The sequence below is a fragment of the Tenrec ecaudatus genome, chromosome 3, assembly GCF_050624435.1.
Source record: "Tenrec ecaudatus isolate mTenEca1 chromosome 3, mTenEca1.hap1, whole genome shotgun sequence".
Classification (NCBI taxonomy): Eukaryota; Metazoa; Chordata; class Mammalia; order Afrosoricida; family Tenrecidae; genus Tenrec; species Tenrec ecaudatus.
In genome coordinates, this window is record NC_134532.1 from 52,752,015 (window position 1) to 52,896,193 (window position 144,179).

Genomic DNA, 144,179 nt, shown 5'->3' on the forward strand with positions numbered 1-144,179 from the left:
AGGGTCCCTATCGGGCACTTGGACTATGTAGGTTAAATAGCGGGTACTTGGACTGTCTAGGTTACCTAGCGGGCACTTGGATTATCTAGATTAACGAACGGGCACTTGGACTATGTAGGTTACCTAGCCGCCACTTGGACTATCTAGGTTAGCTAACAGGCACTTGGAATATCTAGGATCCCTAGAGGGCACTTGTACTATCTAGGTTACCTAGCTGGCACTTGGACTATGTAGGTCAACTAGCGGGCCCTTATACTACCTAGGTTAGCTAACGGGCACTTAGATTATGTAGTTTAACTAGGGGGCACTTGGAATATGTAGGTTAACTAGCGGACACTTGCACTATGTAGGTTAACTAGCGGGCCCATGGACTATGTAGGTTTACTAGCGGGCCTTTGGACTATCTAGGTGCCCTCAAGGGCACTTGGGCTCTCTTGGTTACCGAACGGGCACTTGAACTATCTAGGTTATCTAGCGGGCACTTGGACTATGTAGGCTAACTAGGGGGCCCTTGAAGGATCAAGGTTACCTAGCGGGTACTAGAACTATTTAAGTTACCTAGCGGGCACTTGGAATATGTACGTTCCCTAGTGGGCACTTGGACTATGTACGTTCCCTTGCGGGCACTTGGACTATCTAGGCAAACTAGCGGGCACTTGGACTATGTAGCTTCCCTAGCGGGCATTTGGACTATCTAGGTTACCTAGCGGGCACTTGGATTATCTAGGTTACCTAGCGAGCACTTGGACTGTCTAATTTACCTAGCAGGCACTTTGACAATCTAGGTTAACTAACGGGCACTTGGACTATGTAGGTTGCCTAGCGGGCACTTGGATTATGTAGGTTCCCTAGCGGGCACTTGGACTATCTAGGTTAACGAACGGGCACTTGGACTATGTATGTTGCCTAGCGGGCACTTGGACTATCTAGGTTACCTAGCGGGAACTTGGACAATGTAGGTTACCTAGCAGGCACTTGGACTATCTAGGTTACCTAACGGGCACTTTCACTATCTAGGTTACCTAGCTGGCACTTGGACTATGTAGGTTAACTAGCGGGCACTTGCACGATCTAGGTTAACTAGCGGGCCCTTGCACTATGTAGGTTAACTAGCGGGCCCATGGATTATGTAGGTTTACTAGAAGGCACTTGGACTATCTATGTTAAGTAGCGGACCCTTGGACTATGTAGTTTCCCTAGCAGGCATTTGGACTATTAAGGTTAACAAAGCGGGAACTTGGACTATGTAGGTTCCCTAGAGGGCACTTGGATTATGTAGGTTCCCTATCGGGCACTTAGACTATGTAGCTTACCTAGCAGGCACTTTGACTATCTAGGTTACATAACGGGCACTTGGACTATGTAGGTTGCCTAGCGGGCACTTGGACTATGTAGGTTCCCTAGAGGGCACTTGGATTATCTAGGTTAACGAACGGGCACATGGACTATATCGGTTACCTAGCCGCCACTTGGACTATCTAGGTTAGCTAACAGGCACTTGGAATATCTAGGATCCCTAGAGGGCACTTGTACTATCTAGGTTACCTAGCTGGCACTTGGACTATGTAGGTCAACTAGCGGGCCCTTATACTACCTAGGTTAGCTAACGGGCACTTAGATTATGTAGTTTAACTAGGGGGCACTTGGAATATGTAGGTTAACTAGCGGACACTTGCACTATGTAGGTTAACTAGCGGGCCCATGGACTATGTAGGTTTACTAGCGGACCTTTGGACTATCTAGGTGCCCTCAAGGGCACTTGGGCTATCTTGGTTACCGAACGGGCATTTGAACTATCTAGGTTATCTAGCGGGCACTTGGACTATGTTGGCTAACTAGGGGGCCCTTGAACGATCGAGGTTACCTAGCGGGCACTAGAACTATCTAAGTTACCTAGCGGGCACTTGGAATATGTACGTTCCCTAGCGGGCACTTGGACTATCTAGGCAAACGAGCGGGCACTTGGACTATGTAGCTTCCCTAGCGGGCATTTGGACTATCTAGCTTACCTAGCGGGCACATGGATTATCTAGGTTACCTAGCGAGCACTTGGACTGTCTAAGTTACCTAGCAGGCACTTTGACAATCTAGGTTAACTAACGGGCACTTGGACTATGTAGGTTGCCTAGCGGGCACTTGGATTATGTAGGTTCCCTAGCGGGCACTTGGACTATCTAGGTTAACGAACGGGCACTTGGACTATCTAGGTTACCTAGCGGGAACTTGGACAATGTAGGTTACCTAGCAGGCACTTGGACTATGTAGGTTAACTAGCGGGCACTTGGACGATCTAGGTTAACTAGCGGGCACTTGGACTATATAGGTTCCCTAGCGGGCACTTGGACTATCTAGGTTAACGAACAGGCACTTGGACTATGCAGGTAACCTAGCGGCACTTGGACTGTCTAGGTTACATAGCGGGAACTTGGACTATCTAGGTTAGGTTACGGGCACTTGGACTATCTAGGTTACCTAGCGGGAACGTGGACAATGTAGGTTACCTAGCAGGCACTTGGACTATGTAGGTTACCTAACGGGTACTTGGACTGTCTAGGTTAACTAGTGGGCAATTGGACTGTCTAGGTTACCTAGTGGGCACATGGACTATGTACGTTCCCTAGCGGGCACTTGGGTTATCTACGTTACCTAGCGGGAACTTGGCCTATGTAGGTTAACGAACGGGCACTTGGACTATGTAGTTACCTAGCAGGCACTTGGACTATGTAGGTTAACTAGCGGGCACTTGCACTCTCTAGGTTACCTAGCGGGCACTTGGACTATGTACCTTCCCTAGCGGGCACTTTGACTATCTATGTTAACTAGCAGGCACTTGGACTATGTAGGTTCCCTAACGGGCACTTGGACTATGTAGGTTCCCTAGCGGTCACGTGGACTATGTAGACTTCATAGAAGGCACTTGGACTATGTAGGTTAACAGGCGGGCACTTGGACTATCCAGGTTACCAAGCGGACACTAGGACTATTTAGGTTACCCAATGGCACTTGGACTATCTAGGTAAACGAAGGGACACTTGGACTATGTAGGTTAGCTATCAGGCACTTGGACTATCTAGGTTACCTAGCAGGCACTTGGACTATGTAGGTTACCTATCGGACACTTGGACGATTTAGGTTAACTATCGGGCACTTGGACTATCTAGGTTAACTAGCGGACCCTTGGACTATCTAGATTAACTAGCGGGCACTTGAACTATGTAGTTTCCCTAGCGGGCATTTGGATTATTTAGGTTACCTAGTGGGCACTTGGACTATGTATGTTACCTAGCGGGCACTTGGACTACTTAGGTTAACTACAAGGCACTTGGACTATCAAGGTTACCTAGCGGGCCCTTGGACTATATAGGTTACCATCGGGCACTTGGACTATCTAGGTTAACGAACGTGCACTTGGATTATGTAGGTAACCTAGCGGACAATTGGACTTTCTAGGTTACCTAGCGGGCACTTGGACTATCTAGGTTAACTAGCGGGCACTTGGACTATGTAGGTTCCCTAGCAGGCACTTGGACTATTTAGGTTACCTAGCAGGCACTTGGACTATCTAGGTTAACTAACGGACACTTGGACTATGAATGTTGCCTAGCGAGCACTTGGACTATGTAGGTTCCCTAGCGGGCACTTGGACTATGTAGGTTCCCTATTGGGTACTTGGACTGTCTAGGTTAACTAGTGGGCAATTGGACTGTCTAGGTTACCTAGTGGGCACTTGGACTATGTACGTTCCCTAGCGGGCACTTTGCCCATCTACGTTACCTAGCGGTCACTTGAACTATGTAGGTTAACGAACGGGCACTTGGACTATGTAGTTTACCTAGCAGGCACTTGGACTATGTAGGTTAACTAGCGGGCACTTGCACTGTCTAGGTTACCTAGCGGGCACTTGGACTATGTACCTTCCCTAGCGGGCACTTGGACTATCTATGTTAACTAGCGGGCACTAGGACTATGTAGGTTAACTAGAGGACATTTGGACGATCTAGGTAATCTAGTGGGCACTTGGACGATCTAGGTTAACTAATGGGCACTTGGACTATAAAAGTTAACAGCGAGCCCTTGGACTATCCAAGTTAACTAGCGGGCCCTTGGACTATATAGGTTACCTAGATAGCACTTGGAATATATAAGTTCCCTAGCGGACACTTGGACTATCTAGGTTATCAAACGGGCACTTGGACTATGCAAGTAACCTGGCGGGCACTTGGAATATCTAGGTTACCTATCGGGCACTTGGACTATGTACGTCCCCTAGTGGGCAATTGGACTATCTAGGTTAACTAAGGGGCACGAGGACTATCTAGGTTTACTAGCGGGCACTTGGACTATCTAGGTTACCTAGAAGGCACTTGGATTACGAAGGATCCCTAGCGGACACTTGGACTATCTAGGTTAACTAGCGGGCACTTGGACTATGTAGGTTAACTAGCGGACCCTTGCACGATCTAGGTTAACTAGCGGGCCCTTGCATTATGTAGGTTAACTAATGGGCCCATGGATTATGTAGGTTTACTAGCAGGCACTTGGACTATCTAGGTTAACTAGCGGGCACTTGGACACTCTAGGTTAACTAGCGGGCACTTGGACTATCTAGTTTCCCTAGCGGGCATTTGGACTATTAAGGTTACCAAGCGGGAACTTGGACTATGTAGGTTCCCTAGCGGGCACTTGGATTATGTAGGTTCCCTATCAGGCACTTAGACTATGTAGGTTACCTAGCAGGCACTTTGACTATCTAGGTTAAATAACGGGCACTTGGACTATGTAGGTTGCCTAGCGAGCACTTAACTATGTAGGTTCCCTAGCGGGCACTTGGATTATGTAGGTTCCCTATCGGGCACTTGGACTATGTAGGTTAACTAGCGGGTACTTGGACTGTCTAGGTTACCTAGCGGGCACTTGGATTATCTAGGTTAACGAACGGGCACTTGGACTATGTAGGTTACCTAGCCGCCACTTGGACTATCTAGGTTAGCTAACAGGCACTTGGAATATCTAGGATCCCTAGAGGGCACTTGTACTATCTAGGTTACCTAGCTGGCACTTGGACTATGTAGGTCAACTAGCGGGCCCTTATACTACCTAGGTTAGCTAACGGGCACTTAGATTATGTAGTTTAACTAGGGGGCACTTGGAATATGTAGGTTAACTAGCGGACAGTTGCACTATGTAGGTTAACTAGCGGGCCCATGGACTATGTAGGTTTACTAGCAGGCCTTTGGACTATCTAGATTCCCTCAAGGGCACTTGGGCTCTCTTGGTTACCGAACGGGCACTTGAACTATCTAGGTTATCTAGCGGGCACTTGGACTATGTAGGCTAACTAGGGGGCCCTTGAAGGATCGAGGTTACCTAGCGGGTACTAGAACTATCTAAGTTACCTAGCGGGCACTTGGAATATGTACGTTCCCTAGTGGGCACTTGGACTATGTACGTTCCCTTGCGGGCACTTGGACTATTTAGGCAAACTAGCGGACACTTGGAATATGTAGGTTAAGTAGCTGACACTTGCACTATGTCGGTTACCTAACAGGCACTTGGACTATCTAGATTAACTAGCGGGACACTTGGACTATCTAGGTTAACTAGCGGGCCCTTGGACTATGTAGGTTACCTAGATAGCACTTGGCCTATATAGGTTCCCTAGCGGGCACTTGGACTATCTAGGTTAGGTTACGGGCACTTGGACTATCTAGGTTACCTAGCGGGAACTTGGACAATGTAGGTTACCTAGCAGTCATTTGGACTATCTAGGTTACCTAACGGGCACTTTCACTATCTAGGTTACCTAGCTGGCACTTGGACTATGTAGGTTAACTAGCGGGCACTTGGACGATCTAGGTTAACTAGCGGGCCCTTGGACTATGTAGGTTACCTAGATAGCACTTGGACTATATAGGTTCCCTAGCGGTCACTTGGACTATCTAGGTTAATGAACGGGTACTTGGACTATGCAGGTAACCTAGCGGCACTTGGACTGTCTAGGTTACATAGCGGGCACTTGGACTTCTAGGTTAACGAACGGGCACTTGGACTATGTATGTTGCCTAGCGGGCACTTGGACTATCTAGGTTAGGTTACGGGCACTTGGGCTATCTAGGTTACCTAGTGGGAACTTGGACAATGTATGTTACCTAGCAGGCAGTTAGACTATCTAGGTGACCTAACGGGTACTTGGACTGTCTAGGTTAACTAGTGGGCAATTGGACTGTCTAGGTTACCGAGTGGGCACTTGGACTATGTACGTTCCCTAGCGGGCACTTGGGCTATCTACGTTACCTAGCTAGCACTTGGACTATGTAGGATAACGAACGGGCACTTGGACTATGTAGGTTCCCTAGCGGTCACATGGACTATGTAGACTTCATAGAAGGCACTTGGACTATGTTGGTTAACAGGAGGGCACTTGGACTATCCAGGTTACCAAGGGACACTTGGATTATGTAGGTTACCCAATGGGCACTTGGACTATCTAGGTTAACGAAGGGACACTTGGACTATGTAGGTTAGCTATCAGGCACTTGGACTATCTAGGTTACCTAGCAGACACTTGGACTATGTAGGTTACCTATCGGACACTTGGACAATTTAGGTTAACTATCGGGCACTTGGACTATCTAGGTTAACTAGCGGCCCCTTGGACTATCTAGGTTAACTAGCGGGCACTTGAACTATGTAGTTTCCCTAGCGGGCATTTGGATTATTTAGGTTACCTAGTGGGCACGTGGACTATGTAGGTTACCTAGCGGGCACTTGGACTACGTAGGTTAACTACAAGGCACTTGGACTATCAAGGTTACCTAGCGGGCCCTTGGAGTATGTAGGTTACCAGCGGGCACTTGGACTATCTAGGTTAACGAACGGGCAATTGGACTATGTAGGTTAACTAGCGGGCACTTCGAATATCTAGGTTAGCTAACGGGCAATTGGACTATCTAGGTTACCTAGAGGCACTTGGACTATGTAGGTTCCCTGGCGGGCACTTGGACTATTTAGGTTACCTAGCAGGCACTTTGACTATCTAGGTTAACTAACGGACACTTGGACTATGAAGGTTGCCCAGTGAGCACTTGGACTATGTAGGTTCCCTAGCAGGCACTTGGACTATGTAGGTTCCCTATAGGGTGCTTGGACTGTCTAGGTTAACTAGTGGGCAATTGGACTGTCTAGGTTACCTAGCGGGCACTTGGACTATGTACGTTCCCTAGCGGGCACTTGGCCTATCTACGTTACCTAGCGGGAACTTGGACTACGTAGGTTAACCAACGGGCACTTGGACTATGTAGTTTACCTAGCAGGCACTTGGACTATGTAGGTTAACTAGCGGGCACTTGCACTCTCTAGGTTACCTAGCGGGCACTTATCCTATGTACCTTCCCTAGCGGGCACTTGGAATATCTATGTTAACTAGCTGGTACTTGGACTATGTAGGTTACCTAGCAGACACTTGCACTATGTAGATTACCTAGCGGGCACTTGGACTATGTAGGATAACTAGAGGACATTTGGACGATCTAGGTTAACTAGCGGGCACTTGGACGATCTAGGTTAACTAACGGGCACTTGGACTATCAAAGTTAACAGCGAGCCCTTGGACTATCTAGGTTAACTAGCGGGCCCTTGGACTATCAAGGTTACCTAGATAGCACTTGGAATATATAGGTTCCCTAGCGGACACATGGACTATCTAGGTTATCGAACGGGCACTTGGACTATGCAAGTAACCTAACGGGCACTTGGACTGTCTAGGTTACATAGCAGGCACTTGGACTTCTAGGTTAACAAACGGGCACTTGGAATATGTATGTTGCCTAGCGGGCACTTGGACAATCTAGGTTAGGTAACGGGCACTTGGACTATCTAGGTTACCTAGCGGGAACTTGGACAATGTAGGTTACCTAGCAGGCACTTGGACTAACTAGGTTACCTAGCGGGCACTTGGACTATGTAGGTTCCCTAACGGGCACTTGGACTATGTAGGTTAACTAGCGGGCACTTGCACTCTCTAGGTTACCTAGCGGGCACTTGGACTATGTACCTTCCATAGCGGGCACTTGGACTATCTATGTTAACTAGCGGGCACTTGGACTATGTAGGTTCCCTAACGGGCACTTGGACTATGTAGGTTCGCTAGCGGTCACGTGGACTATGTAGACTTCATAGAAGGCACTTGGACTATGTAGGTTAACAGGCGGGCACTTGGACTATCCAGGTTACCAAGCGGACACTTGGATTTTGTAGGTTACCCAATGGGCACTTGGACTATCTAAGTAAACGAAGGGACACTTGGACTATGTAGGTTAGCTATCAGGCACTTGGACTATCTAGGTTACCTAGCAGGCACTTGGAATATGTAGGTTACCTATCGGACACTTGGACGATTTAGGTTAACTATCGGGCACTTGGACTATCTAGGTTAACTAGCGGGCCCTTGGACTATCTAGGTTAACTAGCGGGCACTTGAACTATGTAGTTTCCCTAGCGGGCATTTGGACTAACTAGGTTACCTAGCGGGCACTTGGATTATCTAGGTTACCTAGCGAGCACTTGGACTGTCTAAGTTACCTAGCAGGTACTTTGACAATCTAGGTTAACTAACGGGCACTTGGACTATGTAGGTTGCCTAGCGGGCACTTGGATTATGTAGGTTCCCTAGCGGGCACTTGGACTATCTAGGTTAACGAACGGGCACTTGGACTATGTATGTTGCCTAGCGGGCACTTGGACTATCTAGGTTAGCTAACGGGCACTTGGACTATCTAGGTTAACTAGCGGGAACTTGGACAATGTAGGTTACCTAGCAGGCACTCGGACTATGTAGGTTACCTAACGGGCACTTTCACAACCTAAGTTACCTAGCTGGCACTTGGACTATGTAGGTTAACTAGCGGGCACTTGGACGATCTAGGTTAACTAGCGGGCACTTGGACTATATACGTTACCTAGCGGGCACTTGGACTATGGAAGTTAACGAACGGGCACTTGGACTATGTAGGTTATCTAGCAGGCACTTGGACTATATAGGTTACCTAGATAGCACTTGGACTATATAGGTTCCCTAGGGGGCACTTGGACTATCTACGTTAACGAACGGGCACTTGGACTATGCAGGTAACCTAGCGGCACTTGGACTGTCTAGGTTACATAGCGGGCACTTGGACTTCTAGGTTAACGAACGGGCACTTGGACTATGTATGTTGCCTAGCGGGCACTTGGACTATCTAGGATAGGTTACGGGCACTTGGACTATCTAGGTTACCTAGCGGGAACTTGGACAATGTAGGTTACCTAGCAGGCACTTGGACTACCTAGGTTATCTAACGGGTACTTGGACTGTCTAGGTTAACTAGTGGGCAATTGGACTGTCTAGGTTACCTAGTGGGCACTTGGACTATGTACGTTACCTAGCGGGCACTTGGACTATGTAGGTTAACGAACGGGCACTTGAACTATGTAGTTTCCCTAGCGGGCATTTGGACTAACTAGGTTACCTAGCGGGCACTTGGATTATTTAGGTTACCTAGCGAGCACTTGGACTGTCTAAGTTACCTAGCAGGTACTTTGACAATCTAGGTTAACTAACGGGCACTTGGACTATGTAGGTTGCCTAGCCGGCACTTGGATTATGTAGGTTCCCTAGCGGGCACTTGGACTATCTAGGTTAACGAACGGGCACTTGGACTATGTATGTTGCCTAGCGGGCACTTGGACTATCCAGGTTAGCTAACGGGCACTTGGACTATCTAGGTTAACTAGCGGGAACTTGGACAATGTAGGTTACCTAGCAGGCACTCGGACTATGTAGGTTACCTAATGGGCACTTTCACAACCTAAGTTACCTAGCTGGCACTTGGACTATGTAGGTTAACTAGTGGGCACTTGGACGATCTAAGTTAACTAGCGGGCACTTGGACTATATAGGTTACCTAGCGGGCACTTGGACTATATAGGTTCCCTAGGGGGCACTTGGACTATCTACGTTAACGAACGGGCACTTGGATTATGCAGGTAACCTAGCGGCACTGGGACTGTCTAGGTTACATAGCGGGCACTTGGACTTCTAGGTTAACGAACGGGCACTTGGACTATGTATGTTGCCTAGCGGGCACTTGGACTATCTAGGATAGGTTACGGGCACTTGGACTATCTAGGTTACCTAGCGGGAACTTGGACAATGTAGGTTACCTAGCAGGCACTTGGACTACCTAGGTTACCTAACGGGTACTTGGACTGTCTAGGTTAACTAGTGGGCAATTGGACTGTCTAGGTTACCTAGTGGGCACTTGGACTATGTACGTTACCTAGCGGGCACTTGGACTATGTAAGTTAACGAACGGGCACTTGGACTATGTAGTTACCTAGCAGGCACTTGGACTATGTAGGTTAACTAGCGGGCACTTGCACTCTCTAGGTTACCTAGCGGGCACTTGGACTATGTACCTTCCCTAGCGGGCACTTGGACTATCTATGTCAACTAGCCGGCACTTGGACTATGTAGGTTCCCTAACGGGCACTTGGACTATGTATGTTGCCTAGCGGGCACTTGGACTATCTAGGTTAGCTAACGGGCACTTGGACTATCTAGGTTAACCAGCGGGAACTTGGACAATGTAGGTTACCTAGCAGGCACTCGGACTATGTAGGTTACCTAACGGGCACTTTCACAACCTAAGTTACCTAGCTGGCACTTGGACTATGTAGGTTAACTAGCGGGCACTTGGGCGATCGAGGTTAACTAGCGGGCACTTGGACTATATAGGTTATCTAGCGGGCACTTGGACTATGGAAGTTAACGAACGGGCACTTGGACTATGTAGGTTATCTAGCAGGCACTTGGACTATATAGGTTACCTAGATAGCACTTGGACTATATAGGTTCCCTAGGGGGCACTTGGACTATCTACGTTAACGAACGGGCACTTGGACTATGCAGGTAACCTAGCGGCACTTGGACTGTCTAGGTTACATAGCGGGCACTTGGACTTCTAGGTTAACGAACGGGCACTTGGACTATGTATGTTGCCTAGCGGGCACTTGGACTATCTAGGATAGGTTACGGGCACTTGGACTATCTAGGTTACCTAGCGGGAACTTGGACAATGTAGGTTACCTAGCAGGCACTTGGACTACCTAGGTTACCTAACGGGTACTTGGACTGTCTAGGTTAACTAGTGGGCAATTGGACTGTCTAGGTTACCTAGTGGGCACTTGGACTATGTACGTTACCTAGCGGGCACTTGGACTATGTAGGTTAATGAACGGGCACTTGGACTATGTAGTTACCAAGCAGGCACTTGGACTATGTAGGTTAACTAGCGGGCACTTGCACTCTCTAGGTTACCTAGCGGGCACTTGGACTATGTACCTTCCCTAGCGGGCACTTGGACTATCTATGTCAACTAGCCGGCACTTGGACTATGTAGGTTCCCTAACGGGCACTTGGACTATGTAGGTTCCCTAGCGGTCACGTGGACTATGTAGACTTCATAGAAGGCACTTGGACTATGTAGGTTAACAGGCGGGCACTTGGACTATCCAGGTTACCAAGCGGACACTTGGATTATGTAGGATACCCAATGGGCACTTGGACTATCTAGGTAAACGAAGGGACACTTGGACTATGTAGGTTAGCTATCAGGCACTTGGTCTATCTAGGTTAACTAGCAGGCCCTTGGACTATGTAGTTTCCCTAGCGGGCATTTGGACTATTAAGGTTACCAAGCGGGAACTTGGACTATGTAGGTTCCCTAGCGGGCACTTGGATTATGTGGGTACCCTATCAGGCACTTGGACTATGTAGGTTACTAGCAGGCACTTTGACTATCTAGGTTAAATAATGGGCACTGGGACTATCTAGGTTGCCTAGCGGGCACTTGTACTATGTAGGTTAACTAGAGTGCCCTTGGACTATCTAGGTTACGTAGCGGGCACTTGGTATATAGGTTAACTAGCGGGCCCATGGACTATGTAGTTTACCAGCGGGCCCTTGGACTATCTAGGTTCCCTAGCGGGCACTTGGACTATCTATGTTAACTAGCGGGCACTTGGAATATGTAGGTTATCTAGTGGACACTTGCACTATGTAGGTTACCTAGTAGACACTTGGACTATCTAGGTTAACTAGCGGGCACTTGGACTATCTAAGTTAACTAGCGTCCACTTGGACTATGTAGGTTCCTTAGCGGGCACTGGGACTATCTAGGTTGCCTAGCGGGCACTTGTACTATGTAGGTTAACTAGAGTGCCCTTGGACTATCTAGGTTACCTAGCGGGCACTTGGAATATAGGTTAACTAGCGGGCCCATGGACTATGTAGTTTACTAGCGGGCCCTTGGACTATCTAGGTTCCCTAGCGGGCACTTGGACTATCTATGTTAACTAGCGGGCACTTGGAATATGTAGGTTATCTAGTGGACACTTGCACTATGTAGGTTACCTAGTAGACACTTGGACTATCTAGGTTAACTAGCGGGCACTTGGACTATCTAAGTTAACTAGCGTCCACTTGGACTATGTAGGTTCCTTAGCGGGCACTGGGACTATCTAGGTTGCCTAGCGGGCACTTGTACTATGTAGGTTAACTAGAGTGCCCTTGGACTATCTAGGTTACATAGCGGGCACTTGGTATATAGGTTAACTAGAGGGCACTTGGACTATGTAGGTTAACTAGCGGATACTTGGACTATCTAGGTTAACTAGCGTGCACTTGGACTATCTAGGTTCCCTAGCGGGCACTTGGACTATGTAGGTTCCCTAGCGGGCACTTGGACTATTTAGGTTACCTAGCAGGCACTTTGACTATCTAGGTTAACTAACGGACACTTGGACTATGAAGGTTGCCTAGCGAGCCCTTGGACTATGTAGGTTCCCTAGCGGGCACTTGGTCTATGTTGGTTCCCTATCGGGTACTTGGACTGTCTAGGTTAACTAGTGGGCAATTGGACTGTCTAGGTTACCTAGTGGGCACTTGGACTATGTACGTTCTCTAGCGGGCACTTGGGCTATCTACGTTAGCTAGCGGGCACTTGGACTATGTAGGTTAACGAACGGGCACTTGGACTATGTAGTTTACCTAGCAGGCACTTGGACTATGTAGGTTAACTAGCGGGCACTTGCACTCTCTAGGTTACCTAGCGGGCACTTGGACTATGTACCTTCCCTAGCGGGCACTTGGACTATCTATGTTAACTAGCGGGCACTTGGACTATGTAGGTTCCCTAAAGGGCACTTGGACTATGTAGGTTCCCTAGCGGTCACATGGACAATGTAGACTCCATAGAAGGCACTTGGACTATGTAGGTTAACAGGCGGGCACTTGGACTATCCAGGTTACCAAGCGGACACTTGGATTATGTAGGTTACCCAATGGGCACTTGGACTATGTAGGTTAACGAAGGGACACTTGGACTATGTAGGTTAGCTATCAGGCACTTGGACTATCTAGGTTACCTAGCAGGCACTAGGACTATGTAGGTTACCTATCGGACATTTGGACGATTTAGGTTAACTATCGGGCACTTGGACTATCTAGGTTAACTAGCGGCCCTTGGACTATCTAGGTTAACTAGCAGGCACTTGAACTATGTAGTTTCCCTAGCGGGCATTTGGACTAACTAGGTTACCTAGCGGGCACTTGGATTATCTAGGTTACCTAGCGAGCACTTGGACTGTCTAAGTTACCTAGCAGGTACTTTGACAATCTAGGTTAACTAACGGGCACTTGGACTATGTAGGTTGCCTAGCGGGCACTTGGATTATGTAGGTTCCCTAGCGGGCACTTGGACTATCTAGGTTAACGAACGGGCACTTGGACTATGTATGTTGCCTAGCGGGCACTTGGACTATCTAGGTTAGCTAACGGGCACTTGGACTATCTAGGTTAACTAGCGGGAACTTGGACAATGTAGGTTACCTAGCAGGCACTCGGACTATGTAGGTTACCTAACGGGCACTTTCACAACCTAAGTTACCTAGCTGGCACTTGGACTATGTAGGTTAACTAGCGGGCACTTGGACGATCTAGGTTAACTAGCGGGCACTTGGACTATATAGGTTACCTAGCGGGCACTTGGACTATGGAAGTTAACGAACGGGCACTTGGACTATGTAGGTTATCTAGCAGGCACTTGGACTATATAGGTTACCTAGATAGCACTTGGACTATATAGGTTCCCTAGGGGGCACTTGGACTATCTACGTTAACGAACGGGCACTTGGACTATGCAGGTAACCTAGCGGCACTTGGACTGTCTAGGTTACATAGCGGGCACTTGGACTTCTAGGTTAACGAACGGGCACTTGGACTATGTATGTTGCCTAGCGGGCACTTGGACTATCTAGGATAGGTTACGGGCACTTGGACTATCTAGGTTACCTAGCGGGAACTTGGACAATGTAGGTTACCTAGCAGGCACTTGGACTACCTAGGTTACCTAACGGGTACTTGGACTGTCTAGGTTAATTAGTGGGCAATTGGACTGTCTAGGTTACCTAGTGGGCACTTGGACTATGTACGTTACCTAGCGGGCACTTGGACTATGTAGGTTAACGAACGGGCACTTGAACTATGTAGTTTCCCTAGCGGGCATTTGGACTAACTAGGTTACCTAGCGGGCACTTGGATTATCTAGGTTACCTAGCGAGCACTTGGACTGTCTAAGTTACCTAGCAGGTACTTTGACAATCTAGGTTAACTAACGGGCACTTGGACTATGTAGGTTGCCTAGCGGGCACTTGGATTATGTAGGTTCCCTAGCGGGCACTTGGACTATCTAGGTTAACGAACGGGCACTTGGACAATGTATGTTGCCTAGCGGGCACTTGGACTATCCAGGTTAGCTAACGGGCACTTGGACTATCTAGGTTAACTAGCGGGAACTTGGACAATGTAGGTTACCTAGCAGGCACTCGGACTATGTAGGTTACCTAACGGGCACTTTCACAACCTAAGTTACCTAGCTGGCACTTGGACTATGTAGGTTAACTAGCGGGCACTTGGACGATCTAGGTTAACTAGCGGGCACTTGGACTATATAGGTTACCTAGCGGACACTTGGACTATGGAAGTTAACGAACGGGCACTTGGACTATGTAGGTTATCTAGCAGGCACTTGGACTATATAGGTTACCTAGATAGCACTTGGACTATATAGGTTCCCTAGGGGGCACTTGGACTATCTACGTTAAGGAACGGGCACTTGGACTATGCAGGTAACCTAGCGGCACTTGGACTGTCTAGGTTACATAGCGGGCACTTGGACTTCTAGGTTAACGAACGGGCACTTGGACTATGTATGTTGCCTAGCGGGCACTTGGACTATCTAGGATAGGTTACGGGCACTTGGACTATCTAGGTTACCTAGTGGGAACTTGGACAATGTAGGTTACCTAGCAGGCATTTGGACTACCTAGGTTACCTAACGGGTACTTGGACTGTCTAGGTTAACTAGTGGGCAATTGGACTGTCTAGGTTACCTAGTGGGCACTTGGACTATGTACGTTACCTAGCGGGCACTTGGACTATGTAGGTTAACGAACGGGCACTTGGACTATGTAGTTACCTAGCAGGCACTTGGACTATGTAGGTTAACTAGCGGGCACTTGCACTCTCTAGGTTACCTAGCGGGCACTTGGACTATGTACCTTCCCTAGCGGGCACTTGGACTATCTATGTCAACTAGCGGGCACTTGGAGTATGTAGGTTCCCTAACGGGCACTTGGACTATGTAGGTTCCCTAGCGGTCACGTGGACTATGTAGACTTCATAGAAGGCACTTGGACTATGTAGGTTAACAGGCGGGCACTTGGACTATCCAGGTTACCAAGCGGACACTTGGATTATGTAGGATACCCAATGGGCACTTGGACTATCTAGGTAAACGAAGGGACACTTGGACTATGTAGGTTAGCTATCAGGCACTTGGACTATCTAGGTTACCTAGCAGGCACTTGGACTATGTAGGTTACCTATCGGACACTTGGACGATTTAGGTTAACTATCGGGCACTTGGACTATCTAGGTTAACTAGCGGGCCCTTGAGCTATCTAGGTTAACTAGCGGGCACTTGAACTATGTAGTTTCCCTAGCGGGCATTTGGATTATTTAGGTTACGTAGTGGGCACTTGGAGTATGTAGGTTACCTAGCGGGCACTTGGACTACGTAGGTTAACTACAAGGCACTTGGACTATCAAGGTTACCTAGCGGGCCCTTGGACTATGTAGGTTACCAGCGGGCACTTGGACTATCTAGGTTAATGAATGTGCACTTGGACTATGTAGGTAACCTAGCGGGCACTTGGACTGTCTAGGTTACCTAGCGGGCACTTGGACTATCTAGGTTAACGAACCGACACTTGGACTATGTAGGTTATCTAGCGGACACTTCGAATATCTAGGTTAGCTAACGGGCAATTGGACTATCTAGGTTACCTAGCGGGCACTTGGACTATGTAGGTTCTCTAGAAGGCACTTGGACTATTTAGGTTACCTAGCAGGCACTTTGACTATCTAGGTTAACTAACGGACACTTGGACTATGAAGGTTGCCTAGCGACCACTTGGACTATGAAGGTTGCCTAGCGAGCACTTGGAATATATAGGTTCCCTATCGGGTACTTGGACTGTCTAGGTTACCTAGTGGGCACTTGTACTATGTACGTTCCCTAGCGGGCACTTGGGCTATCTAAGTTACCTAGCGGGCACTTGGACTATGTAGGTTAACGAACGGGCACTTGGACTATGTAGTTTACCTAGCAGGCACTTGGACTATGTATGTTAACTAGCGGGCACTTGCACTCTCTAGGTTACCTAGCGGGCACTTGGACTATGTACCTTCTCTAGCGGGCACTTGGACTATCTATGTTAACTAGCGGGTACTTGGACTATGTAGGTTACCTAGCAGACACTTGCACTATGTAGGTTACCTAGCGGGCAGTTGGACTATGTAGGTTAACTAGAGGACATTTGGACGATCTAGGTTAACTAGCGGGCACTTGGACGATCTAGGTTAACTAACGGGCACTTGGACTATCAAAGTTAACAGCGAGCCCCTGGACTATCTAGGTTAATTAGCGGGCCCTTGGACTATCTAGATTACCTAGATAGCACTTGGAATATATAGGTTCCCTAGCGGACACTTGGACTATCTAGGTTATCGATCGGGCACTTGGACTATGCAAGTAACCTAGCGGGCACTTGGACTGTCTAGGTTACATAGCGGGCACATGGACTTCTAGGTTAACGAACGGGCACTTGGAATATGTATGTTGCCTAGCGGGCACTTGGACAATCTAGGTTAGGTAATGGGCACTTGGACTATCGAGGTTACCTAGCGGGAACTTGGACAATGTAGGTTACCTAGCAGGCACTTGGACTATCTAGGTTACCTAGCGGGCACTTGGACTCTCTAGGTTACCTAGCGGGCCCTTGGACTATGTAGGTTACCTACGGGGCACTTGGACTATCTAGGTTAACGAACGGGCACTTGGACTATGTAGGTAACCTAACGGGCACTTGGACTGTCTAGGTTACCTAGCGGGCACTTTGACTATCTAGGTTAACTAGCAGACCTTGGACTATGTAGCTTAACTAGAGGGCCCTTGGACTATGTAGGTTAACTAGCGGGCTCTTGGACTATTTAGGTTTCCTAGCAGGCACTTGGACTATGTACATACCCTAGCGCGCACTTGGACTATCTAGGTTACCTAGCGGGCACTTGGACTATGTACGTCCCCTAGTGGGCACTTGGACTATCTAGGTTAACTAACGGGCAGGAGGACTATCTAGGTTTACTAGCGGGCACTTGGACTATCTAGGTTACCTAGCAGGCACTTGGATTATGAAGTATCCCTAGCGGGCACTTGGACTATCTAGGTTAACTAGCGGGCACTTGGACTATGTAGGTTAAATAGCGGACACTTGCACGATCTAGGTTAACTAGCGGGCCCTTGCACTATGTAGGTTAACTAGCGGGCCCATGGATTATGTAGGTTTACTAGCAGGCACTTGGACTATCTAAGTTAAGTAGCGGACCCTTGGACTATGTAGTTTCCCTAGCGGGAATTTGGACTATTAAGGTTTCCAAGCGGGAACTTGGACTATGTAGGTTCCCTAGCGGGCACTTGGATTATGTAGGTTCCCTATCGGGCACTTAGACTATGTAGCTTACCTAGCAGGCACTTTGACTATCTAGGTTAAATAACGGGCACTTGGACTATGTAGGTTGCCTAGCGGGCACTTGGACTATGTAGGTTTCCTAGAGGGCACTTGGATTATGTAGGTTCCCTATTGGGCACTTGGACTATGTAGGTTAACTAGCTGATACTGGGACTGTCTAGGTTACCTAGAGGGCACTTGGATTATCTAGGTTAACGAACGGGCACATGGACTATATCGGTTACCTAGCCGCCACTTGGACTATCTAGGTTAGCTAACAGGCACTTGGAATATCTAGGATCCCTAGAGGGCACTTGTACTATCTAGGTTACCTAGTTGGCACTTGGACTATGTAGGTCAACTAGCGGGCCCTTATACTACCTAGGTTAGCTAACGGGCACTTAGATTATGTAGTTTAACTAGGGGGCACTTGGAATATGTAGGTTAACTAGCGGACACTTGCACTATGTAGGTTAACTAGCGGGCCCATGGACTATGTAGGTTTACTAGTGGGCCTTTGGACTATCTAGGTTCCCTCAAGTGCACTTGGGCTATCTTGGTTACCGAACGGGCACTTGAACTATGTAGGTTATCTAGCGGGCACTTGGACTATGTAGGCTAACTAGGGGGCCCTTGGATGATCGAGGTTACCTAGCGGGCACTAGAACTATCTAAGTTACCTAGCGGGCACTTGGAATATGTACGTTCCCTAGTGGGCACTTGGACTATGTACGTTCCCTAGCGGGCACTTGGACTATCTAGGCAAACTAGCGGGCACTTGGACTATATAGCTTCCCTAGCGGGCATTTGGACTATCTAGGTTACCTAGCGGGCACTTGGATTATCTAGATTACCTAGTGAGCACTTGGACTGTCTAAGTTACCTAGCAGGCACTTTGACAATCTAGGTTAACTAACGGGCACTTGGACTATGTAGGTTGCCCAGCGGGCACTTGGATTATGTAGGCTCCCTAGCGGGCACTTGGACTATCTAGGTTAACGAAAGGGCACTTGGACTATGTATGTTGCCCAGCGGGCACTTGGACTATCTAGGTTAGCTAACGGGCATTTGGACTATCTAGGTTACCTAGCGGGAACTTGGACAATGTAGGTTACCTAGCAGGCACTTGGACTATGTAGGTTAACTAGCGGGCACATGGACGATCTAGGTTAACTAGCGGGCACTTGGACTATATAGGTTCCCTAGCGGGCACTTGGACTATCTAGGTTAACGAACAGGCACTTGGACTATGCAGGTAACCTAGCGGCACTTGGACTATCTAGGTTACATAGCGGGCACTTGGACTATGTAGGTTAGGTTACGGGCACTTGGACTATCTATGTTACCTAGCGGGAACTTGGACAATGTAGGTTACCTAGCAGGCACTTGGACTATCTAGGTTACCTAACGGGTACTTGGACAGTCTAGGTTAACTAGTGGGCAATTGGACTGTCTAGGTTACCTAGCGGGCACTTGGACTATGTACGTTCCCTAGCGGGCACTTGGGTTATCTACGTTACCTAGCGGGCAGTTGGACTATGTAGGTTAACGAACGGGCACTTGGACTATGTAGTTACCTAGCAGGCACATGGACTATGTAGGTTAACTAGCGGGCACTTGCACTCTCTGGTTACCTAGCGGGCACTTGGACTATGTACCATCCCTAGCGGGCACTTGGACTATCTATGTTAACTAGCGGGTACTTGGACTATGTAGGTTCCCTAACGGGCAATAGGACTATGTAGGTTCCCTAGCGGTCACGTGGACTATTTATACTTCACAGAAGGCACTTGGACTATGTAGGTTAACAGGCGGGCACTTGGACTATCCAGGTTAACAAGCGGACACTTGGACCTTTTAGGTTACCCAATGGGCACTTGGACTATCTAGGTAAACGAAGGGACACTTGGACTATATAGGTTAGCTATCAGGCACTTGGACTATCTAGGTTACCTAGCAGGCACTTGGATTATGTAGGTTACCTATCGGACACTTGGACGATTTAGGTTAACTATCGGGCACTTGGACTATCTAGGTTAACTAGCGGGCCCTTGGACTATCTAGGTTAACTAGCGGGCACTTGAACTATGTAGTTTCCCTAGCGGGCATTTGGATTATTTAGGTTACCTAGTGGGCACTTGGACTATGTAGGTTACCTAGCGGGCACTTGGACTACTTAGGTTAACTACAAGGCACTTGGACTATCAAGGTTACCTAGCGGGCCCTTGGACTATATAGGTTACCAACGGGCACTTGGACTATCTAGGTTAACGAACGTGCACTTGGATTATGTAGGTAACCTAGCGGACACTTCGAATATCTAGGTTAGCTAACGGGCAATTGGACTATCTAGGTTACCTAGCGGGCACTTGGACTATGTAGGTTCCCTAGCAGGCACTTGGACTATTTAGGTTACCTAGCAGGCACTTTGACTATCTAGGTTAACTAACGGACACTTGGACTATGAAGGTTGCCTAGCGAGCACTTGGACTATGTAGGTTCCCTAGCGGGCACTTGGACTATGTAGGTTCCCTATTGGGTACTTGGACTGTCTAGGTTAACTAGTGGGCAATTGGACTGTCTAGGTTACCTAGTGGGCACTTGGACTATGTACGTTCCCTAGTGGGCACTTGGCCCATCTACATTACCTAGGGGGCACTTGAACTATGTAGGTTAACGAACGGGCACTTGGACTATGTAGTTTACCTAGCAGGCACTTGGACTATGTAGGTTAACTAGCGGGCACTTGCACTTTCTAGGTTACCTAGCGGGCACTTGGACTATGTACCTTCCCTAGCGGGCACTTGGACTATCTATGTTAACTAGCGGGCACTTGGACTATGTAGGTTACCTAGCAGACACTTGCACTATGTAGGTTACCTAGCGGTTACTAGGACTATGTAGGTTAACTAGAGGACATTTGGACGATCTAGGTTATCTAGTGGGCAATTGGACGATCTAGGTTAACTAAGGGGCACTTGGACTATGAAAGTTAACAGCGAGCCCTTGGACTATCTAGGTTAACTAGCGGGCCCTTGGACTATATAGGTTACCTAGATAGCACTTGGAATATATAGGTTCCCTAGCGGACACTTGGACTATCTAGGTTATCAAAGGGCACTTGGACTATGCAAGTAACCTGGCGGGCACTTGGACTTTCTAGGTTACATAGTGGGCACTTGGACTTCTAGGTTAACGAACGGGCACATGGAATATGTATGTTGCCTAGCGGGCACTTGGACAATCTAGGTTAGGTAACGGGCACTTGGACTATCTAGGTTACCTAGCGGGAACTTGGACAATGTAGGTTACCTAGCAGGCAATTGGACTATCTAGGTTACCTAGCGGGCACTTGGACGCTCTAGGTTACCTAGCGGGCCCTTGGACTATGTAGGTTACCTAGCGGGCACTTGGACTATCTAGGTTAACTAACGGGCACTTGGACTATGTAGGTAACCTAACGGGCACTTGGACTGTCTAGGTTACCTAGCGGGCACTTTGACTATCTAGGTTAACTAGCAGACCTTGGACTATGTAGGTTAACTAGCGGGCCCTTGGACTATGTAGTTTAACAAGCGGGCTCTTGGACAATTTAGGTTTCCTAGCAGGCACTTGGACTATGTACATACCCTAGCGCGCACTTGGACTATCTAGGTTACCTAGCGGGCACTTGGACTATGTACGTCCCCTAGTGGGCACTTGGACTATCTAAGTTAACTAGCGGGCACTTGGACTATGTAGGTTACCTAGCAGACACTTGCACTATGTAGGTTACCTAGTGGGCACTTGGTCTATGTAGGTCAACTAGAGGACATTTGGACGATCTAGGTTATCTAGTGGGCACCTGGACGATCTAGGTTAACTAACGGACACTTGGATTATCAAAGTTAACAGCGAGGCCTTGGACTATCTAGGTTAACTAGCGGGCCCTTGGACTATCTGGGGTACCTAGATAGCACTTGGAATATATAGGTTCCCTAGCGCACACTTGGACTATCTAGGTTATCAAACGGGCACTTGGACTGTGCAAGTAACCTGGCGGGCACTTGGACTGTCTAGGTTACATAGCGGGCACTTGGACTTCTAGGTTAACGAACGGGCACTTGGAATATGTATGTTGCCTAGCGGGCACTTGGACAATCTAGGTTAGGTAACGGGCACTTGGACTATCTAGGTTACCTAGAGGGAACTTGGACAATGTAGGTTACCTACCAGGCGCTTGGACTATCTAGGTTACCTAGCGGGCACTTGGACTCTCTAGGTTACCTAGCGGGCCCTTGGACTATGTAGGTTACCTAGTGGGCACTTGGACTATCTAGGTTAACTAACGGGCACGAGGACTATCTAGGTTTACTAGCGGGCACTTGGATTATCTAGGTTACCTAGCAGGCACTTGGATTATGAAGGATCCTTAGCGGGCACTTGGACTATCTAGGTTAACTAGCGGGCACTTGGACTATGTAGGTTAAATAGCGGACACTTGCACGATCTAGGTTAACTAGCGGGCCCTTGCACTATGTATGTTAACTAATGGGCCCATGGATTATGTAGGTTTACTAGCAGGCACTTGGACTATCTAGGTTAACTAGCGGGCCCTTGGACTATGTAGTTTCCCTAGCGGGCATTTGGACTATTAAGGTTACCAAGCGGGAACTTGGACTATGTAGGTTCCCTAGCGGGCACTTGGATTATGTAGGTTCCTATCAGGCACTTAGACTATGTAGGTTACCTAGCAGTCACTTTGATTATCTAGGTTAAATAACGGGCACTTGGACTATGTAGGTTCCCTAGCGGGCACTTGGATTATGTAGGTTCTGTATTGGGCACTTGGACTATGTAGGTTAACTAGCAGATACTTGGACTGTCTAGGTTACCTAGCGGGCACTTGGATTATCTAGGTTAACGAACGGGCACTTGGACTATGTAGGTTACCTAGCCGCCACTTGGACTATCTAGGTTAGTTAACAGGCACTTGGAATATCTAGGATCCCTAGAGGGCACTTGTACTATCTAGGTTACCTAGCTGGCACTTGGACTATGTAGGTCAACTAACGGGCCCTTATACTACCTAGGTTAGCTAACGGGCACTTAGATTATGTAGTTTAACTAGGGGGCACTTGGAATATGTAGGTTAACTAGCGGACACTTGAACTATGTAGGTTAACTAGCGGGCCCATGGACTATGTAGGTTTACTAGCGGGCCTTTGGACTATCTAGGTTCCCTCAAGGGCACTTGGGCTATCTTGGTTACTGAACGGGCACTTGAACTATCTAGGTAATCTAGCGGGCACTTGGACTATGTAGGCTAACTAGGGGGCCCTTGAAGGATCGAGGTTACCTAGCGGGTACTAGAACTATCTAAGTTACCTAGCGGGCACTTGGAATATGTACGTTCCCTAGTGGGCACTTGGAATATGTACGTTCCCTAGCGGGCACTTGGACTATCAATGTTAACTAGCGGGCACTTGGAATATGTAGGTTAAGTAGCGGACACTTGCACTATGTCGGTTACCTAACAGGCACTTGGACTATCTAGGCTAACTAGCGGGCACTGGACTATCAAGGTTAACTAGCGGGCCCTTGGACTATGGAGGTTACCTAGATAGCACTTGGACTATATAGGTTCCCTAGCGGGCACTTGGACTATCTAGGTTAACGAACGGGTACTTGGACTATGCAGGTAACCTAGCGGCACTTGGCCTGTCTAGGTTACATAGCGGGCACTTGGACTTCTAGCTTAACGAACGGGCACTTGGACTATGTATGTTGCCTAGCGGGCACTTGGTCTATCTAGGTAAGCTTACGGGCACAAGGACTATGAAGGTTACCTAGCGGGAACTTGGACAATGTAGGTTACTTAGCAGGCACGTGGACTATCTAGGTTACCTAACGGGTACTTGGACTGTCTAGGTTAACTAGTGGGCAATTGGAATGTCTAGGTTACCTAGCGGGCACTTGGCTATGTACGTTCCCTAGCGGGCACTTGGACTATCTATGTTAACTAGCGGGCACTTGAACTATGTAGTTTCCCTAGCGGGAATTTGGATTATTTAGGTTACCTAGTGGGCACGTGGTCTATGTAGGTTACCTAGCGGGCACTTGGACTACGTAGGTTAACTACAAGGCACTTGGACTATCAAGGTTACCTAGCGGGCCCTTGGAGTATGTAGGTTACCAGCGGGCACTTGGAATATCTAGGTTAACGAACGGGTACTTGGACTATGTAGGTTAACTAGCGGGCAATTCGAATATCTCGGTTAGCTAACGGGCAAATGGACTATCTAGGTTACCTAGCGGGCACTTGGACTATGTAGTTTCCCTAGCGGGCACTTGGACTATTTAGGTTACCTAGCAGGCACTTTGACTATCTAGGTTAACTAACGGACACTTGGTCTATGAAGGTTGCCTAGTGAGCACTTGGACTATGTAGGTTCCCTAGCAGGCACTTGGACTATGTAGGTTCCCTATCGGGTGCTTGGACTGTCTAGGTTAACTAGTGGGCAATTGGACTGTCTAGGTTACCTAGTGGGCACTTGGACTATGTACGTTCCCTAGCGGGCACTTGGCCTATCTACGTTACCTAGCGGGCACTTGGACTATGTAGGTTAACGAACGGGCACTTGGACTATGTAGTTTACCTAGCAGGCACTAGGACTATGTAGGTTAACTAGCGGGCACTTGCACTCTCTAGGTTACCTAGCGGGCACTTGGCCTATGTACCTTCCTTAGCGGGCACTTGGAATATCTATGTTAACTAGCTGGCACTTGGACTATGTAGGTTACCTAGCGGGCACTTGGACTATGTAGGTCAACTAGAGGACATTTGGACGATCTAGGTTAACTAGCGGGCACTTGGACGATCTAGGTTAACTAACGGGCACTTGGACTATCAAAGTTAACAGCGAGCCCTTGGACTATCTAGGTTAACTAGCGGGCCCTTGGACTATCTAGGTTACCTAGATAGAATTGGATTATATAGGTTCCCTAGCGGGCACTTGACTATCTAAGTTAACGAACAGGCACTTGGACTATGCAGGTAACCTAGCGGCACTTGGACTGTCTAGGTTACATAGCGGGCACTTGGACTTCTAGGTTAACGAACGGGCACTTGGACTATGTATGTTGCCAAGCGGGCACTTGGACTATCTAGGTTAGGTTACGGGCACTTGGACTATCTTGGTTACCTAGGGGGAACTTGGACAATGTAGGTTACCTAGAAGGCACTTGGACTATCTAGGTTACCTAACGGGCACTTGGACTGTCTAGGTTAACTAGTGGGTAATTGGACTGTCTAGGTTACCTAGTGGGCTCTTGGACTATGTACGTTCCCTAGCTGGCACTTGGGCTATCTACGTTACCTAGCGGGCACTTGGACTATGTAGGTTAACGAACGGGCACTTGGACTATGTAGTTACCTAGCAGGCACTTGGATTATGTAGGTTAACTAGCGGGCATTTGCACTCTCTAGGTTACCTAGCGGGCACTTGGACTATGTACCTTCCCTAACGGGCACTTGGACTATCTACGTTAACTAGCGGGCACTTGGAGTATGTAGGTTCCCTAACGGGCACTTGGACTATGTAGGTTCCCTAGCGGTCACGTGGACTATGTAGACTTCATAGAAGGAACTTGGACTATGTAGGTTAACAGGCGGGCACTTGTACTATCCAGGTTACCAAGCAGACACTTGGACTATGTAGGTTACCCAATGGGCACTTGGACTATCTAGGTAAACGAAGGGACACTTGGACTATGTAGGTTAGCTATCAGGCACTTGGACTATCTAGGTTACCTAGCAGGCACTTGGACTATGTAGGTTACCTATCGGACACTTGGACGATTTAGGTTAACTATCGGGCACTTGGACTATCTAGGTTAACTAGCGGGCCCTTGGACTATCTAGGTTAACTAGCGGGCACTTGAACTAGCGGGCATTTGGATTATTTAGGTTACCTAGTGGGCACTTGGACTATGTAGGTTACCTAGCGGGCACTTGGACTACGTAGGTTAACTACAAGGCACTTGGACTATCAAGGTTACCTAGCGGGCCCTTGGACAATGTAGGTTACCAGCGGGCATTTGGACTATCTAGGTTAACGAACGTGCACTTGGACTATGTAGGTAACCTAGCGGGCACTTGGACTGTCTAGGTTACCTAGCGGGCACTTGGACTATCTAGGTTAACGAACGGGCACTTGGACTATGTATGTTGCCTAGCGGGCACTTGGTCTATCTAGGTTAGGTTACGGGCACAAGGACTATGTAGGTTACCTAGCGGGAACTTGGACAATGTAGGTTACCTAGCAGGCACGTGGACTATCAAGGTTACCTAACGGGTACTTGGACTGTCTAGGTTAACTAGTGGGCAATTGGACTGTCTAGGTTACCTAGCGGGCACTTGGCTATGTACGTTCCCTAGCGGGCACTTGGACTATCAATGTTAACTAGCGGGCACTTGGTATATGTAGGTTAAGTAGCGGACACTTGCACTATGTCGGTTACCTAACAGGCACTTGGACTATCTAGGCTAACTAGCGGGCACTTGGACTATCTAGGTTAACTAGCGGGCCCTTGGACTATGTAGGTTACCTAGATAGCACTTGGACTATATAGGTTCCCTAGCGGGCACTTAGACTATCTAGGTTAGGTTACGGGCACTTGGACTATCTAGGTTACCTAGCGGGAACTTGGACAATGTAGGTTACCTAGCAGTCATTTGGACTATCTAGGTTACCTAATGGGCACTTTCACTATCTAGGTTACCTAGCTGGCACTTGGACAATGTAGGTTACCTAGCGGGCACTTGGACAATCTAGGTTAACTAGCGGGTACTTGGACTATATAGGTTACATAGCGGGCACTTGGACTATGGAGGTTAACGAGTGGGCACTTGGACTATCTAGGTTAACTAGCGGGCCCTTGGACTATGTAGGTTACCTAGATAGCACTTGGATTATATAGGTTCCCTAGCGGGCACTTGGACTATATAGGTTCCCTAGCGGGCACTTGGACTATCTAGGTTAACGAACGGGTACTTGGACTATGCAGGTAACCTAGCGGCACTTGGCCTGTCTAGGTTACATAGCGGGCACTTGGACTTCTAGCTTAACGAACGGGCACTTGGACTATGTATGTTGCCTAGCGGGCACTTGGTCTATCTAGGTTAGCTTACGGGCACAAGGACTATGTAGGTTGCCTAGCGGGAACTTGGACAATGTAGGTTACCTAGCAGGCACGTGGACTATCTAGGTTACCTAACGGGTACTTGGACTGTCTAGGTTAACTAGTGGGCAATTGGACTGTCTAGGTTACCTAGCGGGCACTTGGCTATGTACGTTCCCTAGCGGGCACTTGAACTATGTAGTTTCCCTAGCGGGAATTTGGATTATTTAGGTTACCTAGTGGGCACGTGGTCTATGTAGGTTACCTAGCTGGCACTTGGACTACGTAGGTTAACTACAAGGCACTTGGACTATCAAGGTTACCTAGCGGGTCCTTGGAGTATGTAGGTTACCAGCGGGCACTTGGACTATCTAGGTTAACGAACGGGCACTTGGACTATGTAGGTTAACTAGCGGGCAATTCGAATATCTCGGTTGGCTAACGGGCAATTGGACTATCTAGGTTACCTAGCGGGCACTTGGACTATGTATTTTCCCTAGCGGGCACTTGGACTATTTAGGTTACCTAGCAGGCACTTTGACTATCTAGGTTAACTAACGGACACTTGGTCTATGAAGGTTGCCTAGTGAGCACTTGGACTATGTAGGTTCCCTAGCAGGCACTTGGACTATGTAGGTTCCCTATCGGGTGCTTGGACTGTCTAGGTTAACTAGTGGGCAATTGGACTGTCTAGGTTACCTAGTGGGCACTTGGATTATGTACGTTCCCTAGCGGGCACTTGGCCTATCTACGTTACCTAGCGGGCACTTGGACTATGTAGGTTAACGAACGGGCACTTGGACTATGTAGTTTACCTAGCAGGAACTAGGACTATGTAGGTTAACTAGCGGGCACTTGCACTCTCTAGGTTACCTAGCGGGCACTTGGCCTATGTACCTTCCCTAGCGGGCACTTGGAATATCTATGTTAACTAGCTGGCACTTGGACTATGTAGGTTACCTAGCAGACACTTGCACTATGTAGGTTACCTAGCGGGCACTTGGACTATGTAGGTTAACTAGAGGACATTTGGACGATCTAGGTTAACTAGCGGTCACTTGGACGATCTAGGTTAACTAACGGGCACTTGGACTATCAAAGTTAACAGCGAGCCCTTGGACTATCTAGGTTAACTAGCGGGCCCTTGGACTATCTAGGTTAACTAGCGGGCCCTTGGACTATCTAGGTTACCTAGATAGCACTTGGAATATATAGGTTCCCTAGCGGGCACTTGGACTATCTAAGTTAACGAACAGGCATTTGGACTATGCAGGTAACCTAGCGGCACTTGGACTGTCTAGGTTACATAGCGGGCACTTGGACTTCTAGGTTAACGAACGGGCACTTGGACTATGTATGTTGCCTAGCGGGCACTTGGACTATCTAGGTTAGGTTACGGGCACTTGGACTATCTAGGTTACCTAGGGGGAACTTGGACAATGTAGGTTACCTAGCAGGCACTTGGACTATCTAGGTTACCTAACGGGCACTTGGACTGTCTAGGTTAACTAGTGGGTAATTGGACTGTCTAGGTTACCTAGTGGGCTCTTGGACTATGTACGTTCCCTAGCTGGCACTTGGGCTATCTACGTTACCTAGCGGGCACTTGGACTATGTAGGTTAACGAACGGGCACTTGGACTATGTAGTTACCTAGCAGGCACTTGGATTATGTAGGTTAACTAGCGGGCATTTGCACTCTCTAGGTTACCTAGCGGGCACTTGGACTATGTACCTTCCCTAACGGGCACTTGGACTATCTACGTTAACTAGCGGGCACTTGGAGTATGTAGGTTCCCTAACGGGCACTTGGACTATGTAGGTTCCCTAGCGGTCACGTGGACTATGTAGACTTCATAGAAGGAACTTGGACTATGTAGGTTAACAGGCGGGCACTTGTACTATCCAGGTTACCAAGCAGACACTTGGACTATGTAGGTTACCCAATGGGCACTTGGACTATCTAGGTAAACGAAGGGACACTTGGACTATGTAGGTTAGCTATCAGGCACTTGGACTATCTAGGTTACCTAGCAGGCACTTGGACTATGTAGGTTACCTATCGGACACTTGGACGATTTAGGTTAACTATCGGGCACTTGGACTATCTAGGTTAACTAGCGGGCACTTGAACTAGCGGGCATTTGGATTATTTAGGTTACCTAGTGGGCACTTGGACTATGTAGGTTACCTAGCGGGCACTTGGACTACGTAGGTTAACTACAAGGCACTTGGACTATCAAGGTTACCTAGCGGGCCCTTGGACAATGTAGGTTACCAGCGGGCATTTGGACTATCTAGGTTAACGAACGTGCACTTGGACTATGTAGGTAACCTAGCGGGCACTTGGACTGTCTAGGTTACCTAGCGGGCACTTGGACTATCTAGGTTAACGAACGGGCACTTGGACTATGTATGTTGCCTAGCGGGCACTTGGTCTATCTAGGTTAGGTTACGGGCACAAGGACTATGTAGGTTACCTAGCGGGAACTTGGACAATGTAGGTTACCTAGCAGGCACGTGGACTATCAAGGTTACCTAACGGGTACTTGGACTGTCTAGGTTAACTAGTGGGCAATTGGACTGTCTAGGTTACCTAGCGGGCACTTGGCTATGTACGTTCCCTAGCGGGCACTTGGACTATCAATGTTAACTAGCGGGCACTTGGTATATGTAGGTTAAGTAGCGGACACTTGCACTATGTCGGTTACCTAACAGGCACTTGGACTATCTAGGCTAACTAGCGGGCACTTGGACTATCTAGGTTAACTAGCGGGCCCTTGGACTATGTAGGTTACCTAGATAGCACTTGGACTATATAGGTTCCCTAGCGGGCACTTAGACTATCTAGGTTAGGTTACGGGCACTTGGACTATCTAGGTTACCTAGCGGGAACTTGGACAATGTAGGTTACCTAGCAGTCATTTGGACTATCTAGGTTACCTAATGGGCACTTTCACTATCTAGGTTACCTAGCTGGCACTTGGACAATGTAGGTTACCTAGCGGGCACTTGGACAATCTAGGTTAACTAGCGGGTACTTGGACTATATAGGTTACATAGCGGGCACTTGGACTATGTAGGTTACCTAGATAGCACTTGGATTATATAGGTTCCCTAGCGGGCACTTGGACTATATAGGTTCCCTAGCGGGCACTTGGACTATCTAGGTTAACGAACGGGTACTTGGACTATGCAGGTAACCTAGCGGCACTTGGCCTGTCTAGGTTACATAGCGGGCACTTGGACTTCTAGCTTAACGAACGGGCACTTGGACTATGTATGTTGCCTAGCGGGCACTTGGTCTATCTAGGTTAGCTTACGGGCACAAGGACTATGTAGGTTACCTAGCGGGAACTTGGACAATGTAGGTTACCTAGCAGGCACGTGGACTATCTAGGTTACCTAACGGGTACTTGGACCGTCTAGGTTAACTAGTGGGCAATTGGACTGTCTAGGTTACCTAGCGGGCACTTGGCTATGTACGTTCCCTAGCGGGCACTTGAACTATGTAGTTTCCCTAGCGGGAATTTGGATTATTTAGGTTACCTAGTGGGCACGTGGTCTATGTAGGTTACCTAGCTGGCACTTGGACTACGTAGGTTAACTACAAGGCACTTGGACTATCAAGGTTACCTAGCGGGCCCTTGGAGTATGTAGGTTACCAGCGGGCACTTGGACTATCTAGGTTAACGAACGGGCACTTGGACTATGTAGGTTAACTAGCGGGCAATTCGAATATCTCGGTTGGCTAACGGGCAATTGGACTATCTAGGTTACCTAGCGGGCACTTGGACTATGTATTTTCCCTAGCGGGCACTTGGACTATTTAGGTTACCTAGCAGGCACTTTGACTATCTAGGTTAACTAACGGACACTTGGTCTATGAAGGTTGCCTAGTGAGCACTTGGACTATGTAGGTTCCCTATCGGGTGCTTGGACTGTCTAGGTTAACTAGTGGGCAATTGGACTGTCTAGGTTACCTAGTGGGCACTTGGACTATGTACGTTCCCTAGCGGGCACTTGGCCTATCTACGTTACCTAGCGGGCACTTGGACTATGTAGGTTAACGAACGGGCACTTGGACTATGTAGTTTACCTAGCAGGAACTAGGACTATGTAGGTTAACTAGCGGGCACTTGCACTCTCTAGGTTACCTAGCGGGCACTTGGCCTATGTACCTTCCCTAGCGGGCACTTGGAATATCTATGTTAACTAGCTGGCACTTGGACTATGTAGGTTACCTAGCAGACACTTGCACTATGTAGGTTACCTAGCGGGCACTTGGACTATGTAGGTTAACTAGAGGACATTTGGACGATCTAGGTTAACTAGCGGTCACTTGGACGATCTAGGTTAACTAACGGGCACTTGGACTATCAAAGTTAACAGCGAGCCCTTGGACTATCTAGGTTAACTAGCGGGCCCTTGGACTATCTAGGTTACCTAGATAGCACTTGGAATATATAGGTTCCCTAGCGGGCACTTGGACTATCTAAGTTAACGAACAGGCATTTGGACTATGCAGGTAACCTAGCGGCACTTGGACTGTCTAGGTTACATAGCGGGCACTTGGACTTCTAGGTTAACGAACGGGCACTTGGACTATGTATGTTGCCTAGCGGGCACTTGGACTATCTAGGTTAGGTTACGGGCACTTGGACTATCTAGGTTACCTAGGGGGAACTTGGACAATGTAGGTTACCTAGCAGGCACTTGGACTATCTAGGTTACCTAACGGGCACTTGGACTGTCTAGGTTAACTAGTGGGTAATTGGACTGTCTAGGTTACCTAGTGGGCTCTTGGACTATGTACGTTCCCTAGCTGGCACTTGGGCTATCTACGTTACCTAGCGGGCACTTGGACTATGTAGGTTAACGAACGGGCACTTGGACTATGTAGTTACCTAGCAGGCACTTGGATTATGTAGGTTAACTAGTGGGCACTTGCACTCTCTAGGTTACCTAGCGGGCACTTGGACTATGTACCTTCCCTAGCTGGCACTTGGACTATCTATGTTAACTAGCGGGCACTTGGAGTATGTAGGTTCCCTAACGGGCACTTGGACTATGTAGGTTCCCTAGCGGTCACGTGGACTATGTAGACTTCATAGAAGGCACTTGGACTATGTAGGTTAACAGGCGGGCACTTGGAATATCCAGGTTACCAAGCGGACACTTGGACTATGTAGGTTACCCAATGGGCACTTGGACTATCTAGGTAAACGAAGGGACACTTGGACTATGTAGGTTAGCTATCAGGCACTTGGACTATCTAGGTTACCTAGCAGGCACTTGGACTATGTAGGTTACCTATTGGACACTTTGACGATTTAGGTTAACTATCGGGCACTTGGACTATCTAGGTTAACTAGCGGGCCCTTGGACTATCTAGGTTAACTAGCGGGCACTTGAACTAGCGGGCATTTGGATTATTTAGGTTACCTAGTGGGCACTTGGACTATGTAGGTTACCTAGCGGGCACTTGGACTACGTAGGTTAACTACAATGCACTTGGACTATCAAGGTTACCTAGCGGGCCCTTGGACAATGTAGGTTACCAGCGGGCATTTGGACTATCTAGGTTAACGAACGTGCACTTGGACTATGTAGGTAACCTAGCGGGCACTTGGACTGTCTAGGTTACCTAGCGGGCACTTGGACTATGTAGGTTAACGAACGGGCACTTGGACTATATAGGTTACCTAGCGGACACTTCGAATATCTAGGTTAGCTAATGGGCAATTGGACTATCTAGGTTACCTAGCGGGCACTTGGACTATGTAGGTTCCCTAGCGGGCACTCGGACTATTTAGGTTACCTAGCAGGCACTTTGACTATCTAGGTTAACTAACGGACACTTGGACTATGAAGGTTGCCTAGCGAGCAATTGGACTATGTAGGTTCCCTAGCGGGCACTTGGACTATGTAGGTTCCCTATCGGGTACTTGGACTGTCTAGGTTAACTAGTGGGCAATTGGACTGTCTAGGTTACCTAGTGGGCACTTGGACTATGAACGTTCCCTAGCGGGCACTTGGACTATCTATGTTAACTAGCGGGCACTTGGACTATGTAGGTTACCTAGCAGACACTTGCACTATGTAGGTTACCTAGCGGGCACTTGGACTATGTAAGTTAACTAGAGGACATTTGGAAGATCTAGGTTAACTAGTGGGCACTTGGACTATCTAGGTTAACTAGCGGGCCCTTGGACTATCTAGGTTACCTAGATAGCACTTGGAATATATAGGTTCCCTAGCGGACACTTGGACTATCTAGGTTATCGAACGGGCACTTGGACTATGCAAGTAACCTAGCGGGCACTTGGACTGTCTAGGTTACATAGCGGGCACTTGGACTTCTAGGTTAACGAACGGGCACTTGGAATATGTATGTTGCCTAGCGGGCACTTGGACAATCTAGGTTAGGTAACGGGCACTTGGACTATCTAGGTTACCTAGCGGGAACTTGGACAATGTAGGTTACCTAGCAGGCACTTGGACTATCTAGGTTACCTAGCGGGCCCTTGGACTATGTAGGTTACCTAGCGGGCACTTGTCTAGGTTACCTAGCGGGCACTTTGACTATCTAGGTTAACTAGCTGACCTTGGACTATGTAGGTTAACTAGCGGGCCCTTGGACTATGTAGGTAACCTAACAGGCACTTGTCTAGGTTACCTAGCGGGCACTTTGACTATCTAGGTTAACTAGCTGACCTTGGACTATGTAGGTTAACTAGCGGGCCCTTGGACTATGTAGGTTAACTAGCGGGCTCTTGGACTATCTAGGTTTCCTGGCAGGCACTTGGACTATGTACATACCCTAGCGCACACTTGAACTATCTAGGTTACCTAGTGGGCACTTGGACTATGTACGTCCCCTAGTGGGCATTTGGGTTATCTACGTTACCTAGCGGGCACTTGGACTATGTAGGTTAACGAACGGGCACTTGGACTATGTAGTTTACCTAGCAGGCACTTGGACTATGTAGGTTAACTAGCGGGCACTTGCACTCTCTAGGTTACCTAGCGGGCACTTGGACTATGTACCTTCCCTAGCGGGCACTTGGACTATCTATGTTAACTAGCGGGCACTTGGACTATGTAGGTTACCTAGCAGACACTTGCACTATGTAGGTTACGAAGCGGGCACTTGGACTATGTAGGTTAACTAGAGGACATTTGGACGATCTAGGTTAATTAGTGGGCACTTGGACGATCTAGGTTAACTAATGGGCACTTGGACTATCAAAGTTAACAGCGAGCCCTTGGACTATCTAGGTTAACTAGCGGGCCCTTGGACTATCTAGGTTACCTAGATAGCATTTGGAATATATAGGTTCCCTAGCGGACACTTGGACTATCTAGGTTATCGAACGGGCACTTGGACTATGCAAGTAACCTAGCGGGCACTTGGACTCTCTAGGTTACATAGCGGGCACTTGGACTTCTAGGTTAACGAACGGGCACTTGGAATATGTATGTTGCCTAGCGGGCACTTGGCAATCTAGGTTAATTAACGGGCACTTGGAATATCTAGGATACCTAGCGGGAACTTGGACAATGTAGGTTACCTAGAAGGCACTTGGACTATCTAGGTAACCTAGCGGGCACTTGGACTCTCTAGGTTACCTAGCGGGCCCTTGGACTATGTAGGTTACCTAGCGGGCACTTGGACTATCTAGATTAACGAACGGGCACTTGGACTATGTAGGTAACCTAACAGGCAATTGTCTAGGTTACCTAGAGGGCACTTTGACTACTTAGGTTAACTAGCAGACCTTGGACTATGTAGGTTAACTAGCGGGCCCTTGGACTATGTAGGTTAACTAGCGGACTCTTAGACTATCTAGGTTTCCTAGCAGGCATTTGGACTATGTACATACCCTAGCACGCACTTGGACTATCTAGGTTACCTAGCGGGCACTTGGACTATGTACGTCCCCTAGTGGGCACTTGGACTATCTAGGTTAACTAACGGGCACGAGAACTATCTAGGTTTACTAGCGGGCACTTGGACTATCTAGGTTACCTAGCAGGCACTTGGATTATGAAGGATCCCTAGCGGGCACTTGGACTATCTAGGTAAACTAGGGGGCACTTGGACTATGTAGGTTACCTATCGGACACTTGGATGATTTACGTTAACTATCGGGCACTTGGACTATCTAGGTTAACTAGCGGGCCCTTGGACTATCTAGGTTAACTAGCGGGCACTTGAACTAGCGGGCATTTGGATTATTTAGGTTACCTAGTGGGCACTTGGTCTATGTGGGTTACCTAGCGGGCACTTGGACTACATAGGTTAACTACAAGGCACTTTTACTATCAAGGTTACCTAGCGGGCCCTTGGACAATGTAGGTTACCAGCGGGCACTTGGACTATCTAGGTTAACGAACGTGCACTTGGATTATGTAGGTAACCTAGCGGGCACTTGGACTGTCTAGGTTACCTAGCGGGCACTTGGACTATCTAGGTTAACGAACGGGCACTTGGACTATGTAGGTTACCTAGCGGACACTTCGAATATCTAGGTTAGCTAAAGGGCAATTGGACTATCTAGGTTACCTAGCGGGCACTTGGACTATGTAGGTTCCCTAGCGGGCACTTGGACTATTTAGGTAACCTAGCAGGCACTTTGACTATCTAGGTTAACTAACGGACACTTGGACTATGAAGGTTGCCTAGAGAGCAATTGGACTATATAGGTTCCCTTTCGGGCACTTGGACTATGAGGTTCCCTATCGGGTTCTTGGACTGTCTAGGTTAACTAGTGGGCAATTGGACTGTCTAGGTTACCTAGTGGGCACTTGGACTATGTACGTTCCCTAGCGGGCACTTGGGCTATCTACGTTACCTAGGGGGCACTTGGACTATGTAGGTTAACGAACGGGCACTTGGAATATGTATTTTACCTAGCAGGCACTTGGACTATGTAGGTTAACTAGCGGGCACTTGCACTCTCTAGGTTACCTAGCGGGCACTTGGACTATGTACCTTCCCTAGCGGGCACTTGGACTATCTATGTTAACTAGCGGGCACTTGGACTATGTAGGTTACCTAGCAGACACTTGCACAATGTAGGTTACCTAGCGGGCACTTGGACTATGTAGGTTAACTAGAGGACATTTGGACGATATAGGTTAACTAGTGGGCACTTGGACTATCAAAGTTAACAGCGAGCCCTTGGACTATCTAGGTTAACTAGCGGGCCCTTGGACTATCTAGGTTACCTAGATAGCACTTGGAATATATAGGTTCCCTAGCGGACACTTGGACTATCTAGGTTATCGAACGGGCACTTGGACTATGCAAGTAACCTAGCGGGCACTTGGACTGTCTAGGTTACATAGCGGGCACTTGGACTTCTAGGTAAACGAACGGGCACTTGGAATATGTATGTTGCCTAGCGGGCACTTGGCAATCTAGGTTAGTTAACGGGCACTTGGAATATCTAGGTTACCTAGCGGGAACTTGGACAATGTAGGTTACCTAGCAGGCACTTGGACTATCTAGGTTACCTAGCGGGCGCTTGGACTATGTAGGTTACCTAGCGGGCACTTGGACTATCTAGGTTAACGAACGGGCACTTGGACTATGTAGGTAACCTAACAGGCACTTGTCTAGGTTACCTTTTGGGCACTTTGACTATCTAGGTTAACTAGCAGACCTTGGACTATGTAGGTTAACTAGCGGGCCCTTGGACTATCTAGGTTAACTAGCAGGCACTTGGACTATGTACAAACCCTAGCGCGCACTTGGACTATCTAGGTTACCTAGCGGGCACTTGGACTATGTACGTCCCCTAGTGGGCACTTGGACTATCTAGGTTAACTAACGGGCACGAGAACTATCTAGGTTTACTAGCGGGCACTTGGAGTATCTAGGTTACATAGCAGGCACTTGGATTATGAAGGATCCCTAGCGGGCACTTGGACTATCTAGGTTAACTAGCAGGCACTTGGACTATGTAGGTTAACTAGCGGACACTTGCACGATCTAGGTTAACTAGCGGGCCCTTGCACTATGTAGGTTAACTAGTGGGCCCATCGATTATGTAGGTTTACTAGCAGGCACTTGGTCTATCTAGGTTAACTAGCAGGCCCTTGGACTATGTAGTTTCCCTATCGGGCATTTGGACTATTAAGATTACCAAGCGGGAACTTGGACTATGTAGGATCCCTAGCGGGCACTTGGATTATGTGGGTACCCTATCAGGCACTTGGACTATGTAGGTTACCTAGCAGGCATTTTGACTATCTAGGTTAAATAATGGGCACTTGGACTATGTAGGTTGCCTAGCGGGCACTTGGACTATGTAGGTTCCCTATCGGGTACTTGGACTGTCTAGGTTAACTAGTGGGCAATTGGACTGTCTAGGTTACCTAGTGGGCACTTGTACTATGTACGTTCCCTAGCGGGCACTTGGCTTATCTACGTTCCCTAGCGGGCACTTGGACTATGTAGGTTAACGAACGGGCACTTGGACTATGTAGTTTACCTAGCAGGCACTTGGACTATGTAGGTTAACTAGCGGGCACTTGCACTCTCTAGGTTACCTAGCGGGCACTTAGACTATGTACCTTCCCTAGCGGGCACTTGGACTATCTATGTTAACTAGCGGGCACTTGGACTATGTAGGTTACCTAGCAGACACTTGCACTATGTAGGTTACCTAGCGGGCACTTGGACTATGTAGGTTAACTAGAGGACATTTGGACGATCTAGGTTAACTAGTGGGCACTTGGACGATCTAGGTTAACTAACGGGCACTTGGACTATCAAAGTTAACAGCGAGCCCTTGGACTATCTAGGTTAACTAGCGGGCCCTTGGACTATCTAGGTTACCTAGATAGCATTTGGAATATATAGGTTCCCTAGCGGACACTTGGACTATCTAGGTTATCGAACGGGCACTGGCACTATGCAAGTAACCTAGCGGGCACTTGGACTGTCTAGGTTACATAGCGGGCACTTGGACTTCTAGGTTAACGAACGGGCACTTGGAATATGTATGTTGCCTAGCTGGCACTTGGACAATCTAGGTTAGTTAACGGGCACTTGGAATATCTAGGTTACCTAGCGGGAACTTGGACAATGTAGGTTACCTAGCAGGCACTTGGACTATCTAGGTAACCTAGCGGGCACTTGGACTCTCTAGGTTACCTAGCGGGCCCTTGGACTATGTAGGTTACCTAGCGGGCACTTGGACTATCTATATTAACGAACGGGCACTTGGACTATGTAGGTTAACAAGCGGGCTCTTGGACTATTTAGGTTTCCTAGCAGGCACTTGGAATATGTACATACCCTAGCGCGCACTTGGACTATCTAGGTTACCTAGCGGGCACTTGGACTATTTACGTCCCCTAGTGGGCACTTGGACTATCTAGGTTAACTAACAGGCACGAGAACTATCTAGGTTTACTAGCGGGCACTTGGACTATCTAGGTTACCTAGCAGGCACTTGGATTATGAAGGATCCCTAGCGGGCACTTGGACTATCTAGGTTAACTAGCGGGCACTTGGACTATGTAGGTTAACTAGCGGACACTTGCACGATCTTGGTTAACTAGCAGGCGCTTGCACTATGTAGGTTAACTAGTGGGCCCATGGATTATGTAGGTTTACTAGCAGGCACTTGAACTATCTAGGTTAACTAGCGGGCCCTTGGACTATGTAGTTTCCCTAGCAGGCATTTGGACTATTAAGGTTACCAAGCGGGAACTTGGACTATGTAGGTTCCCTAGCGGGCACTTGGATTATGTAGGTTCCCTATCAGGCACTTGGACTATGTAGGTTACCTAGCATGCACTTTGACTATCTAGGTTACCTAGCGGGCACTTGGACTATGTAGGTTAACTAGCGGGCACATGGACGATCTAGGTTAACGAACGGGCACTTGGACTATGTAGGTTGCCTAGCGGGCACTTGGACTATGTAGGTTCCCTAGCGGGCACTTGGATTATGTAGATTCCCTATCGGGCACTTGGACTATGTAGGTTAACTAGCGGGTACTTGGACTGTCTAGGTTACCTAGCGGGCACTTGGATTATCTAGGTTAACGAACGGGCACTTGGACTATGTAGGTTACCTAGCCGCCACTTGGACTATCTAGGTTAGCTAACAGGCACTTGGAATATCTAGGATCCCTAGAGGGCACTTGTACTATCTAGGTTTCCTAGCTGGCACTTGGACTATGTAGGTCAACTAGCGGGCCCTTATACTACCTAGGTTAGCTAACGGGCACTTAGATTATGTAGTTTAACTAGGGGGCACTTGGAATATGTAGGTTAACTAGCGGACAGTTGCACTATGTAGGTTAACTAGCGGGCCCATGGACTATGTAGGTTTACTAGCAGGCCTTTGGACTATCTAGATTCCCTCAAGGGCACTTGGGCTATCTTGGTTACCGAACGGGCACTTGAACTATCTAGGTTATCTAGCGGGCACTTGGACTATGTAGGCTAACTAGGGGGCCCTTGAAGGATCGAGGTTACCTAGCGGGTACTAGAACTATCTAAGTTACCTAGCGGACACTTGGAATATGTACTTTCCCTAGTGTGCACTTGGACTATGTACGTTCCCTAGCGGGCACTTGGACTATCTATGTTAACTAGCGGGCAATTGGAATATGTAGGTTAACTAGCGAACACTTGCACTATGTCGGTTACCTAACAGGCACTTGTACTATCTGGGTTAACTAGCGTGCACTTGGACTATCTAGGTTCCTTAGCGGGCACTTGGACTATCTAGGTTGCCTAGCGGGCACTTGTACTATGTAGGTTAACTAGCGTGCCCTTGGACTATATAGGTTACGTAGCGGGCACTTGGTATATAGGTTAACAAGCGGGCATTTGGACTATGTATGTTAACTAGCGGACTTACACGATCTAGGTTAACTAGCAGGCCCTTTTACTATGTAGGTTAACTAGCGGGCCATGGATTATGTAGGTTAACTAGCAGGCACTTGGACTATCTAGGCAAACTAGCGGGCACTTGGACTATGTGGCTTCCCTAGTGGGCATTTGGACTATCTAGGTTACCTAGCGGGCACTTGGACTATCTAGGTTACCTAGCGAGCACTTGGACTGTCTAAGTTACCTAGCAGGCACTTTGACTATCTAGGTTAACTAACGGGCACTTGGATTATGTAGGTTGCCTAGCGGGCACTTGGATTATGTAGGTTCCCTAGGGGGCACTTGGACTATCTAGGTTAACGAACGGGCACTTGGACTATGTATGCTGCCTAGTGGGCATTGGACTATCTAGGTTCGCTAACGGGCACTTGGACTATCTAGGTTACCTAGCAGTAACTTGGAAAATGTAGGTTACCCAGCAGGCACTTGGACTATCTAGGCTACCTAAAGGGCACTTTCACTATCTAGGTTACCTAGCTGGCACTTGGACTATGTAGGTTAACTAGCGGGCACATGGACGATCTAGGTTAACGAACGGGCACTTGGACTATGTAGGTTACCTAGAAGGCACTTGGACTATATAGTTTAACTAGATAGCACTTGGACTATATAGGTTCCCTAGCGGGCACTTGGACTATCTAGGTTAACGAACCGGCACTTAGACTATGCAGGTAACCTAGCGGGCACTTGGACTGTCTAGGTTACATAGCGGGCACTTGGACTTCTAGGTTAACGAACGGGCACTTGGAATATGTATGTTGCCTAGCGGGCACTTGGACAAACTAGGTTAGGTAACGGGCACTTGGACTATCTAGGTTACCTAGCGGGAACATGGACAATGTAGGTTACCTAGCAGGTACTTGGACTATCTAGGTTACCTAGCGGGCCCTTGGACTATGTAGGTTACCTAGCGGGCACTTGGACTATCTACGTTAACGAACGGGCACTTGGAATATGTAGGTAACCTAACAGGCACTTGTCTAGGTTACCTAGTGGGCACTTTGACTATCTAGGTTAACTAGCTGACCTTGGACTATGTAGGTTAACTAGCGGGCCCTTGGACTATGTAGGTTAACTAGCGGGCTCTTGGACTATCTAGGTTTCCTAGCAGGCACTTGGACTATGTACATACCCTAGCGCGCACTTGGACTATCTAGGTTACCTAGCGGGCACTTGGACTATGTACGTCCCCTAGTGGGCACTTGGACTATCTAGGTTAACTAACGGGCACGAGAACTATCTAGGTTTACTAGCGGGCACTTGGACTATCTAGGTTACCTAGCAGGCACTTGGATTATGAAGGATCCCTAGCGGGCACTTGGACTATCTAGGTTAACTAGCGGGCACTTGGACTATGTAGGTTAACTAGCGGACACTTGCACGATCTAGGTTAACTAGCGGACCCTTGCACTATGTAGGTTAACTAGTGGGCCCATGGATTATGTAGATTTACTAGCAGGCACTTGGACTATCTAGGTTAACTAGCAGGCCCTTGGACTATGTAGTTTCCCTAGCGGGCATTTGGACTCTTAAGGTTACCAAGCGGGAACTTGGACTATGTAGGTTCCCTAGCGGGCACCTGGATTATGTAGGTTCCCTATCAGGCACTTGGACTATGTAGGTTACCTAGCAGGCACTTTGACTATCTAAGTTAAATAACGGGCACTTGGACTATGTAGTTTGCCTAGCGGGCACTTGGACTATGTAGGTTCCCTATCGGGTACTTGGACTGTCTAGGTTAACTAGCGGGCAATTGGACTGTCTAGGTTACCTAGTGGGCACTTGGACTATGTACGATCCCTAGTGGGCACTTGGGTTATCTACGTTACCTAGCGGGCACTTGGACTATGTAGGTTAACGAACGGGCACTTGGACTATGTAGTTTACCTAGCAGGCACTTGGACTATGTAGGTTAACTAGCGGGCAATTGCACTCTCTAGGTTACCTAGCGGGCACTTGGACTATGTACCTTCCCTAGCGGGCACTTGGACTATCTATGTTAACTAGCGGGCACGTGGACTATGTAGGTTACCTAGCAGACACTTGCACTATGTAGGTTACCTAGCGGGCACTTGGACTATGTAGGTTAACTAGAGGACATTTGGACGATCTAGGTTAACTAGTGGGCACTTGGACGATCTAGGTTAACTAACGGGCACTTGGACTATCAAAGTTAACAGCTAGCCCTTGGACTATCTAGGTTAACTAGCGGGCCCTTGGACTATCTAGGTTACCTAGATAGCATTTGGAATATATAGGTTCCCTAGCGGACACTTGGACTATCTAGGTTATCTAACGGGCACTTGGACTATGCAAGTAACCTAGCGGGCACTTGGACTGTCTAGGTTACATAGCGGGCACTTGGACTTCTAGGTTAACGAACGGGCACTTGGAATATGTATGTTGCCTAGCGGGCACTTGGCAATCTAGGTTAGTTAACGGGCACTTGGAATATCTAGGTTACCTAGCGGGAACTTGGACAATGTAGGTTACCTAGAAGGCACTTGGACTATCTAGATAACCTAGCGGACACTTGGACTCTCTAGGTTACCTAGCGGGCCCTTGGACTATGTAGGTTACCTAGCGGGCACTTGGACTATCTAGATTAACGAACGGGCACTTGGACTATGTAGGTATCCTAACAGGCACTTGTCTAGGTTACCTAGAGGGCACTTTGACTACCTAGGTTAACTAGCAGACCTTGGGCTATGTAGGTTAACTAGCGGGCCCTTGGACTATGTAGGTTAACTAGCGGACTCTTAGACTATCTAGGTTTCCTAGCAGGCATTTGGACTATGTACATACCCTAGCATGCACTTGGACTATCTAGGTTACCTAGCGGGCACTTGGACTATGTACGTCCCCTAGTGGGCACTTGGACAATCTAGGTTAACTAACGGGCACGAGAACTATCTAGGTTTACTAGCGGGCACTTGGACTATCTAGGTTACCTAGCAGGCACTTGGATTATGAAGGTTCCCTAGCGGGCACTTGGACTATCTAGGTAAACTAGGGGGCACTTGGACTATGTAGGTTACCTATCAGACACTTGGACGATTTAGGTTAACTATCGGGCACTTGGACTATCTAGGTTAACTAGCGGGCCCTTGGACTATCTAGGTTAACTAGCGGGCACTTGAACTAGCGGGCATTTGGATTATTTAGGTTACCTAGTGGGCACTTGGACTATGTGGGTTACCTAGCGGGCACTTGTACTACGTAGGTTAACTACAAGGCACTTGGACTATCAAGGTTACCTAGCGGGCCCTTGGACAATGTAGGTTCCCAGCGGGCACTTGGACTATCTAGGTTAACGAACGTGCACTTGGACTATGTAGGTAACCTAGCGGGCACTTGGATTGTCTAGGTTACCTAGCGGGCACTTGGACTATCTAGGTTAACGAACGGGCACTTGGACTATGTAGGTTACCTAGCAGACACTTCGAATATCTAGGTTAGCTAACGGGCAATTGGACTATCTAGGTTACCTAGCGGGCACTTGGACTATGTAGGTTCCCTAGCGGGCACTTGGACTATTTAGTTTACCTAGCAGGCACTTTGACTATCTAGGTTAACTAACGGACACTTGGAGTATGAAGGTTGCCTAGCGAGCAATTGGACTATGTAGGTTCCCTAGCGGGCACTTGGACTATGAGGTTCCCTATCGGGTTCTTGGACTGTCTAGGTTAACTAGTGGGCAATTGGACTGTCTAGGTTACCTAGTGGGCACTTGGACTATATACGTTCCGTTGCGGGCACTTGGGCTATCTACGTTACCTAGCGGGCACTTGGACTATGTAGGTTAACGAACGGGCACTTGGAATATGTAGTTTACCTAGCAGGAACTTGGACTATGTAGGTTAACTAGGGGGCACTTGCACTCTCTAGGTTACCTAGCGGGCACTTGGACTATGTACCTTCCCTAGCGGGCACTTGGACTATCTATGTTAACTAGCGGGCACTTGGACTATGTAGGTTACCTAGCAGACACTTGCACTATGTAGGTTACCTAGCGGGCACTTGGACTATGTAGGTTAACTAGAGGACATTTGGACGATCTACGTTAACTAGTGGGCACTTGGACTATCTAGGTTAACGAACGGGCACTTGGACTATGTAGGTTACCTAGAAGGCACTTGGACTATATAGTTTAACTAGATAGCACTTGGACTATATAGGTTCCCTAGCGGGCACTTGGACTATCTAGGTTAACGAACCGGCACTTAGACTATGCAGGTAACCTAGCGGGCACTTGGACTGTCTAGGTTACATAGCGGGCACTTGGACTTCTAGGTTAACGAACGGGCACTTGGAATATGTATGTTGCCTAGCGGGCACTTGGACAAACTAGGTTAGGTAACGGGCACTTGGACTATCTAGGTTACCTAGCGGGAACATGGACAATGTAGGTTACCTAGCAGGTACTTGGACTATCTAGGTTACCTAGCGGGCCCTTGGACTATGTAGGTTACCTAGCGGGCACTTGGACTATCTACGTTAACGAACGGGCACTTGGAATATGTAGGTAACCTAACAGGCACTTGTCTAGGTTACCTAGCGGGCACTTTGACTATCTAGGTTAACTAGCTGACCTTGGACTATGTAGGTTAACTAGCGGGCCCTTGGACTATGTAGGTTAACTAGCGGGCTCTTGGACTATCTAGGTTTCCTAGCAGGCACTTGGACTATGTACATACCCTAGCGCGCACTTGGACTATCTAGGTTACCTAGCGGGCACTTGGACTATGTACGTCCCCTAGTGGGCACTTGGACTATCTAGGTTAACTAACGGGCACGAGAACTATCTAGGTTTACTAGCGGGCACTTGGACTATCTAGGTTACCTAGCAGGCACTTGGATTATGAAGGATCCCTAGCGGGCACTTGGACTATCTAGGTTAAATAGCGGGCACTTGGACTATGTAGGTTAACTAGCGGACACTTGCACGATCTAGGTTAACTAGCGGACCCTTGCACTATGTAGGTTAACTAGTGGGCCCATGGATTATGTAGATTTACTAGCAGGCACTTGGACTATCTAGGTTAACTAGCAGGCCCTTGGACTATGTAGTTTCCCTAGCGGGCATTTGGACTCTTAAGGTTACCAAGCGGGAACTTGGACTATGTAGGTTCCCTAGCGGGCACCTGGATTATGTAGGTTCCCTATCAGGCACTTGGACTATGTAGGTTACCTAGCAGGCACTTTGACTATCTAAGTTAAATAACGGGCACTTGGACTATGTAGTTTGCCTAGCGGGCACTTGGACTATGTAGGTTCCCTATCGGGTACTTGGACTGTCTAGGTTAACTAGCGGGCAATTGGACTGTCTAGGTTACCTAGTGGGCACTTGGACTATGTACGATCCCTAGTGGGCACTTGGGTTATCTACGTTACCTAGCGGGCACTTGGACTATGTAGGTTAACGAACGGGCACTTGGACTATGTAGTTTACCTAGCAGGCACTTGGACTATGTAGGTTAACTAGCGGGCAATTGCACTCTCTAGGTTACCTAGCGGGCACTTGGACTATGTACCTTCCCTAGCGGGCACTTGGACTATCTATGTTAACTAGCGGGCACGTGGACTATGTAGGTTACCTAGCAGACACTTGCACTATGTAGGTTACCTAGCGGGCACTTGGACTATGTAGGTTAACTAGAGGACATTTGGACGATCTAGGTTAACTAGTGGGCACTTGGACGATCTAGGTTAACTAACGGGCACTTGGACTATCAAAGTTAACAGCTAGCCCTTGGACTATCTAGGTTAACTAGCGGGCCCTTGGACTATCTAGGTTACCTAGATAGCATTTGGAATATATAGGTTCCCTAGCGGACACTTGGACTATCTAGGTTATCTAACGGGCACTTGGACTATGCAAGTAACCTAGCGGGCACTTGGACTGTCTAGGTTACATAGCGGGCACTTGGACTTCTAGGTTAACGAACGGGCACTTGGAATATGTATGTTGCCTAGCGGGCACTTGGCAATCTAGGTTAGTTAACGGGCACTTGGAATATCTAGGTTACCTAGCGGGAACTTGGACAATGTAGGTTACCTAGAAGGCACTTGGACTATCTAGATAACCTAGCGGACACTTGGACTCTCTAGGTTACCTAGCGGGCCCTTGGACTATGTAGGTTACCTAGCGGGCACTTGGACTATCTAGATTAACGAACGGGCACTTGGACTATGTAGGTATCCTAACAGGCACTTGTCTAGGTTACCTAGAGGGCACTTTGACTACCTAGGTTAACTAGCAGTCCTTGGGCTTTGTAGGTTTACTAGCGGGCCCTTGGACTATGTATGTTAAATAGCGGACTCTTAGACTATCTAGGTTTCCTAGCATGCATTTGGACTATGTACATACCCTAGCATGCACTTGGACTATCTAGGTTACCTAGCGGGCACTTGGACTATGTACGTCCCCTAGTGGGCACTTGGACAATCTAGGTTAACTAACGGGCACGAGAACTATCTAGGTTTACTAGCGGGCACTTGGACTATCTAGGTTACCTAGCAGGCACTTGGATTATGAAGGTTCCCTAGCGGGCACTTGGACTATCTAGGTAAACTAGGGGGCACTTGGACTATGTAGGTTACCTATCAGACACTTGGACGATTTAGGTTAACTATCGGGCACTTGGACTATCTAGGTTAACTAGCGGGCCCTTGGACTATCTAGGTTAACTAGCGGGCACTTGAACTAGCGGGCATTTGGATTATTTAGGTTACCTAGTGGGCACTTGGACTATGTGGGTTACCTAGCGGGCACTTGTACTACGTAGGTTAACTACAAGGCACTTGGACTATCAAGGTTACCTAGCGGGCCCTTGGACAATGTAGGTTCCCAGCGGGCACTTGGACTATCTAGGTTAACGAACGTGCACTTGGACTATGTAGGTAACCTAGCGGGCACTTGGATTGTCTAGGTTACCTAGCGGGCACTTGGACTATCTAGGTTAACGAACGGGCACTTGGACTATGTAGGTTACCTAGCAGACACTTCGAATATCTAGGTTAGCTAACGGGCAATTGGACTATCTAGGTTACCTAGCGGGCACTTGGACTATGTAGGTTCCCTAGCGGGCACTTGGACTATTTAGTTTACCTAGCAGGCACTTTGACTATCTAGGTTAACTAACGGACACTTGGAGTATGAAGGTTGCCTAGCGAGCAATTGGACTATGTAGGTTCCCTAGCGGGCACTTGGACTATGAGGTTCCCTATCGGGTTCTTGGACTGTCTAGGTTAACTAGTGGGCAATTGGACTGTCTAGGTTACCTAGTGGGCACTTGGACTATATACGTTCCGTTGCGGGCACTTGGGCTATCTACGTTACCTAGCGGGCACTTGGACTATGTAGGTTAACGAACGGGCACTTGGAATATGTAGTTTACCTAGCAGGAACTTGGACTATGTAGGTTAACTAGGGGGCACTTGCACTCTCTAGGTTACCTAGCGGGCACTTGGACTATGTACCTTCCCTAGCGGGCACTTGGACTATCTATGTTAACTAGCGGGCACTTGGACTATGTAGGTTACCTAGCAGACACTTGCACTATGTAGGTTACCTAGCGGGCACTTGGACTATGTAGGTTAACTAGAGGACATTTGGACGATCTACGTTAACTAGTGGGCACTTGGACTATCTAGGTTAACGAACGGGCACTTGGACTATGTAGGTTACCTAGAAGGCACTTGGACTATATAGTTTAACTAGATAGCACTTGGACTATATAGGTTCCCTAGCGGGCACTTGGACTATCTAGGTTAACGAACCGGCACTTAGACTATGCAGGTAACCTAGCGGGCACTTGGACTGTCTAGGTTACATAGCGGGCACTTGGACTTCTAGGTTAACGAACGGGCACTTGGAATATGTATGTTGCCTAGCGGGCACTTGGACAAACTAGGTTAGGTAACGGGCACTTGGACTATCTAGGTTACCTAGCGGGAACATGGACAATGTAGGTTACCTAGCAGGTACTTGGACTATCTAGGTTACCTAGCGGGCCCTTGGACTATGTAGGTTACCTAGCGGGCACTTGGACTATCTAGGTTAACTAGCGGGCACTTGGACTATGTAGGTTAACTAGCGGACACTTGCACGATCTTGGTTAACTAGCGGGCCCTTGCACTATGTAGGTTAACTAGCGGGCCCATGGATTATGTAGGTTTACTAGCAGGCACTTGGACTATCTAGGTTAACTAGCAGGCACTTGGACTATGTAGTTTCCCTAGCGGGCATTTGGACTATTAAGGTTACCAAGCGGGAACTTGGACTATGTAGGTTACCTAGTGGGCACTTGGACTATCTAAGTTACCTAGAAGGCACTTTGATTATCTAGGATAACTAACGGGCACTTGGACTATGTAGGTTAACTAGAGGACATTTGGACGATCTAGGTTAACTAGCGGGCACTTGGACGATCTAGGTTACCTAGCGGGAACGTGGACAATGTAGGTTACCTAGCAGGCACTTGGACTACCTAGGTTACCTAGCGGGCACTTGGACTCTCTAGGTTACCTAGCGGGCCCTTGGACTATGTAGGTTACCTAGCGGGCACTTGAACTATCTAGGTTAATGAACGGGCACTTGGACTACGTAGGTAACCTAACGGGCACTTGTCTAGGTTACTTAGCGGGCACTTTGACTATCTAGGTTAACTAGCAGACCTTGGACTATGTAGGTTAACTAGCGGGCCCTTGGACTATGTAGGTTAACTAGCGGGCCATGGATTATGTAGGTTAACTAGCAGGCACTTGGACTATCTAGGCAAATTAGCGGGCACTTGGACTATGTAGTTTCCCTAGCGGGCATTTGGACTATTAAGGTTACAAAGCGGGAACTTGGACTATGTAGGTTACCTAGTGGGCACTTGGACTATCTAAGTTACCTAGCAGGCACTTTGATTATCTAGGTTAACTAACGGGCACTTGGACTATGTAGGTTGCCAAGCGGGCACTTGGACAATGTAGGTTACCTAGCGGGCACTTGGACTATGTAGGTTCTCTATCGGGCACTTGGACTATGTAGGTTAACTAGCGGGCACTTGGACTGTCTATGTTACCTAGCGAGCACTTCGATTATCTAGGTTAACGAACGGGCACTTGGACTATGTAGGTTACCTAGCCGCCACTTGGACTATCTAGGTTAGCAAACAGGCACTTGGAATATCTAGGTTCCCTAGCGGCCACTTGTACTATCTAGGTTACCTAGCTGGCACTTGGACTATGAAGGTCAACTAGCGGGCCCTTGCACTTCCTAGGTTAGCTAACGGGAACTTAGATTATGTAGGTTAACTAGGGGGCACTTGGAATATGTAGGTTAACTAGCGGACACTTGCACTATGAAGGTTAACTAGCGGGCCCATGGACTATGTAGGTTTACTAGCGGGCCCTTGGAATATCTAGGTTCCCTAAAGGGCACTTGGACTATCTATGTTACCGAACGGGCACTTGGACTATCTAGGTTACCTAGCGGGCACTTGGACTATGTAGGATAACGATGGGGGCCCTTGGACGATCTAGGTTACTTAGCGGGTACTAGAACTATCTAGGTTAACTAGCGGGTAGTTGCACTATCTAAGTTAACTAGCGGGCACTTGGCTATGTACGTTCCCTAGCGGGCACTTGGACTATCTATGTTAACGAGCGGGCACTTGGAATATGTAGGTTATCTAGTGGACACTTGCACTATGTAGGTTACCTAGCAGGCACTTGGACTATCTAGGTTAACTAGCGGGCACTTGGACTATCTAAGTTAACTAGCGTGCACTTGGACTATGTAGGATCCTTACCGGGCACTGGGACTCTCTAGGTTGCCTAGCGGGCACTTGTACTATGTAGGTTAACTAGAGTGCCCTTGGACTATCTAGGTTACGTAGCGGGCACTTGGTATATAGGTTAACTAGCGGGCCCGTGGACTATGTAGTTTACTAGCGGGCCCTTGGACTATCTAGGTTCCCTAGCGGGCAGTTGGACAATCTATTTTAACTAGCGGGCACTTGGAATATGTAGGTTATCTAGTGGACACTTGCACTATGTAGGTTACCTAGTAGACACTTGGACTATCTAGGTTAACTAGCGGGCACTTGGACTATCTAAGTTAACTAGCGTGCACTTGGACTATGTAGGTTCCTTAGCGGGAACTGGGACTATCTAGGTTGCCTAGCGGGCACTTGTACTATGTAGGTTAACTAGAGTGCCCTTGGACTATCTAGGTTACGTAGCGGGCACTTGGTATATAGGTTAACTAGCGGGCCCATGGACTATGTAGTTTACTAGCGGGCCCTTGGACTATCTAGGTTCCCTAGCGGGCACTTGGACTATCTATGTTAACTAGCGGGCACTTGGAATATGTAGGTTATCTAGTGGACACTTGCACTATGTAGGTTACCTAGCAGGCATTTGGACTATCTAGGTTAACTAGCGGGCACTTGGACTATCTAAGTTAACTAGCGTGCACTTGGACTATGTAGGATCCTTACCGGGCACTGGGACTCTCTAGGTTGCCTAGCGGGCACTTGTACTATGTAGGTTAACTAGAGTGCCCTTGGACTATCTAGGTTACGTAGCGGGCACTTGGTATATAGGTTAACTAGCGGGCCCGTGGACTATGTAGTTTACTAGCGGGCCCTTGGACTATCTAGGTTCCCTAGCGGGCAGTTGGACAATCTATTTTAACTAGCGGGCACTTGGAATATGTAGGTTATCTAGTGGACACTTGCACTATGTAGGTTACCTAGTAGACACTTGGACTATCTAGGTTAACTAGCGGGCACTTGGACTATCTAAGTTAACTAGCGTGCACTTGGACTATGTAGGTTCCTTAGCGGGAACTGGGACTATCTAGGTTGCCTAGCGGGCACTTGTACTATGTAGGTTAACTAGAGTGCCCTTGGACTATCTAGGTTACGTAGCGGGCACTTGGTATATAGGTTAACTAGCGGGCCCATGGACTATGTAGTTTACTAGCGGGCCCTTGGACTATCTAGGTTCCCTAGCGGGCACTTGGACTATCTATGTTAACTAGCGGGCACTTGGAATATGTAGGTTATCTAGTGGACACTTGCACTATGTAGGTTACCTAGTAGACACTTGGACTATCTAGGTTAACTAGCGGGCACTTGGACTATCTAAGTTAACTAGCGTGCACTTGGACTATGTAGGTTCCTTAGCGGGCACTGGGAATATCTAGGTTGCCTAGCGGGCACTTGTACTATGTAGGTTAACTAGAGTGCCCTTGAACTATCTAGGTTACATAGCGGGCACTTGGTATATAGGTTAACTAGAGGGCACTTGGACTATGTAGGTTAACTAGCGGATACTTGGACTATCTAGGTTAACTAGCGTGCACTTGGACTATCTAGGTTCCCTAGCGTGCACTTGGACTATGTAGGTTCCCTAGCGGGCACTTGGACTATTTAGGTTACCTAGCAGGCACTTTGACTATCTAGGTTAACTAAAGGACACTTGGACTATGAAGGTTGCCTAGCGAGCACTTGGACTATGTTGGTTCCCTATCGGGTACTTGGACTGTCTAGGTTAACTAGTGGGCAATTGGACTGTCTAGGTTACCTAGTGGGCACTTGGACTATGTACGTTCCCTAGCGGGCACTTGGGCTATCTACGTTAGCTAGCGGGCACTTGAACTATGTAGGTTAACGAACGGGCACTTGGACTATGTAGTTTACCTAGCAGGCACTTGGACTATGTAGGTTAACTAGCGGGCACTTGCACTCTCTAGGTTACCTAGCGGGCACTTGGACTATGTACCTTCCCTAGCGGGCACTTGGACTATCTGTGTTAACTAGCGGGCACTTGGACTATGTAGGTTCCCTAAAGGGCACTTGGACTATGTAGGTTCCCTAGCGGTCACGTGGACAATGTAGACTCCATAGAAGGCACTTGGACTATGTAGGTTAACAGGCGGGCATTGGACTATCCAGGTCACCAAGCGGACACTTGGATTATGTAGGTTACCCAATGGGCACTTGGACTATCTAGGTTAACGAAGGGACACTTGGACTATGTAGGTTAGCTATCAGGCACTTGGACTATCTAGGTTAACTAGCGGGCCCTTGGACTATCTAGGTTACCTAGATAGCACTTGGAATATATAGGTTCCCTAGCGGACACTTGGACTATCTAGGTTATCGAACGGGCACTTGGACTATGCAAGTAACCTAGCGGGCACTTGGACTGTCTAGGTTACATAGCGGGCACTTGGACTTCTAGGTTAACGAATGGGCACTTGGAATATGTATGTTGCCTAGCGGGCACTTGGACAATCTAGGTTAGGTAACGGGCACTTGGACTATCTAGGTTACCTAGCGGGAACTTGGAGAATGTAGGTTACCAGCAGGCACTTGAACTAAGTAGGTTACCTAACGGGCACTTTCACTATCTAAGTTACCTAGCTGGCACTTGGACTATGTAGGGTAACTAGCGGGCACTTGGACGATCTAGGTTAACTAGCGGGCACTTGGACTATATAGGTTACCTAGCGGGCACTTGGACTATGGAGGTTAACGAACGGGCACTTGGATTATGTAGGTTACCTAGCAGGCACTTGGACTATCTAGGTTACCTAGATAGCACTTGGACTATATAGGTTCCCTAGCGGGCACTTGGACTATCTAGGTTAACGAACAGGCACTTGGACTATGCAGGTAACCTAGCGGGCATTTGGACTGTCTAGGTTACATAGCGGGCACTTGGACTTCTAGGTTAACGAACGGGCACTTGGACTATGTATATTGCCTAGCGGGCCCTTGGACTCTATAAGTTAGGTAACGGGCACTTGGACTATCTAGGTTATCTAGCGGGAACTTGGACAATGTAGGTTACCTAAAGGGCACTTTGACTATCTGGGTTACCTAGCGAGCACTTGAACTATCTAGGTTAACTAGCGGGAACTTAGACTATCTAGGTTACCTAGCGGGCACTTGGATTATCTAGGTTACCTAGCGGTCCCCTGGACTATGTAGGTTACCTAGCAGGCACTTGGACTATCTAGGTTAACGAACGGGCACTTGGACTATGTAGGTAACCTAGCGGGCACATGGACTGTCTAGGTTACCTAGCGGGCACTTTTACTATCTAGGTTAACTAGCAGACCTTGGACTATGTAGGTTAACTAGAGGGCCCTTGGACTATGTAGGTTAACTAGCGGGCACTTGGACTATCTAGATTTCCTGGCAGGCCCTTGGACTATGTACATACCCTAGCGCGCACTTGGACTATCTAGCTTACCTAGCGCGCACTTGGACTATCTAGCTTACCTAGTGGGCACGTGGACTATCTAGGTTAACTAGCAGGCACTTGGACTATCTAGGTTACCTAGCAGGCACTTGGATTATGAAGGATCCCTAGTGGGCACTTGGACTATCTAGGTTAACTAGCGGGCACTTGGACTATGTAGGTTAACTAGCGGACACTTGCACGATCTTGGTTAACTAGCGGGCCCTTGCACTATGTAGGTTAACTAGCGGGCCCATGGATTATGTAGGTTTACTAGCAGGCACTTGGACTATCTAGGTTAACTAGCAGGCACTTGGACTATGTAGTTTCCCTAGCGGGCATTTGGACTATTAAGGTTACCAAGCGGGAACTTGGACTATGTAGGTTACCTAGTGGGCACTTGGACTATCTAAGTTACCTAGAAGGCACTTTGATTATCTAGGATAACTAACGGGCACTTGGACTATGTAGGTTAACTAGAGGACATTTGGACGATCTAGGTTAACTAGCGGGCACTTGGACGATCTAGGTTACCTAGCGGGAACGTGGACAATGTAGGTTACCTAGCAGGCACTTGGACTACCTAGGTTACCTAGCGGGCACTTGGACTCTCTAGGTTACCTAGCGGGCCCTTGGACTATGTAGGTTACCTAGCGGGCACTTGAACTATCTAGGTTAATGAACGGGCACTTGGACTACGTAGGTAACCTAACGGGCACTTGTCTAGGTTACTTAGCGGGCACTTTGACTATCTAGGTTAACTAGCAGACCTTGGACTATGTAGGTTAACTAGCGGGCCCTTGGACTATGTAGGTTAACTAGCGGGCCATGGATTATGTAGGTTAACTAGCAGGCACTTGGACTATCTAGGCAAATTAGCGGGCACTTGGACTATGTAGTTTCCCTAGCGGGCATTTGGACTATTAAGGTTACAAAGCGGGAACTTGGACTATGTAGGTTACCTAGTGGGCACTTGGACTATCTAAGTTACCTAGCAGGCATTTTGATTATCTAGGTTAACTAACGGGCACTTGGACTATGTAGGTTGCCAAGCGGGCACTTGGACAATGTAGGTTACCTAGCGGGCACTTGGACTATGTAGGTTCTCTATCGGGCACTTGGACTATGTAGGTTAACTAGCGGGCACTTGGACTGTCTATGTTACCTAGCGAGCACTTCGATTATCTAGGTTAACGAACGGGCACTTGGACTATGTAGGTTACCTAGCCGCCACTTGGACTATCTAGGTTAGCTAACAGGCACTTGGAATATCTAGGTTCCCTAGCGGCCACTTGTACTATCTAGGTTACCTAGCTGGCACTTGGACTATGAAGGTCAACTAGCGGGCCCTTGCACTTCCTAGGTTAGCTAACGGGAACTTAGATTATGTAGGTTAACTAGGGGGCACTTGGAATATGTAGGTTAACTAGCGGACACTTGCACTATGAAGGTTAACTAGCGGGCCCATGGACTATGTAGGTTTACTAGCGGGCCCTTGGAATATCTAGGTTCCCTAAAGGGCACTTGGACTATCTATGTTACCGAACGGGCACTTGGACTATCTAGGTTACCTAGCGGGCACTTGGACTATGTAGGATAACGATGGGGGCCCTTGGACGATCTAGGTTACTTAGCGGGTACTAGAACTATCTAGGTTAACTAGCGGGTAGTTGCACTATCTAAGTTAACTAGCGGGCACTTGGCTATGTACGTTCCCTAGCGGGCACTTGGACTATCTATGTTAACGAGCGGGCACTTGGAATATGTAGGTTATCTAGTGGACACTTGCACTATGTAGGTTACCTAGCAGGCACTTGGACTATCTAGGTTAACTAGCGGGCACTTGGACTATCTAAGTTAACTAGCGTGCACTTGGACTATGTAGGATCCTTACCGGGCACTGGGACTCTCTAGGTTGCCTAGCGGGCACTTGTACTATGTAGGTTAACTAGAGTGCCCTTGGACTATCTAGGTTACGTAGCGGGCACTTGGTATATAGGTTAACTAGCGGGCCCGTGGACTATGTAGTTTACTAGCGGGCCCTTGGACTATCTAGGTTCCCTAGCGGGCAGTTGGACAATCTATGTTAACTAGCGGGCACTTGGAATATGTAGGTTATCTAGTGGACACTTGCACTATGTAGGTTACCTAGTAGACACTTGGACTATCTAGGTTAACTAGCGGGCACTTGGACTATCTAAGTTAACTAGCGTGCACTTGGACTATGTAGGTTCCTTAGCGGGAACTGGGACTATCTAGGTTGCCTAGCGGGCACTTGTACTACGTAGGTTAACTAGAGTGCCCTTGGACTATCTAGGTTACGTAGCGGGCACTTGGTATATAGGTTAACTAGCGGGCCCATGGACTATGTAGTTTACTAGCGGCCCCTTGGACTATCTAGGTTCCCTAGCGGGCAGTTGGACAATCTATGTTAACTAGCGGGCACTTGGAATATGTAGGTTATCTAGTGGACACTTGCACTATGTAGGTTACCTAGTAGACACTTGGACTATCTAGGTTAACTAGCGGGCACTTGGACTATCTAAGTTAACTAGCCTGCACTTGGACTATGTAGGTTCCTTAGCGGGCACTGGGAATATCTAGGTTGCCTAGCGGGCACTTGTACTATGTAGGTTAACTAGAGTGCCCTTGAACTATCTAGGTTACATAGCGGGCACTTGGTATATAGGTTAACTAGAGGGCACTTGGACTATGTAGGTTAACTAGCGGATACTTGGACTATCTAGGTTAACTAGCGTGCACTTGGACTATCTAGGTTCCCTAGCGTGCACTTGGACTATGTAGGTTCCCTAGCGGGCACTTGGACTATTTAGGTTACCTAGCAGGCACTTTGACTATCTAGGTTAACTAAAGGACACTTGGACTATGAAGGTTGCCTAGCGAGCACTTGGACTATGTTGGTTCCCTATCGGGTACTTGGACTGTCTAGGTTAACTAGTGGGCAATTGGACTGTCTAGGTTACCTAGTGGGCACTTGGACTATGTACGTTCCCTAGCGGGCACTTGGGCTATCTACGTTAGCTAGCGGGCACTTGAACTATGTAGGTTAACGAACGGGCACTTGGACTATGTAGTTTACCTAGCAGGCACTTGGACTATGTAGGTTAACTAGCGGGCACTTGCACTCTCTAGGTTACCTAGCGGGCACTTGGACTATGTACCTTCCCTAGCGGGCACTTGGACTATCTGTGTTAACTAGCGGGCACTTGGACTATGTAGGTTCCCTAAAGGGCACTTGGACTATGTAGGTTCCCTAGCGGTCACGTGGACAATGTAGACTCCATAGAAGGCACTTGGACTATGTAGGTTAACAGGCGGGCACTTGGACTATCCAGGTTACCAAGCGGACACTTGGATTATGTAGGTTACCCAATGGGCACTTGGACTATCTAGGTTAACGAAGGGACACTTGGACTATGTATGTTAGCTATCAGGCACTTGGACTATCTAGGTTACCTAGCAGGCACTTGGACTATGTAGGTTACCTATCGGACACTTGGACGATTTAGGTTAACTATCGGGCACTTGGACTATGTAGTTTCCCTAGCGGTCATTTGGATTATTTAGGTTACCTAGTGGGCACTTGGACTATGTAGGTTACCTAGCGGGCACTTGGAGTACGTAGGTTAACTACAAGGCACTTGGACTATCAAGGTTACCTAGCGGGCCCTTGGACTATGTAGGTTACCAGCGGGCACTTGTACTATCTAGGTTAACTAGCGGGCCCTTGGACTATCTAGGTTACCTAGATAGCACTTGGAATATATAGGTTCCCTAGCGGACACTTGGACTATCTAGGTTATCGAACGGGCACTTGGACTATGCAAGTAACCTAGCGGGCACTTGGACTGTCTAGGTTACATAGCGGGCACTTGGACTTCTAGGTTAACGAATGGGCACTTGGAATATGTATGTTGCCTAGCGGGCACTTGGACAATCTAGGTTAGGTAACGGGCACTTGGACTATCTAGGTTACCTAGCGGGAACTTGGAGAATGTAGGTTACCAGCAGGCACTTGAACTAAGTAGGTTACCTAACGGGCACTTTCACTATCTAAGTTACCTAGCTGGCACTTGGACTATGTAGGGTAACTAGCGGGCACTTGGACGATCTAGGTTAACTAGCGGGCACTTGGACTATATAGGTTACCTAGCGGGCACTTGGACTATGGAGGTTAACGAACGGGCACTTGGACTATGTAGGTTACCTAGCAGGCACTTGGACTATCTAGGTTACCTAGATAGCACTTGGACTATATAGGTTCCCTAGCGGGCACTTGGACTATCTAGGTTAACGAACGGGCACTTGGACTATGCAGGTAACCTAGCGGGCATTTGGACTGTCTAGGTTACATAGCGGGCACTTGGACTTCTAGGTTAACGAACGGGCACTTGGACTATGTATATTGCCTAGCGGGCCCTTGGACTCTATAAGTTAGGTAACGGGCACTTGGACTATCTAGGTTATCTAGCGGGAACTTGGACAATGTAGGTTACCTAAAGGGCACTTTGACTATCTGGGTTACCTAGCGAGCACTTGAACTATCTAGGTTAACTAGCGGGAACTTAGACTATCTAGGTTACCTAGCGGGCACTTGGATTATCTAGGTTACCTAGCGGTCCCCTGGACTATGTAGGTTACCTAGCAGGCACTTGGACTATCTAGGTTAACGAACGGGCACTTGGACTATGTAGGTAACCTAGCGGGCACATGGACTGTCTAGGTTACCTAGTGGGCCCTTGGACTATGTAGGTTACCAGCGGGCACTTGGACTATCTAGGTTAACGAACGTGCACTTGGACTATGTAGGTAACCTAGCGGGCCCTTGGAATGTCTAGGTTACCTAGCGGGCACTTGGACTATCTAGGTTAACGAACGGGCACTTGGACTATGTAGGTTAACTAGTGGACACTTCGAAAATCTAGGTTAGCTAACGGGCAATTGGACTATCTAGGTTACCTAGCGGGCACTTGGACTATGTAGGTTCCCTAGCGGGCACTTGGACTATTTAGGTTACCTAGCGGTCACGTGGACTATGTAGACTTCATAGAAGGCACTTGGAATATGTTGGTTAACAGGCGGGCACTTGGACTATCCAGGTTACCAAGCGGACACTTGGACTATGTAGGTTACCCAATGGGCACTTGGACTATCGAGGTTAACGAAGGGACACTTGGACTATGTAGGTTAGCTATCAGTCACTTGGACTATCTAGGTTACCTAGCAGGCACTTGGACTATGTAGGTTACCTATCGGACACTTGGACGATTTAGGTTAACTATCGGGCACTTGGACAATCTAGGTTAACTAGCGGGCCCTTGGACTATCTAGGTTAACTAGCGGGCACTTGAACTATGTAGTTTCCCTAGCGGGCATTTGGATTATTTAGGTTACCTAATGGGCACTTGGACTATGTAGGTTACCTAGCGGGCACTTGGACTACGTAGGTTAACTACAAGGCACTTGGACTATCAAGGTTACATAGCGGGCCCTTGGAATATGTAGGTTACCAGCGGGCACTTGGACTATCTAGGTTAACGAACGTGCACTTGGACTATGTAGTTAACCTATCGGGCACTTGGACTGTCTAGGTTACCTAGCGGACACATGGACTATCTAGGTTAACGAACGGGCACTTGGACTATGTAGGTTAACTAGCGGACACTTCGAATATCTAGGTTAGCTAACGGGCAATTGGACTATCTAGGTTACCTAGCGGGCACTTGGACTATGTATGTTCCCTAGCGGGAACTTGGACTATTTAGGTTACCTAGCAGGCACTTTGACTATCTAGGTTAACTAATGGACATTTGGACTATGAAGGTTGCCTAGCGAGCACTTGGACAATGTAGGTTCCCTAGCGGGCACTTGGACTATGTAGGTTCCCTATCGGGTACTTGGACTGTCTAGGTTAACTAGTGGGCAATGGGACTGTCTAGGTTACCTACTGGGCACTTGGACTATGTACGTTCCCTAGCGGGCACTTGGCTTATCTACGTTACCTAGCGGGCACTTGGACTATGTAGGTTAACGAACGGGCACTTGGACTATGTAGTTTACCTAGCCGGCACTTGGACTATGTAGGTTAACTAGCGGGCACTTGCACTCTCTAGGTTACCTAGCGGGCACTTGGACTATGTAGGTTAACTAGAGGACATTTGGACGATCTAGGTTAAGTAGCGGGCACTTGGACGATCTAGGTTAACTAACGGGCACATGGGCTATCAAAGTTAACAGCAAGCCCTTGGACTATCTAGGTTAACTAGCAAGCCCTTGGACTATCTAGGTTACCTAGATAGCACTTGGAATATATTGGTTCCCTAGCGGACACTTGGACTATCTAGGTTATCGAACGGGCACTTGGACTATGCAAGTAACCTAGCGGGCATTTGGACTGTCTAGGTTACATAGCGGGCACTTGGACTTCTAGGTTAACGAACGGGCACTTGGAATATGTATGTTGCCTAGCGGGCACTTGGACAATCTAAGTTAGGTAACGGGCACTTGGACTATCTAGGTTACCTAGCGGGAACTTGGACAATGTAGGTTACCTAGCAGGCACTTGGACTACCTAGGTTACCTAGCGGGCCCTTGGACTATGTAGGTTACCTAGCGGGCACTTGGACTATCTAGGTTAACGAACGGGCACTTGGACTATGTAGGTAACCTAACGGGCACTTGTCTAGGTAACCTAGCGGGCACTTTGACTATCTAGGTTAACTAGCAGACCTTGGACTATGTAGGTTAACTAGCGGGCCCTTGGACTATGTAGGTTAACTAGCGGGCTCTTGGACTATCTAGGTTTCCTAGCAGGCACTTGGACTATGTACATACCCTAGCGCGCACTTGGACTATCTAGATTACCTTGCGGGCACTTGGACTATGTACGTCCCCTAGTGGGCACTTGGACTATCTAGGTTAACTAACGGGCACGAGGACTATCTAGTTTTACTAGCGGGCACTTGGACTATCTAGGTTACCTAGCAGGCACTTGGATTATGAAGGATCCCTAGCGGGCACTTGGACTATCTAGGTTAACTAGCGGGCACTTGGACTATGTAGGTTAACTAGCGGACACTTGCACGATCTAGGATAACTAGCGGGCCCTGCACTATGTAGGTTAACTAATGGGCCCATGGATTATGTTGGTTTACTAGCAGGCACTTGGACTATCTAGGTTAACTAGCAGGCACTTGGACTATGTAGTTTCCCTAGCGGGCATTTGGACTATTAAGGTTACCAAGCGGGAACTTGGACTATGGAGGTTCCCTAGCGGGCACTTGGATTATGTAGGTTCCCTATCGGGCACTTAGACTATGTAGCTTACCTAGCAGGCACTTTGACTATCTAGGTTAAATAACGGGCACTTGGACTATGTAGGTTGCCTAGCGGGCACTTGGACTATGTAGGTTCCCTAGCGGGCACTTGGATTATGTAGGTTCCCTATCGGGCACTTGGACTATGTAGGTTAACTAGCGGGTACTTGGACTGTCTAGGTTACCTAGCGGGCACTTGGATTATCTAGGTTAACGAACGGGCACTTGGACTATGTAGGTCACCTAGCCGCCACTTGGACTATCTAGGTTAGCTAACAGGCACTTGGAATATCTAGGATTCCTAGAGGGCACTTGTACTATCTAGGTTACCTAGCTGGCACTTGGACTATGTAGGTCAACTAGCGGGCCCTTATACTACCTAGGTTAGCTAACGGGCACTTAGATTATGTAGTTTAACTAGGGGGCACTTGGAATATGTAGGTTAACTAGCGGACACTTGCATTATGTAGGTTAACTAGCGGGCCCATGGACTATATATGTTACGTAGCGGGCACTTGGTATATAGGTTAACAAGCGGGCATTTGGACTATGTATGTTAACTAGCGGACTTACACGATCTAGGTTAACTAGCAGGCCCTTTTACTATGTAGGTTAAGTAGCGGGCCATGGATTATGTAGGTTAACTAGCAGGCACTTGGACTATCTAGGCAAACTAGCGGGCACTTGGACTATGTAGCTTCCCTAGCAGGCATTTGGACTATCTAGGTTACCTAGCGGGCACTTGGACTATCTAGGTTACCTAGCGAGCACTTGGACTGTCTAAGTTACCTAGCAGGCACTTTGACTATCTAGGTTAACTAACGGGCACTTGGATTATGTAGGTTGCCTAGCGGGCACTTGGATTATGTAGGTTCCCTAGCGGGCACTTGGACTATCTAGGTTAACGAACGGGCACTTGGACTATGTATGTTGCCTAGCGGGCACTTGGACTATCTAGGTTAGCTAACGGGCACTTGGACTATCTAGGTTACCTAGCAGTAACTTGGACAATGTAGGTTACCCAGCAGGCACTTGGACTATCTAGGCTACCTAAAGGGCACTTTCACTATCTAGGTTACCTAGCTGGCACTTGGACTATGTAGGTTAACTAGCGGGCACTTGGACGATCTAGGTTAACGAACGGGCACTTGGACTATGTAGGTTACCTAGAAGGCACTTGGACTATATAGTTTAACTAGATAGCACTTGGACTATATAGGTTCCCTAGCGGGCACTTGGACTATCTAGGTTAACGAACCGGCACTTGGACTATGCAGGTAACCTAGCGGCACTTGGACTGTCTAGGTTACATAGCGGGCACTTGGACTTCTAGGTTAACGAACGGGCATTTGGACTATGTATGTTGCCTAGCGGGCACTTGGACTATCTAGGTTAGGTTACGGGCACTTGGACTATCTAGGTTACCTAGCGGGAACTTGGACAATGTAGGTTACCTAGCAGGCATTTGGACTATCTCGGTTACCTAACGGGCACTTTCACTATCTAAGTTACCTAGCTGGCACTTGGACTATGTAGGGTAACTAGCGGGCACTTGGACGATCTAGGTTAACTAGCGGGCGCTTGGACTATATAGGTTACCTAGCGGGCACTTGGACTATGGAGGTTAACGAACGGGCACTTGGACTATGTAGGTTACCTAGCAGGCACTTGGACTATCTAGGTTACCTAGATAGCACTTGGACTATATAGGTTCCCTAGCGGGCACTTGGACTATCTAGGTTAACGAACGGGCACTTGGACTATGCAGGTAACCTAGCGGGCACTTGGACTGTCTAGGTTACATAGCGGGCACTTGGACATCTAGGTTAACGAACGGGCACTTGGACTATGTATATTGCCTAGCGGGCCCTTGGACTCTCTATGTTAGGTAACGGGCACTTGGACTATCTAGGTTACCTAGCGGGAACTTGGACAATGTAGGTTACCTCAAGGGCACTTTGACTATCTAGGTTACCTAGCGGGCACTTGGACTATCTAGGTTAACTAGCGGAAACTTAGACTATCTAGGTTACCAGCGGGCACTTGGATTATCTAGGTTACCTAGCGGTCCCCTGGAATATGTAGGTTACCTAGCGGGCACGTGGACTATCTAGGTTAACGAACGGGCACTTGGACTATGTAGGTTACCTAGCCGCCACTTGGACTATCTAGGTTAGCTAACAGGCACTTGGAATATCTAGGATTCCTAGAGGGCACTTGTACTATCTAGGTTACCTAGCTTGCACTTGGACTATGTAGGTCAACTAGCGGGCCCTTATACTACCTAGGTTAGCTAACGGGCACTTAGATTATGTAGTTTAACTAGGGGGCACTTGGAATATGTAGGTTAACTAGCGGACACTTGCACTATGTAGGTTAACTAGCGGGCCCATGGACTATATAGGTTATGTAGCGGGCACTTGGTATATAGGTTAACAAGCGGGCATTTGGACTATGTATGTTAACTAGCGGACTTACACGATCTAGGTTAACTAGCAGGCCCTTTTACTATGTAGGTTAACTAGCGGGCCATGGATTATGTAGGTTAACTAGCAGGCCCTTGGACTATCTAGGCAAACTAGCGGGCACTTGGACTATGTAGCTTCCCTAGCGGGCATTTGGACTATCTAGGTTACCTAGCGGGCACTTGGACTATCTAGGTTACCTAGCGAGCACTTGGACTGTCTAAGTTACCTAGCAGGCACTTTGACTATCTAGGTTAACTAACGGGCACTTGGATTATGTAGGTTGCCTAGCGGGCACTTGGATTATGTAGGTTCCCTAGCGGGCACTTGGACTATCTAGGTTAACAAACGGGCACTTGGACTATGTATGTTGCCTAGCGGGCACTTGGACTATCTAGGTTAGCTAACGGGCACTTGGACTATCTAGGTTACCTAGCAGTAACTTGGACAATGTAGGTTACCCAGCAGGCACTTGGACTATCTAGGCTACCTAAAGGGCACTTTCACTATCTAGGTTACCTAGCTGGCACTTGGACTATGTAGGTTAACTAGCGGGCACTTGGACGATCTAGGTTAACGAACGGGCACTTGGACTATGTAGGTTACCTAGAAGGCACTTGGACTATATAGTTTAACTAGATAGCACTTGGACTATATAGGTTCCCTAGCGGGCACTTGGACTATCTAGGTTAACGAACCGGCACTTGGACTATGCAGGTAACCTAGCGGCACTTGGACTGTCTAGGTTACATAGCGGGCACTTGGACTTCTAGGTTAACGAACGGGCATTTGGACTATGTATGTTGCCTAGCGGGCACTTGCACTATCTAGGTTAGGTTACGGGCACTTGGACTATCTAGGTTACCTAGCGGGAACTTGGACAATGTAGGTTACCTAGCAGGCATTTGGACTATCTCGGTTACCTAACGGGCACTTTCACTATCTAAGTTACCTAGCTGGCACTTGGACTATGTAGGGTAACTAGCGGGCACTTGGATGATCTAGGTTAACTAGCGGGCGCTTGGACTATATAGGTTACCTAGCGGGCACTTGGACTATGGAGGTTAACGAACGGGCACTTGGACTATGTAGGTTACCTAGCAGGCACTTGGACTATCTAGGTTACCTAGATAGCACTTGGACTATATAGGTTCCCTAGCGGGCACTTGGACTATCTAGGTTAACGAACGGGCACTTGGACTATGCAGGTAACCTAGCGGGCACTTGGACTGTCTAGGTTACATAGCGGGCACTTGGATATCTAGGTTAACGAACGGGCACTTGGACTATGTATATTGCCTAGCGGGCCCTTGGACTCTCTATGTTAGGTAACGGGCACTTGGACTATCTAGGTTACCTAGCGGGAACTTGGACAATGTAGGTTACCTAAAGGGCACTTTGACTATCTAGGTTACCTAGCGGGCACTTGGACTATCTAGGTTAACTAGCGGAAACTTAGACTATCTAGGTTACCAGCGGGCACTTGGATTATCTAGGTTACCTAGCGGTCCCCTGGAATATGTAAGTTACCTAGCGGGCACTTGGACTATCTAGGTTAACGAACGGGCACTTGGACTATGTAGGTAACCTAGCGGGCACATGGACAGTCTAGGTTACCTAGCGGGCACTTTTACTATCTAGGTTAACTAGCAGACCTTGGACTATGTAGGTTAACTAGAGGGCCCTTGGACTATGTAGGTTAACTAGCGGGCACTTGGACTATCTAGATTTCCTGGCAGGCCCTTGGACTATGTACATACCCTAGCGCGCACTTGGACTATCTAGCATACCTAGCGGGCACTTGGACTATGTACTTCACCTAGTGGGCACGTGGACTATCTAGGTTAACTAGCAGGCACTTGGACTATCTAGGTTACCTAGCAGGCACTTGGATTATGAAGGATCCCTAGTGGGCACTAGGACTATCTAGGTTAACTAGCGGGCACTTGGACTATGTAGGTTAACTAGCGGACACTTGCACGATCTAGGTTAACTAGCGGGCCCTTGCACTATGTAGGTTAACTAGCGGGCCCATGGATTATGTAGGTTTACTAGCAGGCACTTGGACTATCTAGGTTAACTAGCGGGCACTTGGACTATGTAGTTTCCCTAGCGGGCAATTGGACTATTAAGGTTACCAAGCGGGAACGTGGACTATGTAGGTTACCTAGTGGGCACTTGGACTATCTAAGTTACCTAGCAGGCACTTTAATTATCTAGGTTAACTAACGGGCACTTGGACTATGTAGGTTGCCAAGCGGGCACTTGGACAATGTAGGTTACCTAGCGGGCACTTGGACTATGTAGGTTCTCTATCGGGCACTTGGACTATGTAGGTTAACTAGCGGGCACTTGGACTGTCTAGGTTACCTAGCGAGCACTTGGATTATCTAGGTTAACGAACGGGCACTTGGACTATGTAGGTTACCTAGCCGCCACTTGGACTATCTAGGTTAGCTAACAGGCACTTGGAATATCCAGGTTCCCTAGCGGCCACTTGTACTATCTAGGTTACCTAGCTGGCACTTGGATTATGTAGGTCAACTAGCGGGCCCTTGCACTACCTAGGTTAGCTAACAGGAACTTAGATTATGTAGGTTAACTAGGGGGCACTTGGAATATGTAGGTTAACTAGTGGACACTTGCACTATGAAGGTTAACTAGCGGGCCCATGGACTATGTAGGTTTACAAGCGGGCCCTTGGACTATCTAGGTTCCCTAAAGGGCACTTGGACTATCAATGTTACCGAACGGGCACTTGGACTATCTAGGTTACCTAGCGGGCACTTGGACTATGTAGGATAACGATGGGGGCCCTTGGACGATCTAGGTTACTTAGCGGGTACTAGAACTATCTAGGTTAACTAGCGGGTAGTTGCACTATCTAAGTTAACTAGCGGGCATTGACTATGTACGTTCCCTAGCGGGCACTTGGACTATCTATGTTAATGAGCGGGCACTTGGAATATGTAGGTTATCTAGTGGACACTTGCACTATGTAGGTTACCTAGCAGGCACTTGGACTATCTAGGTTAACTAGCGGGCACTTGGACTATCTAAGTTAACTAGCGTGCACTTGGACTATGTAGGTTCCTTAGCGGGCACTGGGACTATCTAGGTTGCCTAGCGGGCACTTGTACTATGTAGGTTAACTAGAGTGCCCTTGGACTATCTCGGTTACGTAGCGGGCACTTGGTATATAGGTTAACTAGCGGGCCCATGGACTATGTAGTTTACCAGCGGGCCCTTGGACTATCTAGGTTCCCTAGCGGGCACTTGGACTATCTATGTTAACTAGCGGGCACTTGGAATATGTAGGTTATCTAGTGGACACTTGCACTATGTAGGTTACCTAGTAGACACTTGGACTATCTAGGTTAACTAGCGGGCACTTGGACTATCTAAGTTAACTAGCGTGCACTTGGACTATGTAGGTTCCTTAGCGGGAACTGGGACTATCTAGGTTGCCTAGCGGGCACTTGTACTATGTAGGTTAACTAGAGTGCCCTTGGACTATCTAGGTTACATAGCGGGCACTTGGTATATAGGTTAACTAGCGGGCCCATGGACTATGTAGTTTACTAGCGGGCCCTTGGACTATCTAGGTTCCCTAGCGGGCACGTGGACTATCTATGTTAACTAGCGGGCACTTGGAATATGTAGGTTATCTAGTGGACACTTGCACTATGTAGGTTACCTAGTAGACACTTGGACTATCTAGGTTAACTAGCGGGCACTTGGACTATCTAAGTTAACTAGCGTGCACTTGGACTATGTAGGTTCCTTAGCGGGCACTGGGACTATCTACGTTGCCTAGCGGGCACTTGTACTATGTAGGTTAACTAGAGTGCCCTTGGACTATCTAGGTTACATAGCGGGCACTTGGTATATAAGTTAACTAGAGGGCACTTGGACTATGTAGGTTAACTAGCGGATACTTGGACTATCTAGGTTAACTAGCGTGCACTTGGACTATCTAGGTTCCCTAGCGGGCACTTGGACTATGTAGGTTCCCTAGCGGGCACTTGGACTATTTAGGTTACCTAGCAGGCACTTTGACTATCTAGGTTAACTAACGGACACTTGGACTATGAAGGTTGCCTAGCGAGCACTTGGACTATGTAGGTTCCCTAGCGGGCACTTGGTCTATGTTGGTTCCCTATCGGGTACTTGGACTGTCTAGGTTAACTAGTGGGCAATTGGACTGTCTAGGTTACCTAGTGGGCACTTGGACTATGTACGTTCCCTAGCGGGCACTTCGGCTATCTACGTTAGCTAGCGGGCACTTGGACTATGTAGGTTAACGAACGGGCACTTGGACTATGTAGTTTACCTAGCAGGCACTTGGACTATGTAGGTTAACTAGCGGGCACTTGCACTCTCTAGGTTACCTAGCGGGCACTTAGACTATGTACCTTCCCTAGCGGGCACTTGGACTATCTATGTTAACTAGCGGGCACTTGGACTATGTAGGTTCCCTAAAGGGCACTTGGACTATGTAGGTTCCCTAGCGGTCACGTGGACAATGTAGACTCCATAGAAGGCACTTGGACTATGTAGGTTAACAGGCGGGCACTTGGACTATCCAGGTTACCAAGCGGACACTTGGATTATGTAGGTTACCCAATGGGCACTTGGACTATGTAGGTTAACGAAGGGACACTTGGACTATGTAGGTTAGCTATCAGGCACTTGGACTATCTAGGTTACCTAGCAGGCACTTGGACTATGTAGGTTACCTATCGGACACTTGGACGATTTAGGTTAACTATCGGGCACTTGGACTATCTAGGTTAACTAGCGGGCCCTTGGACTATCTAGGTTAACTAGCGGGCACTTGAACTATGTAGTTTCCCTAGCGGTCATTTGGATTATTTAGGTTACCTAGTGGGCACTTGGACTATGTAGGTTACCTAGCGGGCACTTGGACTACGTAGGTTAACTACAAGGCACTTGGACTATCAAGGTTACCTAGCGGGCCCTTGGACTATGTAGGTTACCAGCGGGCACTTGGACTATCTAGGTTAACGAACGTGCACTTGGACTATGTAGGTAACCTAGCGGGCACTTGGAATGTCTAGGTTACCTAGCGGGCACTTGGACTATGTAGGTTAACTAGTGGACACTTCGAAAATCTAGGTTAGCTAACGGGCAATTGGACTATCTAGGTTACCTAGCGGGCACTTGGACTATGTAGGTTCCCTAGCGGGCACTTGGACTATTTAGGTTACCTAGCGGTCACGTGGACTATGTAGACTTCATAGAAGGCACTTGGACTATGTAGGTTAACAGGCGGGCACTTGGACTATCCAGGTTACCAAGCGGACACTTGGACTATGTAGGTTACCCAATGGGCACTTGGACTATCTAGGTTAACGAAGGGACACTTGCACTATGTAGGTTAGCTATCAGGCACTTGGACTATCTAGGTTACCTAGCAGGCACTTGGACTATGTAGGTTACCTATCGGACACTTGGACGATTTAGGTTAACTATCGGGCACTTGGACTATCTAGGTTAACTAGCGGGCCCTTGGACTATCTAGGTTAACTAGCGGGCACTTGAACTATGTAGTTTCCCTAGCGGGCATTTGGATTATTTAGGTTACCTAATGGGCACTTGGACTATGTAGGTTACCTAGCGGGCACTTGGACTATGTAGTTTCCCTAGCGGTCATTTGGATTATTTAGGTTACCTAGTGGGCACTTGGACTATGTAGGTTACCTAGCGGGCACTTGGACTACGTAGGTTAACTACAAGGCACTTGGACTATCAAGGTTACCTAGCGGGCCCTTGGACTATGTAGGTTACCAGCGGGCACTTGGACTATCTAGGTTAACGAACGTGCACTTGGACTATGTAGGTAACCTAGCGGGCACTTGGAATGTCTAGGTTACCTAGCGGGCACTTGGACTATGTAGGTTAACTAGTGGACACTTCGAAAATCTAGGTTAGCTAACGGGCAATTGGACTATCTAGGTTACCTAGCGGGCACTTGGACTATGTAGGTTCCCTAGCGGGCACTTGGACTATTTAGGTTACCTAGCGGTCACGTGGACTATGTAGACTTCATAGAAGGCACTTGGACTATGTAGGTTAACAGGCGGGCACTTGGACTATCCAGGTTACCAAGCGGACACTTGGACTATGTAGGTTACCCAATGGGCACTTGGACTATCTAGGTTAACGAAGGGACACTTGCACTATGTAGGTTAGCTATCAGGCACTTGGACTATCTAGGTTACCTAGCAGGCACTTGGACTATGTAGGTTACCTATCGGACACTTGGACGATTTAGGTTAACTATCGGGCACTTGGACTATCTAGGTTAACTAGCGGGCCCTTGGACTATCTAGGTTAACTAGCGGGCACTTGAACTATGTAGTTTCCCTAGCGGGCATTTGGATTATTTAGGTTACCTAATGGGCACTTGGACTATGTAGGTTACCTAGCGGGCACTTGGACTACGTAGGTTAACTACAAGGCACTTGGACTATCAAGGTTACCTAGCGGGCCCTTGGAATATGTAGGTTACCAGCGGGCACTTGGACTATCTAGGTTAACGAACGTGCACTTGGACTATGTAGTTAACCTAGCGGGCACTTGAACTGTCTAGGTTACCTAGCGGACACTTGGACTATCTAGGTTAACGAACGGGCACTTGGACTATGTAGGTTAACTAGCGGACACTTCGAATATCTAGGTTAGCTAACGGGCAATTGGACTATCTAGGTTACCTAGCGGGCACTTGGACTATGTAGGTTCCCTAGCGGGAACTTGGACTATTTAGGTTACCTAGCAGGCACTTTGACTATCTAGGTTAACTAATGGACATTTGGACTATGAAGGTTGCCTAACGAGCACTTGGACTATGTAGGTTCCCTAGCGGGCACTTGGACTATGTAGGTTCCCTATTGTGTATTTGGACTGTCTAGGTTAACTAGTGGGCAATTGGACTGTCTAGGTTACCTAGTGGGCACTTGGACTATGTACGTTCCCTAGCGGGCACTTGGCTTATCTACGTTACCTAGCGGGCACTTGGACTATGTAGGTTAACGAACGGGCACTTGGACTATGTAGTTTACCTAGCAGGCACTTGGACTATGTAGGTTAACTAGCGGGCACTTGCACTCTCTAGGTTACCTAGCGGGCACTTGGACTATGTACCTTCCCTAGCGGGCACTTGGACTATCTATGTTAACTAGCGGACACTTGGACTATGTAGGTTACCAGCAGACACTTGCACTATGTAGGTTACCTAGCGGGCACTTGGACTATGTAGGTTAACTAGAGGACATTTGGACGATCTAGGTTAAGTAGCGGGCACTTAGACGATCTAGGTTAACTAACGGGCACTTGGACTATCAAAGTTAACAGCAAGCCCTTGGACTATCTAGGTTAACTAGCAGGCCCTTGGACTATCTAGGTTACCTAGATAGCACTTGGAATATATAGGTTCCCTAGCGGACACTTGGACTATCTAGGTTATCGAACGGGCACTTGGACTATGCAAGTAACCTAGCGGGCATTTGGACTGTCTAGGTTACATGGCGGGCACTTGGACTTCTAGGTTAACGAACGGGCACTTGGAATATGTATGTTGCCTAGCGGGCACTTGGACAATCTAAGTTAGGTAACGGGCACTTGGACTATCTAGGTTACCTAGCGGGAACTTGGACAATGTAGGTTACCTAGCAGGCACTTGGACTACCTAGGTTACCTAGCGGGCACTTGGACTCTCTAGGTTACCTAGCGGGCCCTTGGACTATGTAGGTTACCTAGCGGGCACTTGGACTATCTAGGTTAACGAACGGGCACTTGGACTATGTAGGTAACCTAACGGGCACTTGTCTAGGTTACCTAGCGGGCACTTTTACTATCTAGGTTAACTAGCAGACCTTGGACTATGTAGGTTAACTAGCGGGCCCTTGGACTATGTAGGTTAACTAGCGGGCTCTTGGACTATCTAGGTTTCCTAGCAGGCACTTGGACTATGTACATACCCTAGCGCGCACTTGGACTATCTAGGTTACCTAGCGGGCACTTGGACTATGTACGTCCACTAGTGGGCACTTGGACTATCTAGGTTAACTAACGGGCACGAGGACTATCTAGTTTTACTAGCGGGCACTTGGACTATCTAGGTTACCTAGTAGGCACTTGGATTATGAAGGATCCCTAGCGGGCACTTGGACTATCTAGGTTAACTAGCGGGCACTTGGACTATGTAGGTTAACTAGCGGACACTTGCACGATCTAGGATAACTAGCGGGCCCTGCACTATGTAGGTTAACTAATGGGCCCATGGATTATGTTGGTTTACTAGCAGGCACTTGGACTATCTAGGTTAACTAGCGGGCACTTGGACTATGTAGTTTCCATAGCGGGCATTTGGACTATTAAGGTTACCAAGCGGGAACTTGGACTATGGAGGTTCCCTAGCGGGCACTTGGATTATGTAGGTTCCCTATCGGGCACTTAGACTATGTAGCTTACCTAGCAGGCACTTTGACTATCTAGGTTAAATAACGGGCACTTGGACTATGTAGGTTGCCTAGCGGGCACTTGGACTATGTAGGTTCCCTAGCGGGCACTTGGATTATGTAGGTTCCCTATCGGGCACTTGGACTATGTAGGTTAACTAGCGGGTACTTGGACTGTCTAGGTTACCTAGCGGGCACTTGGATTATCTAGGTTAACGAACGGGCACTTGGACTATGTAGGTTACCTAGCCGCCACTTGGACTATCTAGGTTAGCTAACAGGCACTTGGAATATCTAGGATCCCTAGAGGGCACTTGTACTATCTAGGTTACCTAGCTGGCACTTGGACTATGTAGGTCAACTAGCGGGCCCTTATACTACCTAGGTTAGCTAACGGGCACTTAGATTATGTAGTTTAACTAGGGGGCACTTCGAATATGTAGGTTAACTAGCGGACACTTGCACTATGTAGGTTAACTAGCGGGCCCATGGACTATGTAGGTTTACTAGCGGGCCTTTGGACTATCTAGGTTCTCTCAAGGGCACTTGGGCTATCTTATTTACCGAACGGGCACTTGAACTATCTAGGTTATCTAGCGGGCACTTGGACTATGTAGGCTAACTAGGGGGCCCTTGAATGATCGAGGTTACCTAGCGGGTACTAGAACTATCTCAGTTACCTAGCGGATACTTGGAATATGTACGTTCCCTTGTGGGCACTTGGACAATGTACGTTCCCTAGCGGGCACTTGGACTATCTATGTTAACTAGCGGGCACTTGGAATATGTAGGTTAACTAGCGGACACTTGCACTATGTCGGTTACCTAACAGGCACTTGTACTATCTAGGTTAACTAGCGTGCACTTGGACTATGTAGATTCATTAGCGGGCACTTGGACTATCTAGGTTGCCTAGCGGGCACTTGTACTATGTAGGTTAACTAGCGTGCCCTTGGACTATATAGGTTACGTAGCAGGCACTTGGTATATAGGTTAACAAGCAGGCATTTGGACTATGTATGTTAACTAGCGGACACTTACACGATCTAGGTTAACTAGCAGGCCCTTGTACTATGTAGGTTAACTAGCGGGCCATGGATTATGTAGGTTTACTAGCAGGCACTTGGACTATCTAGGCAAACTAGCGGGCACTTTCACTATCTAGGTTACCTAGCTGGCACTTGGACTATGTAGGTTAACTAGCGGGCACTTGGACGATCTAGGTTAACGAACGGGCACTTGCACTATGTAGGTTACCTAGAAGGCACTTGGACTATATAGTTTAACTAGATAGCACTTGGACTATATAGGTTCCCTAGCGGGCACTTGGACTATCTAGGTTAACGAACCGGCACTTGGAATATGCAGGTAACCTAGCGGCACTTGGACTGCTAGGTTACATAGCGGGCACTTGGACTTCTAGGTTAACGAACGGGCATTTGGACTATGTATGTTGCCTAGCGGGCATTGGACTATCTAGGTTAGGTTACGGGCACTTGGACTATCTAGGTTACCTAGCGGGAACTTGGACAATGTAGATTACCAGCAGGCACTTGGACTATCTAGGTTACCTAACGGGCACTTTCACTATCTAAGTTACCTAGCTGGCACTTGGACTATGTAGGGTAACTAGCGGGCACTTGGATGATCTAGGTTAACTAGCGGGCACTTGGACTATATAGGTTACCTAGCGGGCACTTGGACTATGGATGTTAACGAACGGGCACTTGGACTATGTAGGTTACCTAGCAGGACTTGGACTATCTAGGTTACCTATATAGCACTTGGACTATATAGGTTCCCTAGCGGGCACTTGGACTATCTAGGTTAACGAACGGGCACTTGGACTATGCAGGTAACCTAGCGGGCATTTGGACTGTCTAGGTTACATAGCGGCTACTTGGACTTCTAGGTTAAAGAACGGGCACTTGGACTATGTATGTTGCCTAGCGGGCCCTTGGACTCTATAAGTTAGGTAACGGGCACTTGGACTATCTAGGTTACCTAGCGGGAACTTGGACAATGTAGGTTACCTAAAGGGCACTTTGACTATCTGGGTTACCTAGCGGGCACTTGTACTATCTAGGTTAACTAGCGGGAACTTAGACTATCTAGGTTACCTAGCGGGCACTTGGATTATCTAGGTTACCTTGCGGTCCCCTGGACTATGTAGGTTACCTAGCGGGCACTTGGACTATCTAGGTTAAAGAACGGGCACTTGGACTATGTAGGTAACCTAGCGGGCACATGGACTGTCTAGGTTACCTAGCGGGCACTTTTACTATCTAGGTTAACTAGCAGACCTTGGACTATGTAGGTTAACTAGAGGGCCCTTGGACTATGTAGGTTAACTAGCGGGCACTTGGACTATCTAGATTTCCTGGCAGGCCCTTGGACTATGTACATACCCTAGCGCGCACTTGGACTATCTAGCTTACCTAGCGGGCACTTGGACTATGTACTTCCCCTAGTGGGCACGTGGACTATCTAGGTTAACCAGCAGGCACTTGGACTATCTAGGTTACCTAGCAGGCACTTGGATTATGAAGGATCCCTAGTGGGCACTTGGGCTATCTAGGTTAACTAGCGGGCACTTGGACTATGTAGGTTAACTAGCGGACACTTGCACGATCTTGGTTAACTAGCGGGCCCTTGCACTATGTAGGTTAACTAGCGGGCCCATGGATTATGTAGGTTTACTAGCAGGCACTTGGACTATCTAGGTTAACTAGCGGGCACTTGGACTATGTAGTTTCCCTAGCGGGCATTTGGACTATTAAGGTTACCAAGCGGGAACTTGGACTATGTAGGTTACCTAGTGGGCACTTGGACTATCTAAGTTACCTAGAAGGCACTTTGATTATCTAGGATAACTAACGGGCACTTGGACTATGTAGGTTGCAAAGCGGGCACTTGGACAATGTAGGTTAACTAGCGGGCACTAGGACTGTCTAGGTTACCTAGGGAGCACTTGGATTATCTAGGTTAACGAACGGGCACTTGGACTATGTAGGTTACCTAGCCGCCACTTGGACTATCTAGGTTAGCTAACAGGCACTTGGACTATCTAGGTTACCTAGCGGGAACTTGGACAATGTAAGTTACCTAGCAGACACTTGCGCTATCTAGGTTACCTAACGGGCACTTTTAATATCTAGGTTACATAGCGGGCCCTTGGACTATGTAGGTTTCCCAGCGGCACTTGGACTATCTAGGTTAACGAACGGGCACTTGGACTATGCAGGTAACCTAGCGGGCACTTGGACAGTCTAGGTTACATAGCGGGCACTTGGACTTCTAGGTTAACGAACGGGCACTTGGACTATGTATGTTGCCTAGCGGGCACTTGGACTATCTAAGTTAGGTAACGGGCACTTGGACTATCTAGGTTACCTAGCGGGAACTTGGACAATGTAGGTTACCTAAAGGGCCCTTTTTCTATCTAGGTTACCAGGCGGGCACTTGGACTATCTAGGTTAACTAGCGGGAACTTAGACTATCTAGGTTACCTAGCGGGCACTTGGACTGTCTAGGTTAACGAACGGGCACTTGGACTATGTAGTTAACCTAGCGGGCACTTGGACTGTCTAGGTTACCTAGCGGGCACTTTGAGTATCTAGGTTAACTAGCAGACCTTGGATTACGTAGGTTAACTAGCGGGCCTTTGGACTATCTAGGTTTCCTAACAGGCACTTGGACTCTGTACATACCCTAGCGCGCACTTGGACTATCTAGGTTACCTAGCGGGCACTTGGATTATGTACGTCCCCTAGTGGGCACGTGGACTATCTAGGTTAACTAACGGGCACTAAGACTATCTAGGTTAACTAGCGGGCACTTGGACTATTTAGGTTACTTAGCAGGCACTTGGATTATGAAGGATCCCTAGCGGCCACTTGGACTATCTAGGTTAACTAGCGGGCATGGAACTATCTAGGTTAACTAGCGGGCACTTGGACTATGTAGTTTTCCTAGCGGGCATTTGGACTATTAAGGTTACCAAGCGGGAATTTGGACTATGTAGGTTACCTAGTGGGCACTTGGACTATCTAAGTTACCTAGCAGGCACTTTGATTATCTAGGTTAACTAACGGGCACTTGGACTATGTAGGTTGCCTAGCGGGCACTTGGATTATGTAGGTTCCCTATCGGGCAGTTGGACTATGTAGGTTAACTAGCGGGCACTTGGACTGTCTAGGTTACCTAGCGGGCACTTGGATTATCTAGGTTAACCAACTGGCACTTGGAATATATAGGTTACCTAGCCGCCACTTGGACTATCTAGGTTAGCTAACAGGCACTTGGACTATCTAGGTTCCCTAGCGGGCACTTGTACTATCTAGGTTACCTAGATGGCACTTGGACTTTGTAGGCCAACTAGCGGGCCCTTGGACTACCTAGGTTAGCTAACGGGAACTTAGATTATGTATGTTAACTAGGGGGCACTTGGAATATGTAGGTTAACTAGCGGACACTTCCACTATGTAGGTTTACTAGCGGGCCCTTGGACTATCTAGGTTCCCTAAAGGGCACTTGGACTATCTAGGTTACCGAACGGGCACTTGGACTATCTAGGTTACCTAGCGGGCACTTGGACTATGTAGGCTAACTAGGGGGCCCTTGGACGATTTAGGTTACCTAGCGGGTACTAGAACTATCTAGGATAACTATCGGGCACTTGCACTATCTAAGTTACCTAGCGGGCACTTGGACTATGTACGTTCCCGAGCAGGCACTTGGACTATCTATGTTAACTAGCGGGCACTTGGAATATGTAGGTTAACTAGCGGACACTTGCACTATGTAGGTTACCTAGCATGCACTTGGACTATCTAGGTTAACTAGCGGGCACTTGGACTATGTAGGTTAACTAGCGGACACTTGGACTATCTAGGTTAACTAACGTGCACTTGGACTATCTAGGTTCCCTAGCGGCCACTTGTACTATCTAGGTTACCTAGCTGGCACTTGGACATGTAGGTCAACTAGCGGGCCCTTGCACTACCTAGGTTAGCTAACGGGAACTTAGATTATGTAGGTTAACTAGGGGGCACTTGGAATATGTAGGTTAACTAGCAGACACTTGCACTATGTAGGTTAACTAGCGGGCCCATGGACTATGTAGGTTTACTAGAGGGCCTTTGGATTATCTAAGTTCCCTAAAGGGCACTTGGACTATCTAGGTTCCCGAACGGGCACTTGGACTATCTAGGTTACCTAGCGGGCACTTGGACTATGTAGGATAACTATGGGGGCCCTTGGACGATCTAGGTTACGTAGCGGGTACTAGAACTATCTAGGTTAAGTAGCGGGCAGTTGCACTATCTAAGTTACCTAGCAGCACTTGGCTATGTACATTCTCTAGCGGGCACTTGGACTATCTATGTTAATGAGCAGGCACTTGGAATATGTAGGTTATCTAGCGGACACTTGCACTATGAAGGTTACCTAGCAGGTACTTGGACTATTTAGGTTAACTAGCAGGCACTTGGACTATCTAAGTTAACTAGCGTGCACTTGGACTATGTAGGTTCCTTAGCGGGCACTGGGACTATCTAGGTTGCCTAGCGGGCACTTGTACTATGTAGGTTAACTAGAGTGCCCTTGGAATATCTAGGTTACGTAGCGGACACTTGGTATATAGGTTAACTAGCGGGCACTTGGACTATGTAGGTTAACTAGCGGGCCCATGGACTATGTAGGCTTACTAGCGGGCCCTTGGACTATCTAGGTTCCCTAGCGGGCACTTGGACTATCTATGTTAACTAGCGGGCACTTGGAATATGTAGGTTATCTAGCGGACACTTGCACTATGTAGGTTACCTAGCAGGCACTTGGACTATGTAGGTTAACTAGCGGGCACTTGGACTATCTAAGTTAACTAGCGTGCACTTGGACTATGTAAGTTCCTTAGCGGGCACTGGGACTATCTAGGTTGCCCAGCGGGCACTTGTACTATGTAGGTTAACTAGAGTGCCCTTGGACTATCTAGGTTACATAGCGGGCACATGGTATATAGGTTAACTAGCGTGCACTTGGACTATGTAGGTTAACTAGCAGACACTTGGACTATCTATGTTAACTAGCGTGCACTGAGACTATCTAGGTTCCCTAGCGGGCACTTGTACTATCTAGGTTACCTAGCTGGCACTTGGACTATATAGGTCAACTAGCGGGCCGTTGGACAACCTAGGTTAGCTAACGGGAACTTAGATTATGTAGGTTAATTAGGGGGCACTTGGAATATGTAGGTTAACTAGCGGACACTTGCACTATGTAGGTTAACTAGCGGGCCCATGGACTATGTAGGTTTACTAGCGGGCCCTTGAACTATCTAGGTTCCCTAAAGGGCACTTGGACTTTCTAAGTTACCGAACGGGCACTTGGACTATCTAGGTTCCCTAGCGGGCACGTGGACTATCTATGTTAACTAGCGGGCACTTGGAATATGTAGGTTATCTAGCGGACACTTGCACTACGTAGGTTACCTAGCAGGCACTTGGACTATCTAGGTTAACTAGCGGGCACTTGGACTATCTAAGTTAACTAGCGTGCACTTGGACTACCTAGGTTACGTAGCGGGCACTTGGTATATAGGTTAACTGGCGGGCACTTGGACTATATAGGTTACCTAGCGGGCACTTGGACTATGTAGGTTACCTAGTGGGCACTTGGACTATCTAGGTTATCGAACGGGCACTTGGAATATGCAGGTAACCTAGCGGGCACTTGGACTGTCTAGTTTACCCAGCGGGCACTTGGACTTGTAGGTTAACGAACAGCTCTTGGACTATGTAGGTTGCCTAGTGGGCACTTGGACTATCTAGGTTAGGTAACGGGCACTTGGACTATCTAGGTTACCTAATGGGCACTTTGACTATCTAGGTTACATAGTGGGGACTTGGACTATGTAGGTTAAATAGCGAGCACTTGGACTCTAGTTTATCTAACGGGCACTTGGACTATCAAGGTTACCTAGCGGGCCCTTGGACTATGTAACTTTCCTAGCGGGCACTTGGACTATCTAGGTTAACGAACGGGCAATTGGACTATGTAGGCAACCTAGAGGGCACTTGGAAAGTCTAGGTTACCTAGAAGGCACTTGGACTATCTACGTTAACGAACAGGCACTTGGACTAAGTAGGTTACCTCGCGGGCACTTGGACTATGTAGGATCCCTATTGGACATTTGGACTACATTGGTTACCTAGCGGGCACTTGGACTATCTAGGTTAACTAGCGGGCACTTGGATTATCTAGGTCAACTAGCGGGCCCTTGTACTATGTAGGTTAACTAGCGAGCACTTGGACTACGTAGGTTAACTAGCGGACCTTGAACTATGTGGGTTAACTAGCGGACCCTTGGACTATGTAGGTTAACTAGCGGGCACTTGGACGATCTAGGTTAACTAGAGGGCACTTGGACTATCTAGGTTACCTAGCGGGCACTTAGACTATGTAGGTTCCCAGGCGGGCATTTGGACTATATAGATAACCTAGCAGGCACTTAGATTTTGTAGGTTACCTAGCGGGCACTTGGACTATCTAGGTTACCTAGCTGGCACTTGAACTATCTATGTTGCCTAGCGGGTTCTTGGAGTATGTAGGTTACCTAGAGGGCTATTGGACTATCTAGGTTAGCTAGCAGGCACTTGGACTATCTAGGTTAACGAACGGGCACTTGTTCTATGTAGGTTCCCTATCGGGCACTTGGACTATGTAGGATCCCTATTGGACATTTGGATTACTTTGGTTACCTAGAGGGCACTTGGACTATCTAGGTTAACTAGCGGGCACTTGGACTATCTAGTGCAACTAGCGGGCCCTTGTACTATGTAGGTTAACAAGCGAGCACTTAGACTATCTAGGTTAACTAGCGGACCTTGAACTATGTGGGTTAACTTGCGGGCCCTTGGAGTATGTAGGTTAACTAGCGGGCACTTGGACGATCTAGGTTAACTAGAGGGCACTTGGAATATCTAGGTTACCTAGCGGGCACTTGGACTATGTAGGTTCCTAGGCGGGCATTTGGACTATATAGATAACCTAGCGGGCACTTAGACTTTGTAGGATACCTAGCGGGCACTTTGACTCTCTAGGTTACCTAGCGGGCACTTTGACTATCTAGGTTACCTAGCTGGCACTTGAACTATCTACGTTGCCTAGCGGGTTCTTGGAGTATGTAGGTTACCTAGAGGGCTGTTGGACTATCTAGGTTACCTAGCAGGCACTTGGACAATCTAGGTTAACTAACGGGAACTTGGACAATGTAGGTTCCCTAGCGGGACCTTGGACTATGTAAGTTCCCTAGAGGGCACTTGGACTATGTGGCTTAACTAGAGGGCATATGGACTATGAAGGTTACCTAGCGGGCCCTTGGACTATGTAGGTTCCTTATCGGGCAGTTGGAGAATGTAGGTTAACTAGGGGGCACTAGGACTATGTAGGTTACCTAGAAGGCCTTTGGACTATCTAGGTTACCTAGCGGGCATTTGGATTATGTAGGCTCCCTAGCGGGCATTTGGACTATATAGATTCCTTAGCGGGCACTTAGACTTTGTAGGTTACCTAGCGGGCACTTGGACTACTTTGGTTACCTAGCGGGCACTTGGACTATCTAGGTTAACTAGCGGGCACTTGGACTATCTAGGTCAACTAGCGGGCCCTTGTACTATGTAGGTTGCTTAGTGGGCAATTGGACTAACTAGGTTACCTAGCGGGAACTTGGACAATGTAAGTTACCTAGCGGGCACTTGCACTATCTAGGTTACCTAACGGGCACTTTGACTATCTAGGTTACATAGCGGGCACTTGGACTATGTAGGTCAACTAGTGAGCACTTGGACTCTAGGTTACCTAGCGGGCACGTGGACTATCTGTGTTACCTAGCGGGCCCTTGGACTATGTAGGTTTCCTAGCGGGAACTTGGACTATCTAGGTTAACGAACGGGCACTTGGACTATGTATGTTGCCTAGCGGGCACTTGGACTATCTAAGTTAGGTAACGGGCACTTGGACTATCTAGGTTACCTAGCGGGAACTTGGACAATGTAGGTTACCTAACGGGCACTTTGACTATCTAGGTTACCTAGCGGGCATTTGGATTATGTAGGCTCCCTAGCGGGCATTTGGACTATATAGATTCCTTAGCGGGCACTTAGACTTTGTAGGTTACCTAGCGGGCACTTGGACTACTTTGGTTACCTAGCGGGCACTTGGACTATCTAGGTTAACTAGCGGGCACTTGGACTATCTAGGTCAACTAGCGGGCCCTTGTACTATGTAGGTTGCTTAGTGGGCAATTGGACTAACTAGGTTACCTAGCGGGAACTTGGACAATGTAAGTTACCTAGCGGGCACTTGCACTATCTAGGTTACCTAACGGGCACTTTGACTATCTAGGTTACATAGCGGGCACTTGGACTATGTAGGTCAACTAGCGAGCACTTGGACTCTAGGTTACCTAGCGGGCACTTGGACTATCTGTGTTACCTAGCGGGCCCTTGGACTCTGTAGTTTTCCTAGCGGGAACTTGGACTATCTAGGTTAACGAACGGGCACTTGGACTATGTATGTTGCCTAGCGGGCACTTGGACTATCTAAGTTAGGTAACGGGCACTTGGACTATCTAGGTTACCTAGCGGGAACTTGGACAATGTAGGTTACCTAACGGGCACTTTGACTATCTAGGTTACCTAGCGGGCATTTGGATTATGTAGGCTCCCTAGCGGGCATTTGGACTATATAGATTCCTTAGCGGGTACTTAGACTTTGTAGGTTAACTAGCGGGCACTTGGACTACTTTGGTTACCTAGCGGGCACTTGGACTATGTATGTTGCCTAGCGGGCACTTGTACTGTCTAGGTTACCTAGCGGGCACTTTTACTATCTAGGTTAACTAGCAGACCTTGGACTATGTAGGTTAACTAGCGGGCCCTTGGACTATGTAGGTTAACTAGCGTGCACTTGGACTATCTAGATTTCCTGGCAGGCCCTTGGACTGTGTACATACCCTAGCGCGCACTTGGACTATCTAGCTAACCTAGCGGGCACTTGGACTATGTACTTCCCCTAGTGGGCACGTGGACTATCTAGGTTAACTAGCCGGCACTTGGAATATCTAGGTTACCTAGCAGGCACTTGGATTATGAAGGATCCCTAGTGGGCACTTGGACTATCTAGGTTAAATAGCGGGCACTTGGACTATGTAGGTTAACTAGCGGACACTTGCAAGATCTAGGTTAACTAGCGGGCCCTTGCACTATGTAGGTTAACTAGCGGGCCCATGTATTATGTAGGTTTACTAGCAGGCACTTGGACTATCTAGGTTAACTAGCGGGCACTTGGACTATGTAGTTTCCCTAGCGGGCATTTGGACTATTAAGGTTACCAAGCGGGAACTTGGACTATGTAGGTTACCTAGTGGGCACATGGACCATCTAAGTTACCTAGCAGGCACTTTGATTATCTAGGTTAACTAACGGGCACTTGGACTATGTAGGTTGCCAAGCGGGCACTTGGACAATGTAGGTTACCTAGCGGGCACTTGGATTATGTAGGATCCCTATCGGGCAATTGGACTATGTAGGTTAACTAGCGGGCACTTGGATTATCTAGGTTAACGAACGGGCACTTGGACTATGTAGGTTACCTAGCCGCCACTTGGACTATCTAGGTTAGCTAACAGGCACTTGGATTATCTAGGTTCCCTAGCGGCCACTTGTACTATCTAGGTTACCTAGCTGGCACTTGGACTATGTAGGTTAACTGGCGGGTCCTTGCACTACCTTGGTTAGCTAACGGGAACTTAGATTATGTAGGTTAAATAGGGGGCCTTGGAATATGTAGGTTAACTAGCGGACACTTGCACTATGTAGGTTAACTAGCGGGCCAATGGAATATGTAGGTTTACTAGCGGGCCCTTAGACAATCTAGGTTCCCTAAAGGGCACTTGGACTATCTAGGTTACCAAAGGGCACTTGGACTATCTAGGTTCCCTAGCGGGCACTTGTACTATCTAGGTTACCTAGCTGGCACTTGGACTATGTAGGTCAACTAGCGGGCCCTTGGACTACCTAGGTTAGCTACTGGGAAATTAGATTATGTAGGTTAACTAGGGAGCACTTGGAATATGTAGGTTAACTAGTGGGCACTTGGACGATCTAGGTTAACTAGCGGGCACTTGGACTATATAGGTTACCTAGCGGGCATTTGGACTATGGAGGTTAACGAACGGGCACTTGGACTATGTAGGTTACCTAGCAGGCACTTGGACTATCTAGGTTACCTAGATAGCACTTGGACTATATAGGTTCCCTAGCGGGCACTTGGACTATCTAGGTTAACGAACAGGCACTTGGACTATGCAGGTAACCTAGCGGGCACTTGGACTGTCTAGGTTACATAGTGGGCACTTGGACTTCTAGGTTAAAGAACGGGCACTTGGACTATGTATGTTGCCTAGCGGGCCCTTGGACTCTCTAAGTTAGGTAAGGGGCACTTGGACTATCTAAGTTACCTAGCGGGAACTTGGACAATGTAGGTTACCTAAAGGGCACTTTGACTATCTTGGTTACATAGCGGGCATTTGGACTATCTAGGTTAACTAGCGGGAACTTAGACTTTCTAGGTTACCTAACAGGCACTTGGATTTTCTAGGTTACCTAGCGGTCCCCTGGACTATGTAGGTTACCTATCGGGCAATTGGACTATCTAGGTTAACGAACGGGCACTTGGACTATGTAGGTAAACTAGCGGGCACTTGGACTGTCTAGGTTACCTAGCGGGCACTTTTACTATCTAGGTTAACTAGCAGACCTTGGGCAGACCTTGGACTATGTAGGTTAACTAGCGGGCCCTTGGACTATGTAGGTTAACTAGCGTGCACTTGGACTATCTTGATTTCCTGGCAGGCCCTTGTACTATGTACATACCCTAGCGCTCACTTGGACTATCTAGCTTACCTAGCGGGCACTTGGACTATGTACTTCCCCTAGTGGGCACGTGGACTATCTAGGTTAACTAGCCGGCACTTGGACTATCTAGGTTACCTAGCAGGCACTTGGATTATGAAGGATCCATAGTGGGCGCTTGGACTATCTAGGTTAACTAGCGGGCACTTGGACTATGTAGGTTAACTAGCGGACACTTGCAAGATCTAGGTTAACTAGCGGGCCCATGGATTATGTAGGTTTACTAGCAGGCACTTGGACTATCTAGGTTAACTAGTGGGCACTTGGACTATGTAGTTTCCCTAGCGGGCATTTGGACTATTAAGATTACCAAGCGGGAACTTGGACTATGTAGGTTACCTAGTGGGCACTTGGACCATCTAAGTTACCTAGCAGGCACTTTGATTATCTAGGTTAACTAACGGGCACTTGGACTATGTAGGTTGCCAATCGGGCACTTGGACAATATAGGTTACCTAGCGGGCACTTGGATTATGTAGGATCCCTATCGGGCACTTGGACTATGTAGGTTAACTAGCGGGCACTTTGATTATCTAGGTTAACGAACGGGCACTTGGACTATGTAGGTTACCTAGCCGCCACTTGGACTATCTAGGTTAGCTAACAGGCACTTGGACTATCTATGTTCCCTAACGGCCACTTGTACAATCTAGGTTACCTAGCTGGCACTTGGACTATGTAGGTCAACTAGCGGGCCCTTGCACTACCTAGGTTAGCTAACGGGAACTTAGATTATGTAGGTTAACTAGGGGGCACTTGGAATATGTAGGTTAACTAGCGGACACTTGCACTATGTAGGTTAACTAGCGGGCCGATGGAATATGTAGGTTTACTAGCTGGCCCTTGGACTATCTAGGTTCCCTAAAGGGCACTTGGACTATCTAGGTTACAGAACGGGCACTTGGACTATCTAGGTTCCCTAGCGGGCACTTGTACTATCTAGGTTACCTAGCTGGCACTTGGACTATGTAGGTCAACTAGCGGGCCCTTGGACTACCTAGGTTAGCTACCGGGAAATTAGATTATGTAGGTTAACTAGGGAGCACTTGGAATATGTAGGTTAACTAGTGGGCACTTGGACGAACTAGGTTAACTAGCGGGCACTTGGACTATATAGGTTACCTAGCGGGCACTTGGACTATGGAGGTTAACGAACGGGCACTTGGACTATGTAGGTTACCTAGCAGGCACTTGGACTATCTAGGTTACCTAGATAGCACTTGGACTATATAGGTTCCCTAGCGGGCACTTGGACTATCTAGGTTAATGAATGGGCACTTGGACTATGCAGGTAACCTAGCGGGCACTTGGACTGTCTAGGTTACATAGCGGGCACTTGGACTTCTAGGTTAACGAACAGGCACTTGGACTATGTATGTTGCCTAGCGGGCCCTTGGACTCTCTAAGTTAGGTAAGGGGCACTTGGACTATCTAGGTTACCTAGCGGAAACTTGGACAATGTAGGTTACCTAAAGGGCACTTTGACTATCTAGGTTACATAGCGGGCACTTGGATTATCTAGGTTACCTAGCGTTCCCCTGGACTATGTAGGTTACCTAGCGGGCACTTGGACTATCTAGGTTAACGAACGGGCACTTGGACTATGTAGGTAACCTAGCGGGCACTTGGACTGTCTAGGTTACCTAGCGGGCACTTTTAATATCTAGGTTAACTAGCAGACCTTTGACTATGTAGGTTAACTAGCGGGCCCTTGGACTATGTAGGTTAACTAGCGCGCACTTGGACTATCTAGCTTACCTAGCGGGCACTTGGACTATGTACTTCCCCTAGTGGGCACGTGGACTATCTAGGTTAACTAGCAGGCACTTGGACTATCTAGGTTACCTAGCAGACACTTGGATTATGAAGGATCCTTAGTGGACACTTGGACTATCTAGGTTAACTAGCGGGCACTTGGACTATGTAAGTTAACTAGCGGACACTTGCACGATCTATGTTAACCAGCGGGCCCATGGATTATGTAAGTTTACTAGCAGGCACTTGGACTATCTAGGTTAACTAGCGGGCACTTGGACTATATAGGTTACCTAGCGGGCACTTGGACTATGGAGGTTAACGAACGGGCACTTGGACTATGTAGGTTACCTAGCAGGCACTTGGACTATCTAGGTTACCTAGATAGCACTTGGACTATATAGGTTCCCTAGCGGGCACTTGGACTATCTAGGTTAACGAACGGGCACTTGGACTATGCAGGTAACCTAGCGGGCACTTGGACTGTCTAGGTTACATAGCGGGCACTTGGACTTCTAGGTTAACGAACGGGCACTTGGACTATGTATGTTGCCTAGCGGGCCCTTGGACTCTCTAACTTAGGTAACGGGCAATTGGCCTATCTAGGTTACCTAGCGGGAACTTGGACAATGTAGGTTACCTAAAGGGCACTTTGACTATCTAGGTTACCTAGCGGGCACTTGGATTATCTAGGTTACCTAGCGGTCCCCTGGACTATGTAGGTTACCTAGCGAGCACTTGGACTGTCTAGGTTACCTAGCGGGCACTTGGACTGTCTAGGTTACCTAGCGGGCACTTTTATTATCTAGGGTATCTAGCAGACCTTGGACTATGTAGGTTAACTAGCGGGCCCTTGGACTATGTAGGTTAACTAGAGTGCACTTGGACTATCTAGATTTCCTGGCAGGCCCTTGGACTATGTACATACGCTAGGGCGCACTTGGACTATCTAGCTTACCTAGCGGGCACTTGGAATATGTACTTCCCCTAATGGGCACGTGGACTATCTAGGTTAAATAGCAGGCACTTGGACTATCTAGGTTACCTAGCAGGCACTTGGATTATGAAGGATCCCTAGTGAGCACTTGGATTATCTAGGTTAACTAGCGGGCACTTGGACTATGTAGGTTAACTAGCGGACACTTGCACAATCTAGGTTAACTAGCGGGCCCTTGCACTATGTAGGTTAACTAGCGGGTCCATGGATTATGTAAGTTTACTAGCAGGCACTTGGACTATCTTAGTTTCCCTAGCGGGCATTTGGACTATTAAGGTTACCAAGCGGGAACTTGGACTATGTAGGTTACCTAGTGGGCATTTGGACTATCTAAGTTACCTAGCAGGCACTTTGATTATCTAGGTTAACTAACGGGCACTTGGACTATGTAGGTTGCCAAGCGGGCACTTGGACAATGTAGGTTACCTAGCGGGCACTTGGATTATGTAGGTTTCCTATCGGGCACTTGGACTATGTAGGTTAACTAGCGGGCACTTGGATTATCTAGGTTAACGAACGGGCACTTGGACTATGTAGGTTACCTAGCTGGCACTTGGACTATGTAGGTCAACTAGCGGGCCCTTGCACTACCTAGGTTAGCTAACGGGAACTTAGATTATGTAGGTTAACTAGAGGGCCGATGGACTATGTAGGTTTACTAGCGGGCCCTTGGACTATCTAGGTTCCCTAAAGGGCACTTGGACTATCTAGGTTACCGAACGGGCACTTGGACTATCTAGGTTACCTAGCGGGCACTTGGACTATGTAGGATGACTATGGGGGCCCTTGGACGATCTAGGTTACATAGCGGATACTAGAACTATCTAGGTTAACTAGCAGGCAGTTGCACTATCTAAGTTACCTGCGGGCATTTGGCTATGTACGTTCCCTACTGGGCACTTGGACTATATATGTTAACTAGCGGGCACTTGGAGTATGTAGGTTATCTAGCGGACACTTGCACTATGTAGGTTACCTAGCAGGCACTTGGACTATCTCGGTTAACTAGCGGGCACTTGGACTATCTAAGTTAACTAGTGTGCACTTGGACTATGTAGGTTCCTTAGCGGGCACTGGGACTATCTAGGTTGCCTAGCGGGCACTTGTACTATGTAGGTTAACTAGAGTGCCCTTGGACTATCTAGGTTAACTAGCGGGCACTCAGACTATGTAGGTTAACTAGCGGACACTTGGATTATCTAGGTTAACTAGCGTGCACTTGGACTATCTAGGTTCCCTAGCGGGCACTTGTAATATCTAGGTTACCTAGCTGGCACTTGGACAATATAGGTCAACTAGTGGGGGCTTGGACTACCTCGGTTAGCTAACGGGAACTTAGATTATGTAAGTTAATTAGGGGGCACTTGGAATATGTAGGTTAACTGGCGGACACTTGCACTATGTAGGTTAACTAGCGGGCCCATGGACTATGTAGGTTTACTAGCGGGCCCTTGGACTATCTAGGTTCCCTAAAGGGCACTTGGACTATCTAAGTTACCGAACAGGCACTTGGACTATCTAGGTTACCTAGCGGGCACTTGGACTATGTAGGCTAACTAGGGGGCCCTTGGACGATCTAGGTTACCTAGCGGGTACTTGAACTATCTAGGTTAACTAGCGGACACTTGCACTATGTAGGTTACCTAGCAGATACTTGGACTATCTAGGTTAACTAGCGGGCACTTGGACTATCTAGGTTAACTAGCATTCACTTGGACTATGTAGGTTCCTTAGCGGGCACTTGGACTATCTAGGTTGCCTAGCGGGCTCTTGGACTATGTAGGTTAACTAGTGTGCCCTTGGATTATATAGGTTTGTAGCGGGCACTTGGTATATAGGTTAACTAGCGGGCACTTGGACTATGTAGGTTAACTAGAGGACACTTGGACTATCTAGGTTAACTAGTGGACCCTTGGACTATGTAGGTTAACTAGTAGGCACTTGGACAATCTAGGTTAACCAGCGGGCACTTGGACTATCAAAGTTAACAAGTGAGCCCTTGGACTATGTAGGTTAACTAGCGGGCCCTTGGACTATCTAGGTTACCTAGCGGGCACTTGGACTATATAGGTTACCTAGCGGGCACTTGGACTATGTAGGTTACCTAGTGGGCACTTGGACTATCTAGGTTAACGAACGGGCACTTGGAATATGCAGGTAACCTATGGGGCACTTGGACACTCTATGTTACCTAGCGGGCACTTGGACTTCTAGGTTAACGAACGGCCTCTTGGACTAGGTAGGTTGCCTAGTGGGCACTTGGACTATGTAGGTTAGGTAACGGGCACTTGGACTATCTAGGTTACCTAAAGGGCACTTTTACTATCTAGGTTACATAGCGGACATTTGGACTATGTAGGTTAAATAGCGAGCCCTTTGACTCTAGGTTACCTAGCGGGCCCTTGGACTATGTAAGTTTCCTAGCAGGCACTTGGACTATCTAGGTTAACGAACGGGCACTTGGACTATGTAGGTAACCTAGCGGGCACTTGGACAGTCTAGGTTACCTAGCAGGCACTTGGACTATCTAGGTTAATGAACGGGCACTTGGACTAAGTAGGTTACCTAGCGGGCACTTGGACTATGTAGGATCCCTATTGGACATTTGGACTACTTTGGTTACCTAGCGGGCACATGGACTATCTAGGTTAACTAGAGGGCACTTGGACTATCTAGGTCAAGTAGCGGGCACTTGTACTATATAGTTTAACTAGCGAGCACTTGGATTATCTAGGTTAACTATTAGACCTTGGACTATGTGGGTTAACTAGCGGGCCCTTGGACTATGTTGGTTAACTAGCGGGCACTTGGACGATCTAGGTTAACTAGAGGGCACGTGGACTATCTAGGTTACCTAGCGGGCACTTGGACTATGTAGGTTCCCAGTGGGCATTTGGACTATATAGATAACCTAGCGGGCACTTAGACTTTGTAGGTTACCTAGCGGGTACTTGGACTATCTAGGATACCTAGCTGGCACTTGAACTATCTACATTGCCTAGCGGGTTCTTGGAGTATGTAGGTTACCTAGAGGGCTGTTGGACTATCTAGGTTAACTAGCAGGCACTTGGTCTATCTAGGTTAACGAAGGGGCACTTGGACTATGTAGGTTCCCTAGCGGGCACTTGGACTATGTAGGATCCCTATTGGACATTTGGACTACTTTGGTTACCTAGCGGGCACTTGGACTATCTAGGTTAACTAGCGGGCCCTTGGACTATCTAGGTCAAAGAGCGGGCCCTTGTACTATGTAGGTTATCTAGCGAGCACTTGGACTATCTAGGTTAACTAGCGGACCTTGGACTATGTGGGTTAACTAGCGGGCCCTTGGACTATGTAGGTTAACTAGCGGGCACTTGGACGATCTAGGTTAACTAGAGGGCACTTGGAATATCTAGGTTACCTAGCGGGCACTTGGACTATGTAGGTTCTTATGCGGGCATTTGGACTATATAGATAACCTAGCGGGCACTTAGACTTTGTAGGTTACCTAGCGGGCACTTTGACTATCTAGGTTACCTAGCTGGCACTTGAACTATCTATGTTGCCTAGCGGGTTCTTGGAGTATGTAGGTTACGTAGAGGGCTGTTGGACTATCTAGGTTACCTAGCGGGCACTTGGACTATCTAGGTTAACTAACGGGCACTTGGACAATGTAGGTTCCCTAGCGGGACCTTGGACTATGTAAGTTCCCTAGAGGGCACTTGGACTATGTGGCTTAACTAGAGGGCATATGGACTATGAAGGTTACGTAGCGGGCACTTGGACTATGTAGGTATCTTATCGGGCAGTTGGAGAATGTAGGTTAATTAGGGGGCACTAGACTATGTAGATTACCTAGAGGGCCCTTGGACTATCTAGGTTACCTAGCGGGCATTTGGATGATGTAGGCTCCCTAGCGGGCATTTGGACTATATAGATTCCTTAGCGGGCACTTAGACTTTGTAGGTTACCTAGCGGGCACTTGGACTACTTTGGTTACCTAGCGGGCACTTGGACTATCTAGGTTAACTAGCGGGCACTTGGACTATCTAGGTCAACTAGCGGGCCCTTGTACTATGTAGGTTGCTTAGTGGGCACTTGGACTATCTAGGTTAGGTAACAGGCACTTGGACTATCTAGGTTACCTAGCGGGAACTTGGAAAATGTAAGTTACCTTGCGGGCACTTGCACTATCTAGGTTACCTAACGGGCACTTTGACTATCTAGGTTACATAGCGGGCACTTGGACTATGTAGGTCAACTAGCGAGCACTTGGACTCTAGGTTACCTAGCGGGCACTTGGACTATCTGTGTTACCTAGCGGGCCCATGGACTATGTAGGTTTCCTAGCGGGCACTTGGACTATCTAGGTTAACGAACGGGCACTTGGACTATGTAGGTAACCTAGCAGGCACTTGGACTGTCTAGGTTACATAGAGTGCAGTTGGACTTCTAGGTTAACGAACGGGCACTTGGACTATGTATGTTTCCTAGCGGGCACTTGGACTATTAAGGTTACCAAGCGGGAACTTGGACAATGTAGGTTCCCTAACGGGCACTTTGACTATCTAGGTTACCTAGCGGGCACTTGGACTATCTAGGTTAACTAGCGGGGACTTAGACTATCTAGGTTACCTAGCGGGCACTTGGACTATCTAGGTTACCTAGCGGGCCCTTGGGCTATGTAGGTTACCTAGCGGGCACTTGGACTATCTAGGTTAATGAACGGGCACTTGGACTATCTAGGTTCCCTAGCGGGCACTTGTACTATCTAGGTTACCTAGTGACAATTGCACTATGTAGGTCAACTAGCGGGCCCTTGGACTACCTAGGTTAGCTAACGGGAAGTTAGATTATGTATGTTAACTAGGGGGCACCTGGATTATGTAGGTTAACTAGGGGACACTTGCACTATGTAGGTTAATTAGCAGGCCCAAGGACTATGTAGGTTTACTAGCGGGCCCTTGGACTATCTAAGTTCCCTAAAGGGCACTTGGACTATCTAGGTTATCGAACGGGCACTTGGACTATCTAGGTTACCTAGTGGGCACTTGGACTATGTAGGCTAACTAGGGGGTCCTTGGACGATTTAGGTTACCTAGCGGGTACTTGAACTATGTAGGTTATCTAAAGGACACTCGGACTATCTAGGTTAACGAGTTGACCCTTGGACTATGTAGGTTACCTAGCATGCACTTGGACTATCTAGGTTAACTAGCGGGCGCTTGGACTATCTAGGTTAACTAGCGGGAACTTGGACTATCTAGGTTAACTAGCGTGCACTTGGACTATGTAGGTTCCTTAGCGGGCACTTGGACTATCTAGGTTGCCTAGCAGGCACTTGTACTATGTAGGTTAATTAGCGTGCCCTTGGACTATCTAGGTTACGTAGCGGGCACTTGGTATATAGGTTAACTAGCGGGCACTTGAACTATGTAGGTTAACTAGCGGACACTTGGATATCTAGGTTAACTAGCGTGCACTTGGAATATCTAGGTTCCCTAGCGGGCAATTGTACTATCTAGGTTACCTAGCTGGCACTTGGACTATGTAGGTCAACTAGCGGGCCCTTGGACTACCTAGGTTAGCTACCGGGAAATTAGATTATGTAGGTTAACTAGGGGGCACTTGGAATATGTAGGTTAACTAGCGGAAACTTGCACTATGTAGGTTAACTAGCGGGCCCATGGACTATGTAGGTTTACTAGCGGGCCCTTGGACTATCTAGGTTCCCTAACGGGCACTTGGACTATCTAGGTTACCAGACGGGCACTTGGACTATGTAGGCTAACTAGGGGGCCCTTGGACGATCTAGGTTACCTAGCGGGTACTTGAACTATCTAGGTTAACTAGCGGGCACTTGGACTATCTAGGTTAACTAGCGTGAACTTGGACTATGTAGGTTCCTTAGTGGGCACTAGGACTATCTAGGTTGCCTAGCGGGCTCTTGGAGTATGTAGGTTAACTAGCGTGCCCTTGGACTATCTAGGTTACGTAGCGGGCACTTGGTATATAGGTTAACTAGTGGGAACTTGGACTATGTAGGTTACCTAGAGGACACTTGGACTATCTAGGTTAACTAGTGGACCCTTGTACTATGTAGGTTAACTAGCAGGCACTTGGACAATCTAGGTTAACTAGCGGGCACTTGGACGATCTAGGTTAACTAGCGGGCCCTTGGACTATGTAGGTTACCTAGTGGGCACGTGGACTATCTAGGTTAACGAACGGGCACTTGGAATATGCAGGTAACCTAGCGGGCACTTGGACTGTCTCGGTTACCTAGCGGGCACTTGGACTTGTAGGTTAACGAACGGGCTCTTGGACTATGTAGGTTGCCTAGTGGGCACTTGGACTATCTAGGTTAGGTAATGGGCGCTTGGACTATCTAGGTTACCTAATGGGCACTTTGACTATCTAGGTTACATAGCGGGAACTTGGACTATGTAGGTTAAATAGCGAGCACTTGGACTCTAGGTTACCTAGCGGGCACTTGGACTATCTAGGTTAACTAGCGGGCACTTGGACTATCTAGGTCAACAAGCGGGCCCTTGTACTATGTAGGTTAACTAGCGAGCACTTGGACTATCTAGGTTAACTAGCGGACCTTGGACTATGTTGGTTAACTAGCGGGCACTTGGATGATCTGCGTTAACTAGAGGGCACTAGGACTATCTAGGTTACTTAGCGGGCACTTGGACTATGTAGGTCAACTAGCGAGCACTTGGACTCTAGGTTACCTAGCGGGCACTTGGACTATCTGTGTTACCTAGCGGGCCCATGGACTATGTAGGTTTCCTAGTGGCCACTTGGACTATCTAGGTTAACGAACGGGCACTTGGACTATGTAGGTAACCTAGCGGGCACTTGGACTGTCTAGGTTACATAGAGGGCACTTGGACTTCTAGGTTAACGAACGGGCACTTGGACTATGTATGTTGCCTAGCGGGCATTTGGACTATTAAGGTTACCAAGCGGGAATTTGGACTATGTAGGTTACCTAGTGGGCGCTTGGACTTTCTAAGTTACCTAGCAGACACTTTGCTTATCTTGGTTAACTAACGGGCACTTGGACTATGTAGGTTGCCTAGCGGGCACTTGGATTATGTAGGTTCCCTATCGGGCACTTGGATTATGTAGGTTAACTAGAGGGCACTTGGACTGTCTAGGTTACCTAGCGGGCACTTGGATTATCTAGGTTAACGAACTGGCACTTGGAATATATAGGTTACCTAGCCGCCACTTGGACTATCTAGGTTAGCTAACAGGCACTTGGTCTATCTAGGTTCCCTAGCGGGCACTTGTACTATCTAGGTTACCTAGCTGACAATTGGACTATGTAGGTCAACTAGCGGGCCCTTGGACTACCTAGGTTAGCTAACGGGAACTTAGATTATGTATGTTAACTAGGGGGCACCTGGATTATGTAGGTTAACTAGGGGACACCTCCACTATGTAGGTTAATTAGCAGGCCCAAGGACTATGTAGGTTTACTAGCGGGCCCTTGGACTATCTAAGTTCCCTAAAGGGTACTTGGACTATCTAGGTTATCGAACGGGCACTTGGACTATCTAGGTTACCTAGCGGGCACTTGGACTATGTAGGCTAACTAGGGGGTCCTTGGACGATTTAGGTTACCTAGCGGGTACTTGAACTATGTAGGTTAACTAGAGGACACTCGGACTATCTAGGTTAACGAGTGGACCCTTGGACTATGTAGGTTACCTAGCATGCACTTGGACTATCTAGGTTAACTAGCGGGCGATTGGACTATCTAGGTTAACTAGCGGGCGCTTGGACTATCTAGGTTAACTAGCGGGAACTTGGACTATCTAGGTTAACTAGCGTGCACTTGGACTATGTAGGTTCCTTAGCGGGCACTTGGACTATCTAGGTTACCAGACGGGCACTTGGACTATGTAGGCTAACTAGGGGGCCCTTGGACGATCTAGGTTACCTAGCGGGTACTTGAACTATCTAGGTTAACTAGCGGGCACTTGGACTATCTAGGTTAACTAGCGTGAACTTGGACTATGTAGGTTCCTTAGTGGGCACTAGGACTATCTAGGTTGCCTAGCGGGCTCTTGGAGTATGTAGGTTAACTAGCGTGCCCTTGGACTATCTAGGTTACGTAGCGGGCACTTGGTATATAGGTTAACTAGCGGGAACTTGGACTATGTAGTTTACCTAGAGGACACTTGGACTATCTAGGTTAACTAGTGGACCCTTGTACTATGTAGGTTAACTAGCAGGCACTTGGACAATCTAGGTTAACTAGCGGGCACTTGGACGATCTAGGTTAACTAGCGGGCCCTTGGACTATGTAGGTTACCTAGTGGGCACGTGGACTATCTAGGTTAACGAACGGGCACTTGGAATATGCAGGTAACCTAGCGGGCACTTGGACTGTCTCGGTTACCTAGCGGGCACTTGGACTTGTAGGTTAACGAACGGGCTCTTGGACTATGTAGGTTGCCTAGTGGGCACTTGGACTATCTAGGTTAGGTAATGGGCGCTTGGACTATCTAGGTTACCTAATGGGCACTTTGACTATCTAGGTTACATAGCGGGAACTTGGACTATGTAGGTTAAATAGCGAGCACTTGGACTCTAGGTTACCTAGCGGGCACTTGGACTATCTAGGTTAACTAGCGGGCACTTGGACTATCTAGGTCAACAAGCGGGCCCTTGTACTATGTAGGTTAACTAGCGAGCACTTGGACTATCTAGGTTAACTAGCGGACCTTGGACTATGTTGGTTAACTAGCGGGCACTTGGACGATCTACGTTAACTAGAGGGCACTAGGACTATCTAGGTTACTTAGCGGGCACTTGGACTATGTAGGTCAACTAGCGAGCACTTGGACTCTAGGTTACCTAGCGGGCACTTGGACTATCTGTGTTACCTAGCGGGCCCATGGACTATGTAGGTTTCCTAGTGGCCACTTGGACTATCTAGGTTAACGAACGGGCACCTGGACTATGTAGGTAACCTAGCGGGCACTTGGACTGTCTAGGTTACATAGAGGGCACTTGGACTTCTAGGTTAACGAACGGGCACTTGGACTATGTATGTTGCCTAGCGGGCACTTCGACTATCTAAGTTAGGTAACGGGCACTTGGACTATCTAGGTTACCTAGCGGGAACTTGGACAATGTAGGTTACCTAACGGGCACTTTGACTATCTAGGTTACCTAGCGGGCACTTGGACTATCTAGGTTAACTAGCGGGGACTTAGACTATCTAGGTTACCTAGCGGGCACTTGGACTATCTAGGTTACCTAGCGGGCCCTTGGGCTATGTAGGTTACCTAGCGGGCACTTGGACTATCTAGGTTAATGAACGGGCACTTGGACTATGTAGGTAACCTAGCGGGCACTTGGACTGTCTAGGTACCTAGCGGGCACTTTAACTATCTAGGTTAACTAGCAGACCTTGGACTATGTAGGTTAACTAGAGGGCCCTTGGACTATGTAGGTTAACTAGCGGGCACGTGGACTATCTAGGTTTCCTAACAGGCACTTGGACTATGTACATACCCTAGCGCGCACTTGGACTATCTAGGTTACCTAGCGGGCACTTGGACTATGTACGTCCCCTAGTGGGCACGTGGACTATCTAGGTTAACTAACGGGCACTAGGACTATCTAGGTTAACTAGCGGGCACTTGGACTATCTAGATTACCTATCAGGCACTTGGATTATGAAGGATCCCTAGCGGGCACTTGGACTATGTAGGTTAACTAGCGGACACTTGCACGATCTAGGTTAACTAGCGGGCCCATGGATTATGTAGGTTTACTAGCAGGCACTTGGACTATCTAGGTTAACTAGCGGGCACTTGGACTATGTAGTTTCCCTAGCGGGCATTTGGACTAACTAGGTTACCAAGCGGGAATTTGGACTATGTAGGTTACCTAGTGGGCGCTTGGACTTTCTAAGTTACCTAGCAGGCACTTTGCTTATCTTGGTTAACTAACGGGCACTTGGACTATGTAGGTTGCCTAGCGGGCACTTGGATTATGTAGGTTCCCTATCGGGCACTTGGATTATGTAGGTTAACTAGCGGGCACTTGGACTGTCTAGGTTACCTAGCGGGCACTTGGATTATCTAGGTTAACGAACTGGCACTTGGAATATATAGGTTACCTAGCCGCCACTTGGACTATCTAGGTTAGCTAACAGGCACTTGGACTATCTAGGTTCCCTAGCGGGCACTTGTACTATCTAGGTTACCTAGTGACAATTGGACTATGTAGGTCAACTAGCGGGCCCTTGGACTACCTAGGTTAGCTAACGGGAACTTAGATTATGTATGTTAACTAGGGGGCACCTGGATTATGTAGGTTAACTAGGGGACACTTCCACTATGTAGGTTAATTAGCAGGCCCAAGGACTATGTAGGTTTACTAGCGGGCCCTTGGACTATCTAAGTTCCCTAAAGGGCACTTGGACTATCTAGGTTATCGAACGGGCACTTGGACTATCTAGGTTACCTAGCGGGCACTTGGACTATGTAGGCTAACTAGGGGGTCCTTGGACGATTTAGGTTACCTAGCGTGTACTTGAACTATGTAGGTTAACTAGAGGACACTCGGACTATCTAGGTTAACGAGTTGACCCTTGGACTATGTAGGTTACCTAGCATGCACTTGGACTATCTAGGTTAACTAGCGGGCGCTTGGACTATCTAGGTTAACTAGCGGGAACTTGGACTATCTAGGTTAACTAGCGTGCACTTGGATTATGTAGGTTCCTTAGCGGGCACTTGGACTATCTAGGTTGCCTAGCGGTCACTTGTACTATGTAGGTTAATTAGCGTGCCCTTGGACTATCTAGGTTACGTAGCGGGCACTTGGTATATAGGTTAACTAGCGGGCACTTGGACTATGTAGGTTAACTAGCGGACACTTGGATATCTAGGTTAACTAGCGTGCACTTGGAATATCTAGGTTCCCTAGCGGGCAATTGTACTATCTAGGTTACCTAGCTGGCACTTGGACTATGTAGGTCAACTAGCGGGCCCTTGGACTACCTAGGTTAGCTACCGGGAAATTAGATTATGTAGGTTAACTAGGGGGCACTTGGAATATGTAGGTTAACTAGCGGAAACTTGCACTATGTAGGTTAACTAGCGGGCCCATGGACTATGTAGGTTTACTAGCGGGCCCTTGGACTATCTAGGTTCCCTAAAGGGCACTTGGACTATCTAGGTTACCAGACGGGCACTTGGACTATGTAGGCTAACTAGGGGGCCCTTGGACGATCTAGGTTACCTAGCGGGTACTTGAACTATCTAGGTTAACTAGCGGGCACTTGGACTATCTAGGTTAACTAGCGTGAACTTGGACTATGTAGGTTCCTTAGTGGGCACTAGGACTATCTAGGTTGCCTAGCGGGCTCTTGGAGTATGTAGGTTAACTAGCGTGCCCTTGGACTATCTAGGTTACGTAGCGGGCACTTGGTATATAGGTTAACTAGCGGGAACTTGGACTATGTAGTTTACCTAGAGGACACTTGGACTATCTAGGTTAACTAGTGGACCCTTGTACTATGTAGGTTAACTAGCAGGCACTTGGACAATCTAGGTTAACTAGCGGGCACTTGGACGATCTAGGTTAACTAGCGGGCCCTTGGACTATGTAGGTTACCTAGTGGGCACGTGGACTATCTAGGTTAACGAACGGGCACTTGGAATATGCAGGTAACCTAGCGGGCACTTGGACTGTCTCGGTTACCTAGCGGGCACTTGGACTTGTAGGTTAACGAACGGGCTCTTGGACTATGTAGGTTGCCTAGTGGGCACTTGGACTATCTAGGTTAGGTAATGGGCGCTTGGACTATCTAGGTTACCTAATGGGCACTTTGACTATCTAGGTTACATAGCGGGAACTTGGACTATGTAGGTTAAATAGCGAGCACTTGGACTCTAGGTTACCTAGCGGGCACTTGGACTATCTAGGTTAACTAGCGGGCACTTGGACTATCTAGGTCAACAAGCGGGCCCTTGTACTATGTAGGTTAACTAGCGAGCACTTGGACTATCTAGGTTAACTAGCGGACCTTGGACTATGTTGGTTAACTAGCGGGCACTTGGACGATCTACGTTAACTAGAGGGCACTAGGACTATCTAGGTTACTTAGCGGGCACTTGGACTATGTAGGTCAACTAGCGAGCACTTGGACTCTAGGTTACCTAGCGGGCACTTGGACTATCTGTGTTACCTAGCGGGCCCATGGACTATGTAGGTTTCCTAGTGGCCACTTGGACTATCTAGGTTAACGAACGGGCACCTGGACTATGTAGGTAACCTAGCGGGCACTTGGACTGTCTAGGTTACATAGAGGGCACTTGGACTTCTAGGTTAACGAACGGGCACTTGGACTATGTATGTTGCCTAGCGGGCACTTCGACTATCTAAGTTAGGTAACGGGCACTTGGACTATCTAGGTTACCTAGCGGGAACTTGGACAATGTAGGTTACCTAACGGGCACTTTGACTATCTAGGTTACCTAGCGGGCACTTGGACTATCTAGGTTAACTAGCGGGGACTTAGACTATCTAGGTTACCTAGCGGGCACTTGGACTATCTAGGTTACCTAGCGGGCCCTTGGGCTATGTAGGTTACCTAGCGGGCACTTGGACTATCTAGGTTAATGAACGGGCACTTGGACTATGTAGGTAACCTAGCGGGCACTTGGACTGTCTAGGTACCTAGCGGGCACTTTAACTATCTAGGTTAACTAGCAGACCTTGGACTATGTAGGTTAACTAGAGGGCCCTTGGACTATGTAGGTTAACTAGCGGGCACGTGGACTATCTAGGTTTCCTAACAGGCACTTGGACTATGTACATACCCTAGCGCGCACTTGGACTATCTAGGTTACCTAGCGGGCACTTGGACTATGTACGTCCCCTAGTGGGCACGTGGACTATCTAGGTTAACTAACGGGCACTAGGACTATCTAGGTTAACTAGCGGGCACTTGGACTATCTAGATTACCTATCAGGCACTTGGATTATGAAGGATCCCTAGCGGGCACTTGGACTATGTAGGTTAACTAGCGGACACTTGCACGATCTAGGTTAACTAGCGGGCCCATGGATTATGTAGGTTTACTAGCAGGCACTTGGACTATCTAGGTTAACTAGCGGGCACTTGGACTATGTAGTTTCCCTAGCGGGCATTTGGACTAACTAGGTTACCAAGCGGGAATTTGGACTATGTAGGTTACCTAGTGGGCGCTTGGACTTTCTAAGTTACCTAGCAGGCACTTTGCTTATCTTGGTTAACTAACGGGCACTTGGACTATGTAGGTTGCCTAGCGGGCACTTGGATTATGTAGGTTCCCTATCGGGCACTTGGATTATGTAGGTTAACTAGCGGGCACTTGGACTGTCTAGGTTACCTAGCGGGCACTTGGATTATCTAGGTTAACGAACTGGCACTTGGAATATATAGGTTACCTAGCCGCCACTTGGACTATCTAGGTTAGCTAACAGGCACTTGGACTATCTAGGTTCCCTAGCGGGCACTTGTACTATCTAGGTTACCTAGTGACAATTGGACTATGTAGGTCAACTAGCGGGCCCTTGGACTACCTAGGTTAGCTAACGGGAACTTAGATTATGTATGTTAACTAGGGGGCACCTGGATTATGTAGGTTAACTAGGGGACACTTCCACTATGTAGGTTAATTAGCAGGCCCAAGGACTATGTAGGTTTACTAGCGGGCCCTTGGACTATCTAAGTTCCCTAAAGGGCACTTGGACTATCTAGGTTATCGAACGGGCACTTGGACTATCTAGGTTACCTAGCGGGCACTTGGACTATGTAGGCTAACTAGGGGGTCCTTGGACGATTTAGGTTACCTAGCGTGTACTTGAACTATGTAGGTTAACTAGAGGACACTCGGACTATCTAGGTTAACGAGTTGACCCTTGGACTATGTAGGTTACCTAGCATGCACTTGGACTATCTAGGTTAACTAGCGGGCGCTTGGACTATCTAGGTTAACTAGCGGGAACTTGGACTATCTAGGTTAACTAGCGTGCACTTGGATTATGTAGGTTCCTTAGCGGGCACTTGGACTATCTAGGTTGCCTAGCGGTCACTTGTACTATGTAGGTTAATTAGCGTGCCCTTGGACTATCTAGGTTACGTAGCGGGCACTTGGTATATAGGTTAACTAGCGGGCACTTGGACTATGTAGGTTAACTAGCGGACACTTGGATATCTAGGTTAACTAGCGTGCACTTGGAATATCTAGGTTCCCTAGCGGGCAATTGTACTATCTAGGTTACCTAGCTGGCACTTGGACTATGTAGGTCAACTAGCGGGCCCTTGGACTACCTAGGTTAGCTACCGGGAAATTAGATTATGTAGGTTAACTAGGGGGCACTTGGAATATGTAGGTTAACTAGCGGAAACTTGCACTATGTAGGTTAACTAGCGGGCCCATGGACTATGTAGGTTTACTAGCGGGCCCTTGGACTATCTAGGTTCCCTAAAGGGCACTTGGACTATCTAGGTTACCAGACGGGCACTTGGACTATGTAGGCTAACTAGGGGGCCCTTGGACGATCTAGGTTACCTAGCGGGTACTTGAACTATCTAGGTTAACTAGCGGGCACTTGGACTATCTAGGTTAACTAGCGTGAACTTGGACTATGTAGGTTCCTTAGTGGGCACTAGGACTATCTAGGTTGCCTAGCGGGCTCTTGGAGTATGTAGGTTAACTAGCGTGCCCTTGGACTATCTAGGTTACGTAGCGGGCACTTGGTATATAGGTTAACTAGCGGGAACTTGGACTATGTAGTTTACCTAGAGGACACTTGGACTATCTAGGTTAACTAGTGGACCCTTGTACTATGTAGGTTAACTAGCAGGCACTTGGACAATCTAGGTTAACTAGCGGGCACTTGGACGATCTAGGTTAACTAGCGGGCCCTTGGACTATGTAGGTTACCTAGTGGGCACGTGGACTATCTAGGTTAACGAACGGGCACTTGGAATATGCAGGTAACCTAGCGGGCACTTGGACTGTCTCGGTTACCTAGCGGGCACTTGGACTTGTAGGTTAACGAACGGGCTCTTGGACTATGTAGGTTGCCTAGTGGGCACTTGGACTATCTAGGTTAGGTAATGGGCGCTTGGACTATCTAGGTTACCTAATGGGCACTTTGACTATCTAGGTTACATAGCGGGAACTTGGACTATGTAGGTTAAATAGCGAGCACTTGGACTCTAGGTTACCTAGCGGGCACTTGGACTATCTAGGTTAACTAGCGGGCACTTGGACTATCTAGGTCAACAAGCGGGCCCTTGTACTATGTAGGTTAACTAGCGAGCACTTGGACTATCTAGGTTAACTAGCGGACCTTGGACTATGTTGGTTAACTAGCGGGCACTTGGACGATCTACGTTAACTAGAGGGCACTAGGACTATCTAGGTTACTTAGCGGGCACTTGGACTATGTAGGTCAACTAGCGAGCACTTGGACTCTAGGTTACCTAGCGGGCACTTGGACTATCTGTGTTACCTAGCGGGCCCATGGACTATGTAGGTTTCCTAGTGGCCACTTGGACTATCTAGGTTAACGAACGGGCACCTGGACTATGTAGGTAACCTAGCGGGCACTTGGACTGTCTAGGTTACATAGAGGGCACTTGGACTTCTAGGTTAACGAACGGGCACTTGGACTATGTATGTTGCCTAGCGGGCACTTCGACTATCTAAGTTAGGTAACGGGCACTTGGACTATCTAGGTTACCTAGCGGGAACTTGGACAATGTAGGTTACCTAACGGGCACTTTGACTATCTAGGTTACCTAGCGGGCACTTGGACTATCTAGGTTAACTAGCGGGGACTTAGACTATCTAGGTTACCTAGCGGGCACTTGGACTATCTAGGTTACCTAGCGGGCCCTTGGGCTATGTAGGTTACCTAGCGGGCACTTGGACTATCTAGGTTAATGAACGGGCACTTGGACTATGTAGGTAACCTAGCGGGCACTTGGACTGTCTAGGTACCTAGCGGGCACTTTAACTATCTAGGTTAACTAGCAGACCTTGGACTATGTAGGTTAACTAGAGGGCCCTTGGACTATGTAGGTTAACTAGCGGGCACGTGGACTATCTAGGTTTCCTAACAGGCACTTGGACTATGTACATACCCTAGCGCGCACTTGGACTATCTAGGTTACCTAGCGGGCACTTGGACTATGTACGTCCCCTAGTGGGCACGTGGACTATCTAGGTTAACTAACGGGCACTAGGACTATCTAGGTTAACTAGCGGGCACTTGGACTATCTAGATTACCTATCAGGCACTTGGATTATGAAGGATCCCTAGCGGGCACTTGGACTATGTAGGTTAACTAGCGGACACTTGCACGATCTAGGTTAACTAGCGGGCCCATGGATTATGTAGGTTTACTAGCAGGCACTTGGACTATCTAGGTTAACTAGCGGGCACTTGGACTATGTAGTTTCCCTAGCGGGCATTTGGACTAACTAGGTTACCAAGCGGGAATTTGGACTATGTAGGTTACCTAGTGGGCGCTTGGACTTTCTAAGTTACCTAGCAGGCACTTTGCTTATCTTGGTTAACTAACGGGCACTTGGACTATGTAGGTTGCCTAGCGGGCACTTGGATTATGTAGGTTCCCTATCGGGCACTTGGATTATGTAGGTTAACTAGCGGGCACTTGGACTGTCTAGGTTACCTAGCGGGCACTTGGATTATCTAGGTTAACGAACTGGCACTTGGAATATATAGGTTACCTAGCCGCCACTTGGACTATCTAGGTTAGCTAACAGGCACTTGGACTATCTAGGTTCCCTAGCGGGCACTTGTACTATCTAGGTTACCTAGTGACAATTGGACTATGTAGGTCAACTAGCGGGCCCTTGGACTACCTAGGTTAGCTAACGGGAACTTAGATTATGTATGTTAACTAGGGGGCACCTGGATTATGTAGGTTAACTAGGGGACACTTCCACTATGTAGGTTAATTAGCAGGCCCAAGGACTATGTAGGTTTACTAGCGGGCCCTTGGACTATCTAAGTTCCCTAAAGGGCACTTGGACTATCTAGGTTATCGAACGGGCACTTGGACTATCTAGGTTACCTAGCGGGCACTTGGACTATGTAGGCTAACTAGGGGGTCCTTGGACGATTTAGGTTACCTAGCGTGTACTTGAACTATGTAGGTTAACTAGAGGACACTCGGACTATCTAGGTTAACGAGTTGACCCTTGGACTATGTAGGTTACCTAGCATGCACTTGGACTATCTAGGTTAACTAGCGGGCGCTTGGACTATCTAGGTTAACTAGCGGGCGCTTGGACTATCTAGGTTAACTAGCGGGAACTTGGACTATCTAGGTTAACTAGCGTGCACTTGGATTATGTAGGTTCCTTAGCGGGCACTTGGACTATCTAGGTTGCCTAGCGGTCACTTGTACTATGTAGGTTAATTAGCGTGCCCTTGGACTATCTAGGTTACGTAGCGGGCACTTGGTATATAGGTTAACTAGCGGGCACTTGGACTATGTAGGTTAACTAGCGGACACTTGGATATCTAGGTTAACTAGCGTGCACTTGGAATATCTAGGTTCCCTAGCGGGCAATTGTACTATCTAGGTTACCTAGCTGGCACTTGGACTATGTAGGTCAACTAGCGGGCCCTTGGACTACCTAGGTTAGCTACCGGGAAATTAGATTATGTTGGTTAACTAGGGGGCACTTGGAATATGTAGGTTAACTAGCGGAAACTTGCACTATGTAGGTTAACTAGCGGGCCCATGGACTATGTAGGTTTACTAGCGGGCCCTTGGACTATCTAGGTTCCCTAAAGGGCACTTGGACTATCTAGGTTACCAGACGGGCACTTGGACTATGTAGGCTAACTAGGGGGCCCTTGGACGATCTAGGTTACCTAGCGGGTACTTGAACTATCTAGGTTAACTAGCGGGCACTTGGACTATCTAGGTTAACTAGCGTGAACTTGGACTATGTAGGTTCCTTAGTGGGCACTAGGACTATCTAGGTTGCCTAGCGGGCTCTTGGAGTATGTAGGTTAACTAGCGTGCCCTTGGACTATCTAGGTTACGTAGCGGGCACTTGGTATATAGGTTAACTAGCGGGAACTTGGACTATGTAGGTTACCTAGAGGACACTTGGACTATCTAGGTTAACTAGTGGACCCTTGTACTATGTAGGTTAACTAGCAGGCACTTGGACAATCTAGGTTAACTAGCGGGCACTTGGACGATCTAGGTTAACTAGCGGGCACTTGGACTATGTAGGTTACCTAGTGGGCACGTGGACTATCTAGGTTAACGAACGGGCACTTGGAATATGCAGGTAACCTAGCGGGCACTTGGACTGTCTCGGTTACCTAGCGGGCACTTGGACTTGTAGGTTAACGAACGGGCTCTTGGACTATGTAGGTTGCCTAGTGGGCACTTGGACTATCTAGGTTAGGTAATGGGCGCTTGGACTATCTAGGTTACCTAATGGGCACTTTGACTATCTAGGTTACATAGCGGGAACTTGGACTATGTAGGTTAAATAGCGAGCACTTGGACTCTAGGTTACCTAGCGGGCACTTGGACTATCTAGGTCAACAAGCGGGCCCTTGTACTATGTAGGTTAACTAGCGAGCACTTGGACTATCTAGGTTAACTAGCGGACATTGGACTATGTTGGTTAACTAGCGGGCACTTGGACGATCTACGTTAACTAGAGGGCACTAGGACTATCTAGGTTACTTAGCGGGCACTTGGACTATGTAGGTCAACTAGCGAGCACTTGGACTCTAGGTTACATAGTGGGCACTTGGACTATCTGTGTTACCTAGCGGGCCCATGGACTATGTAGGTTTCCTAGCGGCCACTTGGACTATCTAGGTTAACGAACGGGCACTTGGACTATGTAGGTAACCTAGCGGGCACTTGGACTGTCTAGGTTACATAGAGGGCACTTGGACTTCTAGGTTAACGAACGGGCACTTGGACTATGTATGTTGCCTAGCGGGCACTTGGACTATCTAAGTTAGGTAACGGGCACTTGGAAAATCTAGGTTACCTAGCGGGAACTTGGACAATGTAGGTTACCTAACGGGCACTTGGACTATCTAGGTTAACTAGCGGGAACTTAGACTATCTAGGTTACCTAGTGGGCCCTTGGACTATCTAGGTTACCTAGCGGGCATTTTGATTATGTAGGCTCCCTAGCGGGCATTTGGACTATATATATTACTTAGTGGGCACTTAGACTTTGTAGGTTACCTAGCGGGCACTTGGACTACTTTGGTTACCCAGCGGGCACTTGGACTATCTAGGTTACCTAGTGGGCCCTTGGACTATCTAGGTTAAGAACGTGCCCTTGGAATATATAGGTAACCTAGCGGGCACTAGGACTGTTAGGTTACCTAGTGGGCACTTGGACTATCTAGGTTAACGAATGGGAACTTGAACTATTTATGTTAGCTAGCGGACACTTCGACTATCTAGGTTAGCTAACGGGCAATTGGAATGTCTAGGTTACCTAGTGGGCACTTTGACTATCTAGGTTAACTAGCGGGGACTTAGACTATCTAGGTTACCTAGCGGGCACTTGGACTATCTAGGTTACCTAGCGGGCCCTTGGGCTATGTAGGTTACCTAGCGGGCACTTGGACTATCTAGGTTAATGAACGGGCACTTGGACTATGTAGGTAACCTAGCGGGCACTTGGACTGTCTAGGTACCTAGCGGGCACTTTAACTATCTAGGTTAACTAGCAGACCTTGGACTATGTAGGTTAACTAGAGGGCCCTTGGACTATGTAGGTTAACTAGCGGGCACGTGGACTATCTAGGTTTCCTAACAGGCACTTGGACTATGTACATACCCTAGCGCGCACTTGGACTATCTAGGTTACCTAGCGGGCACTTGGACTATGTACGTCCCCTAGTGGGCACGTGGACTATCTAGGTTAACTAACGGGCACTAGGACTATCTAGGTTAACTAGCGGGCACTTGGACTATCTAGATTACCTATCAGGCACTTGGATTATGAAGGATCCCTAGCGGGCACTTGGACTATGTAGGTTAACTAGCGGACACTTGCACGATCTAGGTTAACTAGCGGGCCCATGGATTATGTAGGTTTACTAGCAGGCACTTGGACTATCTAGGTTAACTAGCGGGCACTTGGACTATGTAGTTTCCCTAGCGGGCATTTGGACTAACTAGGTTACCAAGCGGGAATTTGGACTATGTAGGTTACCTAGTGGGCGCTTGGACTTTCTAAGTTACCTAGCAGGCACTTTGCTTATCTTGGTTAACTAACGGGCACTTGGACTATGTAGGTTGCCTAGCGGGCACTTGGATTATGTAGGTTCCCTATCGGGCACTTGGATTATGTAGGTTAACTAGCGGGCACTTGGACTGTCTAGGTTACCTAGCGGGCACTTGGATTATCTAGGTTAACGAACTGGCACTTGGAATATATAGGTTACCTAGCCGCCACTTGGACTATCTAGGTTAGCTAACAGGCACTTGGACTATCTAGGTTCCCTAGCGGGCACTTGTACTATCTAGGTTACCTAGTGACAATTGGACTATGTAGGTCAACTAGCGGGCCCTTGGACTACCTAGGTTAGCTAACGGGAACTTAGATTATGTATGTTAACTAGGGGGCACCTGGATTATGTAGGTTAACTAGGGGACACTTCCACTATGTAGGTTAATTAGCAGGCCCAAGGACTATGTAGGTTTACTAGCGGGCCCTTGGACTATCTAAGTTCCCTAAAGGGCACTTGGACTATCTAGGTTATCGAACGGGCACTTGGACTATCTAGGTTACCTAGCGGGCACTTGGACTATGTAGGCTAACTAGGGGGTCCTTGGACGATTTAGGTTACCTAGCGTGTACTTGAACTATGTAGGTTAACTAGAGGACACTCGGACTATCTAGGTTAACGAGTTGACCCTTGGACTATGTAGGTTACCTAGCATGCACTTGGACTATCTAGGTTAACTAGCGGGCGCTTGGACTATCTAGGTTAACTAGCGGGAACTTGGACTATCTAGGTTAACTAGCGTGCACTTGGATTATGTAGGTTCCTTAGCGGGCACTTGGACTATCTAGGTTGCCTAGCGGTCACTTGTACTATGTAGGTTAATTAGCGTGCCCTTGGACTATCTAGGTTACGTAGCGGGCACTTGGTATATAGGTTAACTAGCGGGCACTTGGACTATGTAGGTTAACTAGCGGACACTTGGATATCTAGGTTAACTAGCGTGCACTTGGAATATCTAGGTTCCCTAGCGGGCAATTGTACTATCTAGGTTACCTAGCTGGCACTTGGACTATGTAGGTCAACTAGCGGGCCCTTGGACTACCTAGGTTAGCTACCGGGAAATTAGATTATGTAGGTTAACTAGGGGGCACTTGGAATATGTAGGTTAACTAGCGGAAACTTGCACTATGTAGGTTAACTAGCGGGCCCATGGACTATGTAGGTTTACTAGCGGGCCCTTGGACTATCTAGGTTCCCTAAAGGGCACTTGGACTATCTAGGTTACCAGACGGGCACTTGGACTATGTAGGCTAACTAGGGGGCCCTTGGACGATCTAGGTTACCTAGCGGGTACTTGAACTATCTAGGTTAACTAGCGGGCACTTGGACTATCTAGGTTAACTAGCGTGAACTTGGACTATGTAGGTTCCTTAGTGGGCACTAGGACTATCTAGGTTGCCTAGCGGGCTCTTGGAGTATGTAGGTTAACTAGCGTGCCCTTGGACTATCTAGGTTACGTAGCGGGCACTTGGTATATAGGTTAACTAGCGGGAACTTGGACTATGTAGTTTACCTAGAGGACACTTGGACTATCTAGGTTAACTAGTGGACCCTTGTACTATGTAGGTTAACTAGCAGGCACTTGGACAATCTAGGTTAACTAGCGGGCACTTGGACGATCTAGGTTAACTAGCGGGCCCTTGGACTATGTAGGTTACCTAGTGGGCACGTGGACTATCTAGGTTAACGAACGGGCACTTGGAATATGCAGGTAACCTAGCGGGCACTTGGACTGTCTCGGTTACCTAGCGGGCACTTGGACTTGTAGGTTAACGAACGGGCTCTTGGACTATGTAGGTTGCCTAGTGGGCACTTGGACTATCTAGGTTAGGTAATGGGCGCTTGGACTATCTAGGTTACCTAATGGGCACTTTGACTATCTAGGTTACATAGCGGGAACTTGGACTATGTAGGTTAAATAGCGAGCACTTGGACTCTAGGTTACCTAGCGGGCACTTGGACTATCTAGGTTAACTAGCGGGCACTTGGACTATCTAGGTCAACAAGCGGGCCCTTGTACTATGTAGGTTAACTAGCGAGCTCTTGGACTATCTAGGTTAACTAGCGGACCTTGGACTATGTTGGTTAACTAGCGGGCACTTGGACGATCTACGTTAACTAGAGGGCACTAGGACTATCTAGGTTACTTAGCGGGCACTTGGACTATGTAGGTCAACTAGCGAGCACTTGGACTCTAGGTTACCTAGCGGGCACTTGGACTATCTGTGTTACCTAGCGGGCCCATGGACTATGTAGGTTTCCTAGTGGCCACTTGGACTATCTAGGTTAACGAACGGGCACCTGGACTATGTAGGTAACCTAGCGGGCACTTGGACTGTCTAGGTTACATAGAGGGCACTTGGACTTCTAGGTTAACGAACGGGCACTTGGACTATGTATGTTGCCTAGCGGGCACTTCGACTATCTAAGTTAGGTAACGGGCACTTGGACTATCTAGGTTACCTAGCGGGAACTTGGACAATGTAGGTTACCTAACGGGCACTTTGACTATCTAGGTTACCTAGCGGGCACTTGGACTATCTAGGTTAACTAGCGGGGACTTAGACTATCTAGGTTACCTAGCGGGCACTTGGACTATCTAGGTTACCTAGCGGGCCCTTGGGCTATGTAGGTTACCTAGCGGGCACTTGGACTATCTAGGTTAATGAACGGGCACTTGGACTATGTAGGTAACCTAGCGGGCACTTGGACTGTCTAGGTACCTAGCGGGCACTTTAACTATCTAGGTTAACTAGCAGACCTTGGACTATGTAGGTTAACTAGAGGGCCCTTGGACTATGTAGGTTAACTAGCGGGCACGTGGACTATCTAGGTTTCCTAACAGGCACTTGGACTATGTACATACCCTAGCGCGCACTTGGACTATCTAGGTTACCTAGCGGGCACTTGGACTATGTACGTCCCCTAGTGGGCACGTGGACTATCTAGGTTAACTAACGGGCACTAGGACTATCTAGGTTAACTAGCGGGCACTTGGACTATCTAGATTACCTATCAGGCACTTGGATTATGAAGGATCCCTAGCGGGCACTTGGACTATGTAGGTTAACTAGCGGACACTTGCACGATCTAGGTTAACTAGCGGGCCCATGGATTATGTAGGTTTACTAGCAGGCACTTGGACTATCTAGGTTAACTAGCGGGCACTTGGACTATGTAGTTTCCCTAGCGGGCATTTGGACTAACTAGGTTACCAAGCGGGAATTTGGACTATGTAGGTTACCTAGTGGGCGCTTGGACTTTCTAAGTTACCTAGCAGGCACTTTGCTTATCTTGGTTAACTAACGGGCACTTGGACTATGTAGGTTGCCTAGCGGGCACTTGGATTATGTAGGTTCCCTATCGGGCACTTGGATTATGTAGGTTAACTAGCGGGCACTTGGACTGTCTAGGTTACCTAGCGGGCACTTGGATTATCTAGGTTAACGAACTGGCACTTGGAATATATAGGTTACCTAGCCGCCACTTGGACTATCTAGGTTAGCTAACAGGCACTTGGACTATCTAGGTTCCCTAGCGGGCACTTGTACTATCTAGGTTACCTAGTGACAATTGGACTATGTAGGTCAACTAGCGGGCCCTTGGACTACCTAGGTTAGCTAACGGGAACTTAGATTATGTATGTTAACTAGGGGGCACCTGGATTATGTAGGTTAACTAGGGGACACTTCCACTATGTAGGTTAATTAGCAGGCCCAAGGACTATGTAGGTTTACTAGCGGGCCCTTGGACTATCTAAGTTCCCTAAAGGGCACTTGGACTATCTAGGTTATCGAACGGGCACTTGGACTATCTAGGTTACCTAGCGGGCACTTGGACTATGTAGGCTAACTAGGGGGTCCTTGGACGATTTAGGTTACCTAGCGTGTACTTGAACTATGTAGGTTAACTAGAGGACACTCGGATTATCTAGGTTAACGAGTTGACCCTTGGACTATGTAGGTTACCTAGCATGCACTTGGACTATCTAGGTTAACTAGCGGGCGCTTGGACTATCTAGGTTAACTAGCGGGAACTTGGACTATCTAGGTTAACTAGCGTGCACTTGGATTATGTAGGTTCCTTAGCGGGCACTTGGACTATCTAGGTTGCCTAGCGGTCACTTGTACTATGTAGGTTAATTAGCGTGCCCTTGGACTATCTAGGTTACGTAGCGGGCACTTGGTATATAGGTTAACTAGCGGGCACTTGGACTATGTAGGTTAACTAGCGGACACTTGGATATCTAGGTTAACTAGCGTGCACTTGGAATATCTAGGTTCCCTAGCGGGCAATTGTACTATCTAGGTTACCTAGCTGGCACTTGGACTATGTAGGTCAACTAGCGGGCCCTTGGACTACCTAGGTTAGCTACCGGGAAATTAGATTATGTAGGTTAACTAGGGGGCACTTGGAATATGTAGGTTAACTAGCGGAAACTTGCACTATGTAGGTTAACTAGCGGGCCCATGGACTATGTAGGTTTACTAGCGGGCCCTTGGACTATCTAGGTTCCCTAAAGGGCACTTGGACTATCTAGGTTACCAGACGGGCACTTGGACTATGTAGGCTAACTAGGGGGCCCTTGGACGATCTAGGTTACCTAGCGGGAACTTGGACAATGTAGTTTACCTAGCAGGCACTTGGACTATCTAGGTTAACTAGCGGGCACTTGGACTATCTAGGTTACCTAGTGGGCACTTGGACTATCTAGGTAACCTAGCAGGCCCTTGGACTATGTAGGTTACCTAGCGGGCACTTGGACTATGTAGGTTAACTACCGGGCACTTGCACTATCTAGGTTTCCGAACGGGCATTTGGACTATGTAGGTAACCTAGCGGGCACTTGGAGAGTCTAAGTTACCTAGCGGGCACTTGGACTTCTAGGTTAACGAACGGGCACTTGGACTATGTATGTTGCATAGCGGGCAATTGGACTATCTAGGTTAGGTAACGGGCACTTGAACTATCTAGGTTTCTTAGCGGGCACTTGGACGATCTAGGTTAACTAGCGAGCACTTGGACTATCTAGGTTAACTAGCGGACATTGGACTATGTTGGTTAACTAGCGGGCACTTGGACGATCTACGTTAACTAGAGGGCACTAGGACTATCTAGGTTACTTAGCGGGCACTTGGACTATGTAGGTCAACTAGCGAGCACTTGGACTCTAGGTTACATAGTGGGCACTTGGACTATCTGTGTTACCTAGCGGGCCCATGGACTATGTAGGTTTCCTAGCGGCCACTTGGACTATCTAGGTTAACGAACGGGCACTTGGACTATGTAGGTAACCTAGCGGGCACTTGGACTGTCTAGGTTACATAGAGGGCACTTGGACTTCTAGGTTAAAGAACGGGCACTTGGACTATGTATGTTGCCTAGCGGGCACTTGGACTATCTAAGTTAGGTAACGGGCACTTGGAAAATCTAGGTTACCTAGCGGGAACTTGGACAATGTAGGTTACCTAACGGGCACTTGGACTATCTAGGTTAACTAGCGGGAACTTAGACTATCTAGGTTACCTAGTGGGCCCTTGGACTATCTAGGTTACCTAGCGGGCATTTTGATTATGTAGGCTCCCTAGCGGGCATTTGGACTATATATATTACTTAGTGGGCACTTAGACTTTGTAGGTTACCTAGCGGGCACTTGGACTACTTTGGTTACCCAGCGGGCACTTGGACTATCTAGGTTACCTAGTGGGCCCTTGGACTATCTAGGTTAAGAACGTGCCCTTGGACTATATAGGTTACCTAGCGGGCACTTGGACTACTTTGGTTACCCAGCGGGCACTTGGACTATCTAGGTTACCTAGTGGGCCCTTGGACTATCTAGGTTAAGAACGTGCCCTTGGACTATATAGGTAATCTAGCGGGCACTAGGACTGTTAGGTTACCTAGTGGGCACTTGGACTATCTAGGTTAACGAATGGGAACTTGAACTATTTAGGTTAGCTAGCGGACACTTCGACTATCTAGGTTAGCTAACGGGCAATTGGAATGTCTAGGTTACCTAGTGGGCACTTGGACTATGTACGTTCCCTAGCGGGCACTTGGGCTATCTACGTTACCTAGCGGGCACTTGGACTATGTAGGTTAACGAACGGGCACTTGGACTATGTAGTTTACCTAGCAGGCACTTGGACTATGTAGGTTAACTAGCTTGCACTTGGACTATCTAGGTTACCTACGGGCACTTGGACTATCTAGGTTACCGAATGGGCACTTGGACTATCTAGGTTACCTAGCGGGAACTTGGACTATGCAGCTTAACTACTAGACAATTGGACGATCTAGGTTAAGTAGCTGACACTTGCACTATGTAGGTTACCTAGCGGGCACTTTAACTATCTAGGTTACCTAGCAGGCACTTGGACTATGTAGGTTACCTAGCGGGCACTTGCACTCTCTAGGTTACCTAGCAGGTACTTGGACTACTTTGGTTACCTAGCGGGCACTTGGACTATCTAGGTTACCTAGCGGGCCCTTGGACTATCTAGGTTAACGAACGTGCCCTTGGACTATATAGGTAACCTAGCGGGCACTAGGACTGTCTAGGTTACCTAGTGGGCACTTGGACTATCTAGGTTAACGAATGGGCACTTGGACTATTTAGGTTAACTAGCGGACACTTCGACTATCTAGGTTAGCTAACGGGCAATTGGACTCTCTAGGTTAACTAGTGGGCACTTGGACTATGTACGTTCCCTAGCGGGCACTTGGCTATCTACGTTACCTAGCGGGCACTTGGACTATGTAGGTTAACGAACGGGCACTTGGACTATGTAGTTTACCTAGCAGGCACTTGGACTATATAGGTTACCTACGGGCACTTGGACTATCTAGGTTACCGAACGGGCACTTGGACTATCTAGGTTACCTAGCTGGAACTTGGACTTTGCAGCTTAACTAGCAGACAATTGGACGATCTAGGTTAACTAGCTGACACTTGCACTATGTAGGTTACCTAGCGGGCACTTGGACTATGTAGGTTAACTAGCAGGCCCTTGGACTATCTAGGTTACCTAGCAGGCACTTGGACTATGTAGGTTACCTAGCGGGCACTTGCACTCTCTAGGTTACCTAGCGGGCACTTGGACTATGTACCTTCCCTAGCGGGCACTTGGACTATCTAGGTTAACTAGTGGGCACTTGGACGATCTAGGTTAACTAACGAGCCCTTGGACTATCTAGGTTACCTAGATAACACTTGGACTATATAGGTTCCCTAGCGGGCACGTGGACTATCTAGGCTAACGAACGGGCACTTGGACTATGCAGGTAACCTAGCGGACACTTGGACTATCTAGGTTACATAGCGGGCACTTGTACTTCTAGGTTAACGAACGGGCACTGGAATATGTATGTTGCCTAGCGGGCACTTGGACAATCTAGGTTAGGTAAAGGGCACTTGGACTATCTAGGTTACCTTGCGGGAACTTGGACAATGTAGGTTACCTAGCAGGTACTTGGACTATCTAGGTTAACTAGCGGGCACTTGGACTATCTTGGTTACCTAGCGGGAACTTGGATTATCTAGGTTACCTAGCGGGCACTTGGACTATGTAGGTTACCTAGCGGGCACTTGCACTCTCTAGGTTACCTAGCGGGCACTTGGACTATGTACCTTCCCTAGCGGGCACTTGGACTATCTGTGTTAACTAGCGGGCACTTGGACTATGTATGTTTCCTAGCAGACACTTGCACTATGTAGGTTACCTAGCGGGCACTTGGACTATGTAGGTTAACTAGAGGACATTTGGACGATCTAGGTTAACTAGCGGGCACTTGGACGATCTAGGTTAACTCACGGGCACTTGGACTATCAAAGTTAACAGCGAGCCCTTGGACTATCTAGGTTAACTAGCGGGCCCTTGGACTATCTAGGTTAACTAGCGGGCCCTTGGACTATCTAGATTACCTAGATAGCACTTGGAATATATAGGTTCCCTAGCGGACACTTGGACTATCTAGGTTATCGATCGGGCACTTGGACTATGCAAGTAACCTAGCTGGCACTTGGACTGTCTAGGTTACATAGCGGGCACTTGGACTTCTAGGTTAACGAACGGGCACTTGGTATATGTATGTTGCCTAGCGGGCACTTGGACAATCTAGGTTAGGTAACGGGCACTTGGACTATCTAGGTTACCTAGCGGGAACTTGGACTATGTAGGTTACCTAGCAGGCACTTGGACTATCTAGGTTACCTAGCGGGCACTTGGACTCTCTAGGTTACCTAGCGGGCCCTTGGACTATGTAGGTTACCTACCGGGCACTTGGACTATCTAGGTTAACGAACGGGCACTTGGACTATGTAGGTAACCTAACGGGCACTTGGACTGTCTAGGTTACCTAGCGGGCACTTTGACTATCTAGGTTAACTAGCAGACCTTGGACTATGTAGGTTAACTAGCGGGCCCTAGGACTATGTAGGTTAACTAGCGGGCTCTTGGACTATCTAGGTTTCCTAGCAGGCACTTGGACTATGTACATACCCTAGCGCGCACTTTGACTATCTAGGTCATCTTGCGGGCACTTGGACTATGTTCGTTCCCTAGCGGGCACTTGGACTATCTATGTTAACTAGCGGGCACATGGAATATGTAGGTTAACTAGCGGACGCTTGCACTATGTAGGTTACCTAGCAGGCACTTGGACTATCTAGGTTAACTAGCGGGCACTTGGACTATCTAAGTTAACTAGCATGCACTTGGACTATGTAGGTTCCCTAGCGGGCACTTGGACTCTGTATGTTCCCTACGGCACTTGAACTAGTTAAGTTAACTACTGGGCACTTGGACTATGTAGGTTAAATAGCGGGCCCTTGGACTATCTAGGTTACCTAGCGGGCACTTGGACTATGTAGGTTTACTACTGGGCACTTGCACTATCTAGGTTTCCGAACGGGCATTTGGACTATGTAGGTAACCTAGCGGGCACTTGGAGAGTCTAGGTTACCTAGCGGACACTTGGACATCTAGGTTAACGAACGGGCAATTGGACTATGTATGTTGCATAGCGGGCAATTGGACTATCTAGGTTAGGTAACGGGCACTTGAACTATCTAGGTTTCTTAGCGGGCACTTGGACGATCTAGGTTAATTAGAGGGCACTTGGACTATCTAGGTTAACTAGCGTGCACTTGGACTATTTAGGTTTCTTAGCGGGTACTTGGACTATGTAGGTTAACTAGCGGCACTTGGACTATCTACGTTAACTAGCGGGCCCTTGGACTATGTAGATTCCCTGTCTGGCATTTGGACAATATAGATAACCTAGCGGACATTTTGGCTTTGTAGGTTACCTAGCGGCACATGGACTATCTAGGTTACCTAGCTGGCACTTGAACTATCTACGTGATAGCGGGTTCTTGGAGTATATAGGTTTCCTAGCTGGCTGTTGGACTATCTAGGTTACCGAGCGGGCACTTGGACTATCCAGGTTAACTAACGGGCACTTAGACTGTGTAGGTCCCCTAGTGGGCCCTTGGACTATGTAAGTTCCCTAGCGGGCACTTAGACTATGTAGGTTAACTAGCGGGCATTGGACTATCTAGGTTAACCAGCGGGCATATGGACTATTAGGGCCCCTAGCGGGCATTTGGACTATATTGGTTACCTATAGGGCACTTGGACTATATAGGTTAACGAACGGGCACTTGGACTATGTAGGTAACCTAGTGGTCACTTGAAATGTCTAGGTTACCTAGCGGGCACTTGGACTATGTAGGTTAACTAGTGGGCACTTCGACTATCTAGGTTAACTAGCGGGCCCTTGGACGATGTAGGCTACCTAGTGGGCACTTGGACGATCTAGGTTAACTAGCGGGTACTTGGACTATGTAGGTTATCTAGCGGGCCTTTGGACAATGTAGATTAACTAGCGGCACTTGGACTATCTACGTTGACTAGCGGTACCTTGGACTATGTAGATTCCCTAGCGGGCACTTGGACTATGTATGTTCCAGAGCGGGCACTTGGACTATGTAGGTTCCCTAGCAGTCACTTGGACTATGTAGGTTCCAGAGCGGGACTTAGACTATCTGGGTTCCCTAGCGGGCACTTGTACTATGTAGGTTAATTAGCGGACACTTGGTCGATCTAGGTTAACTAGTGGGTACTTGGATTATGTAGGTTAACCAGCGGGCCCTTGAACTATGTAGATTAACTAGCGGCACTTGGACTATCTACATTAACTTGTGGGCCCTTCGACTATGTAGATTCCCTAGCGGGCACTTGGACTCTGTATTTTCCCTACGGACACTTGAACTAGGTAAGTTAACTACCGGGCACTTGGACTATGTAGGTTAACTAGCGGGCCCTTGGACTATCTAGGTTACCTAGCGGGCACTTGGACTATGTAGGTTAACTACCGGGCACTTGCACTATCTAGGTTACCGAATGGGCATTTGGACTATGTAGGTAACCTAGCGGGCACTTGGATAGTCTAGGTTACCTAGCGGGCACTTGGAATTCTAGGTTAATGAACGGGCACTTGTACTATGTATCTTGCATAGCGGGCAATTGGACTATCTAGGTTAGGTTACGGGCACTTCGACTATCTAGGTTTCTTATCGGGCACTTGGATGATCTTGGTTATGTAGAGGGCACTTGGGCTATCTAGGTTAACTACCATGCACTTGGAATATCTAGGTTTCTTAGCGGGTACGTGGACTATGTAGGGTAACTAGCGGACCCTTGGACTATGTAGATTAACTAGCAGCACTTGGACTATCTACGTTAACTAGCGGGCCATTGGACTATGTAGATTCCCTAGCGGGCACTTGGACTATGTAGGATCCCTATTGGACATTTTGACTACTTTGGTTACCTAGCGGGCACTTGGACTATCTAGGTCAACTAGCGGGCCCTTGTACTATGTAGGTTAACTAGCGAACACTTGGACTATCTAGGTTAACTAGCGGACCTTGGACTATGTGGGTTAACTAGGGGGCCTTGGACTATGTAGGTTAACTAGTGGGCACTTGGACGATCTAGGTTATCTAGAGGGCACTTGGACTACCTAGGTTACCTAGCGGGCACTTGGACTATGTAGGTTCCCAGGCGGGCATTTGGACTATATAGATAACCTAGCGGGCAATTAGACTTTGTAGGTTACCTAGCAGGAAGTTGGACTATCTAGGTTACCTAGCTGGCACTTTAACTATCTATGTTGCCTAGCGGGTTCTTGGAGTATGTAGGTTACCTAGAGGGCTGTTGGACTATCTATGTTACATAGCGGGCACTTGGACTATCTAGGTTAACTAACGGGCACTTTGACTACGTAGGTTCCCTGGCGGGCACTTGGACTATGTAGGATCCCTATTGGAAATTTGGACTATTTTGGTTACCTAGCGGGCACTTGGACTATCTAGGTCAACTAGCGGGCCCTTGTACTATGTAGGTTAACTAGAGAGCACTTGGACTATCTAGGTTAACTAGCCGACCTTGGACTATGTGGGTTAACTAGCGGGCCCTTGGACTATGTAGGTTAAATAGCGGGCCCTTGGACTATCTAGGTTACCTAGCGGGCACTTGGACTATGTAGGTTAACTACCGGGCACTTGCACTATCTAGGTTACCGAATGGGCATTTGGACTATGTAGGTAACCTAGCGGGCACTTGGATAGTCTAGGTTACCTAGCGGGCACTTGGAATTCTAGGTTAATGAACGGGCACTTGTACTATGTATCTTGCATAGCGGGCAATTGGACTATCTAGGTTAGGTTACGGGCACTTCGACTATCTAGGTTTCTTAGCGGGTACTTGGATGATCTTGGTTAAGTAGAGGGCACTTGGGCTATCTAGGTTAACTACCATGCACTTGGAATATCTAGGTTTCTTAGCGGGTACTTGGACTATGTAGGGTAACTAGCGGACCCTTGGACTATGTAGATTAACTAGCAGCACTTGGACTATCTACGTTAACTAGCGGGCCATTGGACTATGTAGATTCCCTAGCGGGCACTTGGACTATGTAGGATCCCTATTGGACATTTTGACTACTTTGGTTACCTAGCGGGCACTTGGACAATCTAGGTCAACTAGCGGGCCCTTGTACTATGTAGGTTAACTAGCGAACACTTGGACTATCTAGGTTAACTAGCGGACCTTGGACTATGTGGGTTAACTAGGGGGCCTTGGACTATGTAGGTTAACTAGTGGGCACTTGGACGATCTAGGTTATCTAGAGGGCACTTGGACTACCTAGGTTACCTAGCGGGCACTTGGACTATGTAGGTTCCCAGGCGGGCATTTGGACTATATAGATAACCTAGCGGGCAATTAGACTTTGTAGGTTACCTAGCAGGAAGTTGGACTATCTAGGTTACCTAGCTGGCACTTTAACTATCTATGTTGCCTAGCGGGTTCTTGGAGTATGTAGGTTACCTAGAGGGCTGTTGGACTATCTATGTTACATAGCGGGCACTTGGACTATCTAGGTTAACTAACGGGCACTTTGACTACGTAGGTTCCCTGGCGGGCACTTGGACTATGTAGGATCCCTATTGGAAATTTGGACTATTTTGGTTACCTAGCGGGCACTTGGACTATCTAGGTCAACTAGCGGGCCCTTGTACTATGTAGGTTAACTAGAGAGCACTTGGACTATCTAGGTTAACTAGCCGACCTTGGACTATGTGGGTTAACTAGCGGGCCCTTGGACTATGTAGGTTAAATAGCGGGCACTTGGACGATCTAGGTTAACTAGAGGGCACTTGGACAATCTAGGTTACCTAGCGGGCATTTGGACCATGTAGGTTCCCAGGCGGGCATTTGGACTATATAGATAACGTAGCGGGCACTTAGATTTTGTAGGTTACCTAGCGGGCACTTGGAGTATGTAGGCTAACTAGGGGGCCCTTGGACGATCTAGATTACCTAGCGGGTACTTGAACTATCCAGGTTAACTAGCGGGCACTTGCACTATCTAGGTGACCTAGTGGGCACTTGGACTATGTAAGTTCCCTAGCGGGCACTTGGACTGTCTATTTTAACTAGCGGGCACTTGGAATATGTAGGTTAACTAGCGGACACTTGCACTATGTAGGTTAACTAGCAGGCACTTGGACTATCTAGGTTAACTAGCGGGCACTTGGACGATCTAGGTTAACTAGCGTGCACTTGGACTATGTAGGTTCCTTAGCGGGTACTTGTACTATCTAGGTTACCTAGCGGGCACTTGGACTATCTAGGTTACCTAGCGAGCACTTGGACTATGTAGGTTAACTAGAAGGCACTTGGACAATCTAGGTTAACTAGCGGGCACTTGGACTATCAAAGTTAACAACTGAGCCCTTGGACTATGTAGGTTACCTAGCGGGCACTTGGACTATCTAGGTTAACTAACGGGCACCAGGAATATCTAGGTTAACTAGCGGGCACTTGGACAATCTAGGTTACCTAGCAGGCACTTGGATTATGAAGGATCCCTAGCGGGCACTTGGACTATCTAGGTTTCCTAGTAGGCACTTGGACTATGTACATACCCTAGCGTGCACTGGGACTATCTAGGTTATCTAGCGGGCACTTGGACTATGTACGTTCCCTAGTGGGCACTTGGACTATCTAGGGTAACTAACGGGCACTAGGACTATCTAGGTTAACTAGCGGGCACTTGGACTATCTAGGTTACCTAGCAGGCACTTGGATTATGAAGGATCCCTAGCGGGCACTTGGACTATCTAGGTTAACTAGAGGGCACTTGGACTATTTAGGTTAACTAGCGGACACGTGGACTATGTAGGTTAACTAGCGGTCACTTGGACTATCTAGGTTACCTAGCGGGCACTTGGACTATCTAGGTTACCTAGCGGGCCCTTGGACTATATAGGTAACCTTGCGGGCACTTGGACTGTCTAGGTTACCTAGCGGGCTTTTTGACTATCTAGGTTAACGAACGGGCACTTGGACTATGTAGGTTACCTAGCGGGCGCTTGGACTATGTAGGATCACTATCGGACATTTGCACAACTTAGGTTAACTAGCGGGCACTTTGACTATCTAGGTTAAGTAGCAGGCACTTGTACTATCTAGGTCAACTAGCGGGCCCTTGTACTATGTAGGTTAACTAGCGGGCACTTGGACTATCTAGGTTAACTAGCGGCCTTGGACTATGTAGGTTAAATAGCGGGCCCTTGGACTATGTAGGTTAACTAGCGGGCACTTGGACTATCTAGGTTTCCTAGCAGGCACTTGGATTATGAATGATCCCTAGCGGGCACTTGGACTATCTAGGTTTCCTAGCAGACACTTGGACTATGTACATAACCTAGCGCGCACTGGGACTATCTAGGTTATCTAGCGGGCACTTGGACTATCTAGGTTAACTAACGGGCACTAGGACTATCTAGGTTAACTAGCGGGCACTTGGACTATCTAGGTTTCCTAGCAGGCACTTGGACTATGTACATACCCTAGCGCGCACTTTGACTATCTAGGTTACCTAGCGGGCACTTGGACAATGTACGTTCCCTAGCTGACACTTGGACTATCTATGTTAACTAGTGGGCACTTGGAATATGTAGATTAACTAGCGGACACTTGCACTATGTAGGTTACCTAGCAGGCACTTGGACTATCTAGGTTAACTAGCGGGCACTTGGACTATCTAGGTTAACTAGCGTGCACTTGGACTATGTAGGTTCCCTAGTGGGCACTTGGACTCTGTATGTTCCCTACGGACACTTGAACTAGGTAAGTTAACTACCGGGCACTTGGACTATGTAGGTTAACTAGCGGGCCCTTGGACTCTCTAGGTTACCTAGCGGGCACGTGGACTATGTAGGTTATCTACCAGGCACTTGCACTATTTAGGTTTCTGATCGGCATTTGGACTATGCAGGTAACTTAGCGGGCACTTGGAGAGTCTAGGTTACCTAGCGGGCACTTGGACTTCTAGGTTAACGAATGGGCACTTGGACTATGTATGTTGCATAGCGGGCAATTGGACTATCTAGGTTAGGTAACGGGCACTTGAACTATCTAGGTTTCTTGGCGGGCACTTGGACGATCTAGGTTAACTAGAGGGCAATTGGACTATCTAGGTTAACTAGCGTGCACTTGGACTATCTAGGTTTCTTAGCGGGTACTTGGACTATGTAGGTTAACTAGCGGGTCCTTGGACTATGTAGATTAACTAGCGGCACTTGGACTATCTACGTTAACTAGCGGGCCCTTGGACTATGTAAGTTCCCTAGCGGGCATTTGGACTATATAGATAACCTAGCGGGCATTTTGACTTTGTAGGTTACCTAGCGGCACATGGACAATCTAGGTTACCTAGCTGGCACTTGAACTATCTATTATAGCAGGTTCTTGGAGTATGTAGGTTACCTGGCTGGCTGTTGGACTATTTAGGTTACCTAGCAGGCACTTGGACTATCTAGGTTACCTAACGGGCACTTGGACTGTGTAGGTCCCGTAGCGGGCCCTTGGACTATGTAAGTTCCCTAGCTGGCATTTGGACTATCTAGGTTAACTAGCCGGCATATGGACTATTAGGGCCCCTAGCGGGCATTTGGACTATATTGGTTACCTAGCGGGCACTTGGACTATGTAGGTTAACGAACGGGCACTTGGACTATGTAGGTAACCTAGTGGTCACTTGAAATGTCTAGGTAACCTAGCGGGCACTTGGACTATGTAGTTTACCTAGTGGGCACTTGGACGATCTAGGTTGACTAGCGGGTACTTGGACTATGTAGGTTAACTAGCGGGCCCTTGGACTATGTAGATTAACTAGCGGCACTTGGACTATCTACGTTAACTAGCGGGCCCTTGGACTCTGTAGATTCCCTAGCGGGCACTTGGACTATGTATGTTCCAGAGCGGGCACTTGGACTATGTAGGTTCCCTAGCAGTCACTTGGACTATGTAGGTTCCAGAGCGGGTACTTAGACGATCTAGGTTCCCTAGCGGGCACTTGTACTTTGTAGGATAATTAGCGGACACATGGACGATCTAGGTTAACTAGCGGGTACATGTATTATGTAGGTTAACTAGCGGGCCCTTGAACTATGTAGATTAACTAGCAGCACTTGGACTATCTACATTAACTAGCGGGCCCTTCGACTATGTAGATTCCCTAGCAGGCAGTTTGACTATGTAGGTTCCCTAGCGGGCACTTGGACTCTGTATATTCCCTACGGACACTTGAACTATTTAAGATAACTACCGGGCACTTGGACTATGTAGGTTCCCTAGCGAGCATTTGGACTATATAGGTTACTTAGCGGGCACTTGGACTATGTAGGTTACCTAGCGGGCACTTGGATTATCTAGGTTAACGAACGGGCACTTAGACTATGTAGGTAACCTAGCAGGCACTTGGACAGTCTAGGTTACCTAGCTGGCACTTAGACTATGTAGGTCAACTAGCGCGCCCTTGGACTATCAAGGTTAGCTAACGGGCACTTAGATTATGTAGGTTACCTAGCGGGCACTTAGAGTATGTAGGATGACTAGGGGGCCCTTGGACGATCTAGGTTACCTAGCGGATACTTGAACTATCTAGGTTAACTAGCGGGCACTTTCACTATCTAGGTTACCTAGTGGGCACTTGGACTATGTAAGTTCCCTAGCGGGCACTTGGACTGTCTATTTTAACTAGCGGGCACTTGGAATATGTAGGTTAACTAGCTGACACTTGCACTATGTAGGTTACCTAGCAGGCACTTGGACTATCTAGGTTAACTAGCGGGCACTTGGACTATCTAGGTTAACTAGCGTGCAGTTGGACTATGTAGGTTCCTTAGCGGGCACTTGGACTATCTAGGCTACCCAGCGGGCACTTGGACTATGTAGGTTAACTAGCGGGCCCTTGGACGATATAGGTTAACTAGCGGGCCCTCGGACGATCTAGGTTAACTAGCGGGTACTTAGACTATGTAGATTAACTAGCAGCACTTGGACTATCTACGTTAACTAGCGGGCCCTTGGACTATGTAGATTCCCTAGTGGGCATTTGGACTATATAGATAACCTAGCGGGCATTTTGACTTTGTAGGTTACCTAGCGGCACATGGACTATCTAGGTTACCTAGCTGGCACTTGAACTATCTACGTTATAGCAGGTTCTTGGAGTATGTAGGTTACCTAGCTGGCTGTGGGACTATCTAGGTTACCTAGCAGGCACTTGGACTATCTAGGTTACCTAACGGGCACTTGGACTGTGTAGGTCCCCTAGCGGGCCCTTGGACTATGTAACTTCCCTAGCGGGCACTTTGACTATGTAGGTTAACGAGCAGGCACTTGGACTATCTAGGTTAACTAGCGGGCATATGGACTATTAGGGCCCCTAGCGGGCATTTGGACTATATTGGTTACCTAGCGGGCACTTGGACTATGTAGGTTAACAAACGGGCACTTGAACTATCTAGGTAACCTAGTAGTCACTTGAAATGTCTAGGTTACCTAGCGGGCACTTGGACTATATAGTTTACCTAGCGGACACTTGGACTATCTAGGTTAACGAAAAGGCACTTAGACTATGTAGGTAACCTAGCGGGCACTTGGACAGTCTAGGTTACCTAGCTGGCACTTAGACTATGTAGGTCAACTAGCGGGCCCTTGGACTATCTAGGTTAACAAGCGGGCACTTGGACTATCTAGGTTAACTAGCGTGCACTTGGACTATGTAGGTTCCTTAGCGGGCACTTGGACTATCTAGGCTACCTAGCGGGCACTTGGACTATCTAGGTTAACTAGCGTGCACTTGGACTATCTAGGTTACGTAGCGGGCACTTGGTATATAAGTTAACTAGCGCGCACTTGGACTATGTAGCTTAACTAGAGGACACTTGCACTATCTAGGTTAACAAGTGGGCCCTTGGACTATGTAGGTTAACTAGAAGGCACTTGGACAATATAGGTTAACTAGCGGGCCCTTGGACTATGTAGGTTACCTAGCGGGCACTTGGACTATATAGGTTACCTAGCGGGTACTTGGACTATCTAGGTTAACTAGCGTGCACTTAGACTATATAGGTTCCCTAGTGGGCACTTGGACTCTGTATGTTCCCTACGGACACTTGAACTAGGTAAGTTAACTACCGGGCACTTGGACTATTTACGTTAACTAGTGGGCCCTTGGACTATCTAGGTTTCCGAACGGGCATTTGGACTATGTAGGTAACCTAGCGGGCACTTGGAGAGTCTAGGTTTCCTAGCGGGCACTTGGACTTCTAGGTTAACGAACGGGCACTTGGACTATGTATGTTGCATAGCGGGCAATTGGACGATCTAGGTTAACTAGCTTGCACTTGGACTATCTAGGTTTCTTAGCGGGTACTTGGACTATGTAGGTTAACTTGCGGGCCCTTGGACTATGTAGATTAACTAGCAGCACTTGGACTATCTACGTTAACTAGCGGGCCCTTGGACTATGTAGATTCCCTAGTAGGCATTTGGACTATATAGTTTACCTAGCGGGCACTTGGACTATCTAGGTTAACGAACAGGCACTTAGACTATGTAGGTAACCTAGCGGGCACTTGGACAGTCTAGGTTACCTAGCTGGCACTTAGAATATGTAGGTCAACTAGCGGGCCCTTGGACTATCAAGGTTATCTAACGGGCAATTAGATTATGTAGGTTACCTAGCGGGCACTTGGAGTATGTAGGCTAACTAGGGGGCCCTTGGACGATCTAGGTTACCTAGCGGGTACTTGAACTATCCAGGTTAACTAGCGGGCACTTGCACTATCTAGGTGACCTAGTGGGCACTTGGACTATGTAAGTTCCCTAGCGGGCACTTGGACTGTCTATTTTAACTAGCGGGCACTTGGAATATGTAGGTTAACTAGCGGACACTTGCACTATATAGGTTACCTAGCAGGCACTTGGACTATCTAGGTTAACTAGCGGGCACTTGGACGATCTAGGTTAACTAGCGTGCACTTGGACTATGTAGGTTCCTTAGCGGGTACTTGTACTATCTAGGTTACCTAGCGGGCACTTGGACTATCTAGGTTACCTAGCGGGCACTTGGACTATGTAGGTTAACTAGAAGGCACTTGGACAATCTAGGTTAACTAGCGGGCACTTGGACTATCAAAGTTAACAACTGAGCCCTTGGACTATGTAGGTTACCTTCGGGCACTTGGACTATATAGGTTACCTAGCGGGCACTTTGACTATGTAGGTTACCTAGTGGACACTTGGACTATCTAGGTTAACGAACGGGCTCTTGGACTATGTAGATTGCCTAGCCGGCACTTGGACTATCTAGGTTAGGTAACGGGCACTTGGACTATCTAAGGTACCTAGTGGGAACTTGTACAATGTAAGTTACCTAGCGGGCACTTGGACTATCTAGGTTACCTAACGGGCACTTTGCCTATCTAGGTTACATTGCGGGCACTTGGACAATGTAGGTTAACTAGCAAGCACTTGGACTCTAAGTTACCTAGCGGGCACTTGGACTATCTAGGTTACCTAGCGGGCACTTGGACTATCTAGGTTACCTAGCGGGCCCTTGGACTATGTAGGTTTCCTAGCGGGCACTTGGACTATCTAGGTTAACGAACGGGCACTTGGACTATGTAGGTAACCTAGCGGGCACTTGGACAGTCTAGGTTATCTAGAGGGCACTTGGACTATCTAGGTTAACGAACAGGCACATGGACTATGTAGGTTACCTAGCGGGCACTTGGACTATGTAGGATCCCTATCGGACATTTGGACTACTTAGTTTAACTAGCGGGCACTTGGACTCTCAAGGTTACCTAGCTGGCACTTGAACTATCTACGTTGCCTAGCAGGTTCTTGGAGTATGTAGGTTACCTAGCGGGCTGTTGGATTATCTAGGTTACCTAGCGGGCACGTGGACTATGTAGGCTCCCTAGCGGGCCCTTGGACTATGTAAGTTCCCCAGCGTTCACATGGACTATGTGGGTTTCCTGGCGGGCATTTGGACTATCTAGGTTACCTAACTGGCACTTGGACTATGTAGGTTCCCTAGCGGGCACTTGGATTATGTTAGTTCTCTATCGGGAACTTGGACTATGTAGGTTAACTAGAGGGTATTTGGACTATGTAGGTTACCTAGCGGGCACTTGGACTATGTAGGTTCTCTATCGGGCACTTGGAGAATGTACGTTAACTAGGGGCACTAGGACTATGTAGGTTACCTATCGGGCACTTGGAGAATGTAGGTTAACTAGGGGCACTAGGACTATGTAGGTTACCTTGCGGGCCCTTGGACTATCTAGGTTACCTAGCGGGCATTTGGATTATGTAGGCTCCCTAGTGGGCATTTGGACTATATAGATTACCTAGCGGGCAATTAGACTTTGTAGGTTATCTAGCGGGCATTTTGACTATCTAGGTTACCTAGCTGGCACTTGAACTATCTACGTTACCTAGCAGTTACTTGGAGTATGTAGGTTACCTACCGGGCTGTTGGACTATCTAGGTTACCTAGCGGGCACTTGGACTATCTAGGTTAACGAACGGGCACTTGGACTATGTAGGTTCCCTAGCGGGCCCTTGGACTATGTAAGTTCCCTAGCGGGCACTTGGACTATGTGGGTTCCCTAGCGGGCATTAGGACTATCTGGGTTACCTAACGGGCACTTGGACTATGTAGGTTAACTAGCGGGCTTTGGACTATGTACGTTACCTAGCAGACACTTGGACTATGTAGGTTCCCTATCGTTCACTTGGAGAATGTAGGTTAACAAGGGGTCACTAGGACAATGTAGGTTTCCTAGTGGGCCTTGTGACTATCTAGGTTACCTAGGGGGAACTTGGACTATGTAGGTTTACTAGTGGGCACTTGGACTATCTAGGTTACCTAGCGGGCACATGGACTATCTAGGTTACCTAGCAGGCACTTGGACTATGTAGGTTAACTAGCGGGCACTTGGACTATCAAGGTTACCTAGCTGGCACTTGAACTATCTACGTTGCCTAGCAGGTTCTTGGAGTATGTAGGTTACCTAGCGGGCTGTTGGATTATCTAGGTTACCTAGCGGGCACGTGGACTATGTAGGCTCCGTAGCGGGCCCTTGGACTATGTAAGTTCCCTAGCGTTCACATGGACTATGTGGGTCCTGGCGGGCATTTGGACTATCTAGGTTACCTAACTGGCACTTGGACTATGTAGGTTCCCTAGCGGGCACTTGGATTATGTTAGTTCTCCATCGGGCACTTGGACTATGTAGGTTAACTAGAGGGTATTTGGACTATGTAGGTTACCTAGCGGGCACTTGGACTATGTAGGTTCTCTATCGGGCACTTGGAGAATGTAGGTTAACTAGGGGCACTAGGACTATGTAGGTTACCTAGCGGGCCCTTGGACTATCTAGGTTACCTAGCGGGCATTTGGATTATGTAGGCTCCCTAGTGGGTATTTGGACTATATAGATTACCTAGCGGGCAATTAGACTTTGTAGGTTATCTAGCGGGCACTTTGACTATCTATGTTACCTAGCTGGCACTTGAACTATCTACGTTACCTAGCAGTTACTTGGAGTATGTAGGTTACCTACCGGGCTGTTGAACTATCTAGGTTACCTAGCGGGCACTTGGACTATATAGGTTAACTAACGGGCACTTGGACTATGTAGGTTCCCTAGCGGGCCCTTGGACTATGTAAGTTCCCTAGCGGGCACTTGGACTATGTGTGTTCCCTAGCGGGCATTAGGACTATCTGGGTTACCTAACGGGCACTTGGACTATGTAGGTTAACTAGCGGGCTTTGGACTATGTAGGTTACCTAGCAGACACTTGGACTATGTAGGTTCCCTATCGTTCACTTGGAGAATGTAGGTTAACAAGGGGGCACTAGGACAATGTAGGTTACCTAGTGGGCCTGGGGACTATCTAGGTTACCTAGGGGGAAGTTGGACTATGTAGGTTTACTAGTGGGCACTTGGACTATCTAGGTTACCTAGCAGGCACTTGGACTATGTAGGTTAACTAGCGGGCACTTGGACTATCTAGGTTACCTAGCAGGCACTTGGACTATGTACGTTTCCTAGCGGGTACTTGGACTATCTATGTTAACTAGCGGGCACTTGGACTATGTAGATTCCCTATCGGGCACTTGGACTATGTAGGTAACCTAGTGGTCATTTGAACTGTCTAGGTTACCTAGCGGGCATGTGACTATGTAGGTTAACTAGCGAGCTCTTGGACTATCTAGGTTAACTAGCGGGCACTTGGACTATTAGGGTCCCTAGCGGGCATTTGGACTATATAGGTTACCTAGCGGGCACTTGGACTATGTAGGTTAACGAACAGGCACTTGGACTATGTAGGTAACCTAGTGTTCACTTGAACTGTCTAGGTTACCTAGCGGGCACTTGGACTATGTAGGTTAACTAGCGGGCACTTGGACTATCTAGGTTAACTAGCGGGCCCTTGGATGATGTAGGTTAACTAGCGGGACCTTGGACTATGTAGGTTAACTAGCGGGCCCTTGGACTATGTAGGTTAACTAGAGGGCACTTGGACGATCTAGGTTAACTCGCGGGTACTTGGACTATGTAGGCTAACTAGCGGGCCCTTGGACTATGTAGATTAACTAACGGCACTTGGACTATCTACGTTAACTAGCGGGCCCTTGGACTATGTAGATTCCCTAGCGGGCACTTGGACTATGTATTTCCCAGAGCGGGCACTTGGACTATCTAGGTTCCCTAACGAGCACTTGGACTATGTAGGTTAACTAGCGGGCCCTTGGACTATGTAGATTAACTAGCGGCACTTGCACTATCTACGTTAACTAGCGGGCCCTTGGCCTATGTAGATTCCCTAGCGGGCACTTGGACTACGTAGGTTCCCTAGCGGGCATTTGGACTATGTATGTTCCTTAGCGGGCACTTGGACTATGTATGTACCCTACGGACACTTGAACTATGTAAGTTAACTACCGGGCACTTGGACTACGTAGGTTAACTAGCGGACACTTGAACTATCTAGGTTAACTAGCGGGCACTTGGACTATGTAGGTTAACTAGCGGACACTTGCACTATGTAGGTTACCTAGCGGGCACTTGGATTATGAAGGTTAACTAGCAGGCCCTTGGACTATGTACATACCCCAGCGCGCACTTGGACTATCTAGGTTAACTAGCGGGCACTTGGACTATCTAGGTTAACTAACGGGCAGCAGGACTATCTAGGTTAACTAGCGGGCACTTGGACAATCTAGGTTACCTAGCAGGCACTTGGATTATGAAGGATCCTTGGCGGGCACTTGGACTATCTAGGTTTCCTAGTAGGCACTTGGACTATGTACATACCCTAGCGTGCACTGGGACAATCTAGGTTACCTAGCAGGCACATGGATTATGAAGGATCCCTAGCGGACACTGGGACTATCTAGGCTACCTAGCGGGCACTTGGACTATGTAGGTTAACTAGCGTGCCCTTGGACTATCTAGGTTACGTAGCGCGCACTTGGTTTATAGGTTAACTAGCGGGCACTTGGACTATGTAGGTTAACTAGAGGACACTTGGACTATCTAGGTTAACAAGTGGGCCCTTGGACTATGTAGGTTAACTAGAAGGCACTTGGACAATCTAGGTTAACTAGCGGGCACTTGGACTATCAAAGTTAACAAGTGAGCCCTTGGACTATGTAGGTTACCTAGCGGGCACTTGGACTATATAGGTTACCTAGCGGGCACTTGGACTATCTAGGTTAACTAGCGCGCGCTTGGACTATCTAGGTTAACTAGCGTGCACTTGGACTATGTAGGTTTCCTAGTGGGCACTTGGACTCTGTATGTTCCTACGGACACTTGAACTAGGTAAGTTAACTACCGGGCACTTGGACTATGTAGGTTAACTAGCGGGGCCTTGGACTATCTAGGTTACCTAGCGGCACTTGGACTATGTAGTTTAACTACCAGGCACTTGCACTATCTAGGTTTCCGAACGGGCATTTGGACTATATAGGTAACCTAGCGGGCACTTGGAGATTCTAGGTTACCTAGCGGGCACTTGGACTTCTAGGTTAACGAACGGGCACTTGGATTATGTATGTTGCATAGCGGGCAATTGGACTATCTAGGTTAGGTAATGGGCACTTGAACTATGTAGGTCTCTTAGTGGGCACTTGGACGATCTAGGTTAACTAGAGGGCGCTTGGACTATCTAGGTTTCTTAGCAGGTACTTGGACTATGTAGGTTAACTAGAAGCACTTGGACTATCTACGTTAACTAGTGGGCCCTTGGACTATGTAGATTCCCTAGCGGGCATTTGGACTATATAGATAACCTAGCGGGCATTTTGACTTTGTAGGTTACCTAGCGGCACATGGACTATCTAAGTTACCTAGCTGGCACTTGAACTATCTACGTTATAGCAGTTTCTTGGAGTATGTAGGTTACCTAGCTGGCTGTTGGACTATCTAGGTTTCATAGCAGGCACTTGGACTATGTACATACCCTAGCGTGCACTGGGACTATCTAGGTTATCTAGCGGGCACTTGGACTATGTACGTTCCCTAGTGGGCACTTGGACTATCTAGGGTAACTAACGGGCACTAGGACTATCTAGGTTAACTAGTGGGCACTTGGACTATCTAGGTTACCTAGCAGGCACTGGATTATGAAGGATCCCTAGCGGGCACTTGGACTATCTAGGTTAACTAGAGGGCACTTGGACTATGTAGGTTAACTAGCGGTCATTTGGACTATCTAGGTTACCTAGCGGGCACTTGGACTAATTAGGTTACCTAGCGGGCCCTTGGACTATGGAAGTAACCTTGCGGGCACTTGGACTGTCTAGGTTACCTAGCGGGCTTTTTGACTATCTAGGTTAACGAACGGGCACTTGGACTATGTAGGTTACCTAGCGGGCACTTGGACTATGTAGGATCACTATCGGAAATTTGTGCTACTTAGGTTAACTAGCGGGCACTTTGACTATCTAGGTTAACTAGCAGGCACTTGGACTATCTAGGTCAACTAGCGGGCCCTTGTACTATGTAGGTTAACTAGCGGGCACTTGGACTATCTAGGTTAACAAGCGGACCTTGGACTATGCAGTTTAACTAGTGCGCCATTGGACTATGTAGGTTAACTAACAGGCACTTGGACTATGTACATACCCTAGCACGCACTGGGACTATCTAGGTTATCTAGCGGGCACTTGGACTATGTACGTCCCCTAGTGGGCACTTGGACTATCTAGGTTAACTAACGGGCACTAGGATTATCTAGGTTAACTAGCGGGCACTTGTACTATCTAGGTTACCTAGCAGGCACTTGGATTATGAAGGATCCCTAGCGGGCACTTGGACTATCTAGGTTAACTAGCGGGCACTTGGACTATGTAGGTTAACTAGCGGACACTTGCACCATCTAGGTTAACTAGCGGGCCCTTGCACTATGTAGGTTAACTAACGGGCCCATGGATTATATAGGTTTACAAGCAGGCACTTGGACTATCTAGGTTAACTAGCGGGCACTTGGAATATGTAGTTTCCCTAGCGGGCATTTGGACTATTTAGGTTACCAAGCGGGCACTTGGACTATGTAGGTTACCTAGCGAGCACTTGGACTATCTAGGTTACCTAGCAGGCACTTTGAGTATTTAGGTTAACTAACGGGCAATTGGACTGTGTAGGTTGCCTTGCGGTCACTTGGACTATGTAGGTTCCCTAGCGGGAACTTGGATTTTGTAGGTTCCCTAACGGGCACTTGGACGATGTAGAGTAACTAGCGGGCACTTGGACTGTCTAGGTTACCTAGCGGGCATTTAGATTATGTAGGTTAAAAAACGGGCACTTGGAGTATGTAGGTTACCTAGTCGCCACTTGGACTATCTTTGTTAGCTAACAGGCACTTGGACTATCTAGGTTCCCTAGCGGGCACTTTTACTATCTAGGATAACTAGCTGGCACTTGGACTATGTAGGTCAACTCGCGGGCCCTTGGACTACCTAGGTTAGCTAACGGGCACTTAGATTATGTAGGTTAACTAGCGGACACTTGCACTATGTAGGTTAACTAGTGGGCCCATGGACTATGTAAGTTAACTAGCGGGCCCTTGGACTATCTAGGTTCCCTAAAGGGCACTTGGACTATCTGGGTGACCGAACGGGCACTTGGACTATCTAGGTTACCTAGCGGGCACTTGGACTATGTAGGCTAACTAGGGGGCCCTTGGACGATTTAGGTTACCTAGGGGGTACTTGAACTATCTAGGTTAACTAGCGGACACTTGCACTATCTTGGTTACCTAGCGGGCCCTTGGACTATGTACGTTCCCTAGCGGGCACTTGGACTGTCTATGTTAACTAGCGGGCACTTGGAATATGTAGGTTAACTAGCGGACACTTGCACTATGTAGGATACCTAGCAGGCACTTGGACTATCTAGGTTAACTATCGGGCACTTGGACTATCTAGGTTAACTAGCGTGCACTTGGACTATGTAGGTTCCGTAGCGGGCACTTGGACGATGTAGGTTAACTAGCGTGCCCTGGACTATCTAGGTTTCGTAGCGGGAACTTGGTATATAGGTTAACTAGCTGGCACTTGGACTATGTAGGTTAACTAGAGGGCACTTGGTCTATCTACGTTAACTAGCGGGCCCTTGGACTATCTAGGTTACCTAGCGGGCACTTGGACTATATAGGTTACCTAGCGGGCATTTGGACTATGTAGGTTACCTAGAGGGCACTTGGCCTATCTAGGTTAACGAACAGGCACTTGGAATATGTAGGTTACCTAGCGGGCACTTGGACTATGTAGGATCCCTATCGGACATTTGGACTACTTAGGTTAACTAGCGGGCACTTGGACTATCTACGTTAACTAGCGGGCCCTTGGAATATGTAGATTCCCTAGCGGGCACTTGGACTACGTAGGTTCCCTAGCGGGCATTTGGACTATGTATGTTCCCTAGCGTGCACTTGGACTATGTATGTAACCTACGGACACTTGAACTATGTAAGTTAACTACCGGGCACTTGGACTATGTAGGTTAACTAGCGGTCACTTGGACTATCTAGGTTAACTAGCGGGCACTTGGACTATGTACGTTAACTAGCGGACACTTGGACTACCTAGGTTACTTAGTGGGCACTTGGACTATCTAGGTTAACTAACGGGCACCAGGACTATCTAGGTTAACTAGCGGGCACTTGGATTATATAGGTTAACTAGCGGGCCCTTGGACTATGTAGATTAACTAGCGGCACTTGGACTATCTACGTTAACTAGCGGGCCTTGGACTATGTAGATTCCCTAGCGGGCACTTGGACTACGTAGGTTCCCTAGCGGGCATTTGGACTATGTATGTTCCTTAGCGGGCACTTGGACTATGTATGTACCCTACGGACACTTGAACTATGTAAGTTAACTACCGGGCACTTGGACTACGTAGGTTAACTAGCGGACACTTGCACTATGTAGGTTACCTAGCGGGCACGTGGACTATGAAGTTTAACTAGCAGACCCTTGGACTATGTACATACCCCAGCACGCACTTGGACTATCTAGGTTACCTAGTGGGCACTTGGACTATCTAGGTTAACTAACGGGCACCAGGACTATCTAGGTTAACTAGCGGGCACTTGGAATATCTAGGTTACCTAGCAGGCACTTGGTTTATGAAGGATCCCTAGCGGGCACTTGGCCTATCAAGGTTTCATAGCAGGCACTTGGACTATGTACATACCCTAGCATGCACTGGGACTATCTAGGTTATCTAGCGGGCACTTGGACTATGTACGTTCCCTAGTGGGCACTTGGACTATCTAGGGTAACTAACGGGCACTAGGACTATCTAGGTTAATTAGCGGGCACTTGGACTATCTAGGTTACCTAGCAGGCACTTGGATTATGAAGGAACCCTTACGGGCACTTGGACTATCTAGGTTAACTAGAGGGCACTTGGACTATGTAGGTTAACTAGGGGACACTTGGACTATGTAGGTTAACTAGCGGTCACTTGGACTATCTTGGTTACCTAGCGGGCACTTGGACTATCTAGGTTACTAGCGGGCCCTTGGACTATGTAAGTAACCTTGCGGGCACTTGGACTGTCTAGGTTACCTAGCGGGCTTTTTGACTATCTAGGTTAACGAACGGGCACTTGGACTATGTATGTTACCTAGCGGGCACTTGGGCTATGTAGGATCACTATCGGACATTTGTACTACTTAGGTTAACTAGCGGTCACTTTGACTATCTAGGTTAACTAACAGGCACTTGGACTATCTAGGTCAACTAGCGGGCCCTTGTACTATGTAGGTTAACTAGCGGGCACTTGGACTATCTAGTTTAACCAACGGACCTTGGACTATGTAGGTTAACTAGCGGGCCCTTGGACTATGTAGGTTAACTAGCGGGCACTTGGACTATCTAGGTTTTCTAGCAGGCCCTTGGACTATGTACATACCCTAGCGCGCACTTGGACTATCTAGGTTACCTAGTGGGCACTTGGACTATCAAGGTTAACTAACGGGCACTAGGAATATCTAGGTTAATTAGCGGGCACTTGGACTATCTAGGTTACCTAGCAGGCACTTGGATTATGAAGGATCCCTAGCGGACACTTGGACTATCTAGGCTACCTAGCGGGCACTTGGACTATGTAGGTTAACTAGCGTGCCCTTGGACTATCTAGGTTACGTAGCGCGCACTTGGTTTATAGGTTAACTAGCGGGCACTTGGACTATGTAGGTTAACTAGAGGACACTTGGACTATCTTGGTTAACAAGTGGGCCCTTGGACTATGTAGGTTAACTAGAAGGCACTTGGACAATCTAGGTTAACTAGCGGGCACTTGGACTATCAAAGTTAACAAGTGAGCCCTTGGACTATGTAGGTTACCTAGCGGGCACTTGGACTATATAGGTTACCTAGCGGGCACTTGGACTATCTAGGTTAACTAGCGCGCGCTTGGACTATGTAGGTTACCTAGCAGGCACTTGGACTATCTAGGTTAACTAGCGGGCACTTGGACTATCTAGGTTAACTAGCGTGCACTTGGACTATGTAGGTTTCCTAGTGGGCACTTGGACTCTGTATGTTCCTACGGACACTTGAACTAGGTAAGTTAACTACCGGGCACTTGGACTATGTAGGTTAACTAGCGGGGCCTTGGACTATCTAAGTTACCTAGCTGGCACTTGAACTATCTACGTTATAGCAGTTTCTTGGAGTATGTAGGTTACCTAGCTGGCTGTTGGACTATCTAGGTTTCCTAGCAGGCACTTGGACTATGTACATACCCTAGCGTGCACTGGGACTATCTAGGTTATCTAGCGGGCACTTGGAGTATGTACGTTCCCTAGTGGGCACTTGGACTATCTAGGGTAACTAACGGGCACTATGACTATCTAGGTTAACTAGCGGGCACTTGGACTATCTAGGTTACCTAGCAGGCACTTGGATTATGAAGGATCCCTAGCGAGCACTTGGACTATCTAGGTTAACTAGAGGGCACTTGGACTATGTAGGTTAACTAGCGGTCATTTGGACTATCTAGGTTACCTAGCGGGCACTTGGACTATCTAGGTTACCTAGCGGGCCCTTGGACTATGGAAGTAACCTTGCGGGCACTTGGACTGTCTAGGTTACCTAGCGGGCTTTTTGACTATCTAGGTTAACGAACGGGCACTTGGACTATGTAGGTTACCTAGCGGGCACTTGGACTATGTAGGATCACTATCGGACATTTGTGCTACTTAGGTTAACTAGCGGGCACTTTGACTATCTAGGTTAACTAGCAGGCACTTGGACTATCTAGGTCAACTACCGGGCCCTTGTACTATGTAGGTTAACTAGCGGGCACTTGGACTATCTAGGTTAACAAACGGACCTTGGACTATGTAGTTTAACTAGTGCACCATTGGACTATGTAGGTTAACTTACAGGCACTTGGACTATGTACATACCCTAGCACGCACTTGGACTATCTACGTTATCTACCGGGCACTTGGACTATGTACGTCCCCTATTGGGCACTTGGACTATCTAGGTTAACTAACGGGCACTAGGACTATCTAGGTTGACTAGCGGGCACTTGTACTATCTAGGTTACCTAGCAGGCACTTGGATTATGAAGGATCCCTAGCGGGCACTTGGACTATCTAGGTTAACTAGCGGGCACTTGGACTATGTAGGTTAACTAGCGGACACTTGCACCATCTAGGTTAACTAGCGGGCCCTTGCACTATGTAGGTTAACTAACGGGCCCATGGATTATGTAGGTTTACTAGCAGGCACTTGGACTATCTAGGTTAACTAGCGGGCACTTGGAATATGTAGTTTCCCTAGCGGGCATTTGGACTATTTAGGTTACCAAGTGGGCACTTGGACTATGTAGGTTACCTAGCGGGCACTTGGACTATCTAGGTTACCTAGCAGGCACTTTGAGTATCTAGGTTAACTAATGGGCAATTGGACTGTGTAGGTTGCCTTGCGGGCACTTGGACTATGTAGGTTCCCTAGCGGGAACTTGGATTTTGTAGGTTCCCTAACGGGCACTTGGACGATGTAGGGTAACCAGCGGCCACTTGGACTGTCTAGGTTACCTAGCGGGCATTTGGATTATGTAGGTTAACGAACGGGCACTTGGACTATGTAGGTTACCTAGCCGCCACTTGGACTATCTTTGTTAGCTAACAGGCACTTGGACTATCTAGGTTCCCTAGCGGGCACTTTTACTATCTAGGATAACTAGCTGGCACTTGGACTATGTAGGTCAACTCGCGGGCCCTTGGACTACCTAGGTTAGCTAACGGGCACTTAGATTATGTAGGTTAACTAGCGGACACTTGCACTATGTAGGTTAACTAGTGGGCCCATGGACTATGTAAGTTAACTAGCGGGCCCTTGGACTATCTAGGTTCCCTAAAGGGCACTTGGACTATCTGGGTGACCGAACGGGCACTTGGACTATCTAGGTTACCTAGCGGGCACTTGGACTATGTAGGCTAACTAGGGGGCCCTTGGACGATTTAGGTTACCTAGGGGGTACTTGAACTATCTAGGTTAACTAGCGGACACTTGCACTATCTTGGTTACCTAGCGGGCACTTGGACTATGTACGTTCCCTAGCGGGCACTTGGACTGTCTATGTTAACTAGCGGGCACTTGGAATATGTAGGTTAACTAGCGGACACTTGCACTATGTAGGATACCTAGCAGGCACTTGGACTATCTAGGTTAACTATCGGGCACTTGGACTATCTAGGTTAACTAGCGTGCACTTGGACTATGTAGGTTCCGTAGCGGGCACTTGGACGATGTAGGTTAACTAGCGTGCCCTGGACTATCTAGGTTTCGTAGCGGGAACTTGGTATATAGGTTAACTAGCTGGCACTTGGACTATGTAGGTTAACTAGAGGGCACTTGGTCTATCTACGTTAACTAGCGGGCCCTTGGACTATCTAGGTTACCTAGCGGGCACTTGGACTATATAGGTTACCTAGCGGGCATTTGGACTATGTAGGTTACCTAGAGGGCACTTGGCCTATCTAGGTTAACGAACAGGCACTTGGAATATGTAGGTTACCTAGCGGGCACTTGGACTATGTAGGATCCCTATCGGACATTTGGACTACTTAGGTTAACTAGCGGGCACTTGGACTATCTACGTTAACTAGCGGGCCCTTGGAATATGTAGATTCCCTAGCGGGCACTTGGACTACGTAGGTTCCCTAGCGGGCATTTGGACTATGTATGTTCCCTAGCGTGCACTTGGACTATGTATGTAACCTACGGACACTTGAACTATGTAAGTTAACTACCGGGCACTTGGACTATGTAGGTTAACTAGCGGTCACTTGGACTATCTAGGTTAACTAGCGGGCACTTGGACTATGTACGTTAACTAGCGGACACTTGGACTACCTAGGTTACTTAGTGGGCACTTGGACTATCTAGGTTAACTAACGGGCACCAGGACTATCTAGGTTAACTAGCGGGCACTTGGATTATATAGGTTAACTAGCGGGCCCTTGGACTATGTAGATTAACTAGCGGCACTTGGACTATCTACGTTAACTAGCGGGCCTTGGACTATGTAGATTCCCTAGCGGGCACTTGGACTACGTAGGTTCCCTAGCGGGCATTTGGACTATGTATGTTCCTTAGCGGGCACTTGGACTATGTATGTACCCTACGGACACTTGAACTATGTAAGTTAACTACCGGGCACTTGGACTACGTAGGTTAACTAGCGGACACTTGAACTATCTAGGTTAACTAGCGGGCACTTGGACTATGTAGGTTAACTAGCGGACACTTGCACTATGTAGGTTACCTAGCGGGCACGTGGACTATGAAGTTTAACTAGCAGACCCTTGGACTATGTACATACCCCAGCACGCACTTGGACTATCTAGGTTACCTAGTGGGCACTTGGACTATCTAGGTTAACTAACGGGCACCAGGACTATCTAGGTTAACTAGCGGGCACTTGGAATATCTAGGTTACCTAGCAGGCACTTGGTTTATGAAGGATCCCTAGCGGGCACTTGGCCTATCAAGGTTTCATAGCAGGCACTTGGACTATGTACATACCCTAGCATGCACTGGGACTATCTAGGTTATCTAGCGGGCACTTGGACTATGTACGTTCCCTAGTGGGCACTTGGACTATCTAGGGTAACTAACGGGCACTAGGACTATCTAGGTTAATTAGCGGGCACTTGGACTATCTAGGTTACCTAGCAGGCACTTGGATTATGAAGGAACCCTTACGGGCACTTGGACTATCTAGGTTAACTAGAGGGCACTTGGACTATGTAGGTTAACTAGCGGACACTTGGACTATGTAGGTTAACTAGCGGTCACTTGGACTATCTAGGTTACCTAGCGGGCACTTGGACTATCTAGGTTACCTAGCGGGCCCTTGGACTATGTAAGTAACCTTGCGGGCACTTGGACTGTCTAGGTTACCTAGCGGGATTTTTGACTATCTAGGTTAACGAACGGGCACTTGGACTATGTAGGATCACTATCGGACATTTGTACTACTTAGGTTAACTAGCGGGCACTTTGACTATCTAGGTTAACTAGCAGGCACTTGGACTATCTAGGTCAACTAGCGGGCCCTTGTACTATGTAGGTTAACTAGCGGGCACTTGGACTATCTAGTTTAACCAGCGGACCTTGGACTATGTAGGTTAACTAGTGGGCCCTTGGACTATGTAGGTTAACTAGCGGGCACTTGGACTATCTAGGTTTTCTAGCAGGCACTTGGACTATGTACATACCCTAGCGCGCACTTGGAGTATCTAGGTTACCTAGTGGGCACTTGGACTATCTAGGTTAACTAACGGGCACTAGGACTATCTAGGTTAATTAGCGGGCACTTGGACTATCTAGGTTACCTAGCAGGCACTTGGATTATGAAGGATCCCTAGCGGACACTTGGACTATCTAGGTTTCCTAGCAGACACTTGGACTATGTACATACCCTAGCGTGCACTGGGACTATCTAGGTTATCTAGCGGGCACTTGGACTATCTAGGTTAACTAGTGGGCACTTGGACTATGTAGGTTAACTAGCGGACACTTGCACGATCTAGGTTAACTAGCGGGCCCTTGCACTATGTAGGTTAACTAACGGGCCCATGGATTATGTAGGTTTACTCGCAGGCACTTGGACCATCTAGGTTATCTAGCGGGCACTTGGAATATGTAGTTTCCCTAGCGGGCATTTGGACTATTTAGGTTACCAAGTGGGCATTGGACTATGTAGTTTACCTAGCGAACACTTGGACTATCTAGGTTACCTAGGAGGCACTTTGACTATCTAGGTTAACTAACGGGCACTTGGACTGTGTAGGTTGCCTAGCGGGCACTTGGACTATGTAGGTTCCCCAGCGGGAACTTGGATTATGTAGGTTCCCTATCGGGCACTTGGACTATGTAGGTTAACTAGCGGGCACTTGGACTCTCTAGGTTACCAGCGGGCATTTGGATTATCTAGGTTAACGAACGGGCACTTGGACTATGTAGGTTACCTAGTTGCCACTTGGACTATCTATGTTAGCTAACAGGCAGTTGGACTATCTAGGTTCCCTAGTGGGCACTTGTACTATCTAGGATACCTAGTTGGCACTTGGACTATGTAGGTCAAATCGCGGGCCCTTGGACTACCTAGGTTAGCTAACGGGCACTTAGATTATGTAGGTTAACTAGCAGGCACTTTGAATATGTAGGTTAACTAGCAGACACTTGCACTATGTAGGTTAACTAGTGGGCCCATGGACTATGTAGGTTAACTAGCGGGCCCTTGGACTATCTAAGTTCCCTAAAGGGCACTTGAACTATCTAGGTGACCGAACGGGCCCTTGGACTATCTAGGTTACCTAGCGGGCACTTGGACTATGTAGGCTAACTAGGGGGACCTTGGACGATCTAGGTTACCTAGGGGGTACTTGAACTATCTAGGTTAACTAGCGGACACTTGCACTATCTAGGTTACCTAGCGGGCACTTGGACTATGTACGTTCCCTAGCGGGCACTTGGACTATCTATGTGAACTAGCGGGCACTTGGAATATGTAGGTTAACTAGCGGACACTTGCACTATGTAGGTTACCTAGCAGGCACTTGGACTATCTAGGTTAACTAGCGGGCACTTGGACTATCTAGGTTAAGTAGCGTGCACTTTTACTATGTAGGTTCCTTAGCGGGCACTTGGACGATGTAGGTTAACTAGCGTGCCCTGGACTATCTAGGTTACGTAGCGGGAACTTGGTATGTAGGTTAACTAGCGGGCACTTGGACTATGTAGGTTAACTAGAGGACACTTGGACTATCTAGGTTAACTAGCGAGCGCTTGGACTATCTAGGTAACCTAGCGGGCACTTGGACTTTATAGGTTACCTAGCGGGCACTTGGACTATGTAGGTTACCTAGTGGGCACTTGGACTATCTAGGTTAACGAACGGGCACTTGGAATAAGCAGGTAACCTAGCGGGCACTTGAACTGTCTAGGTTACCTAGCGGGCACTTGGACTTCTAGGTTAACGAACGGGCACTTGGACTATGTAGGTTGCTTATCGGGCACTTGGACTATCTAGGTTAGGTAACGGGCACTTGGACTATCTAGGTTACCTAGCGGGAACTTGGACAATGTAAGTTACCTAGCGGGCACTTGGCCTACCTAGGTAACCTAACGGGCACATTGACTATCTAGGTTACATAGCGGGCACTTGGACTATGTAGGTTAACTAGCAAGCAATTGGACTCTAGGTTACCTAGCGGGCACTTGGACTATCTAGGTTACCTAGCGGGCACTTGGACTATCTAGGTTAACGAACAGGCACTAGACTATGTAGGTTACCTTGCGGGCACTTGGACTATGTAGGATCCCTATCAGACATTTGGACTACTTAGGCTAACTAGCGGGCACTTAGACTATCTACGTTAACTAGCGGGCCCTTGGACTATGTAGATTCCCTAGCGGGCACTTGGACTACGTAGGTTCCCTAGCGGGCATTTGGACTATGTATGTTCCCTAGCGGGCACTTGGACTATGTATGTACCCTACGGACACTTGAACTATGTAAGTTAACTACCGGGCACTTGGACTATGTAGGTTAACAAGCGGACACTTGGACTATCTAGGTTAACTAGCAGGCACTTGGACTATGTAGGTTAACTAGCAGACACTTGCACTATGTAGGTTTCCTAGCGGGCACTTGGACTATGAAGTTTAACTAGCAGGCCCTTGGACTATGTACATACCCCAGCGCGCACTTGGACTATCTATGTTACCTACTGGGCACTTGGACTATCTAGGTTAACTAACGGGCACTAGGACTATCTAGGTTAACTAGCGGGCACTTGGACTATCTAGGTTACCTAGCCGGCACTTGGATTATGAAGGATCCCTAGCGGGCACTTGGACTATCTAGGTTTCATAGCAGGCACTTGCACTATGTACATACCCTAGCGTGCACTGGGACTATCTAGGTTATCTAGCGGGCACTTGGACTATGTACGTCCCCTAGTGGGCACTTGGACTATCTAGGTTAACTAACGGGCACTAGGACTATCTAGGTTAACTAGAGGGCACTTGGAATATGTAGGTTAACTAGCGGACATTTGGACTATGTAGGTTAACTAGCGGTCACTTGGACTATCTAGGTTACCTAGCGGGCACTTGGACTGTCTAGGTTACCTAGCGAGCTTTTTGACTATCTAGGTTAACCAACGGGCACTTGGACTACGTAGGTTACCTAGCGGGCACTTGGACTATGTAGGATCACTATCGGACATTTGTACTACTTAGGATAACTAGTGGGCACTTTGACTATCTAGGTTAATAGCAGGCACTTGGAATATCTAGGTCAACTAGCGGGCCCTTGTACTATGTAGGTTAACTAGCGGGCACTTGGACTATCTAGGTTAACTAGCGGACCTTGGACTATGTAGTTTAACTAGCAGGCCATTTGACTATGTAGGTTAACTAGCGGGCACTTGGACTATCTATGTTTCCTAGCAGGCACTTGGACTATGTACATACCCTAGCGCGCATTGGGACTATCTAGGTTATCTAGCGGGCACTTGGACTATGTATGTCCCCTAGTGGGCACTTGGACTATCTAGGTTAACTAACGGGCACTAGGACTATCTAGGTTAACTAGCGGGCACTTGTACTATCTAGGTTACCTAGCAGGCACTTGGATTATGAAGGATCCCTAGCGGGCACTTGGACTATCTAGGTTAACTAGCGGGCACTTGGACTATGTAGGTTAACTAGCGGACACTTGCACCATCTAGGTTAACTAGCGGGCCCTTGCACTATGTAGGTTAACTAACGGGCCCATGGATTATGTAGGTTTACTAGCAGGCACTTGGACTATCTAGGTTAACTAGCGGGCACTTGGAATATGTAGTTTCCCTAGCGGGCATTTGGACTATTTAGGTTACCAAGCGGGCACTTGGACTATGTAGGTTACCTAGCGAGCACTTGGACTATCTAGGTTACCTAGCAGGCACTTTGACTATCTAGGTTAACTAACGGGCACTTGGACTGTGTAGGTTGCCTTGCGGGCACTTGGACTATGTAGGTTCCCTAGCGGGAACTTGGATTATGTAGGTTCCCTATCGGGCACTTGGACTATGTAGGGTAACTAGCGGGCATTTGGACTGTCTAGGTGACCTAGCGGGCATTTGGAGTATCTAGTTTAACGAACGGGCACTTGGACTATGTAGGTTACCTAGCCGCCACTTGGACTATCTTTGTTACCTAACAGGCACTTGGACTATCTAGGTTCCCTAGCGGGCACTTGTACTATCTAGGATTCCTAGCTGGCACTTGGACTATGTAGGTCAACTTGCGGGCCCTTGGACTACCTAGGTTAGATAACGGGCACTTAGATTATGTAGGTTA